The 144,179-nt window shown below is 39.3% G+C and overlaps 5 protein-coding genes across 15 annotated transcripts; all 5 read right to left on the bottom strand.

Moving 5' to 3' along the window:
* Positions 1–7,643: 7,643 nt before the first annotated feature.
* LOC113644331 (DENN domain-containing protein 4B) lies at positions 7,644–39,065 on the bottom strand. 3 transcript variants are annotated; one of them, XM_027149046.2, is made up of 29 exons: positions 38,717–39,065; positions 21,894–22,208; positions 21,316–21,568; positions 20,888–20,957; positions 20,472–20,641; positions 20,033–20,274; positions 19,719–19,785; positions 19,103–19,161; positions 18,858–19,002; positions 18,320–18,495; positions 18,045–18,145; positions 17,687–17,902; positions 17,284–17,429; positions 16,923–17,056; positions 16,714–16,828; positions 16,213–16,419; positions 15,539–15,667; positions 15,250–15,394; positions 15,017–15,157; positions 14,579–14,801; positions 14,132–14,408; positions 13,909–14,013; positions 13,415–13,590; positions 12,862–13,015; positions 12,531–12,773; positions 12,332–12,431; positions 11,235–11,400; positions 10,949–11,007; positions 7,644–10,855 (listed from the first exon to the last, which is right to left on the bottom strand). In XM_027149046.2, the coding sequence occupies exons 2-29, from the start codon at positions 22,187–22,189 to the stop codon at positions 10,710–10,712; spliced, it is 4,461 nt and encodes a 1,486-aa protein (XP_027004847.2). In that variant the 5' UTR covers positions 22,190–22,208; positions 38,717–39,065; the 3' UTR covers positions 7,644–10,709. The 3 variants fall into 3 exon arrangements, with proteins under 3 accessions (XP_027004847.2, XP_027004849.2, XP_027004848.2); XM_027149048.2 differs by having other exon boundaries at positions 12,862–13,012; XM_027149047.2 differs by lacking the exon at positions 38,717–39,065 and adding an exon at positions 27,707–27,724.
* A 5,434-nt stretch (positions 39,066–44,499) lies between these two features.
* On the bottom strand, positions 44,500–67,840 carry LOC113644502 (CREB-regulated transcription coactivator 2-like). 2 transcript variants are annotated; one of them, XM_027149410.2, is made up of 15 exons: positions 67,489–67,840; positions 58,477–58,578; positions 57,423–57,536; positions 56,384–56,445; positions 55,489–55,557; positions 54,766–54,866; positions 54,609–54,638; positions 54,398–54,477; positions 54,272–54,321; positions 53,863–54,095; positions 52,937–53,397; positions 51,881–52,411; positions 50,819–50,905; positions 49,826–50,024; positions 44,500–45,130 (listed from the first exon to the last, which is right to left on the bottom strand). In XM_027149410.2, exons 1-15 carry the CDS (start codon positions 67,660–67,662, stop codon positions 44,928–44,930), a joined length of 2,496 nt encoding a protein of 831 aa, XP_027005211.2. In that variant the 5' UTR covers positions 67,663–67,840; the 3' UTR covers positions 44,500–44,927. The 2 variants fall into 2 exon arrangements, with proteins under 2 accessions (XP_027005211.2, XP_027005212.2); XM_027149411.2 differs by lacking the exon at positions 55,489–55,557.
* Positions 67,841–69,385: 1,545 nt separating this feature from the next.
* Positions 69,386–92,819, bottom strand: LOC113644572 (solute carrier family 45 member 4-like). Of its 7 annotated transcripts, none has more exons than XM_047811383.1 (11): positions 92,585–92,808; positions 91,211–91,302; positions 90,374–90,968; positions 89,190–89,378; positions 88,870–89,049; positions 87,509–88,590; positions 87,314–87,413; positions 71,160–71,369; positions 70,750–70,883; positions 70,226–70,276; positions 69,386–69,879 (listed from the first exon to the last, which is right to left on the bottom strand). In XM_047811383.1, exons 3-11 carry the CDS (start codon positions 90,618–90,620, stop codon positions 69,823–69,825), a joined length of 2,250 nt encoding a protein of 749 aa, XP_047667339.1. In that variant the 5' UTR covers positions 90,621–90,968; positions 91,211–91,302; positions 92,585–92,808; the 3' UTR covers positions 69,386–69,822. The 7 variants fall into 7 exon arrangements, with proteins under 7 accessions (XP_047667339.1, XP_047667340.1, XP_027005339.2 ...); XM_047811384.1 differs by having other exon boundaries at positions 71,202–71,369; positions 92,585–92,805; XM_027149538.2 differs by lacking the exons at positions 69,386–69,879; positions 70,226–70,276; positions 70,750–70,883; positions 71,160–71,369 and adding exons at positions 84,443–86,134; positions 86,352–86,563 and having other exon boundaries at positions 92,585–92,811.
* Positions 92,820–94,044: 1,225 nt separating this feature from the next.
* On the bottom strand, positions 94,045–103,262 carry gpr20 (G protein-coupled receptor 20). The gene is made up of 2 exons (XM_027149725.2): positions 98,207–103,262; positions 94,045–96,282 (listed from the first exon to the last, which is right to left on the bottom strand). Exon 2 carries the CDS (start codon positions 96,276–96,278, stop codon positions 95,193–95,195), a length of 1,086 nt encoding a protein of 361 aa, XP_027005526.2. The 5' UTR covers positions 96,279–96,282; positions 98,207–103,262; the 3' UTR covers positions 94,045–95,192.
* Positions 103,263–103,399: 137 nt separating this feature from the next.
* dgat1b (diacylglycerol O-acyltransferase 1b) lies at positions 103,400–116,299 on the bottom strand. Of its 2 annotated transcripts, none has more exons than XM_027149621.2 (18): positions 116,140–116,299; positions 115,845–116,067; positions 115,394–115,481; positions 113,301–113,341; positions 112,469–112,554; positions 110,598–110,650; positions 110,329–110,434; positions 109,322–109,450; positions 107,925–107,990; positions 107,580–107,683; positions 107,439–107,477; positions 107,281–107,322; positions 107,146–107,190; positions 106,875–106,987; positions 106,666–106,731; positions 106,382–106,469; positions 105,061–105,123; positions 103,400–104,842 (listed from the first exon to the last, which is right to left on the bottom strand). In XM_027149621.2, exons 2-18 carry the CDS (start codon positions 116,057–116,059, stop codon positions 104,678–104,680), a joined length of 1,509 nt encoding a protein of 502 aa, XP_027005422.1. In that variant the 5' UTR covers positions 116,060–116,067; positions 116,140–116,299; the 3' UTR covers positions 103,400–104,677. The 2 variants fall into 2 exon arrangements, with proteins under 2 accessions (XP_027005422.1, XP_027005423.1); XM_027149622.2 differs by having other exon boundaries at positions 115,845–116,076; positions 116,140–116,297.
* Positions 116,300–144,179: the final 27,880 nt, after the last annotated feature.

The following is a 144,179-nucleotide window of genomic DNA, read 5'->3' as shown; positions in this document are numbered from 1 at the left end:
ATATCTCTGTCTTAGTCGCAGGATGGAAACAGTGCAATTTAAACACTCTTGTGAAGGTCAATTGTTGATAAATTATAAAATATAGTTTAAAGTTGATGAATGAATGATGAATTAAAATGTTTCCCTTGTGAGTAAGGTACTATCTTTATAGTCCAGGTACACCAAAAATAAAAAATGGAGAACACCACATTTAAATCCACTGAATTTAAAATATCTAATGAAATATGCTTCACACAACTTGTTACCCAGTTTGTTGAGTCACAGCATGTGTAACTCTTAAAATGTACTGTCAATGTACTGAAATCCAGAGCAACCCATGCAAACATGGAGTGAAAATAAACCAAAACACCACATGGTTTGAACTGGGACCTCTGGAGCTGTGAAGCTAAAAGCTACCTGCTGTGTAATTTAGCTTTTATATTTAGATCTGATGATCAATAAACTACTTTTATATGTTGTGCAAATACAGGATATGTTGTGTCAGTGTGAACCGCTATCTTTCTTGGTATTTCTTTCTTGGAATCATTTTTCATAAACTAACTACACCTCAGCTTTCTGTTATAATGGAAATCCAAAGCAATTATATGTTCAGGTTAACACTTTACTTAATAAAACTGTAATGTTTAAATAATTTTTGTTGGAATATAATCCTTGTTTATATTTTTGTTTTCAATTTCTGTAATTCAGCAATTTAGTAAGCAAAGGCTTTCTAAGGTCTACCATGAGGTTAACACTTTACAATAACAGTTTTTTACCGCTTATCCGAACTTCTCTGGTCATGGGGAGCCTGTGCCTATCTCGGGCGTCATCAGGCAATGAGGCAGGATACACCCTGGACGGAGTTGCATTCAATTAGCACATCAACTATTTGAATTTGAATTATTTTATTTGAAATTATTTGAATTAACTCAAACCTGTATAATATTCTATATTAATTAACCATGCATCATTTCAAATTGTTTATTTAATTTGCCACATGCTGCATACACATGCATCATTGGATCGTCCTTATTGCGCATAGAGAGACCTGCTAATAATAAACACCAATAATTTATTCTCAACCAGCTTCATGTCCTTCTGTATGTATTTCTCCTCAACTCCCACTGTACTAGTACATGCTCTGGGGGCTGGAGCCCAGGGCTCTGCTCTTTTACACACAAGTGTGACGTTTTGTACTGTAACATTTATTCATTTGGAAAATATTCTATTCTCATCTATTATTAACATTTAAAAAGCACTGCCCTATAAGATTATTTCCAGGTGTTTTCATCTCAGAGCAGGTTTGATTTAGTTTACCCCTTTGTGTTAATTAATACATTAACTAACAAACATGAGCTTATAAAATTCATGCCGTAGTTAAAGTTAGCTCTGAATTAGTTCATATTTAGAGAACTATTCATTCAGATATTATTATTCTATACATAATTCAGTCCTGTATTTATTAGTCTCATGCAGAGCGTAAATTTATAACTACAGTTGTGCTCAAAAGTTTGCATACCCTGAAAGAAATTTGTAAAATATTTCCATTTATTTTAAAAATGGCAATATTTTACAAATTTCTTTCAAAATTATCACAAAATTATCACATAGTTATCACATAGTTGTTTGACTCCTTTTTAAAACCTAATGATAGCTGAAATCACCTACTAAACCCTGATCAAAAGTTTACATACCCTTTAATGTTTGGCCACATTATAAAGACACAGGTTGAAACACAGAGGTCTAAATGGCTATTAGATGGACGTTTCCACACCTGTGACTAATTGGTGGTTTGCAAGTCGAGGCCTAATGGTTAGAGAGTCTGACTCGTAACCCTAAAGTTGTGGGTTCGAGTCTTGGGCCGGCCACGACTGAGGTGCCCTTGAGCAAGGCACGAACCCCCCAACTGCTCCCCGGGCGCCGCAGCATAAATGGCTGCCCACTGGTCCGGGTGTGTGTTCACGGTGTGTGTGTTCACGGTGTGTGTGTGTGTGTGTGTGTTCACGGTGAGTGTGTGTGTGTTCACTGCTGTGTGTGTGGGCACTTTGGATGGGTTAAATGGAGAGAATGAATTCTGCATATGGGTCACCATACTTAGCTGTATGTCACTTTGTAATTGTAATTAATGTCTGTGCATAAACAGCCAGTGACTTTCTCAGCTCATGAGGTGATGCTCTGACTTGGCTGGATACACCATGGGGAAGCCAAAACAACAGAAATGGATCTGCGTAATAAGGCACTTGAACTTTAAAATATATAAATAAAGGATATAAAAAGATTTGCAACACTTGAATATGTCAGTCAGTACTGTTCAAACTCTAATAAAGAGGTGTACTACGGTTCTGGTGATACTACACCACAGTTAGGTAGACTAAGAAAGATTTTACCCACTACTGAGGGAAAGCATTGTTCAGAATGCAAAGAAAATCTCCCAAACAACTTCGAGAGAAATACAGGCTGCTCTGGAAAAAGTAGTGGTGTTTCAAGTAGCACAATAAGGAGGTGCTTGAACACAAATGACCTGCATGGTCGAGTTGCAGAGAGAAAGCCATTACTGCACCCATGCCACAAAAAGGCCCGAATTCAGTACGCCAGACAGCAACTAGACAGGACTGACAGCTTCTTGAGTGATTAGGTGATGAGACCAAAATTTGAACTTTATAGTCACAACCATAAACGCTGTGTTTGGAGAAGAGTCACAAAGGCCTATGGTGAAAAGTAGACCATCCCCACTGTAAAGCATGGTGGTGGTTCCCTTATGTTTTTTGGCTGTGTGAGCTCCCGCGGCACAAGGAAGTTAGTAAAGATCGACAGCAAGTTGAATGCAGCATGTTATCAGAAAATACTGACAGACAATTTGCATTCTACAGCAAGAAAGCTGCACATGGGACACTCTCGGATGTTCCAGCATGACAATGATCTAAAGCACAAGGCAAGGTTGACCCTGCAATGGTAGCCATTGCAGGGTCAACCTTGCCTTGTGCTTTAGATCATTTTAGCCATTTTAGTGCTTTTTTAGCCAAAAAAGGTGAAGGTTCTGGAGGCCATCATAGTCTCCTGACTTCAATATCATTGAGCCACTTTGAGGAGAGCTCAAACGTGCAGTTTGTGCAAGACAATCAAATCAGATCAAATTTTATTTGTCACATACACATACATACAGGGTATGACATGCAGTGAAATGCTTTTTGCATCTATTTATTTAAGCAATCAAAAAATTTACACGAACTGGGGCATTTTGCCAAGAATGTGCAGCTCTACCACCTGAGAGAAATAAGAACGCTCATGCACAATTATTACCAAAATTGACTGCATGCCATCATTGATGCTAAAGGGTGCAATACATGATATTAAGAACTAAAAGGTATGCAAACTTTTGAACAGAGATTATTTCCTTATTTTCTGTTTTGTTTGATGATTGTGACATTCTGTTATGCCATTCACATTAACTTGAGTCCTATAAGAAATAAAATAAATTTGTTTCGCCTACTCACTCATGTTTTCTTTAAAAATGGTACACATCTTGCAAATTCTGCAAACGTAGGCCTACTTTTGAGTACAGCTGTATATGTTATTGGATTTATTATGAAACAGTAACTGTATAGTTACTCTTATCCTTGCGATGCAGCCAGGCTGTTGAGTGTGCAGCGTGCGGTGTGTGATGCGGCGGTCTACTGGTTCTCTATATGGCAGTAGTAGTGCTAAACTACCTGCTGTGAACTGCTCAAAGTCAGTCAGGCAGCCCAGCTTTATCCTATTAGCTATAGAAAGCCTGACTGGTATCACATGGTGATGATCACAGGGACTTAATCTGCTCCTGATGGAAGTTTACACCCACCTTAAGTACTGCTTACAGCTCACTTACACACACATACATACATAAATACTTCGCTCACTGCTCTACTGGGCACACATCTGACAGTCCACACACGCCTACTCACACAAACTCTATTGTGTGTGTGAATAGTCTAGGCAGGGGGACAGGAGCATGAAACCTGCAGGCTGTGAAGGGAAACAGTGAATGAATCCATTTCTAAGCGATTTATTTTTTAACATTCTGAAATCGTGTTTTCTTTACAGCTGCTAGGAAAAAAAATTGTGTGCAGCGTTTGCAGTTAGGGGTGTGACTCAGGGAATAGTGGAAATGTCTACCTCTAGGTGGACGGGGCCTTAAAATGAAAAGGGGCCCACAGACTGCTTGAAAATCTGTGGAACATTTCTTTTTATAGTACAATTTCTTTTTATAGTACAATAACACAGTTCAAATCTGAATACACTGGTGTTCCAGGATACGTGTGGGACAGGATTTACAGTCAAACATCATGCACCTATAGCATAACAAACATAGTACATATTTATTACTTGGAGTAAATGTTTCTTTTATAAGAAAATCTTTTTCATTTCATGTTTGTTTTACTTCAGTTTCAGCAAAAGCAACCGAGTCTAAATGATCATTTAAAACAGTTTCCGGTTCATATATCATTACAATTCTTCACCAAGTTAAAGTTTAATTCAATTTTATTTATATAGCGCTTTTAACAAAAGACATTGTCTCAACACATTAAATGTTTATGTAACTCTATTTGTATTTAACCCCAATGAGCAGGCCTGAGGTGAATGAGGTAAGGAAAAACTCCCATACGGGATGAGGAAGAAACCTAAGAAGAACCAGACTCAAAAGGGAACCGATCCTTAGTTAGGTGACACCGGAGAGTATAATTATAAATAATGTCCTTTCTACAGTCATATACATTCAATTTGGAATTGAACAACCAGGAACTCCTGAGCAACTCATAAATTAGCTCATCATCTCCTCCATGCCAATGGATAATTTTCCATACCATCTTCAAAGTGGTATCAATCCGACTGGTAGGATTTAAACCATCTTAAGGCTTGTCCCTAAATACCTATTTAATTTTCTAAGCGATATAGCAGAATGTCATGATCTTTAATGTTGAGTGCGGTACTAGATATATATATTACTCTTGTACGAAGGAGCATATTTGTGCAGACACAAACTTTTCTAATATTTTAAACAAACAAAAGGTTTGCAATAAGTCTGTAATTTGCTAATTCATTAGAATCTATGTTAGGTATCTTAATAAGGGGCTTAATAACCGCCAACTTGAGGGGTTGAGGGACGTGAGCTAAATATAACAAGGAGTTAATAATATTGAGAAGAGGCTCTCCAGCTGTACAGTATGTAACACCTCTTTCACAGTTGTTTGGTTGGAATGGGATCTAACAGAAATGTTAATATAGCTGTAATGATAAGTTCATCTAGCTCTATATAGAGCTCTTATACTTGTAAAGCATTCTAGTTGAGCATGTAGAGCTTTAGGCAAGATGGGATCACAAGATGTTTTCAGTGGTTGAACATGCACAGTTTTGTTCCCGATACTTTCAATTTTTTCAGTGAAGAAATTCCTCCCTCAAGAAAGTCCTCCCTACTAAACTGTGATGGAATACTCTTTTTTTCATATCTGATTTTTTTGTTTTTTGTTCTTTTTCGGCCACTGTGCTTAATCAGAACCTTGGATTGTTTGGAAAACATCTTGGTTATTTTCTGTGTGATTGCTCAGGTAACTCTGTCTGCTCTAGGGTCTTTTAGAGCCTGTCTAGAGCGGTCATTGTAAAACCTCTAGTTTAGGACTTATTATTAAATAATAGCAGTAGTTATGACAGCACACAGAGCCTCAGTGTGGAGATCCTCACTTTGGAGTCTGACCGAAGTTTTTGCCATCGTTTGCGGTTATTACTATGTTTTAAGCTAAAATTGACCTGTGACGTGGTTTGAGCCCATGGGTTAAATACAAACTCTCAGTAATTATAAATATTAATTCATTGTGATTATGCTATTGTGATTATTACTATAAAATGTTTCAACGCTATATTGTAACTATATTGTAGTGCAAAGAATTATAATGGCACAGTTTGTTCTAATACCCGACTACAAGTACCAAATTTATCTCTGTTGGTGGTTTGTCATTAAGAAAATCTTGATCTTTGAGACGGAGACAGTGACACAAATGGTCTGATTCAAGTAGTTCAGAGACTGCTAAGGTACGGCTTTTTCATACCTTAAAGAGTTTAAACAGAACAGTGTCATGTGCAGTGGATGAGCAAAAACACCTTGTTGATGATAAGGGGTCAGAATAGACTTTCCAGGCTGGTTCATTATAGCTCCTATTATCACTGTGGGGAGCATAAAAATAACTCAGAGTGCACAAAGACACCAAACAGACATGAGGAAGATATGATTGGCTTTCAGTGTAAGATTGCAGTCATTATGTGATATAAAAATATCATGGACCAGAATTCAAAGCAGGAGGCCCTGCCCGGTATTAACATGGTGTTCATTATAAAGTGATTGATGAGTGTATTAGCTCTGCCACTAGCTGCTACACAACCCTAAATAGTTGTTGAACAACATTTGAGTTCTTTTCTTCTTCTTTTTTTACTTGATGATTAAAAAAAATCCCTTGAATCCAAAACCACTTTGGCAAGTCTGGGTGTTGTGTGGTATAGTCATGAGTGGACCAGCACATCATTAACTTCTCCATCTGACATTTTCCTATATATTCTTTAAATACATAAATAACATATGTATGTTGTAGTATTTGCCAGTGTATTTTTAATTCACTGTATTTTTGAAGCTTAATTTGGATTGTCTCGGTTTTTAAATGTTCTGAACGATATTTATGGAGAAATGTTTATTAATGACAAATAGACAAAGCCAAATTGTCTACTTAGAGACTCAAACATATTGAAAGTTATATAACACTGCAATTCTACAGTTGTGTTAGCAGCCAACTTCAGCTGTGTGTTTGAGAGTGAAGAAAATTTGCCTGTCTGTTCATAATTAAAGTTGTCCAACAGAGAGACATAAATTAGCCATGTCACCATGCAGTGGTTATTAAACTCGACATGGTAACACACTATGTCACTTTGTGCAATAACTACACATGGATACACTGGCGGACTTCCAACTATGCTGTCATTTATACCGCCCACCTTCACAGCCTTCACTGGCAGTCTAGTAACACACAAACACTTTCAATTTATAGGTTTGGTTTTTAAAAGAACAGAATGAAATAACAATACTGTGTATTAGAGGCAATAAAATATATATTAGTCAAAATATTTAGTAGTTTAAAAGAGCATGTTGTAATCCAGAGGTGCTAATGATATTTTCTAGAGAGGGGAATAAACACAAAGAAATAAAGGCGTGAACTACGGACGCCAACCGAGGGGGGAAAAAGTGTGTCTTTTCATTTAAGGCTTCATTAACGACCGGAGTAGTTTTTCCTTTGTACATAATAGAGATGTTTCCCATATGCACACACTGGAATTAGTAAAATGACATCATTAAAGTCCCTCATACATTACTTGTAAATATTGATGTTCAGCACTAATTAGACATTAGGTTGTTTATAGCAACGTCAAGAAAATTCTCCATCACTAAACAAGGATGTGAACCATAAACTTGATTCAATATCCGAAATGCACAGCAATAGTGAACCTTATATTAATATAAGGTTCACTATTGCTGTGCATTTCGGATATTGAATCAAGTTTATGGTTCACATCCTTGTTTAGTGATGGAGAATTTTCTTGACGTTGCTATAAACAACCTAATGTCTAATTAGTGCTGAACATCAATATTTACAAGTAATGTATGAGGGACTTTAATGATGTCAGGTCACACTTTGAATGCTGTTACACCACGGCCAAAACCGATCCACCATTTTTCTAATCAAACAAAACACAACCATGAGGGGTTTTTTTTCCAACATTAAAAAAAAGAAATCACAACAGAACTCACAACTATATAAATTACTACAGCAAACACATCACATCTTAAATATAGCTCTGCAAATCCTTTGTTTTTCCATTTAATTTTAAAAAATAAAAACTATCCTAACTCAGATTTCCTCATGTTGCAGTCAGATGCATTAAAATACAGTGAAATCATTGCAGACCTTTTTGAGCAAAACTCCCTTTGGCATGCTGCCCCCTGCTGGTCATCATTATACAACACGGCACAACAAATGGGCAAAAAAGAGGACTTCATTCCTGAACAGGAATATATTTTTGACTTGTTCAGTCTTTTTTCTTTCTTTTTTTTTAAACCTGTAGCTAATTACTAACAGTAATATCAGTGCTGATTTTTGTCCTAAGACTAAACATTACACAACATATTGCTATCATCATGACCTTTCTATACGGAAATGATTCTAGCTATATTAATCACAGCTTTCCACCTCTAGTTTTCAAATATTCATATTCAGAGGAACATGTACTCTCATACAAACTCTATCTCTCTTCATTGTAAGGTGACTTATAACCCCACACAGAAACATATATGCGCTTCACCACTTTGAACATACACGACAAGTAAAAGTGTTATGACTCGTAAAAAACAGTCACAGACAGTTTGCGTGAAGGAGAACAGACACAAAACATAGCAATTATTTAAGAGAGAGGAGGTAAAGGACATTGTGAAGGCCGTTGTCACATTATAAGGCTGGACGCAATAGTAATATAGACTGGCAAAACAGCTTTTCTAAGAATGTTCCTATTAACCATATTGCTAAATGATCCGAAGCCACGGTGATGGATGAGAATTCAGACAGCCGTGGCACTCATCTATTGCCAGGTATCTAACACATCTTCAATAGAAATATTAGATCAACCACATGCTTTTAGATCAGCAGTAGAGATTAAATTTTTTAGATGCAGTGAGAAGCACTGACACAAGGACACCCCTCCGAAGCCAGAGTGAAAGAAGCTAAATAAGGCCATCAGGGAGGAGGATTCATTCTCACTCAGTTTCACTGTGAGGAGAGATCCGAGAATCAGTTTAGCATTGCAAAACTCCTGCTGATACTAAATGAGCTGTAGTTCAGTCTGACAGTGCTGTATGAATTTAATGACGATGTGTGTGACTCTACGACTTGACGGTTGTGCGAGTAGGCAAATTAGTGAGGCGTGTTTCTGACTGTAGTACTGATACAGTCCTACATAGTGCGAAGGGGTTGAGCAAGGTGTGTAAGTGGCTCTCAGGGCATTAGTACAACCTAAAACATATTGCAAAAGGCAGAAAGGGCTGGAGAAGCACAACACACAAATGCACGCACGCGCGCACACACACACACACACACACACACACACACACACACACACACACACATGCGCAAACAGGCACAGATGCACACAGACACATACAGCTGTTCAATAGTCCAGCAAAAGTAAAGCATTAAGCGTTCATGTAGCAGGTATCAGTGTGGTTTGGCAGGAGTCTGTAGTCAGGGATTTGTGAATGAATTACAAGTGTAATAATGATTGATATTAGCACAACCCTAATACACCACCATCCAGCTAAACCACTGCCCTGCCTGCTACACATGAGATTTACCATTTTCCCTTTTCTTTCCCTATACCCCTCAATGCGGAAACAACAAATTCATGAGAAGGAGACCTTCTACCTAGGTGGATATAACCAAAAGTCCAGGAGGAGGAGACAACTCAGTGCAATAGAGGCTGGATAACCGTGCCCTTGATTGAGGGGTTTATGGAAAGCAAGGTTAGGTTTAAACACAAGAAAATGTAAGGCTTTGTTTCCCCCAATCAATAAATGTCTGGGTGACTGAAAGCTGAACACACACATCACAAAGGCTCAAACACACATCCAAATTTTTTAAAACAATAAAATCAGACAGCAAACAAGTAAAACAAAAAAGGAGGTAAATTCCAATTAGATAGTCTTTTGGTTATGAGTCTTTACCAGAGCACAGTTCCAAACGTTCATATACTCCACTCCGCTGCAGTGTACTCAGGCAGTTCAGTCTTCAGTGCTCTTTTGGGTTGTCTGTTATACCCATTACCTCTGTGCTCCTGTTTGTAGAGCAAAATGCTCTTCACATCCCAGACACATTCCGTACCACAACGTAGTCTTTCCTCCTCTTCACTGGCCATCAGTTTGAAGTTTCATCCCAGCGTTTTGTTGGCTTTCATGCACACAGAGTTTCTCTCTCACAGCTTAGTCGCTAGAGGCAGGCACAGCTAACCATAAGTAGCAGAAGATAATAAGACCTAATATGCAAAGTGACTACAGGAGAGAGGAACTTAAAGGGTTATAAAATGTAGGCTGTCTCGTAAGATACAATCACACACGCGCGCGCACACACACACACACACACACACACACACACACACTCTGCACTCTGATAGAGTAATGGGATTATGAGGCCTTGTCTACAAAACATATTGTACATATTGTGATGCTGGTACAATGATGATTTACTTGATGCATAGACCAGAACGCCACTGAAGCATGACTACAGTGTCTAGGTTTACTTACTTGGCAAAGAGAAAACTCAGCCCAGCGGTGAATGTCTAAATTTCTGATGTACTACAGATAGAAAGATCTGGTAAGACATGCCTCATTAAAATAAACTGAGGCAAATTCAAACAAATAAAATCGTGGCCAAAGAGAATTGTTATCTTGCCCAATGAGTTTTGCAACAAGTACCGTGTGCCAAAATCCGCAGAGTGACGGGAGAAAAAGGGTTTCAGAGCAACGGTCCATTGACTGCTATGTGGAGATGTGTGAGACTCGAAGAAATAAAGGCCCAGTTAGAACTGTCTTTGGGAGATAATTGCAGGAGGCAGCCACTGAGATAGAGAAGGTTCCCAGCTGTAAAGCAGGAGTGTTTATGTATCAACCCTCAGCAGTCTAGGGGCACTAGGAAACAGCGTCTGCAGTCCACAGCTTTGGGGCTTGGTGGCTTAGCTCTGTTTCTCTTCAGCTCCTCTCGGCCCATTGAACTACTCAGCCTGGTGTAGGCAGCCTTGTACCTCTTGTCAAAAGCAGCTGGAGTGCAGAGAGGCATAATCAGTGTGACAGTTAAGTGACCTCGTGGCCAGAACTCTTCTTATTTTTTAGTGAGTATTTTAGTTTACTCACCGACATGGTCTTTGCCCATTGCAGCCAAAGTCAGAAACAGAAATTCCCTGTACAAACTCCTGTGAGTAGGAAAAGCAAGTGAGTTATGTGTTTGAAGTGCAATAACAATCTCATTCTCCTATATTAAATATTTTATCTTTCCTTAATGTACAGCATAGTGTTGATCAGCAAATTTCTTTGATGTTTGATGGCTGTGCATTGACATATGGGTTTGTTTTCTAGCTGGTTTTTATACAGTATACTATGATCCCCACAACATTTGTTTGCATGAACCTGTACTCCTCACCTCTGTATCCGGGGATGGCCTGTCTGCTTGCTGACGGTGTCCAGGAAGAACGTGATGGCCTTGTGCACTTCATTCATACCGACACAACGCAGGACTTCCTCCAGGAAGCTCAGGGTGAAGGGATGGTTGTGTTTGCGCCACGCATAGTTCCGCATCGGCACCCCACCTGGCAGAAACGAAACACAAACGAAACAGTCAGTGATGTGTACAACACAAGCAGAGTCAAGCTTTCATCTTGTATATAAACTGATTAACAAAGAAACTTTATTTAGTAATTATTTCAGACATTTGTGCATTTTACAAATTCAGATAAGCTCAAGTTATTTTGTACTGGTTTTGACAATTTGTTCATTTTGTCAATTTGTTAAAATCTTGTGGTGCTTTGGCTGAAAAATCTGTGCGTTTTGCTGTCTGCTAAGCGCCACCTTAACATAGATGCAGAGGCAAAATGCCATTTTCCTGACTTCAAGCACAGACTTATAAATCCTGTCCCATTTTGTAAAACCCAGTTTTGTGGCACTATACTATTTATAAAAGCATACTCCGATATAAATAGTATATATAAATAATAATACTTTCTTATATACTAAACTTTACCTAAATAAATAGTAAACTTTACCTATATACAATATACTGAACTGCTTCCTTTTATGTTTTCACTAAAAAGGTTTCAACTGGATATTTTCTAAATAAATTCTATGCCTTAGGATGAGTAAATGCCCACAACAAGGAATGCTCATATATGAAAAATGCTCTCGTGCTAGTTTTTTCTGATCCAGCCTGTTAAATATATACATAAAATCTACACATAAAATCAAACTGTGGATCATTATTAAAATGTACCCAAAACAGCTATCAGGGACCATTCATATCTAATTGGATGCACTAGACCCGTATGCTTTATTTTTTCCTCTGTGTTATGATTATACAATATTTCAGCAAGATTAGCTGAAGATGGTCCATCTGTTTATTCAGGTTGTTGTTATGTTACAGATAGCAACCTCTACTTGTAGCTTAAAAGATAAGCAGGTCTGTTGGAAAAGCAATTTTCTGTAGTTCTGTGTGTATCGTGTCCGCAAGCATGCGACTCTACTTACTGTGTATTCTCCAGAGTACATAGAGAGGTGGCCAGTAATCTGTATCAGGCGTCAAAGTGTCCCACAGTAACCTCACCCTTACTGAAGTGCTCTCTGAGCTCTGGAACACACCGCATCAATGTTACACAATCATATCTACTTTATTACCTAAAATCTCTGTAATAGACCTTGCAGATGTGTGTGTGTGTGTCCCTGGTACCTGTGAAATCTTCGAAGCTAATGGCGATGCCCGCACCAGCTGTAGGAGATTGCTAGGAAGGCCAAGACGAGTGAAGTACCAGACCAGATTCCAGAAGAGGATGGAGTGGCTGTCCAGTAACTGGACCTGAGAGAGAACACTTTCTCCCTCATTCTCCAAAAGACTTTCCAGTTCTTTACGCAAGACCAAAGGGCTCAGGTACGCTACTGTCACCTGAGGGGTGCCACCCAAAGATGAGGAGTTCTAGACACACACAAGCATTTCCATGCTGACAATCAAATACACATGCTGAAAAAAGAATATTTGAAAAGACTAGAGAATGCTGTCTTACTAGAGTATTACTGCTGTTCTCAGAGTATGTGCTGGTCTCAGAACTGGAATCGTGCTCATTCACACCGTTATACAGAACACCATCATGGCCAGTAGGGGGCCTCACAGCACTCTCCACCTCATCCTCCATGTTCAAATTACCGCGATACTGACTGCTTTTCCGTGTAATGAATACGTTCATACATACACACAGTAAAAAAGAAAACGGAAACACATTAGTCGATCAAAGTATCTGTACATGCAATGTGAAACTTCAAAACTGCATATACTCTGTCGTTCCTTCAGCCTTATGGCAAATGCAACCAAATATATTGAAATGATTTTAAAATGTCAAAATGAAAAGAATACAAGGTTCACTTAATGACAAAAGCTATGAAATTGTCATAAAATTTTGCTATAAAAGCAAGATCTCTTTGGTCGGACAACCAGAAGACGAACAAGATTTTTTGACTGCTGGTTTATTGTTTATTATGTTTCACTCTATGGATACAATAATCACATTTTCAATTTAGAAAAAACTTCAAAAAAGAGCCGGTATGCTCAGGACATATTACCTTCCGACAGGCCCAAGGTCACAGATCTCTGCATTAAGCAGTGGTACGAATGTTGCTGAGCAAAACGGGCAGCTGGAGTTAAGATTAGAGTCATCGGATGTCCAGCCTGCCATGATTTCCTCATCATACACCAACGAGTTGCAGCTCCGACAAAGCGTGCAGCTCGACATTGATACCTGGACAAGGAAACCAGCTTTAGATCCCCTATTTTCACAAACCACTATAACACCAATAAGATAAACAATGATTCTTAATCATTTTTATTGTTTAGAAATGCATTGTAATTGGAACATCTTCTTTGATTCAAATAGGTCTTGGAATGGTAAAGTGCAAGAGACATGACAACATGGTGACATTTTCTTGATTGGTAACAGTCTGGGTTTTGCCACTTCAGGATATGAGTCAGTTGTTTCAAAAGGAAACCATATATAAAAGAAAAGGAGAAAAAAGAGAAGTTCTGTATAAAACCAACGTTTTTTTCTCTGCAAAATTACCTCTAGCCCCACCCCTTCCTGTGTAGAATCCCATGACTTCCTGAGAGAAAAACCAGAATTCGGAGGGTCTGACAGGTCAATGTCACTACCTACGGACAATGAGCTCTGAAAGAAAAAAAAACAAAAGCAAAGGACAGTCAGTACATGTACTTGTAAAGCATTTTACACTGTTATATTCTGCTGTATCTTGTAATTTGACTGTTGGAGTGAAGCTATCTCTGACCTCTGAGGTGGCATTGTAGAGTCGCTCTTTGGCTTTTAGCAGAGTTTCAGCCATCTGTGATTTGCGAGACTGTCTCTGTTCAGATGATTTGCGTGACGGGCCGTTAGCGGCAGGTCGCCGTTCGTCCACACTGGCTGCACGGCGTGATGAGTTGCGGTGACGTGTGGGTGTGAGAAGCTGCTGCAGTTTACCTGCCAGTCCACGACTTGGGGAGTGTACGTTGTTGTAGTTCTCATCTACTGCCTTGCGATTTAGCGTTTCCCGCTGCTCTGCAGATCTGAAGGTGGATGAAGCAACAATAAAATCATTTTAATCATGGTATTCATTAATTTAAAACAAATCACAGAAAAACAAGTTCATTGAACAGATTACAAAACTATGAGTATTGTAATGTAAAACATGAATACCAGAACAGTTTATTATTTAGATTAACTCCTGAGTCTTTACCTGCCGTCTCTCTCAGTCGGCTGGTACACGCAGTCTGTATCTGGTTCTGCACACTCCTTGTAAAAGGTGGACAAGCAGATGTCACTCCGTCGCACTCTGACATGGTCATCAGTGGGAATTGGGGACGGTGTAACCATATCACGAGGATTAATAGGAGGTTTGCGGGAGGCAGGGTCATCATTGCTCTTGTTTTGGAGCATTGCTTTTCTAGCTAACATTGATTCTGTGAGAAATAAAACACAATTACACTGGCTTTATTAGATCCTTGTACTACAGATACAGACAGTGTAAATGCATTTTTTATGCAAATAAATGACTTTGCATAATTTCTGTTGGATATCTCGAATTCACAGAACAGAAATGTTCTGTGTCTGTATCTTTTTGAAACTGAACAAGATGCAGCAATACTAAGGTAAGCAGCATTTGTCAGGCACTTACTGTCAGGACGCATACTGCTTAGACTGTTGCTCTTAGTGATGGGACCAGTCAAGGATTCATGACTCGAACTTTCACTCAAACCACTCCAGCTGGTCTGACGTACAAGAGTGGAGTGAGGGAAAAGATTACAGTTGGAGTTACCTACAGAACAAAAAAATAATCAGAAGCTCAGGTATGACCATAGCTATGCTACCCTATTTTTCATGGAGCTAAACTGTTCAAAGCACACAAACCTTGTTTTGAGCTAACAGAGTCACTCTTTTGCCTATGTTTGATTGGTTGCCTGAACTGTGCCACAGCCAAAAGAACGTTGCGAAGCTTGGCCCATCTAAGGCGACCTCCCTGATTGGTGGATGGCCACTTGCTCTCCAGAACAGCCTATAAACACAAGAAAGGAAAACAAGTTGAAAAACAGTGATGGAACTGAGTGGTACATTTGAGTAGCTTATTTCTTTCACCAAACATATCAACTCTAATCCAGTCATAAAGATCAAAGGTCACCCCACCTTTTGGAAAACTAACCTTATTGTAGTACCCGTATGTGATGGTGTTAGGGATGATTCCTGCTTTCTTCATCTCCAGCAGGACCCTGACTGCAAGCACGGGCTGCCCGTACTGCCCACACAGCTGCATTAGGATCCTGTAGCACACCTGCAACGCACAAATGCTGCAGATGGTCAGTCAAAATTAAGCTTACCACACTCCATAGTCCCACGGTTAAATCACTGAATGACATTATAAACCATTATCGTGTTACTGTGGACATAAAAAATTTCTTCGCTGCACCTGTGACAAGATTAAACTATTCAGAAATTATTCAGAGTACAACAGATGGGAGTTTCAGTTACAAGTGGTTATGAATGCAGACTTGGGCTCAAGCACAGGATTATAAAGTCAAGTACAACTGATGGTTTGATGTAAGCACTATAGTTCAGACTGAAATTTATGCTTTGGGTTGTAAAAGCATTCCAAAATACCAAAGAATGTTATGAGGCCAATATTAAATACAAAAATACGACACTTAATTAATTAAGTTAATGAAAGTATTTGTTTGCAAGAGAAAATCAGAAGAGACAACACTGACATTGCTGAAACTGAACTGAGGGCATAAAGAGAGACCTTGATAAACCCTTGAGTCATGTTAAAGGGCTTTGTCACAGTCATAATAGTTGTCAGAGGTTGGTATGAGGTCTTACCTCATCAGGCAGCACCACCTTCCGTGTCTCCATGTGCTTGAGCACCTCATAGGCAGTGTGCAGTGCCCGCACCTTGGTGCTCTCGGCCCGAACATATGTGGGCAGGTAGATAAACCAAAGACCATAACAGTGGCCAAGCAGACACTTGGACCACATGTCAGGAACTGTAGAGTATTTCTGTGCACTTTTCTGAGCCAGCTTGATCTCCTGTAATACAATGAGCATGCAAAGATATTACATACATATCGACATAATAATGACATTATATTATTATACTCCACATAAAAGACAGTGAAGTGGGCACAGAGAGAACACTGCAGACAGAAACAAAAAAGTGTGTGAATACATGCCCAACTATATTTCTAGTCAACTTAAAGGTCTAAATCATTTTACCTTAAACATTACAAAAGGTCTAGCATTTATTGAATTATTATGCAAATAAACCAGAAGTGGAAGAATATTCCGCTGTCTACATCTTTGCAATCATTTTGTAAGGTGTACCTGTTTGGTACGGCGAGGAGCAGGACTACTCGGGGCACTACCCTTTGCTGTGGTACGGAGTTGATCCTGAGGCCGGTCAAACAGCTCAGGATGCAGAACAGGAAATGTCTCATAGCTGAATCAACACACAAACACAATTTAAATACCAGAAAATACAATATGCTGTAACTGTGTGAAGTATAGCTTGATTCCGCGGCGTCAGAACTAACCTGTAGTTTGCAGGGCATTCAGAGCCATCAGGTTCTTGAGGTTCCTCTGGTGGCATTATAAACACTGTATGCTCCCCACTGTGGGCCTCATCAAGATCTATCAGCCTCACCTCCTCAGGCTTCTCCACATCCACCTACACAAGGAAGAGATAGGAGATAGAAGAGAAAAATGAGCATGAAGTGTGAAGGTGTGAGAGAGAAAGAGAAGTAGTTTGCTTATTATGAAACTACAATGAAAAATGACATTTAAAAGTTTGGATATAAACATGGTTAGAGTGAAACTCTAACATTATGTAATTTATCAGGGGGGGAATTTTTTTTAAAAATTTTTAACTTAACAAAATACAAATATGACACAAACCTTTTGAACACACTCATCGAAGAATTCAAGGCAGGCGTGTCTGTCACTGACAAAGGAGCACTCCTCTATAAACTGCGTGAACATCTGAGTCTTAGTGAGGTGGGAATAAAACTTCTGTTGTGTCCGGTCTCGAGACTTAAGAAAACCTGAGAAGGAGAGAAGCATCAGAATTTCTGATAAGGGTGCAGACTTGACCCACACTGGAGCTTCTCATCCTTGCAAGGTACAAGAAACAATTATATATAGTGAGGAATTTAACCTACATGAAGGTCAGTGACACCAACGGCAGGAAATCAGACCTGATTCCATGACACTAAAATTTAGCTACAAGCCAGCAGATCAGCTACTATCTCATCAACAGATTACACGCATTGAACAGAGTTTGAGCAAGTCGGGAGCTCACCCTGTAAATTGAAGAGGGAGCTGCAGTCAGTGGTTCTGTCAGAGGGAGCCTGGGTGATGGGCAGGAGATAAGAGCGATAGCCTTTTAGGAGGCAGCTCATAAAGCGCAGGAAAACCTCCTGGATCTCCAGCTCCAGCTGCTTTTGTCGCCCATAGATCAGATCGTAATCTGTTAGCAAGAACTCTAGGGTTGCCTCTTCTTGACCAGGGGTACAGACTAGAGAGAAAATAATGAATAGTTTTATTCCTTAGTCCCTTTAGTACCTAAAGCTGTCCAGTAGTCCTTTTACTGTCTGGTGTAACTTATATTGACTGGTATTGACAATCTTTTATGTAATGATGTTAAATTTCATACTTACTTTTCTCTAAGGTTTTGTGCAGGTGAGTGAGTGAGTTCAGCAAGATTTTTCCATGTTTCCTGGGTAAAGACTTCCATGACAAGGGTTTTTTGTCTTCTGATCTGAAAGATTTATTTTATTCAGCATTTCTTGGTTGTTTTAACTGTTGTTTTACAACTACTTTCTTTTTAGAAGAAGCACCAATGATGGTCATGCTACGCTAAACATATGCGCAGCACTGAACATACTGGACTGTTGTGTCATCGGTTGCCAGGAAGACAGTTAAAAAGACTCACTGGAAAATGGTGTTGGTGTCGAGGTCCACACACACCACATCTGAAGGAGGGTCATACAGGTCAAAATAGTTGGAGTGAACACCCACGATGAAGGGCATGGGGGCACACAGCACATCTGCACATCGAAGTGGGCACAGTGGGATGTACGGACAAGGCCAGCGCAACGGAAATGTCATCTGAAAGGGGGTTAAAGAGATTAATTCAGTTAATTTAATAAAGGGGGATGTGGTAGCTCAGTGGTTAAGGTGTTGGGCTACTGATCGGAATGTTCGAACCCCATGTCCACCAAGCTGCCACTGCTAGGCCCCTGAGCAAGGCCCTTAACCCTCAGTTGCAAGTCACTCTGGATAAGGGTGTCTGCTAAATGCTGTAAATTTTCTAACCAGAAAGTTAAAAAAAGACCTGGAGACAAAACAGGCTGATATCACCAGATTAAAAAAGTGGAAGAAAAATATGTAGTCTAATTTCAGTATTATTACTATTAATCCATGCACACAGACACAGTAATAGATATTGGTTGTAAAGAGAAGCTCCTTACCGACACCAGGGCTTCACTGACATAGGTCAGCACATCTGGCCGGAGGGAATGTAGCAGCAGTTTGTGCTCAGTGAGAACAGCCAACAGCAGGGTACATGCATTCTCCGGCCCCAGATTCTGCAGAAGTTTCACAAAGCTGGCACCACTGCAGGAAGATCAGACACATTTACGATTTCTTAAATCTCAAATCTTAAAACAAACCCAAAGGTAAACAAAAATAGCTAAACCAGGAGGACCAGGTTTACCTCAGTGGTAATGGTGAGGACACTGGCTGGCACAGTAGGAGGTTGTCATATGGAGAAAGCTGTTAAAAAAACAAAGTATATTTTATGTATATGGATTATGCACATGAAACACAGTTGCACTACATGGTTGCAACTCCATCTGTTGCTTCATCAACACAATATCATCTTCACCATATTTCGCTTTATTCCCTGCACCATAGATTGAAGAATCATAAAATGTCATGTAGACTGAATGCAAATAGATAAATGATTCTGATTGCAATAGGATTGGTATTTTCTTGGATCACAAATAATTGAGATAATCTTCTATTGATTATACTGAGCCATCATAAAACCCTCTTTTACCCTGAGACTCGACTGCCTGGTCTTTAAGCAGTGATACCGTCAAACTCCTGTGGAGGTTTATGCACACACTCAACTCCAGAAACATAGAAAAAATGATCAGAAGCATTGACAGAACTATGCAGGTCTTATTTGTCCTTTGTGTGCAATGTTTAACACAATAATCTGTAGCTGATAGCATGAGTATGTTGGTGTATTATGGAATTTTGTGTATGCACCAGTCAGAGTTCTGCTGTAAGGCCTGCAGTTATGTACCATAGTGCATCAGACTCACCTGTACCAGAATGCGCGGTCGCTGTGGTGAAGGAAAGGGCACATTGTGCATGAAACTGGAGATATGCCTATAAAGAGACCAATACCCACTTCTGTTAGAGCGCTGCTTGTTATAATCCTCTCCAAAACCCTTATCAATATTCCTGTACTCTTATTATACAACAATTGCATGACTCATGCAGAAAATTGAAGCAGCCGTGGAAATACAAGGGGTAAACCAACCTCTAAGCTACAACAGAATCAAGTGCCAATGAATTAGCAAGCATAATATACATTTCTAAATAAAAAAGCTTTAATGTGTGATGTTACACTCACTTCTCAATGGGCAGCACATGAGGTCCAGAGATGGAGTAGCGATAGATGAAGGTGAGAAACTTCTGGAAGACAGTGAAGAACGGCCAGTGGGAGAGCACACACACACTCTTCTTTACCTGCACCGTGCGGTTAGTGATGGGTCTGCGGTCCACAACGCTGACCAGCCCGAGTCGCACTCGCTGCCTTTCAGACAGAGCCTCCCGTGGGTATGCTTCATAGAACTGGATAGCAGCTCCGTACACCTAAAAGTGGGAGAAAAACGACAGTATATCAGTGCAGCTGAGAAAAGAAGTGATCAGATTACACCACACAAGTATAGATCATCATAGTAAATTCAAAGCAGATAGGATCAGATAAAAGTAGATCAAACAGGATATTGACACAGCAACAGCTTGTGAAACAGGAGAGAGAACCTTTAGGTTAAGGTGGAGTAGCTGACCTTATCTCCAGATGCGGCGGTGAAGACAAAGGTGGAGAAGACAGGGAGCTGGTATTTGGTATTGAGTGGCCAGCTCTCTACAGTGACACCCATGGGCAGACAGAAGACAGGGACTGACTCCGGCAATGCAAATGACTCAAGATCCTCCTCAGGGTAGCGACTGATCAGCCCTGAAAGTCACACACAACACACACACACAAACACACCCCACTTCCCTCAATACAGTGTTTAAAAAGAACCAGCTACTATGGTCAAAAGCCACCAAAAAGAGGACATTCCTGAGAAACGCTAATATAGTATTGTTTCCTTTTATTACACTTCCCTCTACCTGCACCTGACCTCAAACCCTGGAGCTTGCACGTGGCTTGGTAAAAGCCATAACCACAAGAGACACAGACAAAAAAAGTTTCACTCACCTGCCTCATACACAAGGGCGTTGGCTTTTGCTACAGCCCGCTTATAGCACAGGTACAGTGCTGGGCCCCACTGTATAACATAGAAAAAGAGACTCATGAGCACAAACCCACACATGCACCTAGTTACATGTTATTCAAAAACAGATACTCAACTGATTCAAAAACAGGAAAGCCAAAACCACGAAAGACAGAAATAAAAAAAATTGAAGGGAGGGGTAAGGAAAAGAAAAAGAAAAATATATATTTTTCTAAGTACTGTACAAAGGATGTGCTAAATAAATTACAACATGTGAGAAGTAAAAAATACAAAAATAAATAAATAAATAAATAAATACATACATTTAAAAAACAAAACAAAAAAGGAGAGAGCACTGTCTAAGAAAAATCAGAAATAAATTAGATGAATAATGGACAGGGCGAAGCTGTACCATGCCAGTATTTAGATTCTTGTCCACTTTGCAGAAGGTATGTGGTGCCACTTCTCCCTTGCTGGGCATAAGTAATGAGATATCGGTCACCCCTAGTGTGTTCAGGGCCTGCGAGTCGGGGGCACGCCGATACATAAGGAACGTCTTATGTGTGGCAGGAGCTCCTGAGCTCAGACTGGCACACCGGCTGTATGGCGTAGTTTCGATCACATACCAACCCTGCTTCACCGAATCTTTCCCTTCATACAGCACACTGGGACATGAGAGAAAAATCACTAAACTTTAGAATCAGGATTAGAAAGTACAAAGAAATCCACAACAGCCACAGAAACACCGTCTACAAACATAAATCGCAAGATCATGAGAGGCCCAAACATTTGCTCATTGGTAGATTGTAAGCAACTAAATACTCAGTTGAGAATGCTATACAGCAAAAGGAGAATATTGTTATTTGATTGATCAAGAAGGTTGAGTTTGTGATACAGATTAAGAATGATGTGGCTCTTCTTCAGTGAAGTGAGAATATAGGGTGAGTGTTTATGAGTGTGTGCGTGAGTGTGTGTCTCAACATGTCCTACCCGAGCTCCACAATGGGTGGTTTGTCGTGGCTGCGTCGGTAGCAGAGGAACATGTGTGGGTTATTGATGAGGCCAGCGCTGAGCTCAGCTGGGTGGCCTCCCAATGTCTTCTCGATGCAAGTGAAGCCCTCGGGCACCTCTTCTCCAAGTCCACGAGCGATCACAGCCAGGTCGCTGATGGGCACCATGCCACGGCCTCCTCTCTGCTGACATTCCTCGTCTGGTGGAGCCGAGTCGCCCGCCAGCCCAGCCACCACAAAATAATCCACCAACTGAGGACATTTCTCCTCAGTCATACCGCCTATCTACCCACCACTGATACAGAGAAAGAGAAAGAAAGAGAGAGTGAAACTGATGTAACTCCTGTTCAAACATGCAAATATATTTGGGATTCTTAACAAAAACTAATTAACAGAAATAAATATTTTGAATTAGGCATCTCTAAACATTAGTACAGACAACCAACGACAGTAAACAAGACGTACATTCAACATAAAAATAGAAGATACCGTGATTCAAAATGAAAGAGGGACTAGTGGGCAAAATTCATGAGAAAAGATATTTAAAGGTGGCCAATTTTAAGTTGTTGTTCTCTTTGACTCTCCTCTGAAGAGTGGCAACATGGGGGCCTCAAAACAACTCTCAAATGACCTGAAAACAAAGGTTGTTCAACATTATGGTTTAGGAGAAGGTTACAAAGGAACTGTGAGGAACATAGTGAGGAAATGGAAGACCACAGTTACAGTTCTTGTTAAGACCAGAAGTGGCAGACCACGTAAAATATTGGAGCGGAAAAAGCGAAGGATGGTGAGAACGGTCAAAAACAGATGGTGCTGCAGATGGTGTCACTTTGCACAAGGTGAAGCTGTACAGGAGAGTGATGCAAAAGAAGCCTTTTCTGCACACACGCCACAAACAGAGTCACTTGAGGTATGCAAAAGCACATTTGGACAAGCCAGCTTCATTTTGGAATAAGGTGCTGTTGAGTGATGAAGCTTGAGTTATTTGGTCATAACAAGGGGTGTTATGCATGGCAGCAAAAGAACACCGCATTCCAAGAAAAACACTTGCTACCCAGAGTAAAATTTGGTGGAGGTTCCATCATGCTGTGGGGCTGTGTGGCCAGTGCCGGTACTGGGAATCTGGTTAAAGTTGAGTGTCGCATGGATTCCACTCAATATTAGCAGATTCTTGAGAATAATATTGAGGATTCAGCTACAAAGTTGAAGTTACGCCAGGGCTGGATATTTCAACAAGACAACAACCCAAAACACTGCTCAAAATCTACTATGGCATTTATGTTGAGGAACAAGTACAATATTCTGGAATATCTATCTCAGTCCAGAGACATGAATATCACTGAACATCTGTGGGGTGATTTAAAGCGAGCTGTCCATGCTCGGCAACCATCAGACCTAACTGAACTGGAGATGTTTTGTAAGGAGAAATGGTCCAAAATACATTCATTACAGGCTATAGGAAGTGTCTAGTGGCTGTTATTTCTGCTAAAGGAGGCTCTTCTAAATATTGATGTGAGTTTTTGTCTGTTGGGGTGCCCAAATTTATGGAACTGTCTAATTTTGTTTTGATGCATATTGCACATTTTCTGTTAATCCAATAAACCTCATTTCACTACTGAAATATTACTGTATCCTTAAGTTGATCCAAACACTCAAATATTTATAAATGAAAATCATGGAAATTGTCAGGGGCTCCTAAACTTTTGCATACAACTGGGTGTGTGTATATATACACACAGTGCTTTGCGAAAGTATTCATACCCACTGGACTTTTTCACATTTTGACACGTTACAACCACAAACAAAATGTATTTTATTAGGATTTTGTGTGATAAAGTGGCACATAATTGAAGTGGAGGGAAAATGATAAAAGGTGTCCAATCTTTTTTTTTTACAAATAAATATCTGAAAAGTTTGGCGTGCATTTGTATTCATCCCCAGTGAGTCAATACTTTGTAGAACCACCTTTTGCTGCAATTACAGCTGCAAGTCTAGAGAGTGAAATTTTTGCCCATTCTTCTTTGCATAATAGCTCAAGCTCAGTCAGATTGGATGGCGAGTGTCTGTGAACAGCGATTTAAGTCTCGCCACAGATTCTCAATTGGATTTAGGTCTGGACTTTGACTGGGCAATTCTAACACATGAATATGCTCTGATCTAAACCACTCCATTGTAGCTCTGGCTGTATGTTTAGGGTCATTGTCTTGGAAGGTGAACCTCTGCCCCAGTTTCAAGTCTTTAGCAGACTCTAACAGGTTTTCACCTAAGATTGCCCTGTATTTGGCTCCATCCATCTTCCCATCAACTCTGACCAGCTTCGATGTCCCTGCTGAAGAAAAGCATCCCCACAACATGCTGCCACCACCATGTTTCACAGTGGGGATGGTGTGTTCAGGGTGATGTGCAGTGTTAGGTTTCAGCCACACATAACGTTTTGAATTTTGGCCAAAAAGTTCAATTTTGGTCTCATCTGACCAAAGCACCTTCTTCCACATGCTTACTGTGTCCCCCACACGGCTTGTCGCAAATTGCAAACGGGATTTCTTATGTCTTTCTCTCAACAATGGCTTTCTTCTTGCAACTCTTCCATAAAGACCAGATTTGTGGAGTGCATGACTAATAAGACTCTCACTTCCCACCTGAGCTGTGGATCTCTGCAGCTCTTCCAGAGTTACCATGGGCCTCTTGGCTGCTTATCTGATTAATGCTCTCCTTGCACGGCCTGTCAGTTTAGGTGGACGGCCATGTCTTGGTAGGCTTGCAGTTGGGCCATATTCTTTCAATTTCCGGATGATGGATTGTACAGTGCTCCGTGAGATGTTCAAGGATTGGGATATTAATTTCTAACCTAACCTGCTTTAAACTTCTCCACAACTTTATCCCTGACCTGTCTGGTGTGTTCTTTGGTCTTCATGATGCCGTTTGTTCACTAACGTTCTCTAACACGTCTGAGGGCTTCACAGAACAGCTGTATTTATACTGAGATTAAATTACACACAGGTGCACTCTATTTACTAATTAGGTGACTTCTGAAGGCAGTTGGTTTCACTGGATTTTAGTTAGGGGTATCAGAGTAAAGGGGGCTGAATACAAATGCACACCACACTTTTCAGATATTTATTTGTGACAAAAATTTGGACACCATTTAAAATTTTCTTTCCACTTCACAATTATGTGCCACTTTCCTTCGGTCCATTTTATGAAATTCCAATAAAATAAATATTTCTTTGTGGTTGTAACATGTCAAAATGTGGAAAGGTTCAGCGGGTATGAATACTTTTGTAAGGCACTGTATATATACACATACATACTAGTGCTGCAACGACGCGTCGACGTCATCGATTACGTCGACTACGAAAATACGTCGACGCGTCACACTTTACATTTATCTAGCGTTATGGCGGCAACTGCTCCTGGGAATGGAGAAAGTTCCACTCTATCACAAAAAGCTAGACCACGATTATTCCCATACTTTAAAAAGAGGCCAAATAAAATGGCAGCACCTCAGAAAAAAACATCCTGGCGCTCTCCGACCTCAAAAGGACGAGCCATCTTTGTAAGTATTTATTATTACAATTAGTTTTGGGAGTAATTGTTGCGTTCTTACCTGCTGTGTTTTGGTCAAGAATTAAATAATAATACGGTAGGTAATAATGGTAATGCTAATTGCCGACGATAAAGCAAACTTTAACTTTTAATTTACATGACCTGGTTGTTGGAAGTTGTTTATGCACACATACTGTAAACTTAAAATTAACTACTAGATTTACATTAACAGTTCGCTGTAATCTAGTAGTGTACGTGAACATATCGATAAATAGGCTACTAGTGCATTTTTGTTTACTTTTGGCACAAGCCAATAAAATATAATCATAAGTACGTGATTAATAACAAATTCTCATTAGTTATGAGTTTAAAATGCTGTCTGTATTTCATAATAAAATGACATTCACTACACTTTCTGAATACAATTAATATTGTAAAGTAATCATATAAAACATTGTTAATAATCACATTCAGTTCATTTAAAAATATGCAGATTTACTACCCTCTTTGAAATACAGTACAGTTTATATATTGTTCATAGATTTCATGTTTAATTTGGTTCCTAATTGTAATTATTGTTTTTTTTTCCTCAGGAAGAGGCAAAGCTACAAGATTTCTTTCATAAAAAGGATGTCACTGTTTGCATGCCCCAAATGGCCGATCATGCATTTTTGCACAGTGTTGAGCAGTGCTTTTGTTGAATTTATATGGCATTTTAAATGCTTTTGAATTTATATGGCATTATTCGTGCCTGATGCTAAAGTGTTGTTTACATTTTATTTTTGGCACAATATTTTTGTATACTGCAAAAACTTAAACCACGATGAAGTATTTTTTGGAAAAAAATTTAAGTTGAAATATTATATTAGTTGTATTCATCATTTTTTGTAAAGTTATCCAAAGCATTAGCTGGTTAAGCAAAAAAGAACACTAGATTAAGAAAAAATAAATAAAAATAAATAATAATCGTTAGAGTAGTCGACTAATCGAAAAAATAATCGCTAGATTAGTCGACAGAAAAAATAATAGTTAGTTGCAACTCTAATACATACATATCGATTACAGGTTTCACCTTTGAGCAACTAAAGTGTCACATTATCTGAATATAAATAAACAAGTTTCGCACTGAGAATACCATCTCCACTGCTTCTCATCAATAGGACCTGGGAAACTGGCTTGGGGGTGGGGACAAGATGGGTGGATCAAATGCAGTACAATCAATCTCTGCCAGTCTGAAGACTTGCGGTTTACCTTCCAACAGGACAACAGCATAAACAAACTGCCAATGCCCGGCCCTCAGTTAGATTGAGAATCTGTGGTGAGACATATAATATGCCACCTTTAAAATGGACAAAACTTGAGAAAATCTGGTCAAAAAGATCAGAATCCTCACTTGTAAAGTTGATAGAGTCATATCCTAAAATCCTTACAGCTGTAATTGCAGTCAAAGGGGGATCTAGAACGGGGCAAAAATTTATGCAACTTAATGTACCTTATCAAAAGTTAGACATATCTTGGATATGTACCATATTATTTAAAGGACTACAAAAGTCTAACAAGGGTGTGTACTTATACACTGTACTGTAAATGCACACACACGCGCACACACACGCGCACACACACGCGCACACACACGCGCACACACACGCGCACACACACGCAATGCGTGAAAGGTAAATTCTTTTTAAGATGCTGGAGTGAGAAGTCAGGTTCAGCCATAATACAGCATCCCTGAAGCAGAGATGGTTAAGCAACTTCTTTAAAAATCCTCAGACAGATTGTTGGTGCTGGGATTTGAATAAAAATGCTTCCTGTCAGAGGCCCAAAGCGTTTATCACTGATCGCTATTGGTCTTACATGCATGCTACAGTGGCGTAGCATAACAGCAGCACTGACACAGCACCATACATAACAAGGCTGCATGCAGGAATGTGTTTTAAAATAATGCAGCTACAATAAAAGCAATGTGCTTAACATGCAGATGAAATATAGTGTAATACTTAGGACTGTAACAGTAAAAACCTCATTACATAATTCTCTTTTAGCAGATTGGCTCACAGATTCATCATCAGCTCTTTTTTATCCTTGTTCCACTGTCATTCTGACAGACGGCTGCCTGCTGTCCTAAAGTTCACCCTGCACTCTTCCTCCTCTCTGTCCATATATCCTGTTATGATTCCACATAGCCTCTATTCCCATCCATATTTTATAATTTAAACATAAGTAATCATTTAGACTCAAACTCACCAGCACAGATCAGTAGATATGAGCGTAACCCGTAGTATGTCAATAAAACAGTTCTGTTCGCCGAGCTAAGCCAAGAGACTACAAGACAATGGATCAGGACAGTGTACTTTCCATACCACACCACAAGGTAAAACAAGCAAGGTTTAATTCACACAGGAAATGAATATGCTAACCTGCTTCCTAGTTACACATTTACTGTTTAAAAGACACACACTGAGATATGCTTTCTGAGATAGTAACACAGCACAAGGGAAAATATTTATAGATTAAATCTAAGACATAGCAAAGCTAAAATGCACTGTGCGTGACATTCCATTAGCATTGTGTTAATCACAGGTTTGTGTGAGAGAAATAAAAGCAAAAAGCGATGTGGCTATGGAGACACACCTGTTGTGGCTAGAAAATGACGGTGAGACTCAGTATCAGTCAAGCAAACATCCTCTTTCCTACAATGTGAAAAAAAATCAATTAAAGACCAGCCAAGGTGTTTGTTCTAAGCCTAAAACATTATCAAAAAAATGTGAAGGCAAAAGTCTGTTTACCTCGGAAAAGGTTACCCGAGTGGGCACAGGTGTAATGCGGATGCTACTTCCTGTTCTAGAGAACAGAAGTAGGCCAACAACAAGGAACGCATGAACGATACGTCTGAGCTGTAAAAACAACCTGGCACAATGAATTCATTTGTCCACATCAAACCACTAATGAGAAATAACTAGACACTTGGAGGCTTCACATCTGGAATCACCCTCACACTTTGTCTAGGAACCATAAATGACATTTTTGCTATTTCTCTGGGTTTCTGTACATTCCATGAGAAAGTATATGAGTATACTATGACCACAACGCATTCCCATCATGAGCCTGAATTTGTCTACGCAATATGTCGCTTGAGATCTCTATCTAAATCACGTGCGGTCTGTGCTACCCCGCTGCGTTTGAGTCGACGTGCTACGTTTATACTCACTGTAATGTAATCACAAACCACATCTCTTAACTCATAACCCTGAACATCAATGATCTTAAAGACGCTTGAAATTCCAGTCACTAGAATCAAATTCATGTTCCACATTGCTCTCGACTCAACACCTGCTACACTCTGGCCAACTTCCCCTCTCATTAGGACAGAACGGTTGCTTGGCAACAAGCTGAGAACCAGAGCAGTCATACTCTAGACTGTGTGAATAAGCGCACGTGTGCGAGATGACATAATTAGAGAACCGCAGTGAGTCGCTTCGACAAGGAAAGCAAGAAGCGACTGTGCTAAAAGGGCAAAAAAGAACACAGTCACACAGGTCACGCTGAAATCGACGGTCTAAAATGCACTCAGGGTACACCGTAGTTAAAGCTGATGTCAGCAAAGTCTTGCTTTTATAAGGTGCGACTCACAGCTAAACGCCTAAACAAATGCATCGCTGGTTTTGCAGAGTGTTTATTCTATAGTGTAGCATCAACATATTCAACTAAAAACATTGAACAAGGCCAGGCCTTTTTAACACTGTGTAGCTAACAATGGTTTACATATTCAAATGTTCCAGTTGGGTGATGTTTAAGTTTAGGTGAAAGAAATTAAAGAAATGTATAACAATACAGTGCACATCAGAAATGTTTAATACTGTTCCACTGTCTAATGAGGCTAAAAATGCAAAAGATACCCAACATGCCAGTGTTTCATCCTTTCAGATGCATTAGCTGCAAAAACAAATAAGAAAAAAAAGAAGAAGAAGAATTAATAGCTTTCTGTCCACTTGCCTCCAAAAGTAACACTAACCCTCATGTCTACACGCCTCCAAAAAGCACCGGCCTTTGAAAATACTTGCATCGTCAAAGCCAACATCAAAGTTTGTCACGACGAACTTTACAAATCTAGTTCCTTTTTATCGTTGCTGCCAACATGTGAAGTTCGGACTACCAGAAACAGCACGACTCCCACAGATACAGTAGGTGGCCTAATGTTTACTATCAAAGACTAATGACATTTTAGACAATGGTGAAAGTGGGAATCAAGTTACAAATATAGTTTAAAGGGAGAAAAAATGTAGCCATCTAATGACAAGCAACAGTGTTTCAACCAAAAAAACACTGAAAGAATATAAATACATGATCAATGACACACCCAGCCAGTCAACACACACACACACAGAAACGTGTGCGCACACGCACACACATAATGTAGGCATTTTAAAACTTTATGTACATGTGAACCCATAATCACCCGAGTGTATGGAGTGTTTCAAGATTTGTGTGTGTGAAAGTGCGATGGTGAAGCTAAATGTGTGAGCAGCTGACAAAAGCTAATAAACCCGACAGTCACAACAAACCCCTCAGTGTTCACACATGCACAGTGTGCAATACACAAAGATTTTGCCTTTCTACAGGAAATGGCTTTGCGTACTGCAGACCACACTACTAGACAAGCGAAATAACCAGGCAAGCAGAATCACCACTAAACAGCATCTGCATGCTTACTTCTTGTCTTTTATGCTAAATGTGTGTTGTATGTGTGAGATTTTTAGAGTCAGCTCATTTTGTGTGCTGCCAGAGGAAGTGGAGAAGTGCGACAGAGAAGCCATTCAGAGAGTGTGTGCATGTTCAAACAGGACACGAGATGTCAGGAACTGTGTGTGTGTGTGTGTTTATGAGAGAGAGGGGGGTGGATAGGCCCAAGCTGACACGGTGACATCCACATCATCACTGCTGAATCACAAACAATACCAGTCTTTCCCTCACAGGCACACAGCCACATTACAATGATTTACTGTGCTACATGCTGATCAGTCATCACTGGACCTGACCAGATAGACAGATGACAAACTGTCGAGCCACCATGAGTAATAATCGCTTCTCTTCACTTGATCAATACTGCAAACTCATCTCGATCTACTGTAATTAATCACTGAGCTGCTCTGTTAGTGATGCAGATACAGTATAAGATACCAGGAGATATGCATTGGTACCGGGATCCTGCAGGATGTAACAAAACATCTGCATTATTACTTTTATCCAGATGCAAACAAGAGCTCAGATATAAAGCTTGTGGGACAAACAAAGAAGTCTACATTTGTAGACTTCATGGGATTTCTTCACCCTTATGATATATGTACTTAGGAGTAATTGTCTGGTCAGAGTCATGGTGGTTTAATTAGGCTAGTTTTTATATTTGGAGGAATAGAGCAAATAAAACCAAAATAATGAAGTTGTGTAGTGTGCGGCTGAGGGACTATGAAAGGCAGAATACTGACGATGAAACAACATGTTCAGATTAGAACAAATCCACGTCAAGTTCAATGCCGCATTGGACTTAAGAGTGGGAAGCTGGAAGTCATTTTCAACGTTAGCAGCTAATGCTAGTGATATGAGTGATGTTCTGTACATTGTCTTATTGTATGGCATCTCATAACAAACTTATTACTGATTAATATAGGAACACGTGCACGGAAATAGTTTCCGCAACACGGTTTGAGAACAGCAAATATTTCAGCAAAGGATTCAAGCAAATCCACTGACTGTCTCTGTGATTGCGAGTAAATATGAATCGAGTGAGAGTGACCTACAGGACAGGTTTGGTGTTGCTGGTGTGTCTGGTTACTTGGCCACATGTTGGTTGTGTTGGTTCGTCAACACTGCCAGAGGAACAGCCGAGAGTTCAAATAGACGACTCTATTTAAAGCCCCCTCTGAAATAAACTGCGCAGTCATATAGGAAACATCAGAGAGTGCAGCACACTTAGGATTTCCCAGTATCTCCAAATTAAAACTGCTTTTTATGGAATTGCGTCATGCCGTCCTTGGTGGATGATGTCAGCGATAGTTATAAAGCTATGTTTAAGGATGGCTATAGACCAGGAACACTGTCGCTGGAGTTGCTGGGATTGCTGTAGTTGGGATTGTGCTTTTCTGAATTGAGGTATTCTGTGATAATACTAGTGCTCAATAAGACAATTTGTCGATAAAGCAGCCTTCAAAATAGTTCATAAAAACACAAAGAATACATTTTAACATACTTGATACATGTGGGCACCAGATAAGTATTTCAGAAACTGCTGATCTCCAAAGATAGATATGTCTCTAAACCTAGAGATTTTGAGCAGTAGTTCTGTGGGTGGAAATGCCATGTTGAGTAGAAAGATCAGAGAGTAAATGTTCAAACTGTTTTGAGCTGCCAGAAAGGACTTACTCATATATTTACTCTATACAACTCTGTTCAGCAGAAAAGCATCTCACCATGCACAAAACATTGAACCTTGAGCTGGAGTTACAACAACAGAAGACCACATATGGTTCACCTCCTGTCAGTCAAGAACAGGAGTCTAGCATGGGCACAGCATGGGCACAGGCTAACCTAAACAGGACAGCTGAAAACTGAAAATAGACCAATTTATTTGTTTTCTAATCATCATTTGGAAGTTCATCAGTCCAGGTTGAAAAAACATGAACATTAACTGATGCTCTTGACCTGCTTTTGCATAACTGTATACATTGTGCTGCAGCCACATGACTGGCTGATTAGATGACTGCAGAAATAAGAAGTTCCTATTATAGTGGATGATGATGTATATTTAAACACAGAAAGCACAGACATGTGGCTGTCACTCCTATATCTGGCCAAAAAAAATATTAATTTTTTTTTAAAAATTATATATATATATTAAAAAAAACCTGACTGGATTTCCTAACTTAATCAAGCATTTTTTGCAGAAAGAGGAACCAAAATTTTGCAGAGTAGGAGATTAAAAAAAACAAACTACACACACACACACACAAAAAATCATAATTACAAGTAAATGTGAAACTCTATGTAATCCTTCTGTGACTTTTTATGTCTAATAAGCATTGAATTTTGGCATTACTGCTCTAATTCAAGTGGTGGAGCCAGTTTCTGGTCTGGGAACATTTTTAGGCACCAAATTCAAGTAAGAACAGGTTGAAGAAATCTAAACAGTACCTTAAGTGCCAGAATCATCTTAAATATGGAGATTTCAAATACATTATACAAGAATACATTGTTAAATATTCAGCATAAAGAACAAGCAGGAAGGACAAACTTTGTGTGCATGGCTTACTCTGAGAGATACTGAACATGCCTCGGGTTACAATTAGATCAATTATACTAAAGAGTCTGTGGGTCTCTATGAAGGATCATTGTTTCATTGTGTAATATTTATCATGCAGGTTTTCACACAAAGACATGATTAAAAGGTATAACCTTTCAGTTTCGCACTGATAAATACGATGTGATGTCAATTTTCCATTCATGCCCCCCATTATGACGTTATACCTCAACCAATATACAAAGAACACACAACAATAACACATTTCATATCTAACAGCTCGTCTTTCTGAACAAATACCAAAAGAAAATCGTGTATTCAGATGAAAATATGATTACTACTAAAACAGATTTTTGTACATTATAATCAAATCAGATTTTATAATAAGTAAATCTGGCAATAATATTATACCCAGTGTTGGCTTTGTGCTGATTTAAAAAAAAAAAAAAAAAAAAAAATATTGGTGTCTTGTGGAAAACTTGGATCTGGTTATAAATAGCAAAGACTGGAAATGGATTTGGAAAAGAAATGTAGACTTTTGTTAGGAGTGATTTTATTATATTAAACAAGTGGTTTTTGTATGTAAATGTGTAACTGCAAAATTTACTTAAAGCTTAGTAGTTCAAAAATAAAGACCTTATATGAGTACAACGGGTCTCAGTATCTGTGTATCGGAAATGAAATGACTTCTCTAATTTTTGATCATAAGACCACTTAAATCACTATTATGTTACATTACTACAATACACTGTATTCAGACTATTTGTATCCAGGTTTATTAATAGTAATTTATGCCTTTTGGGGTTTGTGTGTTCAGTATTGTATTTCTTTGCCATGTCACACTCCACAGTGGGGGTACACTTAATAAATGAAAAGTATTTCTGTAAAATATTCATAGAAATGTTTCTACCTTCAAAGTAAATGTTGCCGTCAAACCAATTTCTTCTCTCTGAGATGCCCCAAGTGCTTGTTCATAAGAATCCAAAATTTGAACTGGTTATCTTCAACCAGTTAAATTTTGTGTAAGGTTTCCCCAACAGAGGAAAACACGTCCCACTGAAATCATTTTATATCAGACTTGTGATCAAAGCAGTGATCAAATAATTGTTTATACTGAATGAGAATGTCTGATAAGTCGAATTCCATTCCACCAGGAGAACTGAAAGCCGGTGTATTGGTTTGAAAGCGGTTTCTAAAGTGTACTTCGTTATGATAGATACGCATACACAAGCAATCACAGGCGAATGATACGGCTACTCGAGAGAGTCTCGAAGCCTTGAGATATTCCACCTTAGGAAGCGGAATTAGGAAACAGGAAGGGATGAGTGTAACAAAAAGGAAGTGAGAGACAGCAAGTGAGTGAAAGCAAAAAAAAAAAACATGTGAGTTTATTGTAAGTCATTTCCAGGATTGATTTAGTACTGAACAAGACTGTTCTCACACTGCCCTGTGTAACTGGCAATGACATATTTTACTGTACATCATCCAAATTCACACAAGAGTAGCATGTAAACTACACACAAGTTATGACCTGTCAAGGTAAGGGCTGTTCACACACCCTATCTTCTCTCACAGCAAGAGCCACTTGTCATATGTCAGATCCATGACTGAGGTATTTTCCAGTAAACTGGTATGTGAAGGACAGTGACTTTACAGTTCAGTATATACTAGGAGGACCAATAAAACGGTGAGGGATGAAAAGGTACATGAAGTGAACTCGTGCCTCTGAGGAAGGCTTCAGTTACAGTGGTGCTGTCTGTATACCTGTGTGCCGAGATGCTCTGTAAAGACAATCGTCTCCGTATCTGCAGTCTGAATAATAGGAGAAAAGTACTGCATGATAACCAATAGCCCAGTTTATAGTTTAGCGCAACTCAGTGAAGTGTGAAAAGCATAAAACACATTTATACCACAGCACTCAGCATACAGTTGTTGTTATTTCTGTAGCAACAATTAACAAAATAAAAGAAACGTACAGCTACTGAACAAATAAAGATTTAACAGTTGATAGTGTAAAGTTTTTATTATTAGAAAATGATCGCTTGGCATTTAAACACCCTGCTCCTGTTAAAAAAGCCACTCGGCCAGCTGCTGTTTGCTCCGTCATCACTCCCACTGTGTTCAAACACCACCTGTGCCACCGAACACAGGGAATCAAAAGACAAACTGGTGACAGAACAACTGTTTAGAGCTGTCAAAATCTAAGTGGTAATGGGAAACAACTAATCATTTCTACTATTATTAGTTTCAATGGAACTATTAGAGAACAGTATGGTGGCACACACAATCTGTAACCAAATGACAAATGGCGTGATCGAAGATAATGATGAAGATCTTAGAATAAATAATAATAAATGTCATTAATTCCTTAAATATATACATGACAAAAAAATGACCTATAATAATTTTATTGTTGTACAATATGGAATATATAGAGTTTTTCAACAAAAATCTAAAAGTTAGCACTGAATAAAAATTTCCTACCATATGAATAGAGTTTGGTTCAAAAGCTTTGTCATACAGACACAGCTATGAACTCTCTGTATAGCCAGAAACGTATATTATCGCAACCAGGTCAAATATAGCTGAAGTCATGGTTAATTCAAGCTTGACGTATAGCCAATGAATACTATAAATGAGCTCATTTTCCATTCCCAGCTGGCACAGCTCTGAAGTGCTGGATAACAAACACATTGTGTAGGGCTAAGACTCAAAAAAGTGAGACCCCATCTCAATGTGGAAGTGCAGGGACAATTGTTTATTTCAAATAGACAAAAAAATGAAACCTGGCTGCAAACTATGAACATGAATAAAACTGTCCTGGACATGTTTTAGTGTTGATATGAAATAGATGTATAATTGCTGCTTTACTGTGTTCCTTGTTCAAGCTTGAACTTGTGCATGTCTGCATGGGTTTCCTCTGGGTTTTCTGGTTTCCTTCTATTAGAAACATGCAAATAAACTGTTCCAGTTAGTGAATATGTGTGTGTGAGTGTGTAGTGCGCTGAAGTCGACTTGTGTCCTATTCCTGCTGCATGTCCAGAGAGACATGTGATAGACTCCGCCCACTGCAACCCTTGTATCAGCCTCAGATGCCACATGCACAAACCATTGGTTGAAGGTCTGATGCACCCTGCTCACAAAATTGAAAACACTTCAGGATTTTCAAAGTCGTCCTGTGGTTGGATTTTACAGGATGTCTGGAGATGTGAGTTTTGCTAAATGCTGCATTTTTGAAATTATGTGAAGCTGCTTTGAAGTCCAGACATTCTGTCATCAGTCTGAAGGTCTGTAGACGCAAGACTATTGCAACCCTGACCAGGATGTCATGCACCACTCCATGGATCATAGTGTGAGGATTTCCACCTGGACTATTAAAGATAATAATGCTGTGGACTGTCTTAATGGTTACCTGTGCTATTGTAATTAATTGCTCTAACTATTAATGACATATTATTTATTTTATACACAATACCAAATTAATGATTGCTCTTGTTTTACAAATCAATCTGACTGTACACAGCGTAAACAAGTGTGTTAATTACACCAGTAAAACTCAACATTATCAGTAAAAATGACTATTTTTCTGCTCATGCTTTGCTAATGACAGTATAACAAGACAAGAATAAAGCACATGCTTAAACTTGACTTGAAAATGGTTTTGTCCTACCAGAGGTCAGACATGTAAACAGTGTGCAGACACTAAACAATGAATCAGTTTGTCAAGAAAAGGATACCTGATTATTGCTGATTATCGAGATTATCAAGTTCCCTATCCAAAACTTTTTTACGGCTGAATGTGACGTCATGTGTTATTTCCTCTAGCTCTCATTTTTAGATCTATCTAAGCACTTTCAAAGGTTCAGTTCCTCAAACTGACTTTTCACCAGCTGTGTAATAGGAGACTTTTCCTATACAATTAGCATTAAGACTCGTAGCTGCATCTCTGTGAGATGAGTTGAAGAAGTGATAGATTTGTTCGCTCCAGCTGTGGCGCACGTGTGATCCTCTGGGCTTAGTTAGACTAGTTCGACATTCAAAAAGTCAATATAAACAGGGCCAAGTGCATTATTGGACATCTCTTCTATGCTAATACAAATGTGGGATATAGGATGGGAAACAGAGACAGCTGCACAGAACTAGCATCACAAAGAAATAGCTTCACTTCTTCTTACAACTTCTTACTACTTCTCACAGGCTTAAAATAAACCCCCTGAGGGAAGTGAGGATGATGGTGGAGGTTGTTAAAAAGGTTAAAATTCACCAAATTCTGATGAAGCTAGTGGCTTCACATTACTCGCATTTGACGTCTGCCATCTACTTGGAAAATAAATAAATAAATAAATAAATAATGTTTAAAAAAAAAAAAATATGTTGTGTTCCACTTGATACTACCCCTTTAATACTATTCATTTAATCCACTACTACCATAGATTTGAAGACACAATCAGTGACATAAGAAAGCAGAGATGACTATGATGTATAACACTCTAAAAAAATTAATACATTATTATCAGTTATTATAAATGATAATAACAGTGACATTATTATTATTATTATTATTATTATTATTATTATTATTATTATTATTAAACAGACGAATCCATGAAATACATGAGAAATACGTGAGCCATCGTGCTTAAAACCATGCTATGGTGTAAAGACGTCCTGCTAATCCACATGTCCTGGTACGTGGGGACATGGCCCACTGACTGCTCGTGTTTATGATGACTTACACATGTGTGTGGTTTTCTATTTGACCAGTGTACCAAGTGTAACACAAGAATAGGCATGCCCCATCGTTCAATATAATAAATGTGATTTATAAAAAAATTAATCTGACCAATCTATTCTGTGCTGCACAGAGGGGGTATGAGGTCTGGACAGAAGTGAATCACTGCCATTGATTTATATTTTTAATCCTAAAAGTACACAGTCTTTAAGTTTACAGCCAAGCACTCAGGTAGTAATCGACTAAACTTGATCCAAATAACATTACAGTCGGATCGAAAGGGGTGGTGTAGATCTGAAATGATCATGTAAATAGGAAAAAAAGCTGTGTAAACAGTTCAATCCAATTATTTTCTCAGTCTGAGCAATATATATATATATATATATATATATATATATATATATATATATATATATATATATATATATATGTATAAATATATATATATAAATCCCAAACGTGCAGTGCCGTGATGTAAACAAACACACTAAGCTTGGACATGTATATGAATCTGTCACTCAGATGCCAATACAAATAAACAGTCATTTCAAAGTCTGCTGAATTCATTCGTATTGAGAAAACACAGACAGGAAGAAAAACACCCCTAATAAAAGCTATCATACAGCTGCCAGGACTAGGATGGAAACGAATGAGTATTTGTTAGAAAATACTCATTCACAAGGAACTCAAGTGTATTTCCGGTCTGAAATTCACATTAAACTTTAAACCTTGTATTTATTACATTTAATTGCATTTAATGTTTTAATTCCCTTATACAGGAGCCGGGTGTTGTGAACACGACGTTGTTTGACGTTAGCTGGTGAAAGCACGGACTTCCCCTCACACTCCACTGCTTTAACGCTAGCTAACGGAAATGATAGCAAACACTGGGGAGACCGTTAAACTGTCACTCTGCAGCACCCAGAGAATTAACGTCCAGTCTTAACGTTTAAAACCAGCTTCGTGTCTATTTCAAAATAAACGAACACACACACACACACACACACACACACACACACACACACATTATATATATATATGCACACAGGTTATATATATCATTCTGAACCAGCACTGCTACATCTCACAAGCTGTCTGTCTCTGTGTCGCTCTCTCTCTGTGTGTGTATGTCTTTCTATCTTTCTCTGTGTATCTCTCTTTCTGTCTCTGTATATCTCTCTCTCTATCCTTCACACACAAAACACTTCATTTTAATCATCTCTTCACTTACCACTTGACCTGTGCTGGGACTGGACACTGCTCGGTGTTAAGTGACATCTCCGGGGATGTTTAGGTCATGTTGAAGCCCGTCTCGTCCATTCGGCCGCTCCTGAGACACCAAGCAACACCACGAGCTGAAATCCGCTGTGTAAGGAGGACAAAACGCACAGCGACACTTTCACTTAATTTCCGCGGAGGTTTAAGCACAGCTATAAATACAGCGAGGGTTTTCCGTGATGACACTAAGCTGTAGCACAATCCCTACGGTGTCCAGCCATCACGAAGTTTAAAAGCAATACATCTATTAAAAGGCAAAATACGACAGAGCGCTGTTGGTTTCTAGACGTATGAGGCGCAGCTGAAACGCCACAGCGACACCTGCAGGCCAGGAGGTGAAGGGGCTTTACTATATACTGCATAAGGTCAGGGTTCGGGTTGGCATGCAGAGTAAAGAGAAACATATTTCTATTACTTTTTCAGATGACATATCATTTGCAAAAAGCCTAGGGAGGTGGACTTATCCCAAAGGTAAGAAAAGGTATCCATAATCTCCTAAACCACATTGGGGTAAAATGAATATTGAAACCTTTTAAATTGTAAAAGACACATGTTACATTGTCCTTTATACCACAAAGAAACAGCTCCTCCCTCAGACCAATTACCCCACTTGTCCTACCTCCACCATGATGGAACTCATATCTGGGGGAAAAATATTTCATTTTGACATAAATGACAGAATATAGTAACAATGCTCGTGTTTATGAATATTTACTGTTTTTGTTTACTAGTGAGGTAAAGCTGAGGAACAGTGAGGTAAAGCTGGGGTACAGTGAAGTAAAGCTGAGGTACAGTGAGGTAAAGCTGAGGAACAGTGAGGTAAAGCTGAGGAACAGTGGGGTAAAGCTGAGGTACAGTAAGGTAAAGCTGAGGAACAGTGGGGTAAAGCTGAGGTACAGTGAGGTGAAGCTGAGGTACAGTGAGGTAAAGCTGAGGAACAGTGAGGTAAAGCTGAGGAACAGTGGGGTAAAGCTGAGGAACATTGAGGTAAAGCTGAGGTACAGTGGGGTAAAGTAAAAAAGTGGGGCAATTTGTGCATAAAATAAAGACACTAGTCCAAGTGAAAGATTTGAGAAGACCTTCTTACACATTCAATTAAATTCTTTATTTTTTTGTAAAATATTATGAGGATACAGTCTTAAAAATATTCCGTTAAAGCACCTATATCTTATATTATTTACAACAAATGTGGATTCCCTGGTTATCAAAATAATGTAAAGCAAGGGCATTGTTTGCAAAGGCATGACGTATAAAGCATATATATATATATATATATATATATATATATATATATATATATATATATATATATATATATATATATAATTATAATTTATATTCCACTTAGATATAAACAGAGACTGGAAACGACCACTCAACTCAAGCACAACGACACAGAAAACGGAACAGAGAACATTGTTTTAATTATTTCATTAAACACACGACAAGCACTGAGCCGCTGTGCAACAGCTCCCCCTGCTGGCGAGAAACAACACTGCGCCTTACTCAACCGAGCAGTGTCTTTTAGTACTCCGAGGACAACACGTCCAATGCGCATTTCTACAGTGCACTTCAAGTCAAAAGCGTGCATAACCACCTGGCATGCAGTTGTAACATACGAAAATAGGTTTTTACAAAAGTTTTTTTTTGCACACATCGCATTAAAATAACGTCCACAGTCGATTGAAAATCTTTCCAAACATTGTGTAGAAATGGTGAAAATACTCTGTTTGGATTCTAAATGTTTGTTATATATTTTTAATCACAGTCTTCTTGTCTCTTAAATCAGTTCTTTTAATTAAAACCAGCCATCTACTGCATTAATCCTACAGCTCCAGGAAAAAGCTGCAAAAACACAAGATAAAACTGCTGGGCGTCACAGCTGAGGATGATCAGGAACGGCTCTACTGGTCTGAACATACTTCATAAAACCTTCTCATTTCCCTGTCTTGTGATAAACCAGAAAATCTCATGCACACGGGCAGATAGAGACGGTCTAATCTTCGATCCTGGACGATGATGATGAGGTGGAACAGGAGGAAGCTGAACTAATGATCAAAAGGGTACAGGCAAGAAACGTCAGGTAGGACTTGCAGTTTTCTCTCATCACCTCCACAAACAGCCACAATACATCTTTCAGCTCCCTTCTGCAGACACCATGACATTCACACGGCAGCAGACTTTTAAGAGTGCATTCTATGGTTACCTGAATTTTATCACGCAAATGGCCAAAGGTTTGCGATTATGGCAGCTCCACAGGAATGGCTTGAAAACCTTCACTTTGTTTTCAAGTGCAGTCTTTGTATACACTCAAATTAGTGCAGGAATAAGGCTACTTTACAGAAAGACACTGTGTATATAAGACAGCAGATGAGTGTTACAGGATCTTTACTGTACACCTCAGCAACTAGAGGTGGTGGTGATGGTCTAAAATATAAAGGTATGAATATATATTTTTTGTAACTTTTTATACAAAACTAAACGGTGATGTGCTTAAGTTTGTTCTGACAAATGTGTTATTAAGTACGCTTTCTTTAATCGCAGGAACACTGCACATGTTAGAGCTCAGTTCATTACAATCAACTAGAATGTCACCAATACAAACTGCAGTTTCTAGCATATCAACGATCAAAACACACACAGTCCCTTCGTTTCACAGTGCTTCTAAACGATTGTGTATATCCTTTCTGAGAATCCCATTCTACAAAAGCCCTGTACAAAGTGATGTGCACTTGACATCCATGAAATCGACAATAATCTGGTAACTCAGCAAATCATCTGAAAGTCAGATACCAGAGAGTATGGCTTGAAAGCTCTGCAATCTCGCACCTTTATTCATTTCTGAATGCACCTGATAGAATACATGCTCCAGGCATGAGGATATGGTTTTAATAGGTCTTTATGAAACGCAAACAAAAGATGAGTGTGAAAGCAGCCTTTTACCTTGGCACACTTTCAATGTTTCTTTTGGATACGTCAGGTTTCTTTCAATTTACAGATACTTTTCTTTTCTGCATTTTTTTATTCATTGTATTTAATAAGCTATTTTCCTTTTAAAAGAAATACATCTTTCACTATTTTAAGTAGTGCACACATTCAAAAATGTTATCAGTACTGATGCACACTTTAAGATGAATTCAAAATGCATGAAGAGTGCTAGATACAGAGTTTATATAATACACACACTGGAGATCAAGATTAGAGAACAATTTACAAACAATTGAACAATTCTGAAATAATGTCATCTTCACTGTTCAACAGTTGAAGGAGTTTTTGTCCTGTCTATACCATGCTACCAGAACACCTTTTCCACAAAATATCTAAGGCATGTCAACAAGAACCATTATTTTGCAGTAATGAGGATAACATTATTTCAGAATTGTTCAATTGTTTATAAATTGTTCTCTAATTTTGATCTCCAGTGTGTGTGTATGTGTGTGTGTGTGTATATATGTATACACACACACACACACACACAATATATATGTATATATAGTTATGAGGAGGGTGCAGCAAATCAACAGAGTATTCAGCCTAGATAGCAGACTGACCATGAAGGTACCAAGCCACAGTAGAGCAGGTATATAAAAAGAGAAACTTTAGACTTATACGTACACTTAAACAAGTTTTGTGAATGATCATTACAGTAGAACTGAAGGCTTTTCTGCTCTGGACATGCCTATGCTTTGATTTCTCATGGCGCATACATCACTTACATAACTCGAGTGCTGTTTATAGCATGCACTTGGCAGTGAGGGGACAGTAAACACTGCAACTGTACAACTTTTCAAAAATAATAAAGATGTGTTAAAAAATAATAATTATAAAAAAAATAGTTTAAAAAAAAAGACATCAAAGGTCAACACTGACAGAGGATGGAAAAAAAAAAGACATAATAACCTGTGGCTTAAACAATAAAACTCAATCTGCTGAATGACGACGCTTTGGTACATTCTATTCAGAAATAGGCTTCTCTTCCTTAATTTAGACATTTATATTATTATAGGAATACATTTATATACACACTTATATCTAGACTTGCTCTGTTAAAAAATAAAAATCATAGTACATAATATTTGTTACATAAAATATTTAGTCCTTTGAATATGGCCTTGTTCAGGAGTGGGGATGTGCAAAGGCAAGTAGAGGGAGCAGTAATAGGATCACAGTGACAGAAGATTGGACTGCATTTGTGAGCTCCAAACACACTCGGTCACTTGCGCAGACACTCACTCACTCTCACACATTCACACACTCACTCACTTGCACAGACACTCACTCACTCTCACACATTCACACAGACACTCACTCACTCTCACACATTCACACACTCACTCACTTGCACAGACACACACTCACTCTCACACATTCACACACTCACTCACACCCACACAGACATTCACTCACTCACTTGCACTCACATAGACACTCACTCACTCACGCAGACACTCACCCAGTCTCGCACAGACACTCACCCAGTCTCGCACAGACACTCACCCAGTCTCGCACAGACACTCACCCAGTCTCGCACAGACACTCACCCAGTCTCGCACAGACACTCACCCAGTCTCGCACAGACACTCACCCAGTCTCGCAGACACTCACCCAGTCTCGCACAGACACTCACCCAGTCTCGCAGACACTCACCCAGTCTCGCACAGACACTCACCCAGTCTCGCACAGACACTCACCCAGTCTCGCACAGACACTCACCCAGTCTCGCACAGACACTCACTCACTCACACTCACACAGACACTCACTCACTCACACTCACGCAGACACTCACTCACTCACACTCACACAGACACTCACTCATACTCGCACAGACACTCACTCGCACACTCAGACACTCACTCGCACACTCACAGACACTCACTCGCACACTCACAGACACTCACTCGCACACTCACAGACACTCACTCGCACACTCAGACACTCACTCGCACACTCACAGACACGCACTCGCACACTCACAGACACTCACTCGCACACTCACAGACACTCACATGCAGACACTCACTCACACTCCTTCACTTGCACACTCATGCAGACACTTGCTCGCTTGCACTCGCACACTCACACGTGCAGACACCAATCCGCTCACAATCGCGCAGACGCTCACTCCAAATCTTGTGCAATCACTCATTCGCATTTGCGCAGAAACACACACACAATCTCTCATTCATTCCACCAGGGACAAGCAAAACACACAAGGAACAGCCATTAGAACACAAATGCATCAGTGAGTACAGTATGTGTACGCAAAAAACACCATTTCATGCATCTGCAATGCAATAGCGCAGGCTACGTGACATTAGCAGGGCTGCAGCTTTCAGCTCACGTGTGTACCAGTGTACCAGTTCAGCCTGACACAGAAGACTTCAGAATACACGGCCACTATCACATCACAGCACGTCACATCCGCAAGACACAGGCTTCCTTTAGCTGAAGCATGTAAGAAAAGCTCTATCTGGAGGCATTTTGGTCGGCATCCTCAAGAAGATATCATTTTAAAGAGATTGATCTTTTTCCCCCTGACGCTTTGGTGGAAAGAGAGGCTGCTGATAAATTAAAGCCACTTTACAGCAGACTATAAAGTCTAAAAAAAATTAAGCTTCAATGGCATGAAAACTAAGCATCACTGTCACTGGTAACCAGTGTGGAATTAATACATACTCATTTACTTGACGAGTGAAGTTGGTCTGGTTTTGGCAGATCTTCTTTGAGATCAACACTTGTTTTTGCGAGACAATACTCAGGGGATGAAAAAAGAAAAAAGCATTTCAACGATTTAAACCTTTTCTGCCAGTTGGCATCACATGCTTGACTCCTGTTGTGAGAGTGAAATAATCTGAAGTGCATACGTCAACATGCAGTTAGGACTTAGACAAGCTAATGCCTATATTTATGAACTCTCAGCAAGTGCATGGGGCTTAGAGCAAAACAAAAACAAAAACAAACAACAGCTAAAACAACAAACAAACAAAACAAAACAAAAAAAACATAGTTGGTCCCTTTTAGGAATCTCTGAAGCAGGTTTCAACCCTAAGTAGAGAGTGAGGGGAAACCCCTCTGGAATGCCTTAAAGACTTCACTTCTTCTTACTCGCAGGTTGTATGGATGTCTTCTGACTCCTAATCGTTCCAATCAACCCTTCTCTTGTTCATTTGAGTCGGTCAGAGCGAAACGAGTCCTCGACGGCAGGGTCAGCCAGCATCAAGTCTCCGTCGGCGAGCATGCTGAGGCCGTCCAAAGCCAGAGGCTCCATCCTGAGCGTGTCGTCTGAAGCGAAGGTGTCCACCTCGAAGCCTGGCACTCCAGACAAAGCACTAGTGATCTCTTTAGACAAACCAGGAGGAGAGTCTCCTGCACAACACAAAGAAATGAAGCAGTGCATTACACCAAAACATTTCTAGTCATTACTAGTGACTTCATTTTGCGCATGCATAAATGCAGAATAAACACATACAGCATTTCCACAAATCCACACATGCTAAGTCAACATGTGAAACCCAGAAAATGCCAGATCTAATTTAGACCTGTCACAAAAGTGAGTGCACCCCTCATATTTCAGCAACCATTTTATTATGTACTCAAGGGACAAAACTACAGAAATAAAAATTGGATATACTTTAGACAGTATAGATTTACTGTCCTCTAAAAATAACTCAACATACAGCCATTAAAATGATTGTCTAAATAACTGGCAACAAAAGTGAGTACATCCTAAGTGAACCTGTCAAAACTGTGTCCAAAGTGTCAGTATTTTGTGTGAGCAGCATTGTTGTTAACCACTGCCTTAATCCTCCTGGGCATGGAGTTCAGGTGTATAGGATGTTGCTGGGATCCTCTTTCACTCCTCCATAATGACATCACAGAGCTGCTAGATGTTAGACTTGTCGCGCTTCTCCACCTTCCGTATGAGCATGCTTCACAGGTTGACCAATAGGGTTCAGGTCCACACAAACGTTCGTTTCAGAGCGCGGCGTATGGTCTGACGCTGACAAGCTGACCTTCCGTTACTGCAACCTCTAAAGCAATGCTGGAAACACTCATCTGTTTTTTGAAGCCAACTTCTGCACCTGACGCACAATACGAAGACAACTTCTTCAGGCCTATGACCCTGACCACTGTACTGTAACTCAGTTTCCGGTTGTTACCGAACTTCTTATAGCCTAGGTATATCTTTGTGGAGAGCAACAATTCTAATTCTTTGCCATGAGGTGCCATGTTCAACATGCAGTGTTGACATTATGAGAGAATCGTTCTCATAGCACCACAATTTAACTGATACACAAATTTGTATGGTCCTGTTAGATAGACAAAGACATGAACATGACGAACAGGACATGTGGCTTTGCATGGTTAAACAACGTACAGCTGTTATCACTTAGGGTGTACTCACTTTTGTTGCCAGCTATTTTAACAATAATGATTGTATGTTAAGTAATTAACTCACTCTCACTCGCTCACACGCTCATACTCACTCACTCACACGCTCATGCTCATACTGACTCACACGCTCATGCTCATACTGACTCACACGCTCATGCTCATACTGACTCACACGCTCATGCTCATACTGACTCACACGCTCATGCTCATACTGACTCACACGCTCATGCTCACTCACTCACACGCTCATACTGACTCACACGCTCATACTGACTCACACGCTCATGCTCACTCACTCACACGCTCATACTCACTCACTCACACGCTCATGCTCATACTGACTCACACGCTCATGCTCACTCACTCACACGCTCATACTGACTCACACGCTCATACTGACTCACACGCTCATGCTCACTCACTCACACGCTCATACTCACTCACTCACACGCTCATACTCACTCACTCACACGCTCATACTCACTCACTCACACGCTCATACTCACTCACTCACACGCTCGTACTCACTCACTCACACGCTCGTACTCACTCACACGCTCGTACTCACTCACTCACACGCTCGTACTCACTCACTCACACGCTCGTACTCACTCACTCACACGCTCGTACTCACTCACTCACACGCTCGTACTCACTCACTCACACGCTCGTACTCATTCACTCACACGCTCGTACTCACTCACTCACACGCTCATACTCACTCACTCACACGCTCATACTCACTCACTCACACGCTCATACTCACTCACTCACACGCTCATACTCACTCACTCACACGCTCATACTCACTCACTCACACGCTCATACTCACTCACTCACACGCTCATACTCACTCTCACGCTCATGCTCATACTCACTCACTCACACGCTCATACTCACTCACTCACACGCTCATACTCACTCTCACGCTCATGCTCATACTCACTCACTCACACTCACTCACTCACACGCTCATGCTCATACTCACTCACTCACACGCTCTTACTCACTCACACGCTCATACTCACTCACACGCTCATACTCACTCACACGCTCATGCTCATACTCACTCACTCACACGCTCATACTCACTCACACGCTCATACTCACTCACTCACACGCTCATACTCACTCACTCACACGCTCATACTCACTCACTCACACGCTCATACTCACTCACACGCTCATACTCACTCACACGCTCATACTCACTCACTCACACGCTCATACTCACTCACTCACACGCTCATACTCACTCACTCACACGCTCATACTCACTCTCACGCTCATGCTCACTCACTCACACGCTCTTACTCACTCACACGCTCATGCTCATGCTCATACTCACTCACACGCTCTTACTCACTCACACGCTCATACTCACTCACACGCTCATACTCACTCACTCACTCACTCACACGCTCATACTCACTCACACGCTCATACTCACTCACTCACTCACTCACACGCTCTTACTCACTCACACGCTCATACTCACTCACACGCTCATACTCACTCACTCACTCACACGCTCATACTCACTCACACGCTCATACTCACTCACTCACTCACTCACACGCTCATACTCACTCACACGCTCATACTCACTCACACGCTCATACTCACTCACACGCTCATACTCACTCACACGCTCATACTCACTCACTCACTCACTCAACCTCATACCTCACACGCTCATACTCACTCAAGCTCACATCACTCACACGCTCTTACTCACTCACACGCTCATACTCACTCCACGCTCATACTCCTCACTCACTCACACGCTCATACTCACTCACACGCTCATACTCACTCACACGCTCATACTCACTCACAGGCTCATACTCACTCACACGCTCATTCACTCACTCACACGCTCATACTCACTCACTCACACGCTCATACTCACTCACTCACACGCTCATACTCACTCACTCACACGCTCATACTCACTCACTCACACGCTCATACTCACTCACACGCTCATACTCACTCACTCACTCACACGCTCATACTCACTCACTCACACGCTCATACTCACTCACTCACACGCTCATACTCACACGCTCATACTCACTCACTCACACGCTCATACTCACTCACTCACACGCTCATACTCACTCACTCACACGCTCATACTCACTCACTCACACGCTCATACTCACTCACTCACACGCTCATACTCACTCACTCACACGCTCATACTCACTCACTCACACGCTCATACTCACTCACTCACACGCTCATACTCACTCACTCACACGCTCATACTCACTCACTCACACGCTCATACTCACTCACTCACACGCTCATACTCACTCACTCACACGCTCGGACGCACTCACTCCACACGCTCATACTCACTCACTCACACGCTCATACTCACTCACTCACACGCTCATTCTCACTCACTCACACGCTCATGCTCATACTGGCTCATACTCACTCACACGCTCATCACTCACTCATCACACGTTCATCACTCACTCATCACACGTTCATCACTCACTCATCACACGTTCATCACTCACTCATCACACGTTCATCACTCACTCATCACACGTTCATCACTCACTCATCACACGTTCATCACTCACTCATCACACGCTCATCACTCACTCACTCACACGCTCATACTCACTCACTCACTCACTCACTCACACGCTCATACTCACTCACTCACACGCTCATACTCACTCACTCACACGCTCATACTCACTCACTCACACGCTCATACTCACTCACTCACACGCTCATACTCACTCACTCACACGCTCATACTCACTCACTCACACGCTCATACTCACTCACTCACACGCTCATACTCACTCACTCACACGCTCATACTCACTCACTCACACGCTCATACTCACTCACTCATACTCACTCACTCACACGCTCATACTCACTCACTCACACGCTCATACTCACTCACACGCTCATACTCACTCACACGCTCATACTCACTCACTCACACGCTCATGCTCACTCACACGCTCATGCTCATACTGACTCACACGCTCATACTCACTCACTCACACGCTCATACTCACTCACTCACACGCTCATACTCACTCACTCACACGCTCATACTCACTCACTCACACTCTCATACTCACTCACTCACACGCTCATACTCACTCACTCACACGCTCATACTCACTCACTCACACGCTCATACTCACTCACACGCTCATACTCACTCACTCACACGCTCGTACTCACTCACTCACACGCTCGTACTCACTCACTCACACGCTCATACTCACTCACTCACACTCACTCACTCACACGCTCGTACTCACTCACTCACACGCTCGTACTCACTCACTCACACGCTCGTACTCACTCACTCACACGCTCATACTCACTCACTCACACGCTCATACTCACTCACTCACACGCTCATACTCACTCACTCACACGCTCATACTCACTCACTCACACGCTCATACTCACTCACTCACACGCTCATACTCACTCACTCACACGCTCATACTCACACGCTCATACTCACACGCTCATACTCACACGCTCATACTCACACGCTCATACTCACACGCTCATACTCACACGCTCACGCTCACTCACACGCTCACTCACACGCTCACTCACACGCTCACTCACACGCTCACTCACACACTCACTCACTCACACACTCACCAGTCAGTATGATGTTAGGTACAGGGTGGCGCCCAGTGCCATAGTTCTGGTTCTGACTGGGGTTGAGGAACTGATGATCTGAGGAGTCCAGCAAATCTAGCACCTCTTGGTGGCTGGTGTAGGAACCATCCTGTCCTTTAATGGTGGAGTCCAGACTGTGGTTAAAGGACAAACCTTCCGTGTGAGCATCAGTGGCAAACTACAATACGAAAACATACACAAGTGAGAAGGATAAAAGACCCAGGTGGACGTTCACCAGTATCTTCCCACCTCCCAAAAACATCCATTATACAGAGACTGGCTATGCTAAATTATCCCTAGAGGTGAATATTGTCCACAAATGATAGACAGAATGAAGCAGTGTGTTCTTTTATTTGTTTAAGTAATGTAAGAATGTACTCTATATGGTCCCAAATTTAGAAAAGCAACAGAACAGAAATGAGAACAACTTCACTTGCTAAACATTTTATCAGGAAAATCTCTACACCTCTACATGCTCCTTCATGCAATTATCCAAATCAGCAAATCATGGCACAGCAATGAAATGTAGAACATGTTTAATGGCCTCAGACTTGCTGACTTTACTATCTGGATTTTTATACGCAACATTTTTAATTTACATTATGAGTTTACAAATAAATGTCCAGAATCTGTGGATACGGTGATCACAGGCTCATTTTCCTTATGCTTGGTGTAATCGTTAACTGAAGCTCTTGACCTGTATCTGCATGATTTCTAGGCACTGCATTGCTGCAACCTGATGCAGGTGTGAAGATGTTCCTCATAAATTGGATGGTGAATTTAATTCTAATTTACTACCAAGCAACTCACTGTACTTGTCAGTCGCCTAAATGTAGAAATCAAATGATAATGAAGCAGAACGTTTAAATTTCATAACTGTTTCCCGTACACTGAAAGTAAAACATGAAGTGGCAAAATATAAATCCAATATAACCGCTCATTCATGTAGTCAAAAAATTTTATTTCTCTTACCTGCTGAGAAAGGTTCTGGTTTTGCCTGCCAGTGAATTGTAGGCCCAGGTATGGATCATCCAGAAGGGAATTCAGTAATAAGGAATCCTACACCAGAAAAAAAAAAGAGAGGGATTTATGATTCAAAACAAATATGTCATGACAAATGGATGTTTCACACTGGGCTCAGCCATACACATTCTGCTTAAGAAACTGCATAGAAACCATCACAGTCATGAATAGAGAATGGATTAATGTCAACTGTTATCTTGATATCCGAGACCTTTAGAACAAAAGAGGTCAGGAAGTAGGGCCTAGGACAGAGCTATGAATAGATAAAGCTACAGAGTGCTCTTTGCAAATGTATAGGCTCATTCAAAAGACTGCGTTCAACAAAGGATGAAATCAATAACCTAGGTAGGTCTTGAGGTGATGAATGTATTGCATTCATCTTAGATCCTAACAGATTTATGTTAACTCAAATTAAGTTGAACTACATCCTAACTGCAGCACTATTAACACAAGACATCTTAAAGATGCAACCTTCCTTTAGGCCCCTCTGAATCTGACCACATCCTTTTTCTGAACTTGCGGGTGGAAAACTGTAAACACAACAGTCATCCCTCTCAGAGTAAACACAGCTAAGGCTTTGCCTGTTAGTGTAATATTTGAATCCCTGCACTGATTTGCAAGTCACAAGGACATGTAAAGTCCTAATCCGCTACGCCTGGATTAAGCGAAACAAAATCAATTAAATGCTGTCCTATAACTGATTATGTCCTGTTTACTATTAACACGGTCGGTTCAAATGAGTCACTTACTCCAAGTGTTGCAACGTGGCACTGTTACTGCATGAAGGACAGACCTATTGACTAACAGACTGCAACTTTTTCAATCATCGAGACTACGTACAAAGAAACTCCTGCAAAATAGCAAAACAGAATCTACACTGCAGAACAGATTTTCTCTTGAAAAGTACAAAGAAAGTAAGTAAGAAAAATATACGACACCACAAAACCCGAGAAGGGTGCAGAACCTTTTGGGTGTACCGTTATGTAATTCATAGCAGGATAAGTTACTTACATGGTATAGCCCAAGTTCAGTGGCTAGAGACTGGCTGATCTGCTGAAGCTGAGGAAAGTTCTGGTTCTGCTCTTGCTGTGTGTGTGTCTGCGTCTGTACATCAGGTCCCTGCGAGTTCTGGGAGTTCACTGGCCCTGGTGTGTCTGCTGTGCTGCTGCGGTTTTGGTTCGGCTGTGATTGGAGGTGGGAGCCCTGTTGTTGTTGTTGTTGTTGTTGCTGCTGCTGCTGCTGCTGCTGCTGTTGCTGCACATGCTCAAATGGAAAGTTCTGTGATTTATGCAGGTTGTGCATGTTCTGCATGTGCAGTTGCATGGCCTGTGGGTGTTGTGTATGTTGGTGGGGGTGACACTGGGAAGGCTGTGCTGTCTGCTGATGTTGCTGTACTTGTTGGTGCTGGACTGGTGGCTGGCTGGACTGTGGTGAGGAGCAGCATTTCTGTGCGTCACTGCTCGGGCCTTGCTGAGACTGACTAAAAGGGTATGGTGGTAATCTCTGGTCCATCAGAAGCTTACTGGTATCTAGTGGAACACCCTGGAAGAGCAGGAAGACATATTGATAATTCTATAGAAATGCCGGATTCAGTAACACAAGCAACTATATGAGCAGATCAACCACAATGGTGATGAACTCTTAAACATGATTTAAAACTTGTTTCAATAACCTGCTTATTCTAGCAACATTAAAATCATTTCCTTATCATTAGAAGTTCTATTGTGACCCTCATTCCCAAGAATTTGTATGATGGATTTTCCAGATAATCTGGGGCTAATAAAAAAATAGATGACGCTACATAAAGAAAAAAACTTACTTACATATTCCTGCTTTCTGTAACACTCAGGTTTCAGACCTTTGTAACTGTCTCGTGGTTGAGATAATCTTTATAGATCACCAACCACTTTATTCATCTGTTTTCCAAACTTAGTAACTAATCAGCATTTTTACTAGTCAAAACCACCAGCAGGAATTTAGCTGTATGCTCATGTGTAAAGAGAAATTCTACAAGCAGATGTTAGACTGTGGTTGACAGGCATCTCTGTAACTGTGGGGGTTGTTTACCTGTGTGATCGAAGAAAGTGTGGTCGAGACGGTGGGTGAGAACTGTTTGGGGTGGTGCCTGCGGGAATCCGGGCCCAGGGGCAGGTTCAGTGGTGACAGCTGACCACGCCTATGTGGGGAGGAGCTTAATTGTTGCTGCGCCTTCCCAGGTAACAGCGTAGGGTAGGAACTCAAACAGGGGCCAGACCCCCCTGCATTATTCACTGATGGGAGGGATTGACCGCTAAGAGAAGAATTACTGAGTGAGGAATGAAGGGATTGGTTGCTGAGGGATGAATGCAAAGAAGGGGAGGAGCTAAGAGAGGACTGCAGGGAAGGATTGCTAAGTGATGACTGCAGCGAGGCAGAGCTAAGGGAGTTGGGGAAAGAGTGGCTGCTTAAAGATGACTGGATGTTAGGATTGCTAAGGGAAGACTGGAGAGTAGGGTTACTAAGCGTGCCCTGCAGAGAGGCCAAGAGTCCTGCAAAAATCAAAGAGAGATACGTCAAAATAGGCGTAATGTGTTACGCCTAATGTGTTAATGTGCTTAAAAAAACTGCATTAAACCATTGCCACAATCTCTATGCAGTACTTTTTGAATTAAACCACCCATAAAATACTAGCAAGGGGAAAATAATAGTCTACTAAATGTTAAAGGGAATCTCCAGCATGAGTGTGCGCAAACCACAGCGAAGGACTGCAGCGAGGAGGCCGCATCCTGTGTGGTGATAAAAATCAGCCCAGCAGAGATAAAGTTAGCTTTTACTTCCGATTATATGTATACCTACTCCCTGCTTCTCTGTCAGATAAACCCAGCAGGGGTGCTTAAACTACTAAGCTGCCTTAAGTTTATGAAGCTAAACTTGAGCAATAGCATCATAACGATCAGTGCTGCCTTGACCCAATTAAATGTTTAGTAACTTTTGCTTGTCATGAGGATACACACCTGGAGAGTTGAAGGCATTTGTGGTATTGATGCCAAGCTGAGTGAGTGTGCAGGCTAGGTTGCCAGTGCTGTTACCCCCGCTGAGGGAGGGGTAGCCAGGCTCATCTGGGTCAAGTGGCATGGGCAGCGGTGAGGGGAAGTGCAGACTGGACAGGTCAGGCAGAGAACCTCCAGTATTCAAAGCAGATGGGACAAGAGGAGTATTGGCTTGTTGATCTGGTGAAGGGTATATACTGAGAGAGAGAGAGAGAGAGAGAGAGAGAGAGAGAGAGAGAGAGAGAGAGAGAGAGAGATTAAGATTCTGTGAGGAAGCTATGTGTATAAAAGATAAAGCACAGGATAAATTATGACACAGAAATTTGTATAACTCTTTTTCATAACAAACATTGAAAAAGGTCTTAGGACGTACTTGATTCCAGGAACTTCACAAGACTTTGGTCGTGAGGACAGCATATGTAACTGGAGCACAGAAAGTCAAAAAATCAACTATGTGTAATGATCACAGTTATTTAAACAAGATAATAGCCGGGAATACCTTCTTTGTGTCCCATGGTTTTAGAAGCTTGCCTTCATTTAATACATTCTCCTCGATGGGAGGGACAGGGTATGGAAACACTGCAGAAACAAAGATGGTAATCAGAAGCTCAGTAACCATTTTGTTCTGAAGCTAACAGCTTGTTCTATTGGTATTATAAATTGATGAAATGTTTTATGGCCACTGGGGTGAAAGCTGATAACTGACTTACTCCTCCGCCCTTTTTCACCCTCGGTCAAACCTGTAACAGGAGAAAACAGACAGGAGAAAAAATAGAAAAGAGAAAAAGGGCAGAAGAATGAGATGAAAAAATAAAAATCCACCATATTGAAGGGGACCAGCTACATGAATAAGCCCTCAGTACCTACCGCTGCGTCTCCCGTGTGGGTTTAGGGCATGTCCCGCACTGAACGGATCTCCTGTGGGAGGGTTCATCACGCTGGTGTGCAGAGCAGAGTCTGAGTTCGTTCTAGACAGAACAAGGAAGCAGAAGAGAACAAGGTAAAAATGAAGTGAAGACGGCTAAATATCTGTTGAGAAGCTAGCAGTCTCAGAAGATGGGGACTGAAAAGACAAAACCATTTCTCTTAGTGCTCCTTCCTGCAAGTGGGAAAATCAGATTCAATGAAGTTGTCAGTGCAGAAGTAATAAAATACCTTCAAAGTCACAATGACACACCAAATAAAACTAGGAGAAATTCTCCTCTAACATGGCATGCAGAACTGTCTAAAATAGAATAAGCCCAGAATGTTTCCTTGGGTCAAACAGAGCATGCATAAAAGTATAAATAGCTCACACCTTCTCTCCAACACAACCCCACACTTACCGCCCTAATCCTAGTGCCGTCACAGCACCTCATCGTACGAAGTCAGAAAAACGTCCAGAGCGGAAAAAACGGGAGAGTGGAAAAGACAGCCGGACACGAGGTCAAAGAAAAATGGAAAGGGATGAAAAGCAAACGAGATATAGATAGACTGAGACACAGACAGAGAGATAAACAAAGAGAGGAGGAGCATGAGAGAGAGAGAGAGAGAGAGAGAGAGAGAGAGAGAGAGAGAGAGAGAGAGAGAGAGAGAGAGAGGCGAATTCACCTGTTGAGTGCTGTGGTGGGAAGACGGAACAATGGGTTCTTGTCCGTGGAGAAATTACTGGACCAGTTCCTTTGTGATTGACAGAAAAATTCCCATTATTTCCAGCACCAAAGGGAAAAAAAATGGAGCAGCCTTATGAAAGTACCGAAAGCAACCAAAAGAGAAGCTCAGAAAGAGGGACACTGACAGTATATACAGCGCATAGAGCCTTTTCCTTCGCTTATGACCCAAGCCAGTATCGACCAAGACATTCAACAGAATTTACCGCAGGACCTTCATCAGCTAACAAAGAGCCAATTCAGTTTAGTTATCTTTTACATGCAAGCCAGCACGTATCTCTATACTTACTTCACAGGTTTCCACTGTGGGTGTGTGGGGGATTTATATATCTGTTAATCAAAGTGTGAAGACTTCACAGACACAATGGAACATGTCTACACGTTCACTGATTCCTCCAGTTGAACCTATTTAGTACCTCCTAGTTTAATCAATTCATGAGTTTAGTTTAAAAAAAAAGTCAGTATCCCGCTCACTGAGACTGATTCTGTTCAGTGAAGCCAGAAATGCAAAGAGATGGAAAGTAGAAATGAAGAAGACATCCCAGGTGAGACAAATATTACAAAGCTCAGAAAAGTCAAACAAAAGATGAAAGAAGACGGACTTTCTGTCCAAACTGCCTGAAAAGCGACTGAAGACAAAGCTGTGGAAAAGTGGTGACTAAAGCAGCACTTTCAGGGGTTAGTTCTGTCCGTGCTAGTGTTAGTGCATCAGAAGCTGCACACGCAGACCAGCGTTTAACCGTCAACTAGAACGCAAAATGCACGGTAGAGTTAATACATACACTACAGAGAGGTCTGGACTGAGATCATGGTTAGATCTCATTAGTAAGTGTTACCTTCTCCAGCTTGGGTCAGGGGGTGGAGACAGGTATGCAGAGCTGCAATGAGAGCTGTCCATCTGAGGTCAAAGGTCAAGGCCTGCAAACTGCAAACATAAATCCCTTTCCGAAAAGTAATGTTAATGCCTTTATTTAAAGGTGGGGTCTCCGTTGTTTAAGAAATGCTTCAGAAAACTGTGTTGGGCCGCCATACAAAACAAAAACAAAACTAACGTGTAGCCAATGAGCAGAGTGTTCAGTGCACATGTGTGACATTAGCAGAAAGCGGTTTTAGCATTGACATGGAGGTTAAAAACAAAAAGAAAGCGAAGAAAGGCTTACGATAAGGCAAGAAGTAGGACCCATGTTAATATAGGATCGGCTTTCCAGCGCTGGAGAGAACTGAAGGTCTTCCACATGAAACTGAGTTAAACCTTTCACGGTACAACACATAGTACTACAAAAACACATTTGTATTACCATAGTATTACTGATCGAGTTCATTTATTGATAAAAATATACCCTCGGCCAGCTGCCCCAACAGGTTCCGCCATAATACTTGTCTGGTGTATGTGTGGGCGGAGCTATCAAAACAGGGGTGGGACCCATTTGGGTTAGGGGCGTGTTTGTTTTGGTGATTTCAAATGTCAACATTGGCTTTCAAACAACGTACACCCCACCTTTAATTCAGCAAAAAAAAAAGATTTTTAATACTCTTCACCCTTAATGATTTTTTTCAGCACACGAGCAGCTTTGCTGAGATTGTAGCGTACCAGAAAATTCTCCCAAACGTTCTGATGGACAAAAATAATTAGGGGTATTAGGTAGCTGTTTTTGGAGATTCGACAAGAGCAGTCCTATTAAAGAGCTAAGTGGATGGAAGTTTTAAATCTGTTGAATGTTTAATTGTAATGACTTCATACAAGATACAACACCCATAGCAAAGATCTGTGCAAAGAGAAAATTAGATCTTTCTCTGCTCGGACTGTATGCTGTCCATCTTTACCTTTAGATATTACCTCATATGACATTATAGCAAATGTAGTTAGAAGGATACGTGTCTCCTGTATGGTCGGCTGGGGGAGGCAAAGCGTCTGTCTCTGGGGACTCTCTCCACCAGCCCATGGTGCCGTGTGGAGCGAATGGATTCTGAGTTTGTGTGGAACAGACCCTAAGGGAATGCAAACACACACACACACACACACACACAAATACAGTGTGAAAGACCCATCACAACGTGCTAAAGCTCATAAACAAGGACAAATAATGGGCCTTTGTGCAACATGATGCAGCTCTGCTGGGTAGACTGCCAACACTGGTGCTTATTTCCAAGGAAACTCGAGCAGCAATTGGTTTTATTTGGCTACAGCTTCACTGAATTTAAATGTTTCATCCTGCCGTGCCTCACATTTACATTTTCATAGTTTCTCACTGTATTTAAAAAAAAAATAGGAAACATAATTTTCAGTCATATAAACAGAGTATTAACACTGTGTACAATAAAACCCATAAGACAGCAGTGACATGTGACCGCACAGCGAGCTAAATTCCTGCATTCGTGAACGTTATAGGTTATATTGAAGAGAATAGGTTATATTTATACAGCACTTTCCTTGTGGCTGAAGGGGGATGTGGTACCTTAGTGGTTAGGGTGTTGGGACTACTGATCAGAAGATTGTGAGTTCGAATCCCAGGTCCACCAAGCTGCCACCGCTGGGCCCCTGAGCAAGGGCCCTTGTGCGAGGCCCTTAACCTTCAACTACTCAGTTGATCAAATAAAATCAATTTAATTCACTCTGGATAAGTGTAACTAATTCAAACTAGTAGTGGACAGAATGACAGCTGATCCTATACAGTTGATACTGCTGTTCTTCTAAAGTTATAAATTACCGTCAATAATGTTATATAAATATAGACACACATGTGCATAAATGTATTACACGTAATCTTTTGGGGAATTCCTGAGGGGCAAAAAAATACCAAACAATTTGGTTGTGAAACTGAAAGTGTATCACATCCTACAGTTTCTGAGATCATTTTAAACTATAATGCAATATAAACTTTAGCTCACAGCATCACAGCACCCACCACACGGAGACACGGTGACCTACCTGGAGGTCGGCTGCGTTCCTTCCGATCTGATTGACGTTTGGCAGAGAGCCTCCATAGTAAGGGCCCTGGGTTCTAGCCAGTCGCACTTTCTGAGCCTGAATCTGAAAAGAGCAGTGAAAATCAATCGTAAGCCAGAAACAAAAACTAGCAAAAACTCATGACAAACTGCTCACACTGTGGAATTCTAACAAAACGTGTTCTGTGTCTGCTTGCAGAAAACATCACCGTATGAATGATTGTACATTCTTCTTTTTTAAATAACAGTTTTTATTTTGGTAACTGACTAGGTTTGTGAGAGACGTCCATCATACGAGTCCCTGTGAATGAGCAGTTTCCATGGAAATGCTGTAAGAACGAGTGTGTTACTATAAAGCGCTACTGTCAGAGCTGTTTGGGGAAGAGAAAGGTTATAGAAAAAGAACTGCACATTCAACAGTGTGGCGCTGGAACCAGATTATTAGGAGACATGTGATGTTGCTGCATTTCATATTGGGAAGCACAGTGAAGAAAAAGAAGAAGAGCATGAATGATTCAGATAATATACAAATACTATAGAATACGTCATCAATTCTCTTTAAGTGTTGCGGCACGATTTGTTCATGGCGCAATTGGCTGCTGTCATCTTGAGCAAGATGAAACGAGTGGCATTGTGTTTGTACTCTTCCTCCACCTCACTGTGCTAACCCACTCCGAACAGCACAATCCAGCTTTTGTCTCTGTACACACAGACCCACAGCGATTCACATTCCACATCTTTCAAAGGCTTAAAATTGGCACATAAATGACAGCGACAATAAAGTTTTGTTCTGGAGCCAGCGTTGTACTCCACCAGAGGCGATTAATCAAAGGAAAGGAGAATAAAAGGCACAGTGCTGTCCAGGAACGAGGCCGTTTGTGATACGATATCGTGGTCAAGGACACCTCGTACAAACAAATGTGTCTAATCGATAGTGTATATGGCATGATGTACACAATGTAATAACTTCATTATTCTGCCATGACTTGCTGAATGAGGTTTTCTGAACAATCATTTACAGACTAAACAACTCGGAATGATTTAAGTTACTCTTCTGTTTGTGGGATTTTTGAGGCACTGTGTTTTAATGGTTTGTGAGTATATGAGATGCAAAAAGATGCAAAGATGCAAACTCATAAACTTGCATACATCAGAAACACTAAGTTCACCAAATCTGTAATTTAGCTGAAAATCCTGAAAGAGATTTTTTTTTATTCTCCAGGAAGGTAAAAAGACTTGACCTGCATCACCACATGGTCTCGGTGGGTCTCCTGCGCTCAGATCCAGCTATGGGTGCACTGAATACTCATTTACTAGTAATTTATCTTCTTCGGAATTCATTAGATCAAGAATGAACATCAGAAATGTAAAGAGAACGCACAGGAAATATGCATTTAAAATGTGATTAATAACAGAAGGATGCGACTGGAAACAAACCATTTAATTCACACCTTCTGCCCAAAATTAACCACATCCTTTACCACAAAAAAAAAAACCCTGAGTTGTGAGCTCAGAGGAGCAGAGTCATGGACGTTTGTCTACAGCTACAACTTTAAAAGCAGAAGGATTTACACAAACAAGAATTTAAGTTGTTAATTATATTATTACAATATGTGTAATATCATAAAAACAGAATAAAACTATAAATACAGCCTCTAATGCCCCTTTTCCACCGAGGCAGTTCGAGTGCTGGTTCGGAGCCAGAGCCTAATTTAGAACCAGTTCTTTCTGTTTCGACCGCCAAAGCACCGGCTCCGAACCAGAAAAGTGGTTCTTAAGTAGCACCAAAACGTTGCTGGTCTAGACTTAAGAACCGCTTGGGGCGGGAGCTGTAGGCGGGGCTACTGTTAGCGCGTCTGATAATGTACCTTAAGTATACTAATGTTTAATACACTTTTACTTTACCGCGATATAATCACTCATTAGCACACATGATAGTAGGTAGCTACATGCTAATGCTAAATTATTTTCTGTGTTAACGATAAAATAACGTTATGTACTTTATCGATTACAACCTCCGTTTATACAGATTACATGGAGCTGCACGTACATGTTTTATTCGCTGCGTTTGGATGCCAATGTAGGTTCGCAAAGCCATGAGCTTTAACGGTAAAGCAACATCCGCCACTGTTGTTGTGTTTGTGTTTGCCGCTGCGGCGCTAAAGTTGCTGGGACACGTGACACGTATACAGTGACGTCACACTCGGCGCTGTGATGGCTCTCTAGCCGGTGGAAAGGCAAACCGGTTCTTAGAAGGTTCGCCAGTGGAACCAACTTTGAACCAGCACTAGCGCTGGCTCTGAACCAGCACCCGGTTCTTTTTGGTGGAAAAGAGGCATTACAGTTCCACCATTATTTCACCAGCTTTTTTCAGGCATCTAGAGCTTGTACCATCTCCGGTTGTGTTCCAATTCATGAGGATTTCGGACCTTTGGTGAGATGAGGCCAACCCTGTGAGGATCTTAAGGCATCAAGAGACGTACCAGCTCCAGCTGGATTCTGCTTCAAGAGGATTTGGACATTCAAAGAGGAGATGCCAACTACATGTGGTCATTGAGGTCAATGAGAACAACTTCCTAATCAGTACACAATTGTCCGACTGTATATTTATAATCACACCCTCCAGTGTCACCTAAATGAGAACGAGGTTCGCTTTTGTGTCTGGTTCCTCTCAAGGTTTCTTCTTCTTCTTCCCTCTGAGTTTTTCTTTGCCAAAGTCTCCTCAGTCACCTCAGACTTGTACACTGGGGATAAATACAATCACATTTAATATTAGACTCATATATAAATGTGATTGTATTTTTTTTCTCCGGAAAACTATTTGAATAGGTGAACCTGCAAGCACGGGATTGCAAAAATCACAGAATCCAGGTGGAACTGATATTAAGACATCTGCAATTTATGCCAAAACAAAAGATCACAACTAGGGTTAGGGTTAGATAAAATGATAACGATATGTATCATGATAGACACGTGATCGATATCAATAAAAAAATGTGTTTGATAAAAAATTCGATATTTTTTAAACCTTCGTCGGAAGAAAAAGAGAGGTTGCGAAGCAAGTTTGGTTGCATTATCAAAGGCACTCGCTCTCTGGTAACCTAGCAACGTAGGGAGTGACAAGCTAACAGCCAATCATGTAACAGTATCAGGTTTGGTTGCGCCATATCGTTGTCTCGTGCTGGTCGGCTGGGGCATTCACTAAATTCCAGGGGTTTCGTTACCACGAAGTGGGTGTGTTTCTGGAGGTCTTGGAAAAACGCCCTCTTTCCAAAAAAAAAAAAAAGAGCATACCTACCATGGATAATGAAGGACAAAACAGTCATACAGGTGGATTTTATATGTTATATCTATTATGCTTTATTATCTTACAGTTAAGCTATTTTCAAATAAATAACCAAAAACTATGGTTAGGGTTAGATTATCAAATAGGCCACGCCTACCCGATGACGCAATATCTGTTACGCTGTTCTGAAAGCAGAAAATGAGGGCTGCAGCGAGCGAGGAAATTGTAAATAAAAGAGGAAAAGTCAGCTACTTTTCTGCAGGTTTTATATTTCAAACAACTTTAATGTTCTGTATCAGGTTTGTTTTTTATATTACAGATGTATCTCAGTCCACCTCAGTTTTATTTCTGTTTACAAAACACTGCACATATTTTAAAACACTTTATTCACCAGAAGGTGAACAGCTAGTGAACTTCCTAGCACTAAACTTGCACAAAATTCTCAGGTTTCTCTAGGTTTATATTTAACACTTTGCACTATTTTATTACACTTTATTAAGCATTTCTTACATTTTCTTTCATTTTGCACCTTAAATGTTAAGAGATAATTGTTAAGTGTACATTGTGACTTTAGACTTATGTTTACATTTTAATTATTTGAGTTTTCCTGGTTGTTGACATTTCTGTCTTAATAACTGAGGGGATTATGATCAGAGAAAGGTTTAAAATTTTAAAGTTTAATATAAATGTTTAAATGTAATATATTTTTTCCTGGTCCTTAATTTAAATGGGTCATAAAAAAATATCAGTAATTATCGATATCGGCCGATATGAAACACCGATATCGTGATACAGTTTTCAGCCATATCGTCCAGCCCTAATCAGAAGCAGCAAACTTGACTTCATTTCTCTTTAGCAAGCGCTTTATTCTGGTCAAAGTAAACATGGAGCTAGAGACAGTCCTGGGAGCATTAGGCATGATTTAGGAGGAATCCCCCCGGGATGAGACGCCGATCTATTGCAGGAAAATGTTTGCGCGTATATTAATGCCTTGGGGCAGTTTATTGTAACTAATCTGAAAGTTTTTTTAACAGATTTGTGATTCGCTCTCATCACAAGAAGTGGACGTGGCAGTGTGTAAAATCACATCATGTTTCATTATGCTGTGTGAATCACAAGGAACTACACTGGATGACTGCCAGTTATTATTGCATTTACTTTTCAACAGTTCTTTGATTTTAAATCATGTTACTTGTTATGTAGTTTTAAGAATGTTAAACAAACAAAAACCTCCATTAATTCTGCCACAGGCATGACGCAGTCGACTAATCGTACTTATTTGTGCCGACCGCAAACATTTTCCATTGGACGGATTGAGCAATCGTACGTTTAGGTTGCGTAATTACATCCTCATTAACATCCAGCTTTTCTAGTTAAATAATCCACAATTAAAAGATGAAACCACAAGTTCTTCACCACACACTGACCTGAAAATAACGATTGAACAAACTTCTACAAACTGAATTATATTGCTTTATTCTCCAAAATGTTTGTGGTAAGCCTACAAAATAGCTCCAAAACAAAACGGTTCCAAGGCAAAATGTTTGTTCATTAATGCTGCTACAGATTGCACAGGATTCCTCTTCCATATTTAACTACTTTAACACTCCTTTGCTAAAGAAGAGAAAAGTCAGCAAATACTACACACTTGTGTTGAGGTCAGAGTATACAGAGCAAATTCAACATCCATATTTACATTATTCACAAAGTTTTAAGATGTTTAAGATCTTTTATCTCTTGGTTAATGATGTTCTACTGGAGTGTATTTTACTGGTGTAAAAGACACGCCGTGATTTATGATAAGCTGTTAACTGGTAAACATACAGTAAGCATGAAGGCAGGTGGTTAACTATCAGCACTATTAATTCATTTCTCACACCATATCTTACTGTATACTATTCATACGTTTTAATCCTGACAACGCTACATCTATCAGACACCGGGCTTCATCCAGTTACTCTTCCTGTCAATCAGAGTGATATGAGTCAGTCGTGGGCTTCAGTGAGTGAATGACGCTTTCCTCTGAGTGGATGCAGCATGAGCAACAGATCAAAAAGTTGCAGAGGTCAATTTTGTATGTCTTGGATGGTCTCCATCAATACATGAGGGCTGGCTGGTGGGAGCCAAGAGTAAGTGCATAAAACTGAACAATCGCCATTTAATCAATTCAGAATCAGAAAAATGTATAATCTAGCCACAGGTGTTGCAAGTCAGTGACTTCTGTGTCGGACCCAAACCTGGATAAATAGAAAGTGATGCGTCAAGAAGGGCATCTGGCGTAAAACTTGCCAAACTTAAACATGCGAATCGTCAGTAGGAATTCCATACCCGGTTAACAACGACCGCCAGCAGCATTGTCGACCTACACAACTAAACGCTGAGGTCCAAAGCAGCACACAGTCTTTCTCTACCTGGCCTGCCTGTGCAAGCCACACAGCCCATGTTCCTCATGCTCTACTGGATTAAAAAAAACAACAAAACCTAAAACCATGTCAACTCAACACAAGTCAGAGGAACCGAATGAAGAGACGGCTCCAGAAAAACATGACATGAGGCAGTCAGGCAGTGAATAAATAAACTAATCATCTTTTTAATGAATCATCTTTTTATTTATTTATGATTATTCATGAGGATTTCTACTATACGCTTTTTACTATAAATCTACAAGTTGCACAATCATCTTGTTGAGTGTATAAAAAAATATAAACAGTTTATACTTCATTCAGTGTTTGTGCAACAAGATGAAGTGTAAGCAACGGCAGAGCAATGCTTGGGCTCGAGATTCACAAGGCACTAATGCGCATCTGACAGCAGGCTTGCAAGGAAATGAAAAAAACCTGAACTTCATAAATCTGCCTATACTAGAAATATTAGAAATATAAATGTCAGTTCAATTAATCAATCAAAACGACTGCGTCAAATGGTTTAATTCTACTGTTTGTGTATATAGCATAATAATAGCCATCTTTCGTTCCTGTAGGATAATTGCAACTCTGATAATCCTTTATTGGAAAACAACACGGGACTTCATTAGGAGGATGATACATCACTAGTTATATTTCAGCAAGCATATGGGATATAAAAAACATTAAAAAAAATAAAATAAACAAAAACCAAACTCTTTTTCTGGATCCTTGTACGTGCCAATGTTACAGTTGCTATCTCTCCACACCACAGTACAATACCACAATAAACTATATAACCAGTCACACTTAATTATGGTTCCTTTATTCATGAAAGCAAAACCCGGGAAAAGTGTATAAAAATTATGCAATCTGTTTCTGGTCTGTTGCCAATACATCCGTTCACAGGCTTGTAATTGAGCTGCAGAGCGCAGAAGCGAACCACCCTTCGCTGCTAATCATCTCAGCCAGACATCCTGCAGCTTTTAGTATGAACAGTACAAAACTCAGATGAATTGATGTAGTTGGATAACTGAAGTTTGAGAGTTCAAATCCCAGGACCGTCGCCACTGCTGGGCCCTTGAGCAAGGACCGTAAATTTCTCAGTTGTATAAATAAGTATAAATGTGAGATGCTCTGGATAAGACGCTGTCTTTGTATTCATTTGCTAAAAGCTCAAATATGACTGGATTCATTGCACAAACTGCACAAAAAAAGCAAATAACTACAAGTAGTCACTACAGTTACAAGTCTGGTCAGAGGAATCATCTGAGCTGATTGTATGGATTCGTCTATTTGCTGCATCTTACCACAGAACTGGTGTTATTAGTAGTCATTTCTGTTTATATTTTTTGTTAAGACTACATTCATTGCATGACCCTACATCCTAAGGTTCAAAATGCTGAAGATTTATTTTTTTATATAAACACTAAAACCTGGCGATATACACACAAGCGGAAGTCAGGATCCAAACACCAGCACATGGTTTACTGCGAAGTTTCACACAGAGATGCTACACATTATTGAAAAAACTAAAACGAACGGTTCACGCTGATGAGTAATCATATACTCATTCATCTATTTGTTGTATTATATATATATATATATATATATATATATATATATATATATATATATATATATATATATATATATATATATATATACACACACACACACTTATTTTCCCAGCTACTGAGGCTGTGAACCATCTTGACACCTTGCTAACCAAAGCATAAATGACTTGTGATTAAGTATGTTGATGTTTTTCCTACTGAAACAGGAAGTCAGAGTGACATGTTGATCTGCTTAACACAGGAGAAAACGTGAAACCGCTGCTGAATCTACACAAACCTTACACTAACCTTGCAGCTAAACACTGCGCAAATCTTTTTTCCAGCTGTGGAGGATTTCTCACCAGCTGCTACGAAAGCACCCGTCCCTTTTTGTACTTATGTTTACAAGGACAATGTTTACAATTGTTAACATCATAGAGTTTTTCAGTATTATGCTACTTAACGTACCACGTAACATGTTACTTATTCGTACTGACGGTGCTGATAAGAATGGTTTACATGCACGAACAGATACACAAACTCCAAATCGCTCTGGGTTTCTCCGCTGTGACGTGAATTTAACGTGAAACAATGTTTGTTGCTAATATGGGATGTGGTAGCCTAGTGGTTAAGGTGTTGGGCTACCAATCAGAAGGTTGTGAGTTTGTTTCCTACGTTCAACCAAGCTGCCACGGCTGGGCCCCTGAGCAAGGCCCTTAACCTTCAATTGCTCAGTTGTATAAAAATGAGATAAAATGTAAGTCGCTCTGGATAAGGGCATCTGATAAATGTAATATCGAGCCTAATCTGCCCCTGAGGGTGGGACATGTCTGCTTTAGTGAGTATTTAATTGGACAAACACAAAACAAGTACAGGATGAGTCATTGGGGGGAAAAACATGATTTGCTGTGATTGTCAATGTATAAAATGAAACCGTGAATATTTCCATATTTTTGGATTTCCTCCCTATATATTGTGTTATCGTGTTGCTGTCCATGCAGCTATTAAAAGGCTCTAAGGCATCCGTGATGTTTTTAGGAGCAAAGGTGAAGCTTTAAATCTCAGCGCGCGTCACACACTGAAGTCGGCTATAGCATGTTTATTAGCCAGCGGAGTCGTTATGCTACATTGATACCCGCGTATAAGTCACAGCTTCGTTCGGCTTCGAATCAACTTACGGCTTGTTTTCGGTGCTACAGTAAATAAATAATTCATTTATAATCAGTTTCCCTCTCAGCCCTGTCACACAGAACAACACAGCTAGCGAGCTAATGCTGTTAGCCGACATGCTAAAGCAATTCGCTAAAGGTTAGCTTCCTGCTTCCAGGCTCGCGAGTTTGTACGATGTTTATAACGCGTTTATAAGCGGTTTATTGTTGTTTTCTTATCATTAAGACGTGATCATTTTTACACATCAGCTGATTCAGGTTTTAGCCTTTGAGACAAAACGCTCACGTTTCGACCCCCGACTAGCCACATCACTACAGTCTTAGCTAGCTAGCTGTTAGCCGTGTAGTTAGCATGCTCTTGTATGCGCTTTCAAATGCAGTTTCTTGAGTAAACACCGACACGCTCCTGACATAGAGCTCCATTCGCGATGTTTCTTAATAGTTACGTTATAAGACGATAATTAAGACGTTTAAATCAGCTTGTCTTTATATCTCGTTACACAACAGGCCTTTGCTACGAGGCTCATCCTGTATTCCCCTGCTGTTGTTGTTGTTGTTGCTGCTGCTGCTGTTGCTGCTTACCCGTGTGGATGTGATGTCCATCATGACCTCCTGGAAAGCGGCGGTCTCTTCGGCCTGGCGCTGAGTGTGTAAGGCGATTTTCTCGCTGAACTTTCGAGGGTTGGAGACTCCAGATCCCGGAGCGCCGCCGGCTCCAGGTCCGAGTCCGCAAGCTCCAGCACCCGCCGCGGACATCTTCTATAAGCCGCTGTGTTCAGCGCGCATCCAGACCGAGTGCTCAGCCTACTGAGGGAAGAGGAGGGCTTTCACAAGGAGTGTGAAGTGACGAAGAGCCGCCGGGGGGCGCGATCAACACACACACTTCGCTCCAAGATACTAATAAATACATAAATACAGTAGTCCACATACTTGTCCTTACATCATCGTGCGTAAGAAGCGACAGCACAATGCAGGGAGTGTCTCAGACCTCACACACGTGACTGCTGTTAGCAGCACATGCCGGGGATTGACACGTTTCACCACAAAAGACAATATCACCTTACAATTTCAGGCATCCTGAATAATTATGTCACGATTCTCTTTTCTGAGACATCATGATATCTCATCTTTATATTTTATTAATCATTTGAAACTAACTGAACGCATAAAAAATTATGTTCTGTGTCAAACAATATTGTTTATTTGTCATCATCATCATCATCATCATCATCATCATCATCATCATCATCATGTGTTTTTCCCCCAGTCCAAAGATATGCACTGTACACTGATTCTAAATTGTTAGTAGTGTGTGTGTGTGTGTGTGTGTGTGTGTGTGTGTGTGTGTGTGTGTGTGTGTGTGTGTGTGTGTGTGTGTGTGTGTGTGTCCAGGTGCCCCACCTTGTGCCTCATCTCCCCTGATGTAGACACCAGGCTCCCAGCAACCCTGTGTATGAAGAGAGCTATAGAACATCCATCTATGTTGTTATATAATGTGCTGGCTATGATAGAAAGGTGACAGAACACACACTGCATCACACATAACCACTTCAGAAAGAAAATGGTAGGGAAAAATAAATACACCCTATAATTCACTATCATGTAGAACAACATTTAGCAGCAAACACTTCAATTAAAGCTTTTGTGTTTATCAGTCAAAAGTTTTAATTCAATTCAAGTGTCCAGTCAAACGGACTTATGACTAAATCAACCAAATAATAAATAATACCTTTGTTTGTCACCACTGTGATTATGTGGGGGAAAAAACCTCATATATTGTTAGAATATTTAATACTTTATTTTGTTTGACTGAATCATAACTAGAGATTTTAATAACATACAATAGACCTTATTATCAGGGTTAGAAATGATGTATATGATTAACTGCATCCTTCTATTTATACTTTACTCAAGTATGGAAGTGTAGCACATGTAATCTTACTGTACATTTACATGAGAAAAAGAAAAACAAACTTTTTACTATTTATTTAGATTTTCTTTATGAACTTCAAAGTATTCATTAATAAAATCAAATACCAAAAGATTTGTGCTTTATCCCCGTTTTCCCTTGCGTAGCTGTTATAGTTATCAGTAATCTGAAGTATTTAGAAGCAGGTTACAATGAATCCAGGTGTACAGATTTGGCTCAGATGTTGCTCAGATGTACAGATGTTATTCAGATGTACAGATTTTGTTCAGATGTACAGATTTTGTTCAGATGTACAGATGATTATTTACTACAGAAACAATGGGGTTTTCATAGACAAAGTATATTTTTAATATCCATTTAAACAAACAAATACATAAATAAAAATGACTGTATTGATGAATGAATGTATACATAAATAATGTAGGTGATTAAATGAACAGGATGTGATCTGTTAAGATTTTTGCAGTGCTGTAAAACAGCCTATAACTTTTCAATATCGGGCGCCTCCTGGTGGCGTATTGTATACGGCATCATACCGTTAAAAAGTCATTTAAGTTTTACATTGTCTTTTATTATTTCTTTGCATATGGTCTTTTTTTTAATCACAGTAGACTCAGAGATCTTGAACGATATCCTGCTCAGGTTGCATGTGGTTTGATGCACTGATTGTTCCTGATGAAGCCATAGTAATCATGACCACAGCTGGTGCACTAAAAGTTCAGGAGCTTCTGCAGACACATTACAACTGTAACGGCAGGACCACTGATCTTCATCTTTCACTTACTATCTTACTTTCCCATAACAAATAAGTTTGGATTCTGTTGCATTACAGGGGATTAACATTATACAGTAAAAAAAAAAGCATAAAAATGGTCTGAAGCTATCCCTTATATAATTATTACTATTATTAAATAAACACAGTCAATATTTTTTTTATTGTACAGAGGTTTTGTTATAACATTTAAAAAATATACAGTTTACTGAATTTATTGGATGAACTTCTTCATTCGTCTCCTCATGTTGTTTTTGGGTGCAGGAAAATGCTGGAAAAAAGACATACACTGATTATTGTATTCTTATATTTCTTTTATATTATATATAAAATAAATACAATATAATTATTATTGCTCTGGTCATGAAATTTAAATCTGGTCATAATTATGAAATTCCAAAATTATTGTTATTCTGCATGTTTTCTATTCAACAGATTGAAGAAATATCTGGTGTCCATTTAAGCAAGTTTTTTAAGAGCTCTTCATCAAGCAGAAGAGAGCTTGTGCCTTATAATGTGTATCAAACCAAATCATGTTTCATTTCCGGCCATGTAATGTGTAATGAGTGCAGAATAAAATTGTGTAGCAGAATTATTGTGTACATCAGAGTACACACCACGTCCTGGCCAGCTTCCCTCGCCTGAAGCACAGCAACAATCTGCTCGACCTGCAAACATATGAATATTACAGAACATTACAGTGTTCCAACTATATGATTTGTGTATGATGATTGAATAAGCAAGTCCTCCGATCCACCATGGCACAGGTTTTATGTCTGATGCCCTTCCTGACTCAACCCTCCACTTTTATCTGTGCTTGCCACTTAACTGCTCATTGGCTGGCTTGCTTTCATGCAGGTGAGAGCACAAGATATGACTGAACAAGCAAGTGATATACATGAATGTGAATATCTGTAAATAAGACATTAGTGGGTGTGGCTTTGTTTCCACACAAGTAAAGCTAATTCATGTCAACTGCATGAATCAGACAGGGCAAAATTTATATAACGATAAACATCTACAGAATTTACTAAAACATACTAAAAAAAGGAAAAAAAGAGTAACCCCTCTATGTGTGTGTGTGTGTGTGTGTGTGTGTGTGTGTGTGTGTGTGTGTGTGTGTGTGTGTGTGTTTGTGAACCTGGGCACGCAGATTGTTGGGCTCCGCAATCATATTAAGCAGGTCATAGTTGTTCGCTCCTTGTATAACTAAACATGTTATGTCTTTGGCCCGAGATGGATGGATTTCCTCCACAAGGGGTAACATGTACTCATCTGCAGAGAGACAGACAGAGAGGGAGAGAGAGAGAGAGAGAGAGAGAGAGAGAGAGAGAGAGAGAGAGGGAGAGGGAGAGACAGAGTGAGATGAGTGAGATGCTGCTTAGTCTTTTGTTTGGTTTTGTTTTGTTTTGTTTGGCTTCATATTACTATACTGTATATATTAGTATATCTATATTAGTGTAAAGTAGACTGTATACTGTACATGCTGTTGTATTTAAGGAAACACTTCTCATGTTGTGATGAATGTGTTGTGTAGAAGTGTATTTTTACCTTGTATTTGTGTGTAAGTGTCTATATGACAGTGAGACTCACACAGCATCCTGCTCTGTTCATCCAGATCAGCCGACTTCAACATGTAAATGTTCAGGGGCTTCAGGACTGAAGCAGGAACAGCAAATGGAGACTCAGTCACTTTAGGATGGTCACTAACGTTGAGTGACGACATTTGTGAAGTAACACTGTTCATTTTTAGTTGAGAATCTAAAAAATATTATTATTAATAATAATAATAATACAGCTTTTAGTTTTTAGTCTACTTTCTCCTCAAGGTTTCTTTAGATAAAACGTCTGGTATAAAGACAGGATTATGTTTTAAAAAGCTTATAATTTTGTTTTTTTTCCTGACAAATTTAAGTATAGTTTCAACTAACAAAATACTTTTGAATCTGGAGAATAAAAAATAACAGCGTTGTAGCTCTTAATCCTAGCAGTACGATAATAAATTCTAAGTTCATCTTATATAATATAACTGTCACGAAGTGACACGGTGAGACAAAGGCGAGTGAGGATCCAAATGCAGTTTAAAGGTTTTTACTCAACAAAACACAAACGAACAGGCAGGCAACGCGGAACAAACAGGAAACGGGAACATGGACATGCACACACCAACACCAAAAACGACCAACAACATTGAAGTGAACAGACAGAGTATATATGGTGAACGAGAACCAATCACAAAACAGAGACAGACAAGGACTAAGACAAAACACCTGGGGAAGAGAATGAATGTAATTAGTGTCCATGGTAATAGATAGGTGGGCGGGGTCAACAATTAACATCAGGGAGAGACGGCAGACAGAAACAAGGGGAAAACACAGACAGACACATTACAGAGCCCCCCCCCTACGAGCGGCTTCCAGACGCTCCCAAGTCCACAAAACCCAGTTCAGGCGGGTGGAGCGAAGGCGCAACCAGGGTGGGAGGGCGGGTCGGGTTCGTGTAGTGGTGGCGCCCGCCGAGCAGGAGGCCGGGGTGGCGCCAGCCGAGCCGGAGGCCAGGGCGGCGCCGGCAGAGCCGGAGGCCAGGGCGGCGCCGGCAGAGCCGGAGGCCAGGGCGGCGCCGGCAGAGCAGGAGGCCAGGGCGGCGCCGGCAGAGCAGGAGGCCAGGGCGGCGCCGGGAGAACAGGAGGCCAGGGTGGTGCCGGAGGCAGAGCCAGAGACCAGAGCAGGACCGGAGACCAGGGTGGTGCTGGAGGCGGAGCCAGAGACCAGAGCAGGACCGGAGACCAGGGTGGTGCTGGAGGCGGAGCCGGAGGCCAGAGCAGGACCAGAGACCAGGGTGGTGCTGGAGGCGGAGCCAGAGACCAGAGCAGGACCGGCGACCAGGGTGGTGCTGGAGGCGGAGCTAGAGACCAGAGCAGGACCGGAGACCAGGGTGGTGCTGGAGGCGGAGCCAGAGACCAGAGCAGGACCGGGGACCAGGGTGGTGCTGGAGGCGGAGCCAGAGACCGGAACGGAGTTGGCAGCCAGGGTGGTGCTTTGGGCCTATGAACAGGGACAGGAGGTAGAAGGGCTGGCAAGTCCAGCGAAGCAAAACACAGGAAAACAGAAACATGCATAGGTTCAGGCCAGGCAGAGAGTTCAGGTAGTTTGGGTGTCATGATGGCGTCCTCTGACTCAGTCACTTCGGTCGACCCGGCCGATTCGGCTGGTTCCGTCAGCTCGGCCGGTTCCGTCGACCCGGTCGGTTCGGCAGGTTCCGTCGACCTGGTCGGTTCGGCAGGTTCCGTCGACCTGGTCGGTTCGGCAGGTTCCGTCGACCCGGTCGGCTCGGCAGGTTCGGCAGGTTCCATCGACCCGGTCGGTTCGGCAGGTTCTGTCGACCCGGTCGGTTCCGTCGACCCGGTCGGTTCGGCAGGTTCCTTCGGCCCGGTCGGTTCCTTCAACCCGGACGGTTCTGCAGGTTCCTTCGACCCGGTCGGTTCCGTCGACCCGGTCGGTTCGGCAGGTTCCGTCGACCCGGTCGGTTCCGGCGACCCGGCTGGTTCCGGCAACCCGGCTGGTCCAGCTGGCGGCTTAGGGATGCCGGCCGCCCGAGCCGACCTCATCGGGGTATCCGCCAGTTTGGAGACCAGCCGGTTAGCACGGACCTCAGCCGAGCTCGCCGGTACGGTAGCTATGGGATCTGGCTCAATCACGGATGTGCATGGGACTGGTCTGGGCGGAGGCACTGTGGAGCATTCGGGCGTCCGTGGCTGATTCCACTCTGTGGCCCACGGATCCCGATGCTTGCTGCCCCCCCCCAAAAAATACTTACGGCCGGCTTCCGTCTCTACAGTGCTCACGCTCAGCGTGGACCCGTCCAGGAGCAACGCCAAGTTGACGAACTCCGAGAATGTCTTTATTTCTCTGGTAGACGGCATCAAATACCGCAGGATCTCCCTTAGTCCGTGCTTAAAAATGTCTTTGAGCGCCTTCTCATCGAAGTTGACCTCGTTGCACAGGTCCAAGAATACCTCCGTGTACTCCTCAACTGGGGCGTCCTCCTGACGTAGGCAAAACAGGAGTTCTGCTGGATCCATTGGAGGTTGGTCGTTCTGTCACGAAGTGACACGGTGAGACAAAGGCGAGTGAGGATCCAAATGCAGTTTAAAGGTTTTTACTCAACAAAACACAAACGAACAGGCAGGCAACGCGGAACAAACAGGAAACGGGAACATGGACATGCACACACCAACACCAAAAACGACCAACAACATTGAAGTGAACAGACAGAGTATATATGGTGAACGAGAACCAATCACAAAACAGAGACAGACAAGGACTAAGGCAAAACACCTGGGGAAGAGAATGAATGTAATTAGTGTCCATGGTAACAGATAGGTGGGCGGGGTCAACAATTAACATCAGGGAGAGACGGCAGACAGAAACAAGGGGAAAACACAGACAGACACATTACAATAACATAGCCAGTTTGTGTAACAGGCTAACAGTTTCAAAATGATGTATTTTAAATGAGATATCAGTAAATAATTGTTAGAATTCTTACCGATAAAAAGCTGAAAATGAAATGATTTGTGTATCTGATGCTATAGAGATGATTAATTCTCGGTGATAATTCTCACATAGAATCATCTGTGTTCTAATTCACAGAATCACTGAGTTCTTTTATCCTTTTATTTTTGTTTAAACTCATACTGTAATGGCTGGACTGCTGAAGGTCAACAGCTGCTGCTGCAGTCCCAAGGAACAATAGTCAATTCAACAAGAACAAGAACTCAAATCCTCACACTGAAGATTTAACAGAATTCACTCAACGGAATGAAATTTAAAGTAGTAGTGTGTGGATATTTTTGTAAGATTTTAATCATGTATAAAGCAAAACATTTTGGTTTACTAATGTTTATTATTATTATTATTATTATTATTATTATTATTATTATTATTATTATTATTATTATTATTATTCAACAACAACAATAACAATAATAATAATAATAGTAATAATAATAATCATATAAACAATAACAATAGAAATAATACTAACTATTATTATTATTATTATTATTATTATTATTATTATTATTATTATTATTATTATTATTATAACTAATTAATAATTATGAAATGTGTGGATTGGCAGCATGTTATTACGAAACTGATTGGATTGACCCCTGGCACCGGGCCCGGATTGGCTAATCAGGAGCAGTGGGCGGAGCCTATTGGGCCGGTGTTGTCATGACACTGGAAAAAAGACATTTATAATTGCATAATAAAAGCGCAAAGGTGGCGCTAAACTAACGTTAAGCTGGTGTTTACCAGTGTGTTTAAACACCGTTCATGTTTCTGTAGCTAACTTTATCTTGTAGCTCTTCAGTTGCAGCCTTTTATTCCAGTTTACTGCTAACAGTGAAGAGAAAAGTTCAGTAACGTTACTTAGCAACAGTCATGAGCCCAACATACGGAGACGGACGGAGGTGTGAAAGAGAGAGCAGAGTCTAGTCAGGGACTGATAAAAGAGGCAACAACTCAGAACCTAGAACCACTAGCTAGGAAGGTAGATGAAGAAAGTTCTGTTGATTGTTTTTGATTACTTTGCTGGACCTCAGTCACAGGATATACATACATTTTTTTCAACAAACATACATTGTTTTCAACAAACCCCAAATGTTCCTATGCCAAAAGTTTTCAATAGCAAAGAGGCAACAAACCGCAAGTGGCTGACTTACTGTGAAAAAAAAACAATCTCTGTTCTGTTCTGTTTGGCTTTTGCACCATTGGTAAGTGATGGTAGTGATAGCCAATCAGAAAATAGCACTATCTGGGTAAGATTTAATGCAACATCCAATGAAAAAAAACATTCATTCACGAGGGTATTTTCGATGGTCACTTACAAGAAACAATCATGACCCTAACAATGGCTGGGCTTGAGCCGAAGTGTTTTAAATGGGAGCAACATTACAAATGATAAAGAAGTCCAAAAAGGCAACAAACACAATAAATACCAGTCAATCTCTCTCTCTCTCTCTCTCTCTCTCTCTCTCTCTCTCTCTCTCTCTCTCTCTCTCTCTCTCTCTCTCTCACACACACACACACACACACACACACACACACACACACACACACACACACACACACACACACACACACACACACACACACACATTAATAAATGGAAATTAAACAAATACTTTGTATTTGGTTAAATTGCGGTCAGTGATCCTTACCAAACACAACTACTCTCCCATTATTGTTTTTTTTTTGAAGGGGAGGTGGGGGGTGTTGCTGGGGGGTTGGAGATGTCACGCTTGTCTGTTTTCAAAACTTGAGAGCCCTGATAAAGGAAGGCATGAATGACTGGAAACACATTCACCAAAGGATAGTGGAACATGAAAGAAGTAAGACACACAGGGATAGAGCAGATGCTTACTTTCTGAAAATACAAAAGGCAGATGTGAAAAGCCTGTTGACTGGCAACCGAATGTCATTACGTGCTGAGCAAGTAAAAAAGAAATGTCAGGTGATGGAGTGCATAGTGAACATTGTAAAAGTCATAGGCAAATGTGGCCTTAGCTACAGGGGAGATAAATAATAGGCAGGTTATAGCTCAGTTAACCTTGCTGTTAATCATGATAACGTCCTGGAGTTGAATCTACTTTTGAGTAAATATGACATTTGCATCCAACAACATGTTAACACTTGGATTGAAAACAGCAAAAAGCAGAATGAAACTGGTGCAAAAGTTGCATTATTTACTCTGCTGTCAAATGAAACATTTAATAAAGTTGCTGATGTCATTAGCCAACTGATAAAGGTGACTATAGCAGAAGAAGTGAGACAAGCTGTCATGTTTTCTGTCCAAATTAACCCAATGCAATATATCAGCTCCAAAGACCAGTGTTCAATCATACTTAGATATGTTACAGATGTCATTCAAGAAAAAACTTCTGATTGCCGTGGTGGGCTGTGAGTCACAAAAGTGCTACTGGACCTTAATATTGACGTTGGCACATGTGTGGGCAACTCAACAGATGGTGCTGCTAATATGCAGGGACAGTTTAGGGGTTTTTCTAAACTCCTCTCTGAACATTTCCCCAATCAGTTTCATATTTGGTGCTACTCACATCTTTTTATCTTGTACTAGCAAACACAATGGGTAGTGTTCTGAAAGGTGAATCCTGTTTTCAATGCTTAATAATTTAGCAGTTTTAATTTAGTTTAATTTAGAGTCATTTAAGCTCATGCAAAAGTGGGAAGAGAAGAGTCAGGACAAGCATCAGAGACGACTGTGCCCAATCGGGCCAACTAAATGGAGGGATAAGGATCTGGCTTGTGTTTTGAAGTGCTTAAGACTTTAGACACCACTGTAGATGACAGTATACAAAAGCCAAATGTAATAGGCAAGGCAAAGGGATTCATAGAAACCTTTTGAAGTATGAGACAGTGCTCACTGCTCAACTCTTCCTTCACATTTTTGAGCTTACATCCCCTTTTCAAAATACTTACAGACAAAGGGAATGGATATCATCACAGCTCAACGTCTGGTTGTGAGGACAGAGGAGGGTCTGGGGAAGTGTGCTAGGGACTTTAAAGGAGTTAAGTGTTCAGCTGATGAGTTTGTGAAGTGGGCTAATGGAAAGGTGCAAGATGAGGAAGAGCTTGTAGTGCAGGCTGCCCTTTCTGAGAGAAGGATCAGAAAAAAGAAAAGGATGCCAGGAGAGCTTGCAGAGCTTCCAGCTCAGCTCTAGAAGAAATAAGCAAATGTCTGCTTAAATTTGACAATAGGGCTACAGTTGGCATGTTTAGAACTGTACAGCCTTGCATCTTAGTAGGACAGACTAAAGATGTCCCCTTTGTAGGGTTACATTGTCAGGATAGCTAGTGAAATGCCACAAGGAAGTGATGAGGATCCTTCAATTCATCTGTTGACTTGACATACCACAACATCCCACTGTAAAGCTGACTGAACTTTTACACAATGATCCTTTGCAGTCTAACATCATGTCATTCCTGAAGCTGGGGTTTGTCAGCTAAATGTAATGTAGGATGTGATACTGCCATCTGCTGAACCCAGACATGGGTTGCATGTCTCAGAGAAATATTTGTTTATGATGAGATTTCTGTGTGATAGTTAACAAGATATATTGTGTGACATGTACAAATACTGCAAAGTGCAAGCTGTCAGCAGTCTGTAAAAACATGTATTGATTATGATTTCCAAAGAATATAAAATGTTCAGGGTCAAGATGATGCAGGAAGGTGTTATAGATAGATAGATAGATAGATAGATAGATAGATAGATAGATAGATAGATAGATAGATAGATAGATAGATAGATAGATAGATAGATAGATTGATTGATTGATTGATTGATTGATTGATTGATTGATTTACCAGACAATATAAAGAATACTGTCTTTATTTTTGTAGCTATATGACTAAGTCTTTGTATGTTGTTGTGAAACGTGTTATGAGATTCCATGTGCTGCTCCCTGTTTTCACAAGTGTAGGCATGGCAAGTTCACTAATATGTCAAACATTTGCATACACAGCAAACATCTTGGAGGTAGAATAACAATACACCTATAACATTTAGAAACTAAAGAAGTTACTTATTGTCTTTTTCACAGATGTTAAATAGCTTTTGCTTGGGTAGTGATTTTCATTATTTGTATGATGGAGATGGTTCTGTATGAAAGGCCTGATATAAAACAAGCCAAAACATTAAAAACTGACAAAATACAGGGCTGGCTGTCACAATCATTACACCTGATCTTAATAATAATGTAATATTATTGAGCATAACTGAGTAATTTGAAATGGATGGATGTACGGATGTACGGACGGATGGACGGACGGATGGACGGACGGACAGACGGACGGACAGACAGACAGACAGACAGACAGACAGACAGACAGACAGACAGACAGACAGACAGACAGACAGACATAGATACAGTACAACAGAGAATTTAGAAACTTTGTAACTAGAAATTGAGAAATAAATTCAAAACAAATTTTCAGATCAATTTATCAGGGTAATTTATGACCTTTTAAAAAATGTGAACTATAACAGCTTTTTCCATTTATATGGCCATTTATTTGTTTAAACACTTCACATACAATAAACTAACACTGCCCACTTTTTACTAGTGTTGAACTAGTGTAATGAATTAGTGTTTATGTATATAAAATAAAAGGTATGAAATACAAAATAATCCCCTATTAAATCTGTTACCACTGATAAAATGATCTTACATTTTATACACTGTATAATAAATACTGGACCCTCTCAGAAATCTTCACCATATGAAATGACTGAACATTATGAATCGATTTATTATCAGACTGTGAATCTGTTTGTCCCTTTGAGCTGCTACAATAGAAACAATACATTACATACTATATAAACTTTCACCTTCCTGTAAATGTTGTACATGTCCTGATTTTTTTCTTGAAAATTCGCATTTGACAAAAATATGAGAGTTATCAGGTAGAAAAATCATTTGTTCTTATTTGTTTCCAGCAGATACTGTAACTTCAATGCTATATGTATTATGCAATGTACTATTAAACCCACAAAACACACTCACATAGCATAATACGGCAGAACACTGAAACTGGGGCTATGATCATACAGCAGAACTGACTGTATGTCTGCATAATAAATATCAATGAAAGAGAAAGAGAGAGAGAGAGTGTGTGTGTGGGGGGGTGCTGTCTGAATGACAACTGGATATTTTATAGTTATAATGAAGTGGGTGTAAAAGTGAAGCATAATGTATGGCTTGATGCCATCTAGTGAGTTATTTGCATCAGCAGAGATTTTAGGATTGAAATGGTTTCTCAGTGATTGGTGAGCTTGTGATGGTGTAGAAATAAACTTGTCACACCTCAGGTTTGTTTACACTTTGTACTGTATTCAAATTGTTGAACAAATTTTCTAAACACCAGAAAATGTAAAAAGTCACTTGGTCCACACAATACCAAAAATAGTCAATTTTACAGCAGTAAAATACATTGATTTTCCAATGTATTACTACTAATAATAATTATAATAGTAACTCAGTAACCTAAAACACACAGCAAATTCATGAGTGTTAAATTACCAGTGTTAAGGCATTTCAGAGGAAAGTGTTGAAACTGTAGTGTTAAATATTGAGAAAAGAACACTATAAGTGTTAGAAGCTGGATTGTGACAGTGTAAAAGTATAGAGTTACAGGTAACCAACACCTCGATTTTCTCCTCGCTTCAGACAGATAGCGGTTGGTGAGTAAAGACACTAAAGCTGCAAATACTGCAATTAAATACATTAAACCATATACTAAACGAGTATACGGTTGACACGAGTGTGTCATTTCCCTCAGAAAAACAGCATGTGGTGAGTAAAGATGCTAAAAAGTTAGCAATTTTATACTTTCGGTATGGAAATTAACTATATATATTGCTTTTGTAAAGTGCTTTGAGATGTTCTTTTAAATGCGCTATAGAAAATAAAGGTTATTGTTATTATTATTATTATTATTATTATTATTATTATTATTATTATTATATGCACAGTTGGTAATATTATATCGTATATGGTGACAAATTTTAACAGATTGCTTGTCGTTGCTTGTGTAATTGCTAACTATAACTCAGTCCATCATTATTACAATCTGGTTTCTGCTGTTTAAAACTATATAGAAAATGTTATGTGATTTTTTTTTTTAACATTAAAGTTTCAACTTTAATGTATAATATTAAACCGCCAAAACAAGCAAAGGCGATCGTCAGGCACACAGTGTGAGAAACAGCAGCTAGCGAGTAAAGGAGCCATTTTATATACCTTCGTTATGGAAATATAGCACCAAAATGAGCAAGGGGAAGCATCGTCACGCACAAACAACAGCGCAGGGAAGCATTTACAGACGTCATCTGACTGTGAGTGAAACAGCTGCTGTAACGCTAACAAGCAACGCAATATGCGTTTTATAGACTTTCTGTATGGAAAATAACTATATACGCACTATTATTTTAGCTACCAAATTATAACAAATTACTTGTTATTGTTTGTGCCATTGCTATACGGGAGTCAGTAAAACATTATAGATTATATAACATTAACTTAATTTGTAAAGTTTTGATTTCGGAGGCGTTTCTGCATGTGACGTCACGTGATGTCATCCAAATACCCTTGAGGATGTTCCCCTCGTTGTTCTGAAAGTTTTGATATGCCACATGTCAATGTTGTAAAAAGTTTTTGGATTTTTCAAAAGGCCAGTCAGTACACAAATTTAAAACTTTGTTTAGAGTATCACCTGAAGAAGCTGGCCAAGTTTGGTGTAGATAGTTCGAAAGCTTGCCCAGTTATAAACCTCTAAACTTTTGAATGGTATTCTATGTAAAAAAAAAAAGGCCATTTTGAGACCTGGTACCGGAACTACCGGAACTCGGATCGCTTAGAAAAGTAAAAGCAACAAACATCAGCTCAGGGTCTACGACATATCCGAATGTGGCTGGAAAGCACTAGGAGGAGTGTACAATAAAACAAAAAATGGCTAAGAAAAATAAGATCCAGTAGCAAAACAAAATGTTGGCAAGGGGGAATCATCTGAAGATAGCTTAGAAGGTAAATTGTTCAGTATTGGAAAAGCAGTGTATCATGCCATCCCAGGTAGACGTCTTCCTTTAAACATGTTGAACCGCCAAAAGGGTTTGGATTTTTATCCATAAAAATGACCCAAAGGTTTTTGGTGGTTAATAAATATGATTATTGCCATATTTGTTTTGATGTTTAAATGATGGGTAACACTATGTATTTGATGTTAAATAAAGTTAATTTTTTAACTCAAAACTGAGTTTTATTTTTGATGAGTCGAATGACCATGTACTCTGTAGATTGGATTGGTTAAGTGCTTTTTTTTTGCAGGATGGAACAGTGATATGTGTACTTTACTCCTGCTCTTGCATATCCTGTCATCTCAGCCAGCTGGGAGAAAAAGGGCAAATAAGTGCTCGTCAAGCTGTGGACCACCTTATAGATTTTCACAAGGTATGTTTTGATTCTATAAATCTGTGCATAATCTAAAGTCAGTAAATCTCTAACCTAAATTAATTCTTTTGAACAAGTACTACGTTACATTCCCTTCTTCTTTGCTTCTATCAGTCATGCCGGAGTCTTGAAGAGCATTTGGATACTGATGAACGTCAACAGCCTTACCTTCTTGCTTCAGGGACCAGCAGACAGGCCATCGACAACTTCTACATAGTCATGGATAAAAAACTCATCTCGTGCCAAGGAAGAACATTGCTTGCAGCGTTTGGTTAGCTTTTCAAGATCCACTTTGTTCTTAGCTTAAATTATGATGAAGTATTTCTCAGCATGAATACATCCAGACTACTGTCCATGGTATTGATGTGGGAACCAACAAAAAGACTCCAAAAGTGAAAGAACTGTGAGCCAAGTCGTTGAATGATGTTTAGGTGTTATGTTTGTAGGACATTACATCATTCAGGTGGTCTGTTGATTCGGCATCTCAGACTTTCACATGGTTTATATCCTGGCAAAAAGTTCAAATTGTTATGTGCACAGGATGGTTGTTCTTTGGAATTTAAAAGTTACTGTGGTTTTAGAAGACATCTTAAACTTTTTCACACTGAAAATAGTGACACTGAACTTCTGAATTGCTCAGATTTGCCAACAACTCCAATTGCCATCACATCTGTAGGTATGCTGGCTCTGCCTATTGATGGACCTAGTGATTCATCTTTTGCAGTGGTGAACTCACACCAAGATATTGCTGATCCTACTGATGATGCAGTGTCAACAGAAATGTGTGAATCTATTATTGCCAAGCTGCAGGGCAGTGGTGTTTCAAACAACGTAATTTTGTCTGTTGTAGAAAGTATGGAAGAGTGTTTTGGATGATGTTCATACATCTATTAGAAGTCAATTTTTTAATGTAGTGCCAGAGTGGAACCCAAGTAGTTTGGCAGTAGAAAATGTTTTTATGAATTTGATGAATCCCTTTTCTGATCTAAACAGTGATAAATGGAAAAAATGTTTTTGTGCAAAGTGGTGAGTTGTACAACCACCAGAGTAAGATATGATTCCATGAGGAATAGACCATTTATGAACAGGTCCTAGTCAATAACACTTTTATCTACAGTACATACCATTGTTTAAGACCTTGTAGTTTATTTTCAAGAATAAGATTTTTTGCAGCCATATTCAGTCATGTAGATTTAGTGATGTATATTGTGACTTCTGTGATGGTTCTTACTTCAGGAATAATCAATTGTTCTCATCTTTTAAAAATGCTCTGCAGATTCAGGTTTATACTGATGAATTTGAAACAGCAAATCCTTTAGGATCTAAGCATGGTTTACACAAGCTTGGATGTTTGTATTTCACACTTAGAAATCTTCCACCTCATCTGAATTCTTCTCTCATGAACATTCATCTCATTTCTCTGTTTCATTCATAAGATGCTAGAAAGTATGGCATGGTTGAAATACTGCGTCCTTTTGTTGAAGACGTGAAGAAACGTGGGATGAAAGTATAATTTTTAGAAGAACCTCTTTATGGAACAGTGTCACAGATTACAGGTGACAATTTAGGTTTAAATGGTGTTCTTGGCTATGTAGAGTCTTTTAGTGCCCACTACATTTGCAGTCTGTGTTACAGACAAGGCCACTGCCCAAACAGTATTCAATGAACAAGACCCAAGAGTTGTTTTGCGGACTTAGGAACTGATGCCCCTTTTCCAGGCGGAAATCGAACCCCCAACCCTGGAGGTGTGAGGCAAATGTGCTAACCACTAAGCCACGTTGCCCCCGTTAGAATATTTAGCAAAGGAATATTTCCAGTGAAAGCATCCTTTTGAGTATTTATGGATACAGCTTTGGCAATTTAGACCGCAAGAACAGACCAACGAAACAGCCAAACAATGCGTCTTTTGAAAAACACAACACTTATATTTGGAGATGTTTTGCCAGAGGAAGACAACCACTGGAATGTGCTCTTGCTGCTTCTTGATATTTTAAAAACAATTTTCTCTCCTAGCATCACTGAGGGTATGGTTGTCTACTTGAGGTGTCTGATAGCAGAACATCACAAATAATTTAAAGAACTGTATCCAACTCATAATTTGATACAAAAACATCACTTAATGATCCATTATCCAGATATGATTCAAAAGATTGGTCCTATGGTTCATGTTTGGACTATGAGATATGAAGCAAAGCATAATTTTTCCAAATCCAGCATTAAGAACTTTAAGAACTTGACAAAGTCTTTAGTACTGAAGCATCAGTTAGTTGTAGCGTACCACTGGGAGTCACTTAATGTCAAAGGTATTGAGTGATTTAAATTATGATGAATTTCTGTGTACATTTTCAGCTTGACAGGTCTGAAGCTATACATTGCACTGCATGGGTAAAGTGTGATGGAATTAAGTTTCATTGTGGATCAGTTGTTTGTGTTGATGTGGTAGATGAAATGCCATTGTTCAGTAAAATAGTTGCAATTCTCCTGAGAAAGGAAGAAATACCCTTTGTTTTGATGGAAATGGAAGCAGTGTATTGTTGAGCACCTGCATGCATTTCAGTTTAAACTTGATTTTTTTTGCATTTTAAAACAAAATGATTTGCAGAAACCTAAACCATTTGATCTTCAGAGGTCATATGACTCATTCATATTTATATATTATACTGATTGTTGCATTTTGTAGTGCACTGAAAGTGGGAGTGCTATGCTGTTTTAATAAAAATGAAATGGTTTTTTTTTTTTATGGAGAAATTCTGGGTAATACTGCTATCCAAAAGAAAATGAACATTTTTGTGCTATGCTGTTATAATAAAAATGAAATGGTTTATTTTTTTTATGGTGAAAGTGATCAAGATCCAAATCTGGATCAAGCTCAATGGTAGTGTCTGGTACAGTAAGAACAGTCGCTTTTACATCTCGTTACATTCGGGAAGTCCTTCTGGATCTCTGTCTCAGATTGATCGTAAGATCATAAGCTTCAAAAGGATCCTCTTTTATAATAAGGTCCAACTGCTGGTGGAACTGAATACCTGACAAGATAAAAGGTCTCGTAGCAGCATTGTAGAAGTTTCATGTGTACTAAGAGAACTGACCAACTAACCAATATAAAAGTGGAACAACAAAAGTGGTCTTAGGTCAGTTCTGGTAAACAGCTGGATTGCATAAAATGATCATGAACAAATCACACAGAAGTAAAACAGCAGTCATTTTCAGACAAGGTATATGACTAAATGTAATATAGCAATGTGAACCTTTGACAAAGTGATGTTTTGACTTCACTTAAAAAAATGTATCCAAAGCATAAAAAAAACTCAGATTCTTTTATATATATATATATATATATATATATATATATATATATATATATATAACATATAAACACTTAAATATGTAAATTGTGCATAGTTAAGGCTGTTGAAAAGTAATCACCTTGTTATGCAGCAGCTAATGTATTAATCATGTGTATGTGTGAGAGAGATTCGCCAGAGTGCTTCTGTTCCAAGCACTTGTTATCCAGCATAATTTCAAAACAAATGAAATGTGTCAATTTATGAAATGCCTACCATGCACTTCTCACACTTTATGTACATAACTGACCAGTCACATATCCTGTATTCATATTTAATACTCGTACCGCCTATATTGTATCACATCCTCTGCATTTCTTCGTATAGTTTGTATTATCTTGTTTTGTATAGTATAATGTTAATTATGTCTGTACCTTTGAGAGTCACAAACAGCTGGAACCAAATTAATTGTGTGTGTCAACACACTTGGCCAATAAATCTGATTCTGATTCAGATTCTCAAATGCACTAAAATCAAGCCCTGCTTGTGTTGTGTAAAATAAGGGAACGCTTCTCCCTGTTAGAGGTGTGACCATCGTCGTGGTCTTCATCCTAATGGCAATACAAAATCTGTGACGTTCTATGTTAAGTTTATGAATTCTGGATAATACTGCCATCCAAAAGAAAATGAACATTTTTGTACCATTAATGGTAAAAAAAAATAAAAAAAAATAAATAGAAGATAAATCATCTCTTCTGTACCTTTTTTTTTCTCTTAAACATACATTCTGCATGTGTGTGTGTGTGTGTGTGTGTGTTATATGACGCATCGTGATTGAAAAGGGTGACACTCATCAGGCACATCATGACCATTCTGGAGCAAGGCAACCTGAGATTTGTTACTTAATTTTATAGTGTTCACAGTGAAAGAGTGACTTTTCTATGACTACTCTATTACTCTGGTGGAGCTTCTAAGCGTCAACATTTCACACACTGAAGGTGACTCTGGTCTGTTAATCATTAATGGTCTAGGGTTGTACTTGGGGCTTGTGCGTTTTCATCCTCGTCATCCTCAGGCACATCGGGGTAAATGACGAGGAACGCAGCAGTAAGAAATCCGATGAAGGAGCCCCCTGAAGCCATCATTGGGATGACTCTCACTGAGCCTACGGCGTCCACGACTGCCCCGAGAGCCGAGGCCACCAAAATCTGAGAAATGTAAACCTGACATGTCAGGATGGCACAATCGATACCAAAACCTCTGCGGGAGTTACCTGGACTGTGGTGGATGTACTATAAAGAAAAAACAAGAGGAAGTACCCAATGGTCTCTAATTATTATCAAGTGACAATGAACAATATTAATACACGTCAAAATCTACTAGTGTAATGCTAGGAGATTTGCAGATAAAATACAGTTATCTTACCTCTTTGATCTCATGGTACTGCCCGAGCAGAGTATAAGGACAGTAGGAAATACTCATAGAAATGAATCCCATGCTGCTTATCATTATCATGGCTACATAGACGTTGGGGAAGATGGACATTACAGCCGTGCCAACAGCAAAGCCTAGTGTTCCCACCATGTAGGTGATTTTAATGCTAAGGTCATAGCTGTTGAGGTATTTCTGAAGCACAGCTATAAAAGACAGAACATCAGTGTTATGTACTGTGAGAGCGAATGTGAAGAATTAAAAACGAAAGTCCCATTCTGACTGATGGTATATTATTGTCATTTTCTGTGTTGTTGTATTACATTCCATTTGCTATGAATCAGCATTAACACGAGACTTTCCAAGCATTTTATTTATGTACTGAGGAAATGTAGTATACTGAAAGGTAGCATGCTGTATATATTGTGTTATTGAGTTGCTTATTATATTCGAATCTGTGCACCGTGTCTGTAGTGTAAACTCTTTACTGCCTCAGCAATCCTTCTTTTAAATGTCTGACACTTCGGTTACGAGGCAGATGGCACAAGCTGTGTGAAGATTAAGCGATAAGCCCAACACCGCTCACATCTCTAACAATTATACTCCACAGTCTAGCTACAAGGAAGTTGGTATTAGTACCACAGGAACTTGGTTAACCGCAGTCCAGCATTACTCAGTAACACAGTGCTCAGAGTTTTTATCTCCCTTATCACATGTTTAAATCTCATCTAGCATGATCATTGTGTGTGTATTCTTTTTTTTGCATTTGTCCTTGCTTAACGTTTAATCCTTTTCTACCAATATTCTCAAATGCCACTTTGTATACAAATTAGACAATTAGAATAGCAGCGAAAGTTACAGAACAAGTTTGTACTTTATGAATTTTTTAAAAATCCACGGCTAGATTTATCACTTTGTTGTTCTTTAATAAAAACTTTGGTGGTTGTAAAACATACCTGAGCAGATGGCAGCAGTGGCAGCATAGATAACTAACCCCCAACATCCCATCTGTACTCCCTTATGGTAGTTCTGAAGCTCAGTGGAGTTTGCAGCAGCCTAAATGTAGAAAAGGCATGTCTGGTGTCTGTAGTGATTGTAATTCAGAACCAGGGATTAAAAATACTCATGAGAGAAGCCACAGTTCCTCTTACCATTGGGTCTCCTTCATAGATGACCTGTCCCATGAAGTCAGTATAGAAAACGGCCTGGGAGATAATGGCGAACCATGTGGCAAGATGGCATATGCACAGGCGCCAGAGCTGTGGAGGCATTTTCAACATGGACAACCACAGCAGCTTCACAGTAGTAACACTTCCTTCTCCTTCTTCACTCTCGCTGTCATCGTCTTCGTCCGTTCCAGATGATGTGCTCCCTCTTTTCTGCAGCCTCCGACGCTCCTGCAGTCTTGTTATCCTGTCGATGTCGTTCAGGCTGCGTGAGGACTTGATTGGGTGTGCTGAATTGATGCGGCGACGAGGCCGATGGAAGCGCACCCGGCCGTAGTAAGAGAAGGTAAAGGAAGGTTGCCGGTAGAATGAAGGGTGCCGGCAGCGGACTGTCGTGTTGGAGTGACGAACGACAGCTTTATTTTGATGGTTCACATCACATTTTGACTTGGCGTCCCCGGCAAGGTCACCGTTGGTACCTTTGGTAGCGTTATTGTGCCCATTGCTCCCTGTAGTATCGGTGTGCTGTGGGAGGTTGGAGCAGTGATTGGCCTGACAGCTGCTGTTTTGGCAATATTCAAATGGCATCTCATTGTTGAAATCCTGGAATAAAGCTGGCTCTATGTTTTGGAGAAAGTGATCATCAAGATCCAAATCTGGATCAAGCTCAATGGTAGTGTCTGGTACAGCAAGAACAGAGTCACTTTTACATCTCGTTACATTCGGGAAGTCCTTCTGGACCTCTGTCTCAGATTGATTGTCTTCATAAGCTTCAAAAGGATCCTCTTCCATAATAAGGTCCAGTTCTGGCACTTGGTGAGTCCTAGGAAGTATCTCATTAAGATGAATGGATGAGGAGCTGTCTGCTTTCTCGCTCTCAGATACTTCCTGCTGATGAGCTTTGTATGGTTGCTCCTGGATGCTAAAAAGGTGAAGCACCACGGAAATTATAAAGATGATGGCAGCAAAGAAGAACAGCACTTGTTCTTGGGCTTTGAAGGCATGTCCCAAGAAAGTATTTGTCCAGTCCAAACCGCCAAGCATGTAACCTAAAGCTCCACCCAAACCTGTAAATGCAACATGACAACACAGTGGACATTAGAGACAGGATTAGGTCATGTCTAATCTAGAAGTTAATTGGGCTATTATTCCTTTATTAATTAAGGTCTTATTTACTGAATCTTAGAAACAGATCAAACTTGACAGCAACCGTGTCAGCAAGGATGCATCTGCTGCCACCTTGTTGTTAATTTGCTCTCACTCATAAGATATTGCACTAATGAGAATTTTGGACAGAGGAGAACATAACACCTCCCAGTGACATAAAAATGAGCCGAGCATGTTACCTGCAGAGAAAGCATGAATATTCAGGGCCATGTCTTGCTCTTCACCATCAGCGACGTCCAGCAGGTAGGCTCTGATTGGTCCTTCTAAAGCATCAGCACAAAAGTCCATCACCACTACACCTAGCACTGTCAGAATGATCCCAATGGGCTGTTTACCAGGAACATCCCCTGCAGTCTGGCCTGAGACACACAAATGCACACACAGAAGCACACATATATGTTGGTGAAACTGCACAGGACAAATGGTTGAGACAAATGATGGAGAACAAAGCTTTCTTCATGACTTAAACATTAAACATAAAGTCAAAGAGAAATGTTACCCATTAGGGAGCCGTTGAGGAAAAGTGCTAAACCGAGCAACAGTCCTACACACAGAGCCAGAATGAAGGGCCTTCTTCGACCCCACCTGAGGGTGCAACGGTCACTGGCTGAGCCGATCAGAGGTGTAAATATTAAGCCTAAGATGGGGCTGAGGAACCATGTCAGACTGTAGTACTGCTCTGGAAGACCTAAAGAGAAAGAGAATGGAGCTCAATATCTTACTGTCCAACAATGATTTCAGCCAAATGCAGCTCTTCACATCATTCATTCCCTTACATGCGGATCATCTTTGACCAGGATTGGGAACCTGTTCTTTAAGCCACTGGTCTTCAGTTACATCATTAATTCATGTGAACATTTAAATCCCAAGTCCACACTCTATGTTTTGTTATTTTTGACATTTGATTTTAAAATACCAGTCAAATGGTAAAGCACATGGTGCACACGTGTATCTTGAGCTGTTTCTACATGTCCTCTATTCATTAACTTTTTATAATACTGTCATACTTCATCTACTCATCAAATGCCATGAGAGGTAAGAGGACTGGCAACGCTTTTACTACAGTACATAAGACCAATATAAATGGTCATAAACTTCTTAAAGTGGCATTGCTGTATACAAGCTGTATATAACAAGCTTTATAGCATTTCATAGTTCACTTTTCTTCTCCCTAAAACATTACTACCTTATAGCAAATGTGTCACTGAAATTGCGACCAGTGAAAATGGCAGAGAGGGAAAAAGAAAGAAAAAAGGGGGAAAAAAAACAAAACAAAAAAACAGGTGGTGAGAAATGTGCACACACACACATTCTTCATTCAGCTCAATAGATTCATTGTTACTAAACAAACACTATAACAAAAGCTTAGTCCAATGTGTGTGATTTTTTGGGTACATGTTTACACCATAGTATTTTTTTTCACCTTCATTGTGTATATTGAGGCACTTGCAGAATTCTCTGTTCAAATGCCACACACCATTCACTGCTCATCTACAAAAGGGTTACTGTAAGTCATTCAGGTCTTGCTGCATTTCCAAGACATGAGGAAATCAGGAGTTTCAGTACTCATACTGAGGCCTTATTCATGATGACGAATGAAGAGTGACAAAAGTCCAGTCACCTTGACTTACTAGCCATAAACCTTACCAAATATATTCTGTTGTAAGTATTGTGGCCACTTACCTATCTGTAATAGCACAGGCGTGACCAGAGCTGTTTCCATGGCATAGCAGAACTCACGGCCAAACATGACGGCTCCGTGCATAACCCACAGGCGTTTGGGGATGTGAACCACAGACTCCTCACTGTCTGATTCTTCAGAAGCTTCCATTTTCTTATTTCCACTTATTCTGCTACTTAAAGACTTGTCTGGCTCACTGTCCCCATGCAGAATTTGTACAGCCTCTGAGTCTATGTTCTTGGGCACCATGTCAACTGGTTTAAAATCAGCTGAAGTAGAGAATTGAATCCGACACGGAATAGAGATTTATTTTGCTTTTCCCTCTGGTCTCTGATTAAAACCATGAAGATTTTTCAAAATCAACACACAACCACCACCGAGGTTTCTGGAGATAATACGGACATCAGGCTGCTCCACAAGCTATTAGTGAAAGGTTTACCACATGCTGTGGCTAGTGCAAATCCATAGACTGCCATTTCTGGCTAAGTGATGAGTCATTATTTTTTGAGGTGTGAAAAAGGAAAAGGGGAGAACGAGGAGAAGCTCAGCACAGGTAGATGATTCCTGGAATAGCCCCATGGAGCGATCAGTTGGTATCTAGAAGTGAGAAGAAAGAAAGAGCACAATTAATCATTGATCACCCACGCATACATTATGTGTTATATATATATATATATATATAAATAAAATCACACACATACATATACACACAGGGTTCATTTTACACTTATCTAACATTTACATTAATGTCTAGAGCAACATACAGAAGCACTCTGAAGTCTCTATCAATAAATCCATCATGATACTGTTTTACTAGATAACTGCTAAAGAATCCATACCATCAGCCTAATCAGCTGTTTGGATGAAACACAGTCGGACAACAATCACCAGTACATCCATCAACAGGTGTTTTAGGCGAAAACCAAAGAACCTGGATGAAATCCACAGAGACATGGGGAGAAATGTGTAAAACTCCAGACAAACACACGTTTTTTTATTTCATCCACTCACACAAAAATGCAAATCAAAAACACTATATGGCTTTCTGAATGCATTTGTGCCATTCCACAGCTGGGTTATTTATTTATAAACCCTAGTTGACTTGGAGTGCAATATAGTGACTGCGAATTTGATGTGACTCTCTAGAAACATCACACTAGTGTTCTTGCAATCCACCTGTAGTGTTTTACAAGTGAATTCTGCCACCATTCATCATCATCATCATCATCATCATCAGTCACAGAGAGGAACACACTGTACCTTAATACATCAAGCAAATTTTTCATTCAGCAGAAGCCCAAAACCTAACTCCTGCTACAGAAAAAAAAATGTAGAACACACACACAAAACCTATCCCTGAGGTCTGATGCATATAAAATATCCCAGACTTCTAACCGCAAAGAAACGTTTTTAACCCTCAAGCAAAAACCAGTGAACGTGCGGAAGCTCGAATGTAACTGTAGACACGTCACGTCACTCTGCAGCAGGTTTTTCTTTAACGACTTTAATCCGAATATCAAACGTGTGTCTGTCGAACAAACAGTGCGCGTTATACGCTTTCGTTTAATAGTGAAAAGAAGTGAGATATTTGTACGGAGATATTCGGGATTCATCCGCAGTCAATAATGTGGACTGTCTTGCTAACGGGGTTCCTTCTCTATTCACCTCACGGGGTTTGGAGACTAACGTACATTTAAAAAAAAAAGAGTAATGAAAGCATTTTTTTTTCACTCAGAGAAGTTATTTTCTTTTTAAACATGAGGTTTAAACCCCAAACCTTATCCATTTGTGTGTGGAAAACAGTAAACAACACCCGTAAATGAGCTACACGTAAAACGTCCAGTGTCGTTAACGTTACCTGGTAACTAGCAACTAGCTAGCTTAATTAGCCAGCAGCACAAATCTAATCTATTTAAACTCATTCAGTACAGAGGAATTAATCTACTTGACTGCTAGACGTCTAATAAACTGTTAGGTTCTGTGTTTGTTAGTCTGTCTTGTCGCATTGTTGGCTGTTTAACCGTCGGCCAGCTAAGTTACAGGTCCACCGTCTAGTTAAGTGTGATTTGACGTTCGCTAAGCTAAAAGGCTACCTGATGCTCTTCAGACAGGTGTCAGGCCTTCAAACAAACGTCTTCCCTTCAGAATAAAGTCTATCTTCGTTTCTAAAAAAACATACACATATTTGTAGTCCAGTGATTCTTCAATCTTACCGGTAAATCAAACACGCTCTTCTCTCACATCTGCTCCAGAAGGGACGCTGTTCTATTGTGTTCGCTATTTGGGTTGCCAGACACTCAAAAATACCACTTCCTAACACACGGTTAATATTCACCTCTAAAGGCGAGTAGTGCATTTATCTATCACTTTTATTAATTGGGAAAAAAGAAAAAAAAAGGGCTGCGTAGAATACATTCGATGACCTGTTAGCTATTTCGTAATTTACTCATTCTTAATGACTCACCATTAGGTTTATGACGTCATAATAATGATTGTGCACGTCCTGTATGTATAGAACGGGGGGAGCGGCATAGAAGCCTTTATTATCGCCACATATACATTACAGCACAGTGGAATTCTTTTCTTCACATACCCCAACTGAGGAGGTTGGGGTCAGAGTGCAGGGGCAGCTACTCAGTACCCCTGGAGCAGGCAGGGTTAAGGGCTTTGCTCAAGGGCCCAGCAGTGGCAGCTTGGCTGTGTAGGGCCTTGAACCCCAATCCTCAACCCAGAGCCTTAACCAGTTGAGCCACCACCATTGTCCCAAAATATATATAAGTATATATATATTTAAATATAAGTATATGAAGTCTCTTACCTGACACAGATCTCCTATGTTTTTGGGACCAGTACCTTCTTGTGTCACTGGTATATAAATATGAGGTGGCACAGTTGCCAAAATTTCTATGTATAAAAATAGCTAAATGCCAGAAAATGCCCACTGTTTATTGTTAGAGTAACAAAAACCAAAAAAAAGGAGTCCTGTTGGAGAATAGATAGGTAAAAAATCCTCCAAAACACCACCACCAACAAATGATTTAGATCAACTGCAAGTTCCAGAAGAAACTAGTTTCTTTAATGAAACCACAAACATGACATTCCTGAAGGTTTGAATGGAACAGGGTTATACAAATTGATAAGAGAAATATATTCTTTGTCAACAATCACACATTTTTACAAAAGAAATGTTAACTATAGTGAAGGATATGTGATGTTTTTCCTCCAAAGAACTCAGGAACCCTGACTACATTTACAGCATTTAGCAGACGCCCTTATCCAGAGCAACTTACATTTTTATCTCACTGAGCAATTGAGGGTTAAGGGCCTTGCTCAGGGGCACAGCAGTGGAAACCTGGTGGATGTGGGAATCAAACTCACCACCTTCTGGTTGGTAGCCCAACACTTTAACCACTAGGCTACCACATCCTCTTCCCCTGTGAAGATCATACAACTGGGTCAAAAATTTGACGTAAATTCAAAAAGAAAAGCTTTAGTAACCATTTGATCATGCTTTTAACATGGCCATCTTAGTCCCTCAACCTGGGCCTTGGAGGAGCTGTTTTGGTTAGTGTGCTTTGATTCAGTGCACACACACACACACACACACACACAAACACACACACTATATATATATATATATATATATATATATATATATATAATCCACTAGCTATTTTCTTTTGTTGTAATTTTGCTGAGTACCTAGAGTACCAATATCTCCCTCTTGTGGAAAACGATCTGCTAGCACAAACGTATGAATGAGTGCATTATGCACAGTTCCATGTGGTGGTTCACTCAAATCCTTTTTTTTTGCTGTCTCTAATGATTCATTAAACAAACTGTTAACTATTATAACATTTATTATAGTATGAAACAGTAATAATGTTATCCTGAGGAACAGTATCTGAAACCCCTCAGAGACACGTTTAGGCACTTTAGGGATTTGGGAACTGTCAAAATCTGTTTTCCATAAGAGTTTGACAAAAATGCATTTCTGCTGTTCTTTATTCCTATCACAGGGCAACACACACACACACACACACACACACACACACACACACACACACACACACACACACACACACACACACACACACACACACACACACACACACACACACACACACACACCTACAGTCAGAATGTAGACTCACAATCCACCTACCTGCATGTTTCTGTGAGGAAACTTGAAAACCCAAAAGAACATGCACTCCTACTATACAATAACTTATGTGAACACCAGAAGATGTGTCTTAATAGACATATTCTCCACCAGTATTGTATTAGCTGTTCTTATCCTACAAAACAACACTACTGAAAATGAAACAGAAATGAAACAAAAATGTTAGTAAATGTCAATATCTTGAATGAATGAAAATCTAATATTTCATATAATGGGCTAATTATATAGCAACGAAAGACCAATAAGCTTATTTCTGGATAGATATTTAGCCATTTCAAACAGTCATACTCTATTGGCAGATACTTTTGCTTCTCAAAAGAAATTAGAAATAAAGAATAAAGAATGAAAGAAGTGCTAGGACTGAGCAAAATTATCCATCAACAGAACCAGACAGTCACAAGCTTAAAATAAAAAATCTACAAAGTTAATAATCTTAGATTTGTTTTAGAACACATAAAGAGAAATATTAGTTGATAAATATGTCGTTTTTGCAGTGAGTTGTTCTGGTACTGAACAAACAGCTAAACAAATGATCTCATTCGCTTTGAATTCATTATATTTAAATTTTACACAATCATAACATATTAAAATGATAAATAAAAATTTTTAGCTAATTATTTCCAATAAACTCTACAGCTTTATCCGTCACCTTCCTTTTTAGGAGAATTCATATTTATCATAATCATGCTGTTAGAGATGGCACAAACGGTGCCTGAACCTCTAGAGCTTTTGTGCATGCTGATAATGTCACCACTGGTCTGTTCTTCCTTGGCCTTTTGTAAAAACCTCTTCATGGTAGATTGGAAGTTGGTGGTGACGAAGCAGTAGACGACCGGATCCAGGCAGCTATTAAGGCTGCTGAGTGTGACAGTCACATGGTAGATAATCACATGGTGGGGTAGATCAGGGTGGAAGTAGACCAGAACTTGGCAAACATGAAAAGGTGTGAAGCAGACGGTGAAGATCACCAGTACTGTAGTGAGTAACTGCACAGCCTTCATTCGCCTGTCCCGGCTTTGCTGCATGAGGCCTGGGCTGGATAGTGCACACATAATCCTGACCGTGAACACCACAATGATCACCAAGGGCAGGAAGAACTCGAATACAGTGAGGGCGAAGAACTTGGACACGCAGCAGGCTGAATGTTTGAAGGCTGTCGTGAGGAAAGAGTAAGTGACAATGATGGCAAACAGCCAGATGCAGATACAAACCACTTTGGCCATGTTGCGGCTGCGCCACTTGTGAGAGGACTCTACCTGTACGATGGCAAGATAACGGTCCACACAGATGCTGGTGAGGAAGAGGATGCTGCAGTACATGTTGACAAAGTAGCTGAATAAATGAATATAAGAACAGTTCAAGCACCTGCCTCCGCTGTAATACAGTATGATGCGGGTAGGAAGTGACAGGTTTACCAGAAGATCTGTGATTGCTAGGTTAATAGTATAAATAACAGATGTGGACTTGGACTTTGTACGGAAACAGAAGACATACAAGGCAAGGCTGTTGAGAGCCATTCCCAATATAAAGATCAGAGTGTTAATAACCACCAGAGCAATCCACAGGCTATAGAAGTCATTATAGAGACCCTCATCCAGATGTGCCAGTCTATGCAGATAGGGTTCACGATTTGATGGAGAACAATTGGTGGGGACTGGTAGTGTCATTGTAGATGTGACATTCAAATATAACGACTCTTCAGTTCCATTCATCCTTCTGTTCATGTGTCTGAAACGTGAGAAGGAAAAAAAAATAATTTACGTAAAGGTCAAATCTTTGTTTCAGCCGGCTTGTTAGGAAATCAATCCTTTTATGCGTGATGTTAACCATACACAGATAATTCAAATTCTTCACAACATTTACATTATTTAACCAAATATTTAGTATGTCCACATTTAAAGGGAAACAGCAACAGTCACTATGCTGCTTTCACAGTAGACTATTACATAACTACAAGGCTGATTAACATCAATTAACATTTGCATTCTTGGTAGAATTGATATAACGTAATAATATCTGCTGCAGTTGCATTCTATCTGTTATTACTATTTTCTTAAAAAACAACAACAACTTCATTCTTCCTGTAACATGATGCAATTTATTTGCAGTTTAGTTTATGATGTCATCCGGTGTGACTTCTAATGATTATTGACTGACTGCTTGGTGTGTCACAAGATGTTATGTTTGTTTATATAACTGATGATTGAGAGAATTAGTTCCAATGAATAAACCACACACTGGTTTATATCTAAATCTAGTGTATGTGTGTTATCTGATAGCTCCTTTAATTTTTCCTCAGCTTCAATATAACATAAATGCACAATAAAATGTCTCATTTTAAAATGACATTTTAATCCTCTCTTGATGATGCTGTCTTTTAAAGCATTCTCTCCTGTAAGACACACATATTTTGCTATAAAATATTCTCTGAAACATACCATTTTTTAACCTCAGTGGAGCAGTTTAGTACTTAGTACACCACACCTACTGAAAAATAATTAAATAAATAACAGGCAATGAACTGTGACAAAGCAACAAGAAACTATTTAATTTAAACTATTTAGTACAGTAGAACTGTGAGTCATAATTATTGAAAACAACAAACTTTAAACAGATAAAACTTTCAGTGGTTAAGGTGTTGCATATCTACAGCATGGATCATGAAACATTATGTGACACACACACACAGACACACACACACACACACACACACACACACACACACACACACACACACACACACACACACACACACACGCGCGCGCACACACACAAACACACACACACGCACGCACGCACGCACGCACACACACACACACACACTCACCTATCTTTGCATTTCTAAAACTGCATGGTTTACCTCTTCATGCCTAATAGCAGTGTTCTTCATGCAGGGTCCAACAGATGCTTCTCTCAGGCTTTGTATCTGTCTTGAACTCCAGAAAGCACTTTGCATGCAAAACATCACACTCTCAGAAACTGACCGTATGAAGAAAATCCCTCTGCCTATATCTCTACCTCTAAAATGTCTTTCTCATCCCGATGTCTACCATTGAGTCTCTCTATTTTCTCTTTTCCTTCTCTCAATCCCTCCCACCCTACATCAACAGAGCCCATGTTAACAGGAAAGGAGACTGACATCAGTCCACTCCTGACTTACACACTGCACCTGAAAACTCACAGACTCTAGTATATAAGAAGAGTCTGTTATTGTTCTTTAATTGCATTACTGAGGTGGAAACAACAGGTCAAACACAAACCTTGGGAGAATCCACAGCATTTCTGTAACTCCCGTATGCAGTTATTTGATTGAGGCAGGAATTTGATCTGCCAAGGCCTCAGTGTTATGTTAGCTGAGTGGATATTAGATTATGTTGTCTTTTGTATGTACAACATATAACTATAGAATTAAGTCTCACACCGGTTTAAATGTGAGACACTCATTGCTAAACCAAAGATACCATTTCCTTCAGACGGAGCGAATATCCCACTGTATGTCATGATCATCACCAGGCACAAATAACAAATAAGCCTGCAATGAATAGAATTTGTTCCATTTCAGAAGAAGGAAACATGTGAAGGATCAGTTAAAGGATTTGTAAAGAAAAAGTCATTAATAGACTAGTTCCAAAATATCACAGAATTTGATTACCAAACGAAGCAAAATGGTGGCACCGCTCCAGGGTCCTGGGTTCAATCCTGAATGTGAGTTTCTGTCTGTGTGGGGTTTCACACATGCTCCCTGCAACCATCTAGGCTTCTTCTGGGTTCTCCGGTTTCCTCTCGATGCCCATGCTGTCGGGGTCCTGGCGAAGATAAATGTAATACCTTATTAACTGTGTGATTTTACTATACAGTGACTAATAATGTACTATAATACACAGAATATGTACAAGTTGTAGGTTCTTTACTTGAATATGTGCAAGGTGATCTATAGCTTATTATGATGTATAAATTCTATGCATGCGTAAGTAAATAAAATGCAAACTAATTATTATAACGTATTCTCCAAATCTGCAACTGTTTATGGTTCATTAGAAACGCACCTGAGCGATTCTTTGCAAAGCCAGCAAGATGTGATATGTTTAAGTGCAGTTTATTCTGTGTGACATAATTATAACAGAATACCATCGTCTAGTGGAAACAAAGCACTGCATTTTATTTATTTATTTGTTTGTTTGTTTATTTATATCAGCTTCATACCTAAAAGTGCTTCACAATAAATAAAATGTAAAAATAAAATGCCAATGTAGTTAATACCATTAACAACAATCTAAAACGATCTTAAATCTACTTTTTAGAAAAAGCGAATTATATAAATAAAATGGAACATAGAATGAGAAAAAAAAAGGTTTTTTTTAAATCTATATTTTTACTAATAAGAGTTAGTGCCAGACAAATACACAGCCACCATCCACTTTATTAAGAAAACCTGTATACCTGTACATTCATGTAGTTCTTGAATCAGCCAGTCATGTGGCTGGGACTTTAATAAATCAATTAATATAATACAGAAATGTTCAAAATACCTCAAACTTTTCATTTTCAATACAGTGTTGAAGATGCTGTATAGAGAGATAGTATAGTTAGTATAGTATAGTTAGTATAGTATAGATTTCAACTGTATTGTTGAAGTCTTAGAATCACATATTGCTTGTATTGGAGACATGATATGAAATTTGACCTTTTCACCTCCGCTTCTCTGGCATGTTTAAATAAGAATTTACACCACATCATAGCTATAGAGGCTTGGAATCCAGGTGGTTGTTTAGTTATAGTAAAGTCTGTCTCACATCCGCCTTACTCAAAATCCGATAAAACACTGTTTCTCTGTCCTACTGTACATCCACAAGCTGGGCTACTAGCAAATCCTACAAATAACAGCGATTCAAATATGCCAACAGAGTGTGTAAAACAAAAAACACTTGCTCCTAGACTACAATTTTAAAATACAGTCTGTACATGCAATTCCACAAGCTTTGTATAATCTCAAACATTAATTCCTACATCATGGAATCCTGAAATGTTTATGAAAGCATTTAAGCAAAGCACCATGCAAATATTTTTTTATCATGCAACCTGATAAATACACAGATCAACGGAGACAGGATATCATCTGCTGAATACAGAAACACAAATCACTAAGATCACTAATACTATTAATAAGTCAGATAAAACTCTGGTAAAAAACTGAAAATGTGTTTTCAACACATTAACATCATCCAGCTATTCAAGCATTAAGGCTTATTACATAAATGTGTACAATCGTTTGACTGTTTAAAGCTTTTCTATTACTAATCTTTGTGTTGACATTTTTTTACGTTCTTGAGGTTTGGATTAAACACAGTTGATGTGATTAGTCAAGCAAGCTAATAGCTATAAAAATGCAAGAATAGATCTAATATGCCTTATGCAGTATTTCGTGGTGGACTGTGATTTCTTACATTTTCAAAATAAATAAATAAAATAAATAAAAATCACAGAGGCTACTTTGAGAAGCTCTGTTTTACACTGAATGCCAAAGAATCCACCGCCACGCAAATACATTTCCTCTTAAGAATGGAAATCTACAAAATGACACAAGCTGACTTCCTGGTACCACTTTTAGAGTGGAAAATTACTCCATCTCCTTGACTCGCTTTAGCAGAATCAATATACTGAGCTTCTGCTTTTCATCAGCCGTGTGAGGCTAAAGACTCATCTCTGGCAGGTGACACTGTCTCCTGAGGAGAGCTCTGAGCCTTTGGCCCAAAGCTGCGAATAAACCTGCTAAAGGAAACGAGAACAAGGTGCCTGACCTCTGTTCACACCCACTTAGACAACCTGTGTTGAGCCGCAGCTCAGCACAAACTGAATCATTCTAGCAGTTAATATGCAATGCAGTTAGAAATGTACACTTTCCAGCTACAGGGACTTTTGTTCAGTCTGAGTGCAGGATTCAGGCTGCCTCAGTGTTGTACAGGAAGGGATAAAAGCTTAGAAGAGTGTCCCAGGATGTTTAGAAGAGCTTTTTTAGAAAAGGACTATAAAGTTCATTACTATGTGACATTTGTTTCAAAACATATCTACTTTTAGAATGCTAATAGACCTTTAGCTTAAACACTATTATTCATTCCTGGAACAGTTCTTTTCTATGTACTTTTAGGGGATGCTTAGAAGTGTAGCATCTAGAAGGACTCTTTGCTTTGTCCTGATGGTAAAGTTGCATATTGCAGAGACCTGAAACGTTTTGGAAACTTTTTAGGTAAGTTCGGAACTCCTTCTGAATATACAGTTAAGGATGTATTACATAGATATTAATTGACATCACATTCAAAGGGTGCATTAGGTTCTCATGGTCAGGTACATAATTTTAAGTGATTATTCATTAATATGTTTTAAAATCTACAAGCAATGTACAAACAAAGTTAAAGCAAAATAAAGATAAATCTCAATAATGACAGCCCCAGGCAAAATAAAGTCAAGAGGCTAGTACACTTAGCTATAAGCTACTATCTGGTGAATCATTGAATGATCCCTGAAATTGGCACACACACACACACACACACACACACACACACACACACACACACACACACACACACACACACACACACAAATTGTTCCCTATCACCAATCTGTATATTATTAACTAGGATTACCAGGTTGCGGTAAAATTTCCAGCCAAACTACATCTCAAAAAGCATGTTAATGAATTTCATCTACAACATTTGAAAATGTTACACAATATGGTGCACACACATTTCTGATATACAGACACTCCATAATCCTTTTTTTATTTTGCAAAATATTAATAGGAATAGTCCTATACGCACAGACACACTGTCTGTACTTACCCTTTGCCTTTAATTTTAAATTGAATTTAAATTTAATATTAAATCCAGTCCTAATGACTCCAATTTATTTTGAAATTTACCTAATTAGATGCAACCCTGTCATAAACTTTCCTGTCTGCTGGGGAAAAAAAAACAAGCATGGAGCAGCATGTTTCCTTCCTCAAACGGGAATTGTTGCAGCTCTCATTTTTATTCAGTATATGCAATAATACCTCCGTGGTGCTAAAAGTGTCTGTGTCTTTTATGGTGCTAAAAGTGTCATCCAGAAAAGTGACCAAAGCAACGGAACACAAGCCACCACCTTAACAGAGATATTTTTCAAAGGCAATTATTAGTTTCCTGTAACAGTCACAAAAACTCTTTAGAACAAGTTAAAATGCCAATTTTTTTCCGAAGTGATGCCATTTTTATTCTTCTTCTATTTCTGTGGCGGGTACATGGCTTAATCTCCAGCAAGAAATACTTCAACATACAGTACTCCTGCAATATTCTGAAACATGTAGCCTACACAAACTGTGCACTTTATTAGGAACACCTAAACATCTATTCATTCATGCAATTATCTAATCAGCCAATCACTTGGTGACAGCGCAGTGCATAAAATCATGCAGATACAGGCTAGCAGCTTCAGGTAACGTTCACATAAACCATCAGAATGGGGGAAAATGTGTGGGGTGACAGACTGGCTGCTTTGAGTATTTTTATAAATGTTGATATGCTGGGATTTTTATGCAACAGACTCTAGAGTTTACTCAGAATGGTGCAATAAAGAAAAAAACATCTAGTGAGCTGCAGATGTTTGGAAAGAAACACCTTGTTGATGACCGAGTACAGACTGGTTCAAGCTGACAGAAAAGACAGAAAAGATACAATAACTCAGATATAAAGATAAGCACTCTGTACAATTGTGATGAGCAGAAAATACAGCCAAGTACAGACTCACCTACACTAAGACAGAAAAACTGGAAAAACGTGGCCTGACCTGATGATTCTCCATAACGTCTACAGCTCATATATGGTGGTGAAGGATGTGTAATGGTGTGGGGAATGTGTTCTTGGATTTCTTTGGGCCTGTTAATGACAATCAATGTCACAGTGTATTTGAGTATTATTTGCTGACCATGTTGCACAATTTAACCCATCTTCAATTGACTACCTACAAACTGGTTTCCTGAACATGACAGTGACTTCAGTGTTCCTCGGTGTGACACCGGATCTGAATCCAGTAGAACACCGTTGGGATGTGGCAGAATGAGAGATTTACAACATGAAAGTGCACCCAAATAACCAAAATAATCTGCATTAGAATGAAGGGAATCCCTAACCAGTATTCGTATAATGCTACTAATAAAGTGTTTGGTTTGTGTACAGTGATAATGAGTGTTTTAATAATAAGATAACCGGATACAGAGGCATATTTACATGTTAGATTTCCTATACCAGTGCAAAAGCACAGAAATAATTGTTTCATGGTTCAGCATTCTTGATGTGTGCAGTGGAAATTTTTTGAATTATTTTTAATGCACTATGCGACCCTAAATTTAGCACTGAATTTAAAAGAAACAGCTGTTATATGGATTGTACACTTCTTTACTGCAATGCAGTGTGAATTGTAGTATCTGAATAGTAGGTCTGTATGTTCAGACTTGCATTAAATGAATATGACTTTGGCCCTGGTTATGCTACCCTATAGTAAAGTTTGTTCATACGGTTAGGTTTTGGACAGGGATAGTAAGTTTTTTAGCCTAGGTTCAGGTGGCATTATCATTTTCCTATAGATTGGCGCAGGTTGGGCTAGTGTTACTAACTTGCTTTGGCCCAGGCTAGGATCACTGTTTTTGTATGGATAGGGCTGATGGTAGTATTACTGCATTTCTGTGGTTTGTGTTGGGCTAGGATAAGGAGGGGTCTAGGGTAAAGTTTGGTCTAGGTTTAAGGCTATTTATAGTAACATTTGCTTATACTGAAAATTATTACTAAGCTTTCTTTGACAAAGCATGCTGACTCTATTTACTTTATACCCCAAACCTCCATTATGACTTTATTCGCTGTTAAGCTTCATACCAAAGTCCAAAAAGTAAAAAAGTCAATACACAAAGGAATTAGAAACAATATTAACAATATTTGCATTTCAAATTAAGCAAACAATGTGCAATCATAAAACTCTTTTTTTTTCCTACTCAACTCAAACAGTAGATGGCAGGCAATTCCAAAAGTTACAAAACTAAACATTTTACAACAAACTTACTACAGACTAGAGAACAGAACTACTGGTAAAAATAGATAAACTGCATCTCTGCATCAATGGCATTGATTCCCTGCATTGTAATCATTCTTCCAGTACCGTGTGTCAGGCAGTGTTTTAAACAGGCCATAGTGTTTTAACGTGCAATCAACCTTTAAGATAGCGTTGTGTGAAATCATGCCTGCATCTCAGTGTTGGAGATAGGATATTTATACAGTACTACCTCAAGCTATTATACAACTTATCTCCAAAGCCATTTATCACCAACTTGTACTGATTGGAGGGACCTGGCACCCTCATCATCTTGAAAACAAATGGCTCCAAAAGGACAAAATCTGCAGAAAATATCACAGTCGGAGATTACACTGTAACTGCTATTCTATGGAATATAATTATGTTTGATGAATGTCTCCACGTGAAGGTATAATTACATGGCCTAAGAGTTTCATTCATACACTTTATGATTTACAAGACACCAGTAGGTGGCACTCCCTGATTTTACACAATTACATCTCCAGTATACACCCAGGAGCTCAGAGTAGATCAGAACACACTGAAAAACAAACATTGTACTATACTATATTAAACATTAACAGTCTCCAAATGTACTTTTCATGCAAAATGAATGTCAAAGTTAACAATTCATACATAAAATGCCGTGGATCCTATTAAAAAATGATCTAAAATGACATCGAATATCATAAAAACATTAAAAATTACATACATTTGTCCATGTTATCTTTTAAATGCTCTAGCTGTGATCCATTTGCTATATTCGATCAGTAAAGTAATATCGATATAAAACATTTTTAAAAATCCCATCTGTCCATTCTAAGCCTACAATTGTGAAAGACATCTGCTGAATTCAAGTACTAACGTCTCAGGAAGGCATCGCATAACTGTCAAGGCATTTGTTCGAAATAAATTCCAGTGAATTTGTTTGATGCCTGTAAAGATCCTTTTCTTTGAGGAAGGCGTGATAACTGGAGGTGTAAGTTGGACGGCAGTGAGACAGTTTCGGGAGCAGTGCGCTGTCTGCAGCTTAGAGAGTTGCTGGTTCTGCTGCTTCCTCCAGGTGGTGAATGACGTAGTAGTCATGGACGTACATGAGAACAGCTATTGGCTGGCCAATTATGAGAGAAAGCCACACGGCAGCATTTCCATAGTTACCCCTAAGAAACCGCCCTACAAACCATGCCAATGGTAGCTGCAATAAAGACATTTCTTCAAGTTAAAAATAGAGTACATATATTACATATGGAAAAATATACCGTCTTTGCTAGTCACACCAGCTGAAAACGTATACACACACACACACACACACACACACACACACACACACACACACACACACACACACACACACACACACACACACACACACACACACACACACACACCTTAGTACATTTTGATCATTTTTACCTGAGCCATCATGCCCATGAATGCCCACAGTCTGAACATCTTCAGAGGAACACTGACCAGATACTGCATGCACACACGCACACACAAACAAATTAGACACACAAAAAACACTGCAAATGACCGAATGCAAATGACATGAACATAGCAAAACCTAAAAAATGTCTGATGTTCCAGTGCTAAATCAGACCAAAGCTTACAGTCTTATCACAGAAGTTCTCTGGTAGTTCTCAAACTACTCTAACTCGTCTGAGTTTAGAAAGCTGGCTTCGAAACACTCCTCCAAAGGTGACTTTCTGAACAGGCCTGGGTGTTCTCTGTGATATCTGGATGCACCTGTAGCTTAAATGCCCTTTGTCCTGTCGGTTTCTTTCAGGCAAGCGCTTATCGCAGAGAGCAGCAGGGTGATATGGTGTTGCTTTACATTGCTCCTCATCCACAAAACTATACTCTAACCTTCACATTTATTGCAACCTCAACACTAGGGGTGAACACCTCAGGCTTCTTACAATTCTACTGAATCTGCAATGACCATATATATATAAAATACACAAAACACAATATGATCGAATGGTTTTGAGTCATAAGATGAAGTTTCAATAGTGGATGATACCACTGTCTCTGTTATAATGTTATACGTTATGATGTTAAGAAGCGTCTCATAGATGTGTGACTAATTTTGTTTGAAATCTGTGGGAAGGCCTACAGTTAATTTGGGAATAATGATGTGTTTTGGGCAAATCATCTATCTGCTAGTTTATTTAAAAAACTCAACCAGCTGTCAGAGCTTTGTCAATAATAATGTATAATCAATCATAGCAGATAAAGGATTTATGATTTTTGCTTTGATTAATTTGAATCATTGCCTTTCAAATCGATGGTCCAATCCGTCTGACTGTTACACTCCTACTCAATACCTTACAAGTGGCCTTCAACGAGTCAGAGATTTAAGATTAATCACAAATCTATACACTGTTAATTTGTCCCAGGTTCTAATTTGTGTTACTTTGTGTTGCGTGCTATCTTTGTTCATGTTTGTAAAAATTGAACTATATATATATATAAAAGTTACATTCAGTACATGTTTATATATATTACCATTCTTACAAACATGATCAAAGATACAAATATTTCATTGTCATTTCTATTGTCTGAGACCAGATAAACTTTTATAGCTCAGATACTGTTTGTGAAAGGTATTTACTTTACTGTTTATCTCAAAATTAAATTCTTGCCTCTTAGAATCCTGTATGAATTGTTCATTTTAATATAAACTGATTGTTATTCAATATTTAAAAGAATGTTTGATTTATGGACATCTCACCTCATGAAAAAAGGCTGAGGCAAAGAAAACTGCTGATTGGCTCACTAACTTGCTGGCCCCCTTCTTCAGCAAGGGCTTGTAAAAATGTCTTTGGGGAAAAAAAAGAAGCAAAAAGAGAGAGAGCGAGAGAGAATAAACAGTCACTCAACACAGTAAATAAGCATGCATAATGTGCCAGACGGATCACATCATAGTGTCTCTTCATTACAGTCTGGATTCGCTTCACTGCACTGTGTTTTATCCAGCTAACTCTTCAGCTGTCTACACTGCTTTGAAAATCTTACCGTAGGCACCATTTATGGACAGGGATGTTCCAGTTTTGCCAGAAATAAGTTACAGTTTCAGCATTCCTGGAAAGAAAATAAGCAAGATCTAAGAAATGATGTCAAAGTACAGATCTGTACTGTTATTACAAAACAATTTAAACAGGAACACTACAGAAGATGGTCCCATAAACTGTACAACATTTGTATTAAGTGATATATTTGCATACCACCAGTCTCTGTAAAATTCCCGATCTCCAAATCTCAGGAGTTCAGCCACAAAGTTCATGGATGAGTGAAAAAAACAGTAAAAGAATATCAACCAGAGACAGTGGTTGGGGACCTGATGTTCAAAGAAGACAAATAAATAAATAAATAAATAAATAATTGCATTGATTCATGTTTTTCTGTCTGTGTTTGTTGAACCACATTAACATTTATTTTGGACCTATGTCTGCAGTCAGGAAGACACAACTAACAAAAAAAAACCCTGCTACTTACAGCTAGCCTGAGCAGGCGCTCAGTCATTCTGGAGAAATCCATTTCCTGTGTAAGAAAAGAGGGTTAATCCAAATCTCTATATCCTATTCTGCTGCTGATCAGAAAACAGTGAATGGTGGATCAACATAAAAATACCTGCAATGGCTTCATTGAACTTTGTATAACTGGTACAATCCACTGAAGGACAACAGAAATGAACACAAGAGGAAAACATTAAGCTTATTAAAAAAAATCCCAAGAGAAATTATGATCAAAAATGTTTCCCGTAATGATAGCAAAATAATATGGCATACCTGCTGTGTTAAGCCAACTAGCAGCTGAGTGAGCAGCAACTGTAAGACAGATGGTTACATTGGCAATACAAGTAATGCATTATGGTACATTTTACAGAAATGGGGGAAAAAAAAATACAATAAAATGACACCGCCACATACCATCTCAAACAACCTCCTGAGCAGGAATCCCATCCGTACAGATTTAGAACGGGGAAAGTTCAGCTCATAGCACAATGTGGGAGCAAAAGCAAAATAAAACATATCTGGACGTAAAAAGAAAACGTGGTCAGTGTTCATTTAATCTGTATAGTGCCATTAACCCCATTCTCTTATTCGTCTCAAAGGAAATAATTCCCTAAGTGTTGCAAGGTATTCTGTATCTGTGGTTAAACCAAACAGAAAGGGTGTACAATACATTTATGAGAACGAGGTGTCCTCGAAGTTAGACTCTATGGTACATCTATCTTGTCTTAATGGAGACGAAGTCAAAGCAGGATTACTGACCTTTCAGGGAGAGGTTTCCAGGATAGGACACATACATTTCTCCACTGGTAGATGGTGGTGATGGACCTAGCATATGAAAGCCGAGTCAAGAGATGAGTGGATGGATGGGAGTTCATTTACCTCATAACCAGCCTTAAGTAATGTAGGCAGCACTGGCTCAATGGTAATAGGCTACTGCTATCAATATCACCATCGCCACTACCTGATACTGCTGTTCTGACTCTGCTGCGGGTGAATTACAATACTGTAGGTGGTGTAGGAGATAAGTAAAAAAAACAAACAAAGAATCGGTCCAACTTTATATGATTAGAAGTTATTTAGTTGTGAAATCTATATGCCCATGTGTCAATTTGTACTTCTCAAAATCCACAGGGTTACAGAGAACATGTTTGATGTAGGTTATCGAATAGCATGAATCTATGCGAATAGGATTTTGACATTTCCTTAAGAATACTGGCATTTTCTTGCAAGACCAGAAGACAAATCCTAAAAAAAAAAACTGGGTCATGGCTATCTTCTGACAGAAATTAAAGAGACAGATCATTCAATACGTGATATAGGGATGAAGATGTGGGCATGCAATAAGAAGAGAAAGGAGAAACAACATCTGTGAGTGAATTTTAAAAAGAACAAGTGTGGAAAATGGAAGTCAATATTAAGAGGGAGCAAACAAATGCTTAATTTTATGTGCTGATTACTAAACAATTAATGATATAAAATGGAAGAATGGGGTGAGTGAATCATGGCTGCACATGTGGACTTGCGCCAAACTCACGAGTGCAACATTACAAATAGAGAACATTTATCAAGAAGAATTTCATCCACGAGCGGCCGAGTTGCTATCGGCAAAAGAAATGAAACAACGACTCATTATTTATCCAGGTTTCCTTATAGATCTGCAAGGCCACGCTGTGCTCTTAGTTCTTAATTGCAGTACAGACCTTCTACTACATAAGTAATTCAAAATGCAAGTACCACACTCTGCTACAGTAAGATAAGAATTTAATAAATATACGTAGGAGTCAAAGAAGCATGATTGAGAATCGTGATCCCAGTTCTAAGAAAAAAAACCCCAACAACAACCTGCTATTCCTAATTCATCAAGAATGGTGCAGCCCATATACAGTTCATTGTACTGAAGGAGTTCTACAACTTAAACTGTAACAGCAAAATTTTGTTTACAAAGCGTCTGCTGCGTGCTGTTAAAAGTACTGTGAAATTTGTGAGAACAACAATAACTGTGTCAAATTAATTTGGTAAAAATAAATAAATAAATAAATAGAATACATAATCGTAAATGAAGTGATTTGAATAAAATAAACTATTCAGTGAGCATAATCAGTATGAAAGAATGGCAGGTTGGTTCTCCTTGCCTAGAGGATAGTGAGTGTACTCACATGACAGTGATCTGGACAGGCTGCGAGCCTTCGCCTGCATCCGTTCCCTGCACCACCTGTTCACGTCTTTATAAGAGTAGAGCTTCAGAAACAGGATAGTGTAGACAGCCAGCGCAAAGGCACCGCCAACTAAACAGAGCCAAGAGTACAAAAGCAAATGAGGAAGAGGGAAGAGAGGACCATTTTGAGAAAATGTACATGTGCACGAATATTAAACACACATAAAGCATAAAGAAAAAAAAAAGTCAAAATAAAAGGGAAATTGTTACCGAGGTACAATGCAAATGCAAATCACACAACATTTTTAATGTCCCAAATGATGTGCAAGCAGACAATGCAGGAAAAAAAAAAAAAGTGAAATTGTCATAACACAAGCCCAAAAGCAACCTGATGACACAGTCCTGGCACTGAAGATACATGTGTAGGCCACCACAGCTTTATCAATAGCAGCCATATGCCGGGTGGAAATGGCCCATGCAGGGACTCTTGGGCTCGGCTATAATGCCAGTAGCAGCCCTAGTGGCCTCACCGCTGACCTTACTGTCTCATACACAAGGGTGGAGTGTGGCACAAACCCAACAGATGGAGTGCCTTTGGCACCTCCCATTGTGCTAACAGATGAGGCAGAATCACAATGCCAGAAAAAAGGTTTACACCAAGGGAAATAAGGCAATATGTTTCCCAATAGATACTAGACAAGCTGTGTGAAGTCTTGATAGCTTCATGAGACCACAAAAATTAACATAAGGCAATATTTGGGTATGATATAGATGGTCAAACTTGATCAGTCTGTAGATAATGTCTTTATTTTTTAATTACAACTTCTTTAAAGTGCCATTCCTATGATGATGCCATCAGTATTTTGAGCCATGTTTTTGTTTGCAGACGGATATGTGATGAATTAGCAGTAGTGAGATTTTACAAATGCCTATCGCCAATTTCGACACAAATGTAATTACAATGCTTTGAGGATATCTGGGAGAAAGCAGCCATGGTGTATTCCTCACCTGGTGTTACAGATGGCAGCATGAGCACAACGACCACTGGAAAGCACAAGATTACTGACAGATTGATGATATGAATAATCAGGCCAGTCTGCTCACTGAAGGCTCCCTGTATGAAAGAAAGAAAGAAAAAAGATTTGCCATTAAAAAAAAACAAAAAAACTCTTTCATTATTATTAAAAACAGATAGATTAAAAACCACAGATTTTTAGACCATGATCTGTATGATGTTTACATCTGTAATGGTTTGGGTCTGAAGCTGGCAAACTTACGATAGCTAGTTTCCTCTCTATGTACAGCGCCACAAGTATGAACACATTTGAAACTGGAAGAAGACAAGAGATGATATATGAACCAATGACATTGCAAAACACAAAGAAACAAACACACAAAATAAATAAATAAAAAATTGCAGTAGCATGACTTACATTTCAAATTTTTATAACTTAACTGAATAATAACCAAGGTATTTAAGGGGTTAACATGAAGAGAATTATTGATATGGTATAAAAAAATCCCATTTAGAAGTGGTGCCTGGTATTTTATACCTCTAATCAGTCTTTTAATCCTACAATCAATTTTCTTTTTTCCATTAACCACCTTCTAACAATCTTCCATTTCTGTAACTACAAGACTTGATCCTTATCCATGATGTGCAAATAAGCACAGAGGGATTTTATACTCTAACAGGTTAAGAATCTCCAAACAAAAATGCAAAACTTAACATTTAAAGCACTTTTAAAGAGAAGGAAAATTAAGCAGCAGACACCCGTTAATTAATTATATATGCACCAAATGATTTAATATGCATCTGACATACAGCAGCACTCAGCAGCAAAGGAGCTGTTTGGTATGTCACCAATCAAAACAGGGTCAACCTTTTGCCCTCAAAATTAACCCAGTGACAGCTATGATACACACACACACACACACACACACACACACACACACACACACACCTCGGGCAATGAAACAAAACATCACAGAGATGGAGCTGAAAGTATGCTTAGCAGAGACATAGAAGACTAAAGATAAGCAGAAAAACATGCACCTTTCATCAAGTAACAGAATTACTTCTTTTGAAACAGATTACTGAAACAGAATAATTTATTTTTAGGAAAAATAAAACACACAGTTCCAAAAGGTTTGATTTTTAACGCTGCATTTTAACACTGTTGGCTTGTACTAGAATAAAGACTTAAATATAAAAAGGATGAAGTTTTTCCTTGCAATCACTCCCAGTTAGATGTTTTGAGCGAGCATGTACTCTAAAAAGCAGCTCGCTCGAGACTGACAGGAAGTCTGACTGCTGCTTGCAGTAATCACGGCTCAGAAATTTCACTATAACGCTCAAAACGGAGCGGAGAAGATTTTTGCCTATTTATGTAGACGCTTAATCTGCCATTTCTTGTTAAACCTATGCTCCGACTTTAAACATTTTAATCATATAACTCATTTTTTTAACTGCTTAATAACATACCTGAAAACTCCAGACAGACGAAAAATACTCTAAGAAAAATACTCCTCTTCAGCATTATTATTAACATAGCTATGCTAGCTAAGGAGCTAACAGCTAGACTGTATTAATATCTGAAGTGGAATTAATTTCTCTCGGTAATCTGAGCTGTCAGTGAGTTGACATATTTTCCACCATGAAATAAAAAGTTATATATGTAGTTAACAATACTGTATATCCGAAAGATTTGACAACTGAAGTTAAGTGATTTTTTTGTGGGCATCACTAAATAGAGCGCGTGGAATAGTTTTAGCATGCGTGCTTGTTAGCATAGGGTGTGAGGTGCTGTTATATAAGCAACATAAAAATGGCCTTAATTGCAGTTTACCGACTGTGACGTTCCCGCTGTGAAAGCAAATGTTCTTTAAAATGTCGCAGAGAGAAAGAAAGAAAACGTCAGCAAACTTTTGATCGGACCACAGGATACCACCGTGGAGACGGCAGAGAAAGCTCACCTTGAACGGTAAGTTACGCTCATTGGCAACACCTACCTAACAGTCCCACCCAAAAAAATACTAATAGGATTTACACAAAATCACTTAAATGTTGAATTTCAAGGTCAGATCGGCAAAATAGCAAAAGGTTTGCAAGTATGAAATAAACTAAAAAAGTGCAGGATAAACATACCAATGACCAGGCATGCAGCCGGCCAACTGTACGGATCCTTCACGAACAACGACACCACTTGAATGGGGTCCACTAGTACACCATACCTTAAAACAGTATACAGTGATTACCAAGATGACAAAATGACAGTATACATGAGCTACATATTCACGTCTATGCATTCTCCTTATCTAACAACCTTCTGACACAATTGTTCCTTTATGTGGGGATGCGGTAGCTTAGTGTTTAAGGTGTTGGACTACTGATTGGAATGTTCCGAGTTCAAATCCCATGTGTATCAAGCTGCCGTGCTGAGCAAGGCCCTTAACCCTCAACTGATTAGTTGTATAAATTGAGAAAATATTGAAATCGTTCTGCAGAAGGGTGTCACCAAAAGCTGCAAATGTAATAATGTGCTTCTATCTTTTGTTTGAAACAATACATGTCCACCTGTCTCACCTGCACATCTGCTCTAACTGTGTCTCATAAATGTTTGTTTTGCATGTGAAAGTGTTTGCATGGCTGTGACTAGAGCTGGCAGCTGGAACGTAACTGCTTGCCTACAGTGGAGTACAACATGATAGCAGCATATGGTGCCCTCAGCATGGGGCTCAGCAGTCCCACCGAGTCAGAGCTGGTCCTGTGCATGCACCCAAGCAACCTAAACATCTCGCCTATTCCAATCATTATAGTTAATAGTTAGGTGAAGTCTTGGACATATGGTTCCTACAACAAGTGTTCTTTACTTCAAACTGGCCTATAGCACAAGCCAAGCCTGATATCAAAAAGTATTTTCATAAAGAAAGCTAACTGATCATCATGAAATATGGGCCAGTATGTAACGTCTACAAACCTGAGAAGGTTTTCCAAGAAGAGACGTGCATTGCTCAAGATCTGTAAGACAAACACAAAAAGTGACAGAAGCTATAAGGTGACTGCTCTTAAGTTAATCATACCGTTCATAGCTAATAATATCATTTCACAGTATGGGTAGCATTACTAGACAGAAAATGGATTATTGTCACCATTTTGAAATCAAACTATCATTTTTGTTTTTCATTCTATGGAGCAGTAAAACAACTTCAACAATATATAAAGCCAACCATGTCTCTGTAGTAACCTTGGAAACCCTCAAAGGCAGAATAAAACGTAAAATGTAAATGTATCCATCTGTGTTTGAAACTGAGAATGAAACAAGCTAACCTCAGCTTGGGTTCATGATGAGGAGCCATTTCAGGAAATCTATTCTTAGGTGCCACTTGGCACTAACTGTGTCCCCCAAATACACTGCAGAACAATGATTCATCGAGTGCCAAGTGAGTGTCATGCCACATACTTCAACACCATCACTTGTTTTTGAGCTACTTTAAATGCATCCAGGGAATGGTAATGTGCCAGAATTGCCAAAGTGATTCTTTCTAATCATTACAATGTTATAGAAAAAACTTTCAGGATATCTTCACGGTCATTGCAACAACAAGCAGCTCATTACACTATTATCCATGGTGCTATATAGTGACTATTATAACAGACATATCAGTGACATGTTGCTTTATTGTATTTTTATGTGTCGAAGGTTACAGCCGGTCAGGAACAGTACAATGCATAAGGTACAGGTCAAGAACTTCAGTAAGTGTTCACACAAAACATCAGACAGCTCTTTTCAAATCTTCAATTGTTCAGTACTGGTGAGCCTTGGCCCATTGTAGTCTGATGTGGTCTTCTGCTGTTGTAGGCAAGGTTTGGCTTCTTGTGTATTCTGAGATGATTTTCTGCCTCTGCTGTAGAGTGTTGTGAAGGTCAGAGCTCTCTCCTTAACAAGGTTTTCCTACCTGCAAAACTGCTGCTGGATTTTTTGTTGTTGTTGTTTCTGGCACAAATCTGTGTAAACTCTTGAGATTGTTGTATGTGAAAAGCCCAGGAGATCACATGTTAGTGAAATACTTAAACTAGCCTGCCTGGCACAAGTACCAGAAATTGATGTAAAAATGGCCTGATTAGCTACATGCATGAATGTGCTAGGGTTCATGTGTTCCTATGTGCACATTCATACACTCATTAACACCTGGGCACAGTCCAGCTAACAGCATGAACAGTTGGAAGAAACCTGCACAGATACTGGATGTAAATACCTACTTGGGTATAACTATAGAACTATATGATTGAAGGTTTTGTGGCATCCATATTTGTGCACCGAGCAGCCCCGTTCAGATTTAGTCCTCATTTGCTGTTTTATATGTATATTTACTCTAGCTGTGAGGATTTCATTCAGGCAACAGGGCAGCATTAAGGTCAGTCAATGATATTGAGTGATTCCTGGGGTGCACTCAGTGCTTCAGTTCCCCCAAAGGTGTTCAGTGGGGTTGAGGTCAAGCCCCTCTATGCAGGACACTCAAGTTCTTCTACTCCAACCATCTACTCCAATGAAGGGAAACTGTAATACTAAAGGATTCAAAGACACACTATACAACTGTGCACTTTCAACTTTGTAGAAACACTTTGGGGGAAGAACCACATATGGGTATGATGGTCAGGTGTCCATGGTTTTAACCACATAATGTATTGACCGGTGCTGTCCGAAAAGAAACTTCTCAACCATTAACTCGATGTTCACCAGCTATTTTAGTAATGAAACTGAGATGGGTAATTTATTTGGATGATTTATTTGCACAATTTATTTGACAGGAGCTTATTTCCTTTATGGTATGGCCTTCTGAAGACAGTAGCCAAGGCTCTGTTCAAGGATTATCAACTCACTTCAACAAGGTACACAGTGAGTCGTGTATGATACATGATTTGTTAGAACAAGAAAAAGGAGATGGTGAAGATTGATGTCTTTTGTTTTACTCATACAGGTTACACAACAATCAGGCTACAGTTACAATTTGTCTTGTGTCTGCATGGCAAAAAACAACAACAACAACAACAAAAAAAAAAACAACTCACCAGCATGACAACACACCAGTTCAGGATTCCTCTGTAATTTTTGAAACTGCTTGCAGAGCTCAGCATCGACTCTTGCAACCTGTGGCAACTGTACGAACAGAAGTGAAGCAATCAATGCAATCAAGCGGCTGAACCTGTTCTGTAATGTGGACCACACGAAAGGGTGATTTCTGTGGTAATAAATTGAGATTCTGTGAACGAGGCACCACTAATCCTTGTACTGAAGTTTCCCCACCACAGTGTAAGGACACTAATCTGAGACATGCAATGGGTTACAAATGAACTTCTTTTTTTGGTGATTTTTGAAGTAAGCTGCTTTATTATACAGTCACACCCAAATGAACACGAAACATGGGCAACATTTGTAAAAAAGTATATGATACCAAACATTATGGTAAATTAAAACAGTTGGTAGAAACTTTGAATATCTCCAGAATAAGCAGTTTTTCACCTCAGGTTATCGTTCCGAATAACTTTTCGCTTCTCCTCGGGTAAAACCCACGTCTGTGCGTCGTGTCCCTTGTGTTTAGATGGAATCCACGTGGGACTGTTGGTATCAGGTGAGCTCGCGCCATTCGGACGTCGCACAAGCTCACCTTTAGCGCTGGTGATAGTTGCGCGCCTTCTGCTGCGAGTTACAGCACGGAAGTCCTTCTCGTCACCCATGACCTAGACTGGATGCACTACGATATTTCACTTAGTAGATAAGAATAAGACCCAAGTGAAGAAGCACGCACGAGTCTTACCCATGGCTTGAAACAAACGTCTCTTCTTAAAGGGTCAAATATTCCTGAATTGCAAGCGCGCGCTCGGATTTTTCCAGGACGCGTGTATTTTTTTCCACGTCACACCTTCCTGTGCACGCGCTGAACTTTTCTCTGGACGCGTTTCCGCAGTTTCAAAACTTTACAAGCGGCTTCCTGCCTCGAGCCAATAGCAAACCAAGAGGAGGGGGGGGGGGGGGTTAGTAATAATATAATAATATAATAATAAATGATTTTCTACGTCAGAACCGACTTCATGGTGTTGAAAAAACTATAGAGATTACGTGCGGTTTGTTTATTTATATGTTTATATTTATACACTATTTATTACATAGTGAACTCTTGTGGGCGTGGCGACTGTGGCCTATTTGCTTATGTTGTGTAACCTTTTTTATTCTTGCCCATGCCTACCAGTGCTATACTTTATTCTTTAAATCTCTCTAACCTCAGAACTTCCACAACAATATATATATATATATATATATATATATATATATATATATATATATATATATATATATATATATATATATATATACGACCACGAGTAATATTGCACGTTTTTAAACATGTGTTGTTTAAATACACTGTTATTGTTATTATTACAGTGAAACAGTAATAACAGTGTGTAATTATGGTGACTGGTTCACTTCAGGGAGAAAAGAGAGTCTGTATCGCTTCTTAAGACACTTAGGATATAACAGTCTGTCACTGAAGGAGATGCTCAGAGATGAAACCGTTTCATACAGGGGGTGAGAGTCGTTCTCCAGCAATGGTGATAGTTTTGCTACCATCCTCCTTTCTCAAACCTCCTGTACAGTGTCCAGAGGAATCTCCAGGACTCAGCTGGCCTTCCTGATCAGCTTGTCCAGTCTCTTCCTCTCTGCAGTAGTGATGCTGGTGCACCAGCATACCACACCATAGAATAGGGCTGAGGCAACCACAGAGTCAAAAAAGGTCTGTAGCTCTCCCTGCACTCCAAAAAGACCTTAGTCTCCTCAGCAGAAAGAGTCTGCTCTGTCCTTTATTATAGATTGCCTCAGTATTGTCTGTCCAGTCCAGTTTGCTTTTCAGATGAACACCCAGGTATTTGTAAGAGTCCACTCTCACAATGTCCTTTCCCTGAATGATCGCTTGGGATAATGAAGTTTGTTTGTGCCCACGCAAAATCCACCACCAGCTCTTTGGTTTTCCCCACATTTGGCACCAGTCCACAAAGTGGATGAGACCCCAAAAATCTGACCCTATTGGTCCGGAGATGAAGATTTGTTATGTAGGTTTTCATTTTAATGTCAGCTCATCAAAAACATAGACAATAAGGAGGGAAAATACAGAATTAGAAAAATGGTTAGGTTTAATCTTTTTGGTCAGAGCAAAATATGAATAAAAAGTGTATATGGCTTAAGAATCCGTACACCAACAGTCTTGCACAGTTGTTGCTAACACCATCAATAATAATACAACCACCTGGGTGTTTGCTGCACATGTATGCCACCAAATAAAATAGCCAATGAGACATTAATTTTATGCAGTTTCATGCCCTCTGTTTGCCTTCCTGCATGGCCTGTCAACTGGAGGAACGGGGCTCTGTGGGGTGGAGATGGATCTTTTGGTTGTAAGGTATGGGCCTGGCTGTGAGAGTGTCCTTGGAGCTGTAATGAAGTCTAGAATCTGAAATCAGTCACTCCAGCATAGTGGAGAGAATTTCAGAGCTTTATCTTGCAAGTGTGCCACTTTTACTCAGAATCATTACAGAGCGAAAGCTAGTCTATCTCAGTTGCAATCCAGGCAGACTGATAGACAGTTCACTGGTGGCATCCTGTGTCAGCACTTTCTGCAGTTAAGCCAAGGACTCAGCTCCTGATCTACCTGTTTCTGCTCTCTCTTTTTCTGCCTCTCCTTTGCAATAAAAGTGATATCAGGCAACACCAATATAATTAATGATCCATACTTGCCTGGAAAACTACAAAGGTCCTGACATGACATGTTGGTTTAAGGAGAGGCCATGAATTAAATTGCTAAAGCCATAGTTTTTACATATTGTCCATTGTGTCCACAAAGATGTCATGCTCCCATTAAATACGTGTTAAATGAAGTAAAAAAAAAACATCTCAGCATATAAACAGTTAGTTGTGACAAACGTGACATATTATCTCATAGACAACACAAAAAAAATTCTAGTTGAACACAAGGCAAATCAAGTCAAGTCAAGTCAAGTCAAGAGGCTTTTATTGTCATTTTAACCATATATAGCTGATGCAGTACAACGTTTCTCCAGGACCAGGGTGCTACCTAAAACAAAGACAGTTAAGGACTTAAGTAAGTTAGTCCTAGCCACATAAAGTGCATCTGTGCAACCTGGTGCAAACAGTGTGAGACAAAAGATGAGAAGACAGATAGACAGTGCAGGACAAAAGACAAGAAGACAGAAAGACAGTGCAGGACAAAATACAGTGCAAACAAAAAAATTTCAAGACAATACACAAAAGACAATACACATAAACAGAGCCGACCAGTGTAAATACTGTACTGTATGTTCAACAATATTGCATGTGCAGAGATACTGGAATGAACACAGTATTATAGCAGCAGTTACCTGAGATGTTGTAAAGGATTGTGAACAGCAAATGACTGAAATGTGAAACAGCATGTGCAAAGAGCAAAAAAACAGTGTGCAAAAACAGCATGTAAACTCTGTCTGATAACGGCATTTTTGATAAATGCACCAATCAGAGACAACCTGTGAAGGAGATCTCCAATTGTAATTCTTTGGTGGTTGCTGAAATGATTTACCCATGTCACAGTACTGCTGATTATATCCTTTTCAGGTTTAAAATAAAATTATATATCATAATATCATCACAAATACCTGTGGCATTGGATAAAAGTCAAAAGGAATGGCCATCACTGTGTCTCACAGTTTTAAAAACTGTCCCAAAGTAATTACCATGTCATTTTTGCTTTGAGGCCACGAGATGCTTAAGATATACAGCATACGTTTTTAGAAGTATTCATTTGTGCCTAAAAATCATCCGCTACGATGCTTTGTCATCTCAGACACTCTGTAGCTCTCTGCATTCATGAAAACACTTATATACACAATGTGTGGGATGAGTATTTGAACTTCAGTGAAGGCTGATAATTCTGTTGTCATACTTTACATTCGGATGGCTGTTTGTGACTGGCAGCACTGCAGGCTGAGAAAACATGTTTGTTCGTGGTTGTAGTTTGTCTCATGAATAGCAATGATAATTGTGTTTATCAAAATACAACACCCTGCAGTGCAGTTCATTTAAAGTGTTAGTGCTTGTGAGACTGGGCTGCACAGATAAATCAAAACTCCTGCTAGCTAAGGGTGTGATTTCCCAGTGAAACCTCCCAGCTAGCGTCATCAGTTGTGCTGAAACAGCTGAGGATTCTAGAATTCTCTGCTATTATCAGCAAGAATTACACGCCACGATCAGCTGAAGACTCCAGCACTCTCTTTCATAATCAGCTGAGGTTTTTAGATTTCTGTGCCCTAATAGTAAAAGAATTCTAAAACTTTACACCATTACATGCAAAGGATTTTGTAATTTGCTATAATGATCAGATTGGGGTTCTACTAAGATCAGCTGAAGAGCCTAGAATGCTCTTCTGTAATCAGCTGAGGATTCTAGAATTTTGCATCATGATAAGCTAAAGAAATTTAACTTATCTGTTGTAATCATTTTAGGATTCAAGAATTACCTGCAATGATAGCTAAGCTTGGCATTATTTGCCTGACATCAAGCCTCTATACATGAAAAATCAATGACCATGAAAGTCTGTATTAACCATAGATAGAACAGTGAAATATTTTTAGTTTACATTTTGAAATAAGAGCAAATGTTTAAAAAAGTATATATAGCTTAAGGACATTACATCCCTTGTGTGGTGTTTTTCTCAGTGTACTATATTTATGTTGTGACTGAGATGATAAAAAGGCACAATGTAATCATGTAAACATTTACAGCACCCACGAGATTCCTTTTTAAATTGTTTATTTTTATTTTTTTTAATATATATCTCCTCGCACCATTGCAAAAGGTTATGTAAGGGCTCTACTGTGCTAATACTCTGTACACAAGTTGCACTCTAATGTCTCTCCATCACTACTTTACAGTCACAGTGTAGAGATTTATTAAATATTTCCTTCTTATCAAGACGTTATAATAGTTACTATTGATGTGTTATCTTGCTAAAGACGTACTTGACTGCTAATGCCCAGCATGAATATAATTAAGTTGATATTGATTGAACAACCACTGAGGCAACAAATGAAGGAGATTTAAGCCAAGAACAAAGACCTGTTCACTGTGGGTGACAAGAGTTTTATCTGTTTTGGCACAGGCATAAGTCCTTTGGCTTTGTTCAGAGAATTCTGGCTCTATGTTTCAATATATAAATGGTGAGTTTTAAATACCTCACTCTTTCTGATTTCATGAATATTCAGGCTTTTATCATATGAAGGCATGTAAGGTGAAGCATGATACTGGTGTGGCTGTGTGTTGGAATAGAATATGTAGTGTTTTGGATTGCTCATGACAAATTAAGGGATCCTTAGTATGACTTTGTCTAGAATATCTTTGTATCTTGGAGGCCCAAGCCTGTCCTGGCATGAAAGTGCCCCTGTGCATAAAGCATGCTTCGTGAAGACAAGATATGGATCGAAAAATCTTCCCTACTGAACACCTTTGGGATCTGACTGCTAAATGTGCACCAGTCCTCCTCACAAAGCATCAGTGCCTGACATCTGAATATCCTCACAGCCTCGCTCCTAGGTGTACTGGAAAACCTTCACAGAAAAGTGGAGAATATTGTAAATCTTAAATGAGGTGTTAAACAAGCGCACGGGTGTGATTTGTTCAGGTGTCCACAAGCCACTCCATGTAAATAGATCTGGAAGCCGATGCGCTTATCGATATTCATCCGTTTATCTTGAGTAACAACTTTATTTTGGTCAGGGTCGCACTGGGTGTAAGGCAGAAATGCAGCCTGGATCAGTTCATAGCTTGAGGTCTATAGAAATGTTTGAGCTTAATTTTATATCAAACATTGTAGAACTAAAATTGATCTAGAATCCTGATTTTCATGTGAAGACCATGAAAATATTAATATTAGGCAGGCTTATCATTTAATCAGAGCAAATTACCAAAGCCAGAATATAATGTTTGCGTATATTGTTTACAAATGACCTTTGAATGCAATTTGCTTTTATATTTATCAAAGCCCAAAGATAAGATTAGTACTCTACTGAGTTGGTAAAATAATATGGTAATATAAACCATAAGACATCATTCATTCATCTTCAGTAAGGACTTTATTCTAGTCAGGGTCATACTGAATCAGGAGCCTATTCCAGTAACACTGAGCTGCACCAGTCTATCACAGTAATCATCAGCAATTAGCAATAAGTTGTGTGTGCTTTTTTCTGATTACCCTGTGACATTTACAGCTTACAATTCTTACACAGCCCATACAAATAGGAATATGTTTCTATTCTTGTTCTTTGTAAGTAGATAATCTATAATGCATATGTCCTAGCTATAACTACATATTGTCTTACAAAGGCAGCCAAAAATGCTCTGTTCAGCGGAAAAGCCCATGCATGCTGATGGTGATGCTGCAGAAACTGCAGGGAGGCACGCACACACACACACACACACACACACACACACACACACACACACACACACACACACACACACACACACACACACACACACACACACACACACACTGTAGGCGTGGGATGAAGATATAAGCCTACATCACTCAGGCTCTCGTAGAACTGCACATGAGCACAGAAAGAGACATAATTGTTCATCTCTAACATTACTTAGACCCCCTACCAATTAACACATACAGAGAGAGTGCTAGTAGAGACTAGTAGTGGGTGGTATGACAATATATAAAATTTGGTGTTTCTAGGTCACTGTTTTATCACATTAAGCCATGTTAAGTTTCCTTATAATGGGTTTCAATAGAACTGAAAACACTTAATGTGAAAATGATTGTGTTCTTTTTTTAAATACTATTTTGTCCCAAGGGGAGTAGAAAGTGCTTAAGACAAGGTAATGTGAGTGATTTGGTGTTATTTGGTTGCTGTTTTGGTAGTAAGTTTTCTTTCCCCACATTATGTCTCTGTTTTGATTAGACACCTAACCACCTGTGATAAGGTTTATTTGTTTGCCCACCTGTTTGTTTTATATGGTCTATTGTATAAAAAAGAAACGGTTTGGTAAACAGTATAGAAATTGTGGTGGCATGGTGCAAATGTAGGCAGATTCAGAGTCCCAGGTTTAAGCTTGTGAAGTTTTGAATGTTCTCCCTCTCTTCATGTGGGTTTACTCCCAATGTCCAAAAACATGCAGATTAGCTACACTAATTTGGCAGTAGGTGTGTGTGTGTACATGGTGCCCTGCGATGGATTGGCATTCAATCCGGAGTGATTTCCCATGCCTTATGTGCAACATTCCCAGGTCCAGAGCAACCTGACCAGGATAAATCTGTTACTGAAGATTAATGTATGAATAAATATTGTGCCTGTCAGGGCGTACAAGTTGAAGACATACATTACACTCTTAAATATACAGCAACTGTAAGATTTTATATAACTACACTATATGTAAAAACAATCTGACCAATCTGACTCATATCATATCATATGAAAATCCCATACCAGACATACTGTAGTCGCTAATTTGATGTTTTTATAACCTACACTCCTTTGGGAAGCCTTTCTGCTAGATTTAGGAGTGTAACTGTAGGGATTTGTAACAGAATTTCAGTTCATACCAATGTTCATAGAAAACTATAGATTTTCCCAAATGACGTACTACACACTACACACTTGCACTATGCACTCTAATGTCTAATGCATTAATTTTAGATGGGTTTTATCATCTCAAATGAAACAATAACTTTTTTAAAGAAATAATTCCTTTACCAGTAAATTACTAATGATGTCAAGTGCATGTAACGTGACACTGCTGAATTTTTAATTCTATCTATTTTTTTAATCGATCCAATGTCAGTGCCTTGTATCTCCACCCTTCTTCTGCTACGTAAACAAAACCGTTACCGTTGAAGTGTCCGACAATCCGCTTGCACCATCCAGGTACTTTAAGTGTACTTCAATACACTATTAGTGTACTATAGGGAATACACTACTCACACTATGTATACTACAATATGATGCAGAATAGTGCGTAAGTGTGCAATTTGGAACGTATCTCATGTCTTTTTGGGACTGTGCTTTCTACACAGGGCTGCAACAGGTTTGGGAATCTTAGTTTCACTGCAGGAAAACTGTAATGCTACCGCATAATGAGCATCCTGTGTGCTTCAATTTTGTGACAACAGTTTGGAGAAGGCTCAAATATGTGTTATGTCTGATTGTCGGGTATAATGTATATATATTCTATATCGTGATAGAAATTTTGTTCACAAATTTGTTACAGATAAATGGTTTTAAAAATGTTTAATGTCCACATAATTCTTCTAAATTGTAACCGATAAATGGATTAAAAAAAATCCACTTGTAAGTGCATGTTGTTTTCTGTAGGCTCCAGTGATTACCCTGTTCACGCCACAATGACCTTCCACTGTTCAGTGTTCTGCAGCAGGTGGCGGTGTTGAGAGGCACCACATCTCACAACCTCCCTGTTCTGCATGCCAAAGCCCATAAAGCCAATGTGATGCAACAATGCCTTAATCCTCACTGTTTCCATCTCACTCCTTTACATGATCTGTAAGTGTCCTGATTTAATCCAGATATATTGTTTCTAGTGTAGTGTGGAAAAAATGTTTACAAGGTCAAGTGCAATGAGGGAGAAGACATAGAGATGAGGGAAAGTAGGGGAGAGAGAGAGAGAGAGAGAGAGAGAGAGAGAGAGAGAGAGAGAGAGAGAGAGAGAGAGGCCGCACTGCTATGAGTAATCAATATTTCTCATCCCACATGGCTGTGGTTGCTACTGTACACCTATGTTCCGACCACCCCCTGAACTCCCCTAGCACCACCACCACAACACACATCTGTGCACACACAATCTTGAATATGACTATACGATTGTAACACCTATTTTTGGGGAGGCTGAGACAGAGGACTCCTGTGATAAATAAGACATGTCCCCTGGATATTACATGCATGTCTAATTATGAATAAATTATGCACAGAGAAAGAGAGAGAGAGAGAGAGAGAGAGAGAGAGAGAGAGAGAGAGAGAGAGAGAGAGACAGAGAAACCCGCATATTGGATGTAGCCTTCTGTGCTTTTTTATGGGGGATTTATTGTGTGTGTGTGTGTGTGTGTGTGTGTGTGTGTGTGTGTGTGTGTGTGTGTGTGTGTGTGTGTGTGTGTGTGTGTGTGTGTGTGTGTGTGTGTGTGTGGGTGTGTGTTGTGATACAATGAGCAAGAACAAGGCCCCTGCACCCTCCTCCCACTTTCTTTGTTCAGCTACACTATGCTATGTTGTACACATTAATTCCACACAGAGCCTGGTCATATTTCTTATTAACTGAGGAAATGCATTTAAGAGCAACACTGGCCAAACTAACAAATAAGCAAATAACAAAGTTTCCTTGCTGCAGGAAAATAGCTGCTTAAACTGTTGCTCCAATTTGATCCAGTGTGATCTTTAAGGGATGATTTTAGGAGCACCAAGACTCAATGGAAGCAGAGCACACTCGCTGTGTGAGACTTTTATTAAAGATAAACACTCTGTAGTGCAGAAAAAAGAACTAGAGAAATATTCATGGATTTGATGACATTGCCCTGCTAGTCATTAGCATTCAGAAGTGCCACAATCAAACGCCTGAGGAAGTGCTTTTATTGCTGCTTTTAGTGCCTTTTCAATATACTTGCATAGAAGAGTTCAGTCATTTCCATAGTAAGTATAGTTTGCTGTCACAGTTTACATAGAGATTTTGACTGTAAACGGTTAATTTACAATTTACACACTTACTTGATACAGTCACTATATAAATGAGATCACATTTAAATAACACAGAATGATCATTATGCCCTATTTAGTAAAGCAAAATATTCAGCTTCTTGTGTTTACTGGTAAGCACATTGAAGTGAAGCTGTTACACCAAGCCCCAGAGTCAAGAGCAAGCAAACCATGAGCTAGCTAAATGAACATATTGAACAATGAACATATTGAAAAGACTCAGATGCAATTTCTTTGATACGTTCAGATGCTGATTGTCTAGAAGGGATTCACTTTCCCATTTTCTTTTTAGATCGTAGAATGAATGACAGCCAATTTACAATAGGCCACTGATGCCAGCTAATTAGTGGACAATTCTGATATTTTTGCCATGCATGCATGACTACTATATTGTGCTGTCTATTATTAGTGTTGTTCCCAACTGCAGTCCTGAGAGCCACAGTATGGTACTGTACATTTCTTTCTGTTCTCACCTAATGACTCGAATCAGGTGTGTGGGGATGTGAGAATTACACAGTAGTAACTCTTCACCGCTGAACCTGGTCAGCCTTCTTAGATGTTTTGTACTGTGGACAGTTTTTAATAGGAAAAGCCTAATTTTAAAATTATTGTTATTGAAATGTGTGTGTGTATGTGTGTGTGTGTGTGTGTGTGTGTGTGTGTGTGTGTGTGTGTGTGTGTGTGTGTGTGTGTGTGTGTGCGTGCTCTGTTTCATCTGTTGGCTTAGCCTGATTTTAAATTCTCAAGTAAGAACACCAAATATCTTTTTTAAAATCAAATCAACAAATTTACACTAGCTCAATTTTACCGACAATTAGCAATCTATAAACAAACAAACAAACAAACAAACAAACAAACAAAAAAACAAATCAAATATTAACTACACTAAACATCAAACAATTTCAGTGGTAAATTGTGTGATTGGCTTGTTAAAAATTGTGTTGTTAAATAAACATTGAAATGTTTTTTTTTTATGCAAAACCTACCTGCCCATTCACTCATTGACCCCAGTGAAGCCTTACATTTAGGCAGGAGGCAGAATAACATATACAGTAAAAGCTTGTTGTCTAAAAATCATTATCTTTGTTCCCATTAAAATAAAAGTTTTCTTGAATCTGCCATAGGAGTTGATAGAAGCCATGCTTCACTGGAGTCCTACAGGCGATGTGCCAGGGGCTTCAACAGAGATCTTCACACACTGAAACAGTTTGTGTTAAATGAACAAACTGTGCAATACTGCACTCAGATATCTGACATATTGATTCATAAATATATTGAATTTTAAGGGCAATGCACATTTCTGCATTTAATATAGAAACATTTCATTGTCAGATTTTAATAAAGCATTGATGTATTCACCTGTTTTGGACCCTGTTGAAATGGGATATAAAAATATAGGTGCATTAACACTTTTTATGTTAACTAATGAGCTGTTAAAAGACTTACCATCATCCACGACTTACCTTCAGTTCCATAAGATAATTCTGTGTGCTCGAACCGACTGCACTGGTATCCTTTCTGAATCAAATCTTTTATTTCTTACTGTCATTACAGAGATTACAAAAACAACAACAAAACATCCAGACACTAATCTGGAGATTTAAGAGAAATCTCAGGTTTCTTTTGGATACGTTATGTTGGATTGCAGCTGAAAGATTCTTTCATCACCAGCCTCTGTAATACACACAGTTAACTAAACTCTGCTGCATTTCACACGCAAAGTATTAATGTCTGATCTGTCTGACAGATAAGGCATGGCTGATAAGTATTCTGCTACAGTATTGTAGAAGATTGCAGTCTGTTGTGGGTCTTCTGGTTTGTAGTCTGATGAGGAGCAGCCCTTACAAAAAAAAATCCATCAATTACAAGTACCATGTGCAAAGCCATAAATCTGAGCATTGGCTTGTAGTTAAGAGTCCATGATGTTCAAACCGTATGCAAGAGTAGGGCCCATTCTCGGGCAGAAGGACATGGCCTATTTAATGCATTATGCAGATGATAGATATAAGAGAGTGCATCAGCGCTGTCACTCCTTTGTACCAGCCCTTAATCAGCTTTTGCATATAGGCTCTTTTTTCTTCCACAAAACCAATGCAGAATACTGTCCTTCTGGGCTATACATCCACAATTACACACAAACACACATATACACACACACGCAAATAATATTGCTGCTGAGTCAGGTGGAGTCGTCTCTTATTGAGAGTGCCATCTGAGAAGACAGCAGGCAGACAGCAAAATTAAGATGCTGGAAATACTGTAAGAGTAAAATGACTTTCAGTGCAGTAAATGAGCAGTTTTCTAATTGGGATAAAACTGAAGCATCTGAGAAAATGTCTCACTTTAAAACAACAATAACTAACCTTATAATCAACAATACATTTTCAACAATTATTGTCATTTGATATGTTTGACAAACACACTGGTAAACTCACATTCTGAGTTTTATTTTCTGAAATCAAGCCCACTCTGAGCTCTAATTATCTTGACAAGAAAATCAACCATCAACATAATTTCTTAGCCAAATGCCATGCACTTCTATGCACATGAATTAAAACCTAATCTCTTTACGCTAATAAAACATCCACATAGTGACAACTACACTATGCAACAGTCTCTCTGGCTCATTCTTGCCTCCTGTGCAAGGCAGAAAGATTGTGTCTAGTGCTTGAGCTGTTTGTCTGCTGACAGTGAGCCCCCAGCACGCTGTGGGCCTGTTGGCATGAAGAGCGTGATCAAGCAGAGAGGAGTGCCAGCATCAGACTCTCTCTGTCTCTCTGCAAGTCTGACAGAACCAGAGAGAGAAGTTACACGCACACACATATACACACAGAAACAGTGAAGGAAAGAAGTGTGCAAGAGGAGGCGAAGAAGGAAACATAAATGCAAGAAGCAGAAACTCGTCTGTGTGTAGACTAGGCTTGTGTTAAAATGACGACCCTTGTGTTCGGGTGCAGCGGATATGAAACACTGCAGTTCAGAGTTGTCCTCTGAGATCCCCAGCTTTCAGATAGTGTTCCTTTATAGCTGGGACATAATGAAATAAATATGAAAGGTTCCTGTTACTTTTCTTATTCGGTGTCGGCTGCAGGTTCTGTGAGATTCTATAGTAACTCAATTTTCAGTGAGTTATCATTGGGGTGAATACACACTAGTGAGTAGCGAGAGCTTAAGAATAAATCTGGCTGCATAAGAAAAAACATGAAATGCAACCTGATGTTTATTGCCTCTAGTGTTGCCAGTCTGTCACAGTCTTGTGTTTGACAGCATCCTGTTTCATTCAGTGAATTAAAATCTCATTTGCATTATCATTTTTTATTTACTTGTCACCCACAAATATCTTTGTTATTCTGCATTCCTATAATCCCATTAACTCTCTCTCTCTCTCTCTACCAGCTTTAAGCACTGGTTTTAGTCAAACAAATGCTGATTCATGTAACCTGATCAAACACAATGCTGTGGACCTATTGAGTGGTTCTTCCATCAGGGAAGAACTAGCATTACACATTCCCAGCTTAGTCTGATCCTTCTTATAAATATAACTGTTTTCCCAGATGAAATAAAAAAAGAGAAAGAAAACATATAAACAAAGACGCTGAGTCTTGTGAGCAGAGATTTATGCTCTTTAATCTGGAATGACTGTCAGATATATGAAATTAAATTAACAAACCTGGTTCTCCACCGGGGAAATTCAACACATTATTAAAAAACCTGTCTCGCCGGCTCTAAGCTCTTTACAGGAATTACAAATACTGATTATTGGTATAGAACTGTGCCAGGTGCTTTCTGGTATTATGGCAAAATGTAGGCAGCAAAATGAGGGAGGAAAAAATTAAAGAAAATGAAAAGAGCAAGGAGACGAGAGATAACAGCCCATTTAATGTGTACATAAGAGTAGGCCTCATGAAAAAGGAATTTCAAGAATGTGTACATTTGTCAATATATATATAGGATTTAAAGACGTTCAGAAAAGAGCAGGTGAAGTTCAGGTTAAACTTTATAGGGCTTATGCAATTAATAACTGTCAGTGAGGCGAGTGAAAGCGAGGAGTGTCATTAGTGCATGTTACCGCTGAAGTGGATTTATTTTTGTTTTGACAACGCAGTGTGTGAGCATGCAGGGGAGTGTTACTCTCTGAGATCTTGCTGGACTTTAGACGTTTGAAAGGCTGTCAGTGAGCATATGCCATCAGGTTCTGTGCATTGCAGTAATTTGGAGCTGTCTTGTCTTCAGATGGTGAGATTACAAAGACTACAAAATGAAGAGAGTTCATTGTTTTTGTGTGTACTGCAAGCGATGGACTGTCTAAAGTAAGGAAAGAATTCACAAAGAAAAATACAGGATGAAGTAGAGCCAGTTGGCACCTTAAAACCTGGTTTCGACAGGGCTGTCGTTTTCAAGTCTTTATCTTTTAATCAGCTTCTTAAACTTGGGTTGTGTGCCATCTTGTGTGTACGCAAGCAGGCACAGAAGAGATTCTGTCTGTTTTCCTGGACCAAACTGTGCTTAGCCTTATGCCTGGAGTACAGTGACAGAGAGGAATCTTTTTCTCATCTCAAGGCCTGGCTCAGCTACACACACACACACACACACACACACACACACACACACACACACACACACACACACACACACACACACACACACACACACACACACACACACACACACACACACACAAACTCAACAACAAGGGAAGACTTTTCTACTGAGGTTCTACTAATATAGCAAATGATACCCATGAAACGTTTTTGTCATGTGCAACATATTAAAATAGTAGCATATCCTCTAGGACAGTAATAAATATGGAATATAACATGACACAACTTGCTGTTTAAGTAAATAATCAATTTGGTGGTATGATGCAGGGCCTGTACAAACCTGAGGCTTATCATTTTGCCTGTAAGATCACACTGCAAAATGTAAAACAACCTACCAATTATTATTATTTTTTTTAATCAAGAAAAACCTTCAAGAAATATTTGTTCATTACCACAAACGCTAAAGACTTTCCCGTGTCAGAACAGGACACCTCTGACACTAGACTCAACAATGACATTGTTTTGTAAATCTGTTTATGTGGCATGTTCACTGTACAGGTCACTGTGTACGGTGTTATTATAGAGATGATAACATATTAGAATGAACACATTTATATAAACCGTGTGGTGGGAATCACTGTCAAACCTTCTGACCAATCAGAATCGGGAATTCAACAGCACTGCGGTACAAATAGCATGTATACGTGCCTAGTGTTTTCTGCATCTTAAAGAATGCCTCATATTGAGCATGTGGCGATAGTAAATACCCCCTACTACTGCTGCTTCTGTTGTGTGACTTTCAGAGAGGGATTTTATACTTGAACACTCCCAAACTGAACAGAGACTAAATAGTAACATCAAAAATAGCATCAATGTCAAGGCTTTTGTCTGTGCTGCTACTTTGGAGGGCTGTGCAGTCAAAACAGTTGCATCTGGAGTTCACCTCTGCCTCAAAGTGAGCAGGGCCAGACAGATGGGCCAAAACCCTGCTGCTCAGCAAAGGGCATCGTCTAACAACCACACACTCAGATCTGTCAGCCCCAACTCAGCAAGAGTGAGAGGGAGAGAATGAAGGAAAGGGAATAGACTGTGGAGATTCAGAGAGATGGAGAGATTAATTAGAGTTGAGATGAGAAAAATGAGCAGGTGTGGAAAAGATTGAGCGATGGTATCTAGGATTTGAACTCATTTGACCATGATAAGAAGAATGATTTCATGAAACGATTCAAAATGTAAATGTTTCAGGAAGTGTCATTTTAATTATATATAAGTTCAACATGAGCATGCCAACAGAAATTCAGAACCTTTAGCAATAAACAATGAACCAAATCAGGTGCTGGAGAGGATCCACTAGACTTCATTATTATATTGTAGCAGGCATCTGGTTTATTAGCAGTTGGCAACCTGCATGTGGCCATGGCCACTATGACCAAGCGGCATAATCTCAGTGTTGTGCAAACATGTGTTGCCATCTGGACCACTGTACACTGGCTTTTGCAGTCAGAAAGCCGGCTGCCAGGGACGGAAATACAGTTTACCGCTGAGGACTGCACTGCATCTTTTCTACATGCAGATACCTGTTCAAATAAATAATGTAATACTCATAATTAATAAAAAACAAACAAGAACAAGTCTATCAGTTCATTGCCTCCAGAATACACCTCAATTTCTAATGTAGTTTAAATTATTGCAGGTGTGTTATGGAGCAGGGAAAATATTTGCTTGGTAATAATGCGACTCATGTAAACTTTAGACAGAGCATTTTGTACTGATTTAAAAATATCAGCCTTCCATAAACTCTTCAACTGGGCTACAAAAGGAATCCAACAAGCTATGATTGTCTTATACATCATATACTTGTACATCAGTTTTCAGCTTTTGTTCATATATGCATGATATGCATTCCATATTACTAGCTCACAATGAGGTCATTGCTGAATAATCATCTCATATTTGCTGCAATGTCCCTGGGCTGCATTTTGTGAAAGGAATTTGACTTTACAGCATGCACAGACTGTTAAATGAAAGTTTCTGAGCCTTTTTCTTGATTCGTCTTCATCAAAAGCACATTTGAGGTCTCTCTCCCATAAGGCTGTGCTGGACGCATATCTTTCCTTATCAGGCCTGACAGCCTAATCCATGAAAAACAAAACCACTCATTCTCACCCTGCCATCCAGAATCAGCAGAGCAGGCTAAAGATGAGGAGCACGCTCATAAAACTCTGCAATAATATTTAGCCCTTAAACAGATGAATCAGTGCTGAAAAGCGGGCATTTTCCGCCTCACTGTAGAATGCGACACCCGAACAATCCTTCAGAAAGCAGCAATCCACATCCTGCACGACTGAATGGATAAACTCATATGACAACTTGTCATATGGCTTTCCTCAATATTAGAATATAATGCTGAATTATAAATTGTCATCTTGGGAGTTGTTACATTTTTGGTTGCTGTGCAGAAGAATACATATATACTGTATATAAGTGTTTGGTACACATTGTTAATATGTCACATAGTCACAAACATTCCAGTGCAGAAGCTGAGGAAAATTATTTTTCACATTTTAGAAGAATGCTATTGTCAGAAATACTTGGAGATGGAAACAATTGCACAGGAATATTTGTAATAATAAGGAACTAAAAATACATGTTTTCTACAAGGTAAAATTTGCCTACAGAATACAAACTTTGCAATCAACAACACAGACAGTACACCTATACACACACACACACACACACACACACACACACACACACACACACACTAATAATTGGTCTGACAGGTAGCGTAGTGTGGGAGTGCGGTGTGCTGAAGATGTGTGGCTGAAGATGTGTCCACACCTATAGAATTCAACATATAGTGGTACCAATATATAGAAAACTGCTTTAGGCTCAGCGCACAAGCTTCACATTAGTCTCACATGCTTCACTTATTTTCTTCTCCCCCAAACCACTGTTGTGTTAACAAATCTACAGCTTCACAATTGCTCAGCATATATTTAAGTCACATTAGTTTTGTAAATTTTTTTCGCTCCATATTTTACATCGTCAACATGGATTGGGTTGATTATATAGAAGCACTTAGAGGTGACATACATGTGAGATCTAAAATGCAAAAAGCCTTTTGTTAATCCAGAGACAGACGTAAAAAAAGAAAAGAAAAGAAATCTATTTCAAAATAAGAAAATAGAATTAACAACTGATAACCGGTTTAAATAGAATTAAGATGAGAGCAAATAGACTTTAATGCTTTTTCTTAAAAGACTTTCAACAAAGTGAATGTGGTAGAAAATATTGTGAAGCATAAATAATGTTGGATAAATAATAAAAACATTTGAACAGTATTAACCTTTTAACAGTTTCATTAATTTAAACATTAACAATTTGGCTTATAGTCCTGCATTACTTTATGTGAGTGTTTTTTATGCTCCTTATTTCTCGACCAGTGAGCCATTCAATGCACTGATTTTCTCAACTCCTGTAGAATTTTCCTAATAAAAAAAATGCCAGACTGAAGACCGTATAGTGTCCAGATTTGTTATCCACAAATACTCACTCAGAAAACTTGTGGTGTTAACGATCAGGAGAAAGAGGTCAGATCATCAATGCTATTTTTTGTTGTTGTTGTTGCAGGTTTTCTGAAACCCTGTCTACAATTAGGACACAATGGAATGAATGCTGAGCTGGTTGTTCTGCTGCATGTGCCAAAGACCTGTGCCTAGTTTCCTGAGGCTAGAAATGCACAGGAAACTGAATACATGTGGCCTTTTTCTTTCCTTGACCGGAGCTTTGAATTCTGGTCTTTTTAAAGCTGACCTGATTAGCTCTCGTTTGGAAACAGTGCAACCTGTCTTGTGTTTAACTGTGACTCTGTTCCTAGAGCTGTAGCTTTCTTATTAGGGAAATAAATAAATAAATAAATCATTAAAAAAATTACTCTGTATGTACAATCATTAATTTTTAAGTGATGTGAAATTTAAGATGAAACGAATGAACTGTTAAAGTGAATGTACTACATAGCATATTTTTGGACATCTTGGCCTTTTTAAGAAGCATTTTCCTTATTCTAAAATAGTGTTGCTGAAAGGTCAACATTGATGCTGGTAAGTTATGGCTGTGAGAGCATGTCTGTTCTGTATAGAAATTTATATACAGCATATGGCCAAATGTTTTTGGACACCTGATAATCACAGCCATATGCAACCCATTGTAAATATAGTTCCCTTTTTTAATGAGGTCAGTGTTTTCATGTCTTCATGGACTTTTATTTTTAACACAGGTGCATTGTGATGTTTGGGGCTAGACCCCTTTAGCACGAGTGAAGGAAAACTGTATCGCTACAGTATGAAATCCTATACATTTGTGTGATTCCAAATTTGTGGAAAAAGTTGACATTGTGGTTATAACACACACAGAAACCCAAATGCTTCAGGAAAATCAGCAATACTACAAAATACAGTAAAATGAATGTAACATCCAGGAAGGCTGAATGCATGAGCATCAAATTAAGGCTCTTGGTTATTTCCCTTCATAATATACAGACACATAATTTGAAACATAAATGACACTGATTCAGAGGAAAAGACATAAATGACACTGATTCAGAGGAAAAAGACATACTGTAAATGACACTGAATCAGAGGAAGCAGTGGTAAAAGTTCACATAATGTATGCACCAGTGGATAGAGCTTATGGTACCAACTTTCAATGCATGAAGAAACACACACACAGTTTTCATAAGCCATTTCACAAGTCAACAGTAACTTTCAAATGCTATTTTTGCATTTTCAACCCCTGTTCACACTCTTTTAAATCTATAGAATGACACTGTGTGTGTGTGTGTGTGTGTGTGTGTGTGTGTGTGTGTGTGTGTGTGTGTGTGTGTGTGTGTGTGTGTGTGTGTGTGTGTGTGTGTGTGTGTGTGTGAGAGAGAGAGAGAGAGAGAGAGAGAGAGAGAGAGCAGGTTAACACTCTGTTCAAGTGCAAACGCATGGCTTATCCCCAGCATGGCAATTATGGACGTCAGCAGTCCGCATGAGTGTGAAATTGAATCATGTGATATTGGTCAGGGTTTTCAAAGAGAGATTTGGACCAATGTCACAGTAGCTTACGAAATAGTAAGCGAGGCAGGTCTGAGTCTTTAGCCCATGTGCCTGCCAGCAGGTCTCAGCACCATGAAAAGAAAAAGGCTGAATGAAAAAATTACACAAACAAGATCAAGATGAAATGATGCACTTGTCTAACAGGTAAAGTTGTGTTATAGTGGTGCAGATCACAGCAAAACCAATTTAGTAACTTCACACTAGTCAGTTTATTAAAAGAGCATGAGAGAATAAAAACACAGTGTATTGAAATGACACAGAGATACTCAAAATATGAGTTATAACTTTACCCTAGTCAGAAACGTTACTTTAGGGATAAATATGTAATCTAGATAGTTATTTAATCTAGATTCTTAATAGTGCTCATGATAAGCTTTTAAAAGTGCATACTGATTTTTCATGAAGAAACTTATATGATATAAGAAGGAGAATAATGTACACTGTTGTGGCAGCATGGAATAAAACAATACAAAGCTTACAGACAGCACCAACATACCCAGGCTTAGACTTTATACAGTATATGAATAATCACAGGTTTGTATCTTGACTAAACGGGATCAAACTGAATCCTGCACAATATATTTATACTATTATTCTTCAGTTTCAGAAGTCTCCCTCTTGGCATAAGTATTACTCACAAGCTTATTGCAGTTGTCGGTTCACATGCACCGAATGCCAAAAGAGTCTGCATTTCTGTGTTTTCTCTCCACACTGCATGTCACGATCCTGCTGTGGAAGGAGCAGCCGTTTGACGATGTAATCTTTGGTGACAAGCGCATTAATTTGTTACAACAGCCGAAGAGAAGCAGCATATGTGGGAGCCTGGGGCCACTTGTGGAACAACCTTATAGATTGAAAAAGACAGTGGATGAAAAACCTAGCTGTCCAGGTTAAAGACAGAAATCTAGAAAAAGGAAAAAGAATTAGAGAAATTTAGACACGCAAAAACAAAATAAAGAATTTCTGTCCTCTGTAGTCCCTAACTGAAATGTCAGTGAGCACTGAACAGAGCCAGGATACAGATCTGGGCAGCCAAGCACCGGGCAAAGTGCCGTCTCCTGTGCCAGGCTCGGTATGGGATACAGAATCTGATGCACACACTGAATTACTCACATTTCCATCCTGCTTTCAACTGGGACATCTTTTCAAGGGTAAGTTTAATAATCACCAATACACCAGCGTGAAATATATGTCCAAATGTCAGAAAGACCAGCATTTTATGTGACAGATTAAATGAATCTCAATAAGTAAAAGGTATTAATTCAGCATGATAATAAAAAAGATCACCAGGGAAAAAAAAATATATATATATATATATAAAGCCCTTCTTCAGTAGTAAGTGTAGCAACTGTGTAATAATATTGTAGTAACTGTATAATTATTATATTATAAACATTTCCAAATTCACTGTATAAAAGCATCACGTCTTCTGTGCTGGAGACTAGAAAATAAGGTTTGTAAAAAATAAGGCTAAAAACTGACATGGAAATCTGGGGAAAGTGGGTGAGGTCTTCAGCAAACATCCTCTATTTCACTTATAAATGTGTGTGTGTGTGTGTGTGTGTGTGTGTGTGTGTGTGTGTGTGTGTGTGTGTGTGTGTGTGTGTGTGTGTGTGTGTGTGTGTGTGTGTGTGTGCGTGCGTGTGTATGTGTTCAAACAGTTTATTCATTGTATTGATTATTTCATTTGTTTTCACAGTTTTCGCTAATGCACATTTTCAAGCCTGCTAGTGCTTCTGAAATGGTCAAAAATAAAACCATATGAAAACAACCTATTAATTGACTGTGTGCTCTAATACACTGTGATGCATAATACAGATGGATGAGTATATATGTAATTGCAGTTTTTTGAAAGTAGCTGTAATTGAGAAATAAGTGGTTCACTTACCTTTTAGTCCATAGGCTCAGTCTGCATCAGTCTAATTAATGTGTTTGATTATTGTCATCAGTAGTAGTGTAATAATTTGATGTTATATATGCTGTATGTATGTATGTATATATTATATATATTTATATATTTATAATATATATATATATTATAATATATATATATATTTATTTCAGTTATGCAGTTTGAGATATAACAGCATAATGTAATGCTATTGATAAATGATATGATACTGTGAGTGAAGAGAGAGAGAGAGAGAGAGAGAGAGAGAGAGAGAGAGAGAGAGAGAGAGAGAGAGGGATATGGCATGTTAAAATGGCAAGATATCTACTGAAACATATGGAATGCAAAACCAGACACCAGGTAAGACTACTATTTTCAGTCAAAAGAAGCTATGCTGAAACTCATCATCAAAATAAACAGTTATTGCTAACTTTTAACCATTGGCCAATTTCCTATCCACTGCTTCATTAAGCCCTCATTATCACGAATGTTTGAGAACATGTGGCTGACTTCCGTTTATCTCCTTAGGAGGACACATGCTAAGTTCTCTGAAAGGCTGATTTTGCGTTTGTAGTGTTCTATAGAATGATGATTCAGGAACTTTTCAACACCTTGGCTATCTTCCAGCTTTAAGACACCAAGTGTTTAGAATTTTCCAACAGATCTTGCAACATTTCCTCTCATCCGTATCTAGACTAAGCTAATCACCACAATTATGTTAAAAAAATGCTGAGGCGACTTTTTCTCTCATGAGACACAAAGAAAAAAAGAGGGCGAGAGAGCACACATGGTGGCTCATTTTGTTATTAAGGTCAGTTTTTGAGGAGAAGTGAGAGTCGCTGTTTTTGGCTGTGAAACTAATTAGGAGCGATCCCAGACTCGCTCACCATGTTTCACAGAAAGTGCCAGAGCAGGGAAGAACCTGACAGAGAGCTGAGCATGGAGCCTGAACTCCTCTGAGTTTAATAAAGCAGTGTACAACACACAAAATAGCTCAGTTGAACAAAAAAAAGGTCTGCTGAATAGGCTTGCAGAGGAAGGAGGATAGAGCAAGGGAGGAGGTTGATGAGGTGGGAAGGGGGTGTTAAAAAAGTAGATAGACAACAAGAGTACTATGGTGGTCCACCTAGAAGGATGGATGTACAGTTTAGTTGGCTGAGCTCCAGTTTTTTAGGCTCTGTACTAAACTTCCTTAAAGGTTTTATGTCAGGTAATCACCGTCTCCTACCTCCCTCAGTCTCCCCTGGGCTTACATTACGCTGAAGTTCTGCTGCAGCTGTAGTGATGCAGGATGCAAACTAAAACTCCAGGATGGATTACCTACGCTATAGGGGAAAGTGTGCACAGTGAAGCCTTACATGACAAGCAATTCATGATGCAGACTGTGCAGTTGCCTGATAAGCTGGAAATTGCTCTTTAATTAGACAATGCCATTCAAACCTCTGAAACTACACAGGCTGCAGATACGGCTTCACAATCAAACATCAGAATGGGAAATTTGATTTCAGTAACCTTGACATTGGCAGAGTTGTTGGTACCAGAAGGCTGATTTGAGTATTTCAGAAAGTCCTGGTATATACTGTACACAGGTAGAAGTCCTATGATGGCCAGAGAGGTTAGGTGGCAAGTTCAGTTCATACTTGGTCAAGTTGACATAAGAGCTTAGATGCATCGATGATAATGCCAACTCTTTATAATTGTGCCAATCAGGAAAGCACCTTAGAATGAATTACATATTCAACCTTGAGGCAGATATAGCTACAGTATGAGAAGAACGCACGGATTTCCACTTCCGTCTTAAATCATCAGGAATCTGTGGCTTCATGTGGCACTGGACAGTTAAAGACTGCAAAAAGACCAGGTGATATGTCAAATAATTGTATAACATTTCAACATTTTTAGTAGGATTAAGAGACATGTTTCATGCTTAAAAGTGTTATGTGGTACCTTTTCTCTAAGGCTTGTACTCCAGTAACATAGAGCTGAGCATTCAGATAGCGAGTCAGTGCATTATCAGCCTGAATACACAGACAAGTCCAGCTAAATGTCACTGTTCTGCTCTTGTTTATTCTTTGCATTTCCCGTATTCCAGAGGCTGTGGTAGTAAACTCTGGGGCAACACAGTTGGCCTCAATTCTGTTCCTGTCCTCCCCTGCTTTATCTCTTTTTCCTCTCTCATGCTATAGCATTTCATTCCTCTTTCTCTCTCTCTCTCTCCCCCGACTCACTCGTTTTCTCTCACCCCCAGAGGAGAGAAGTCTCACTATACCTCTGTGGGGACTGTTGGCAGCAAGTGTAGTGCCCCTGAGATGCCAAGCTGGCAATGCCTGCTGTCAGATCCATCCATGCTGGCTGACCTCGCCCTCAGTGCCCTGCATGCCTCTGCCAGGCAGCCGGGAGCTGTTGACTCACTTCTCTTCTTTTCCTCCTGCACGTTGGCACAAGCGCCACGCCAATGCAGCCTCACCTTGGTATTGTTGCCATGCTGTGGGCACATCACACTGGCACAGGGCTGGCATATTCAGAGCAGGGCTGTTGTGTCTTGTTTGCAATATTCCGGTGTTGCTCCAAAGTCCACCCTGGGGTCACTTTCAGCCTGTTGTTTCTGAAAAACTGGCACCAGGGCTTTTTGAGTGTCTCAACTTTTCAGTCTTTACAATGTCACCCATCTAATATACTACCTGGATGCTATAAAAACTGCTATAGCTCCACAAAACCAAACAATCATTACTATGAATTGTAATCAAGGATGCACATCTCCATCTCTGGCCTCTTACTCTTGCCTGGTTTCATCTAGATTTATGATGATTTTCACAATTTTTTTTTCTGTTGAAGGACAAGAAAATGACATGTTTTCTAAGCCAATTAGACTTTCAGAGAACAATTGGAAAAGATCATAACGACTGTCCTCTATGTCTTTGGGAAACTGAGAGAGCTAAACAGAAGCTAAACAGTATGTAAATGTAATGTGTGCTAATTACACTCCCAGACAGGAGACAGCAGGAAACATCCCAATAACTAGCTTTGAGGCTGGAACATAAAAACAAACACATGGGAAAAAAAGACTAGACAGAAATCAAAGGCACACAATGCACTACAGATCAGACCGGCTCATTACAATTACAGCTCTACTGCTACTGTAGACTGATTCATGTCCAACATCCACAGATATCTAGTGCTTTATATCTTTACTGATTTTCACACTCATACAGGCTCTTTCTTGTGTGCATATAAATTGTCCATGTGTTTAGGCTACATCTAATTGGCTATAAACTTAAAATAAATCCCATTTAGCAAACTTTTTGGAATGGTCCTGATCATTACTGTCTAGTGAGCGCCCACAGAGACCAACAGCCCAATCAGTGTTATCTCTCATCACTGAGGTTTCCTGTAAAAACAATCCTTTTTTTGCATGAATTTATTTTCACACCCTGACCATAATTGTACATCTCCTTACCAGATTCTTTGTAATCTATTGTGTTCACACAATTACACACTTCTAATTGTGAACATATTCTCAAAGAAAAGTTTTTAATTGCTATTTTGCATTTCTTTTCTGTAGACATGTTTAATCTTTACACATTTTGAACATTTTATAAGTTAACATTTTTCCACTTTTGGTTGTGCAGTTATCTTGGGTTCTACAATAATATCTGATTATCATATAATTTCAGCATGGAAACTGAATGGAGAAGGTTAGATTTCTTAAAAGAACCACATGAGAAGGCAATAAATACCACCTTGTTACATTCCTGCAAATATTTGCTTCATTAGGATGAAATGACTGATTTGTATATAAAGAAGCTCATTTCCCCAGACTCTGCTGCAGTGTTGTTATTTGCCCAGGTAATAATATTACCTGGAAGCTGAGATGTTAGAGGGATCTTCACTGTTATTAAATATCTAATGCAAGATCCAATACTGTATTTTTAATGATCAATTTGAACTGAAAAATTGACTTTTGTATTTGATGGATAGCTTGATAACATTGGACTGTGTTCAGAGTCCAAAAGTTACATCAAAATTTACACAAGGCATGTGTGTACAGGTAAGTACATTATCTGGGTGCTTTATTCAGATGATGTAAAATACCTGTGTATATTTAATAAGATGTCACCAGATGCCTTATTTTCTCTAGAAAAGTGTGTCTAGACCCCAACTTTAAACACAAGCACTTGCCTTTAGCCTCCCTCAATCCACAAAAAATATAATAATAATAATAATAATAATAATAATAATAATAATAATAATAATAATAATAATAATAATAATAATAATAATAACAGGGATATCTACAGTGAATTATCAACAGTATATCAATACAACATAAGAGCAAGAGACAGTTTTATAATAAAAGATAAAACAGACTAATAAAATAATCCATTAATGAGATGGTGGCAAGTATTGGAATAAACAAACTGGAACCAAGTATAATGGCAATTGATCATCCTAATTGTAATTATCACATAATCACTGCAGATTTTCAGCATGGCTTACAATCGCCTTATTTGGAATCTTTTAAAGAAACACTTGATCCAGTACATTGTATTATGTTCCATTTTATTTATTTATTTTTACTGTGCACAAACTGGCTTAATGAAGCTAGAAGATACTAAACCCTGGTCATGAAATTGTAATGTGTGTATGGGACATAGCCTATTTGATCATGCATTTAACTGCCTATTTTGAGCTTTGTTCATTTTTTTTGGCCCTTATAAAGAAAACATGACACTGGTTTGAAAGATAAGCTGATCAAGCACTCACTTGGTATGCTTGGCTTGCTTTTACAAATGATAGTTCAAAATCTAATACATAAAAATGGTGTCCTTAAAATAAACAATGAAGAATGATGTGTTTAAGTAGCATTAACCTGATACAAATCTCTCCATTCTACATGTGTAACTTTTACATAACGTCTGAACAACAGTTTCATACATCAGAATACCGATGTGCACAATTTGTTTTTAAATAATTAATAGTAATTGATAAACTTCACTTCATGTGTGTCACTCAACTAAGAATATAGGCTTTTATGTTCATTATGTATTTGCTTCACTGCAAAAGTTTGCAATACATTAAATTCATAAATATGCCAGTTTGAAGTGTGGTATATTTATAGCACTTACCTGTAAGCGTTATTAATAGGTACATGGGCTTGTCAGCAGCGAGCTTTCATGATTAGTGTTACTTCCTGAAAGAGCTTTCCACTAGTACAAGGCCAGTCTTGCAAATAACAATCAGCCTTAAACAATCAGTCAACCCCTCCTTCGAAGAGCTAGACTTAGACATAGACCTATTGATTATACTACAGTTTTGCCCCGTAAGTGAAGTACACAACTCCTCATGTTAAAACATCACAATTTAAACAGAGAGTAAATAAATAAACTTGTACAGTTTTTAGAGTTTAGTGTTTGCAGTGATGAGACATTGGATCTCAAAAGACAGTGTAGCTGTATCTCAAACATCTACAGTGCTTTCTATATGCGTAAACCACTTTGTGAAAAATGGAAGACAGCCGTTCCATTGTGCAGCACACACTACCATACATCATAAGAAAAGCATTAAGCTAGGCCGCACACACTTCCCTAAGTCAGACAATAAGGACAGCAAGACTATGAGCTGCTTTTGTCTCTGCTGTCACAGATAAATTAAACACTCTGTGCCTGACGAACCACACCTTATTAACACTTACTGCCATAACTAGACCAGATGTCACAGGCTCATTGTCATACAAATGCAGCTAATTAATCCTCTCGAACTACACTCTCATAGACGCCACTAGCCTGTTGCTGAAACATTCACTTTTGATTCATTGTGCTGCACCATTTCATCTGGAACACTGCTGGCTGCAGTTCCTGTGTGTGTGTGTGTGTGTGTGTGTGTGTGTGTGTGTGTGTGTGTGTGTGTGTGTGTGTGTGTGTGTGTGTGTGTGTGTGTGTGTGTGTGTGTGTGTGTGTGTGTGTGTGTGTGTGTGTGTGTGTTCGTGCGTGCAGGACCTTTGTGTGTGTTAGGTGAAGAGCAGCCAGACCTGACTTCTAGTGATGGATGATGCTTAATAAGGGTATGAAGTAAAATGATGTCAGGGAATAACACATTTCTCCATAATTATTTTGTGCATTGGTCTGAGCAGTAATTGCTGCAGTTTTGGTCTACGCTGCACTGATGCACAAGTGATGGATGTCAGTTGTCAAGCAGAGCTGAAGAGTAGGTGAAAAATTCTGTGAAAAATTCTATTTCCTCAGAAGGCAATCTCTTTGTGTTGCCTGTGTCTATTTAGATAAGATTCTGTTCTGCCTGTCAAACTTCTAAGCCATAGTCAAATTATGTGTCTTTGCTGATGACACAGAAAAGTACCTCTCAATATTTTAGCTTTCACTAATGACAGAGTCCTACAGCCTACATTGGCGGTATCAACATAATCATGAGAATCTTATCTCTGTTAGATGCTGGTTACCTGTTAACTGACAGCATAATAAAACGAATAATAATAATAATAATAATAATAATAATAATAATAATAATAATAATAATAATAATAATAATAATATAACAACAATAATTGGGGGGCACGATGGCTTAGTGGTCAGCACGTTTGCCTCACACCTCCAGAGTTGGGGGTTCGATTCCCGCCTCCGCCTTGTGTGTGTGGAGTTGGAGTTCCTGCGATGGGTTGGCACTCCGTCCAGGGTGTATCCTGCCTTGATGCCCAATGACGTTTCCGTGGCTCCCCGTGACCCGAGAATAGTTTGAATAAGCGGTAGAAAATGAATGAATGAATGAATGAATGAATGAATGAATGAATGAATGAATAATAATAATAAAAAAAAGTTGCATATGTACTTTATTTAACTCCTGTATGATGAGTTTGGATTTATGCTTTCAGTATAAGACAATATATTTAAGTATAATAAACTGTACCACATTACAGAGAGTGAGAGAGTGAGAGAGTGAGAGAGAGAGACAGAGAGAGAGAGAGAGAGAGAGAGAGAGAGAGAGAGAGAGAGAAAGAGAGAGAGAGAGAAAGAGAGAGAGAGAGAGAGAGAGAGAGAGAGAGAGAGAGAGAGAGAGAGAGAGAGAGAGAGAGAGAGAGAGAGAGAGACAGACAGACAGAGAGAGCTTGAAATGAACAGCTGAATGAATCACATCTATAAATAGGAAGGCTTTATATTTGCTCATCGAGCTGTCAGTTTTCCACTGTACACAGTTAACAGATACTGTAGTGTTTCTATAAGTCCAGCTGGGCACAAATGAATAATATAGGAGTTAATTCCGCATTGTACAGTAGGTGTTAATGCAACTCTGAGGAGCTTTCAATGGAGATAAGAACATGCCTTGAGTTACACAAATTGCAAAAGCCATCATCTTGATCAGACTCAGGCTAGACTTGCTATAAATAAACTGCAGCATTACATTTTCTCAACCAAGTATCACACATTATAAGAGAAAAGAGACCAAGTTTATGCGAAGAAGATGGAAATGGACAGAAAAAAGAAAGGTGTAATTTCTGTAAAAAA

Source organism: Tachysurus fulvidraco, chromosome 3 (assembly GCF_022655615.1).
Source record: "Tachysurus fulvidraco isolate hzauxx_2018 chromosome 3, HZAU_PFXX_2.0, whole genome shotgun sequence".
Classification (NCBI taxonomy): domain Eukaryota; kingdom Metazoa; phylum Chordata; class Actinopteri; order Siluriformes; family Bagridae; genus Tachysurus; species Tachysurus fulvidraco.
The sequence above is the reverse complement of the archived record's forward strand: the minus strand, read 5'-3'. Positions and strand labels throughout refer to the sequence as shown.

Bases quoted from the DNA above. Each gene is read 5' to 3' on its own strand.
- LOC113644331 (XM_027149046.2), bottom strand. From the start codon at position 22,189: ATGACTGAGGAGAAATGTCCTCAGTTGGTGGATTATTTTGTGGTGGCT. The intron at 13,016-13,414 runs GTAATATGTCCT...TACACGGAAAAG, and splicing joins GACCTTGGGCCTGTCGGAAG to CAGTCAGTATCGCGGTAATT. The intron at 12,774-12,861 runs GTAAGACAGCAT...GTGTGTGTCTAG, and splicing joins AGAACAGCAGTAATACTCTA to AACTCCTCATCTTTGGGTGG.
- LOC113644502 (XM_027149410.2), bottom strand. From the start codon at position 67,662: ATGTCCGCGGCGGGTGCTGGAGCTTGCGGACTCGGACCTGGAGCCGGC. The intron at 58,579-67,488 runs GTAAGCAGCAAC...TGCTCTTTTCAG, and splicing joins TGGACATCACATCCACACGG to ATTCAGGCTCAGAAAGTGCG. The intron at 55,558-56,383 runs GTAACACTTACT...TCAATCACAAAG, and splicing joins CCTGACCCAAGCTGGAGAAG to GAACTGGTCCAGTAATTTCT.
- LOC113644572 (XM_027149536.2), bottom strand. From the start codon at position 90,620: ATGGTGCCCAAGAACATAGACTCAGAGGCTGTACAAATTCTGCATGGG. The intron at 89,379-90,373 runs GTAAGTGGCCAC...CTTTCTCTTTAG, and splicing joins GCCTGTGCTATTACAGATAG to GTCTTCCAGAGCAGTACTAC. The intron at 86,564-87,313 runs GTATGTTTTACA...TGTCTTTTATAG, and splicing joins CACTGCTGCCATCTGCTCAG to CTGTGCTTCAGAAATACCTC.
- gpr20 (XM_027149725.2), bottom strand. From the start codon at position 96,278: ATGAACAGAAGGATGAATGGAACTGAAGAGTCGTTATATTTGAATGTC.
- dgat1b (XM_027149621.2), bottom strand. From the start codon at position 116,059: ATGGGTGACGAGAAGGACTTCCGTGCTGTAACTCGCAGCAGAAGGCGC. The intron at 106,988-107,145 runs GTAAGTAGCAGG...TTTGAACATCAG, and splicing joins AGCGCCTGCTCAGGCTAGCT to GTCCCCAACCACTGTCTCTG. The intron at 106,470-106,665 runs GTAAGATTTTCA...TTTTCCCCAAAG, and splicing joins GTCCATAAATGGTGCCTACG to ACATTTTTACAAGCCCTTGC.